The sequence below is a fragment of the Mesocricetus auratus genome, unplaced genomic scaffold (assembly GCF_017639785.1).
Source record: "Mesocricetus auratus isolate SY011 unplaced genomic scaffold, BCM_Maur_2.0 Super-Scaffold_4256, whole genome shotgun sequence".
NCBI lineage: Eukaryota > Metazoa > Chordata > Mammalia > Rodentia > Cricetidae > Mesocricetus > Mesocricetus auratus.
This window is the reverse complement of record NW_024429182.1, coordinates 132,643,313-132,765,208: the sequence shown is the minus strand read 5'-3', so window position 1 is coordinate 132,765,208 and position 121,896 is coordinate 132,643,313. Positions and strand designations below refer to the sequence as shown.

The window sequence follows — 121,896 nt, the reverse complement described above, 5'->3', positions numbered from 1 at the left end:
CTCAGGATACTATATATACTCTATATCTCATGATATAGAGACATCTGTAGCTCATCCATGGAGATGCCAGGGAGGACTTTCTTTCTAGAAGTCTCTCAATCAAGACTCCAATGTGAGAATTTACAAAGTCTCCTAATTTAACAGCATACACACAGGTTATGCTAATATTATATTTTTCGATGTATGTAGTTTGGAGTCACCTATATTGAGGTAGCGTTACATAGCACTGCCATTCAGGTCAAACAGCCATCTTCCCAAGACCATCACAAGTAGTTTTCTCCAGTGTAAGTGTTCCTTCAGAAAAGGAGGGAGTAAGGAAGTCACTGCCCCTTGTCTGAGTACCCAGCCTCTCCTTCCAGCCAGCCGTATATAACTATGCCCTAATCACACAGCCTCACGGTTTTTGGAAGGATATAAACAGGAAAAAAACTAGGGGCAGGGAACTCCACCTATACAACTATGGAAAAACTCCTCATCCATGCCCTTACAAGTAAACTCAATAAACTCATTGGTTCCCCAGGGTGAATTTTGAAAAAAATGAAGGGAGTGACTATCTGCATTGAATCTGGGAGATGTGGGGATCCCATGGGGACCCATGACAGGAGTGGTCTCTTTTACCATGAAGCTGAGGTTACCATTGGGCAGAGAGCAAACATGTAATTGGCCACCATTTTGACTGGTGACCTCATTTACAAGATGGAAGTAACTATGTGACTTGCCTCCATTTTGTCTAATACTATAAAAAAGATGGCCATTTAAAAAGGCTTTTAACCACTGAGTCATCTCTTTAGTTCATGCTTTGCTTCCATTTTGACATAGACGTTGTTTTGTTTTGTTTGTTTTTTCGAGCAGAGTTTCTCTGTGCAACAGCCATGGCTCTCCTGGAACTCCTTTTGTAGACAAGGCTGGCCTTGAACTCACAGAAATCTGCAGCCTCTGCTTCTCAGGTGCTGGCATTAAAGGCATGCGCCACCAGTGCCCAGCTGTTGACACAGAATCTGTATGATATATTTAGTGGCTTCTCTTTCCCAGCCATGTGACTCAAACACTAGCTGACAAAGGGGGCAAACAGTTTGGGATATTGATGAAGCACAGATCCTAAGAGGGACTTAAAAGATAAAGTGCCAGGTGCCAGACAAATGCTGCCAATGAGCATCTGCTGGAGCCAAGGCAGGACCAGCCCGCCTGGACAGGAGGCTGGAGACAGAGGCTCTGCTGGGTCTGAATCCCAGCCCTTCCTGCCTGGTGTCTCCTTTGCTCCACACTGGGCTGCTCTGGTACTTGCTCTCATGGCACTCTAGGTTCCCTAGCTTTGGCTTTTCAATTACAACAGAAAGGTGGAGTGGAGAGCAGCCCAATGCTGCTGCTCTGGAGGAAGCTTCACTCCAGCCCCGGCACCCATAGACCCAAAGAGTCTGCAATGTTCTGGTAGAAGTTCCACCCCAAGCCCCTCCCCATCACTCTCCAAACCCTGCTGCATCTCAGAAAGCCCACCAAATGATGATCCCCTCCTCCAGAGATGCTCAAGACCACTCCCACGGGGTGTTTAAACTGCCCCCCAGAAAACAAACACTTGGTTTTCTGGTCTCTCTTTCCTGTCTCCTCTCTGGGGGGGGGGGAGCTGGAAAAATCATTCAGGGGTGTTTTATCTGTTCAACCTGGGCTTTTTCTAATTCGGTTTGATGTGATGTGATTTGGATCGCTGCGTTGGACAAGAGGCTTACTGGGGTGCAGAAACTTTTCAGCTACCAGCCTCTGATGCTGTTTTGTTGTTTTCTATGTTTGGTGTTCTCTAGACTACAGGGATTTACGTCCAACGTACATGTGATGAATTTCAAATAAATCACCATAAGTATAATCTAGATTAAATATATATACCATACTCATGTTACAATATGAACACACCTGAGATCATGCAGGAACTGCCCTTTCTAGTTCACCTGGAGTAACATGTTCCTTCATCCAGAGTTTCTGTCTGGCCAGGGGCCTGCTACTTTGTCAGTAGCTGAGATGCACTGGGGTCCTACTCCCCTCATACGACAGGAGAGCTAATTGTAGTTTATATCACTGCATACAGCATGCCCACAAGCCATTATTCAAGTTTGGGAAAGAAAAAAGTTCTTTCTCTTCCACACAGGCACCTCCTCCTGGATCTGCCCACAGAACAGAACTAGGCTGAAGAACCCCCAAAGGAGATGTCCCCTACCTGCAGAAAATAGCTAGAAAGAAAATAGCATCCTCACGGTTTATTTGTAAAGGGTCTGAAATAAAGGGGAATGCTGCGGAATGATACTTTTGTACACTGTGTAAATTACACTGTGGTTGGTTTAACAAAGAAGCTGATTGGCCGATAGCTGGACAGGATGAGGTTAGGCAGGAAAACCAAACCAAGGACATTGGGAAGAAGAAGGGCGGAGTCAGAAAAGTTGCCATTGAGATGTGAAGAGGAAACAGGAGGTGCAAGATGAAAGAGTGGCAGAATGGAGAGTAATAGAAATGGGTTAATTTAAGTTGTAAGAGGTAGTTAGTAATACGCCTGAGCTAGTACGTCTCCATGTCAGTTATTTGGGAACCTCCAGGTGGGAAAGAAAAGTCTGCCTACAGGAAAATTCACCCCACCAAAAAATAAACAAACAAACAAACAGGACCCTAAAACAAGACCAAGGTTCCAGGAAACCTACCACCCATAGAACTCCTGGAAAACAGCTGACCCCACCATGTGACCCAGAACTTAGAAACTGCAAAACCATTCAGTTCATCCTGACTCCCACCCCACAGTTTCGAAGAGCAGTTTGTCCAGAAGAACGCTCTGGATCTGGAGAAGACATGCGATCCGTTCTTGCATGCTCACACTCTACCCCAGGCTGTGGGGCAGGGTCCTGGGATCCCACCTTCCAGGCCAATTTGCTCTCTCCATGGAGGCAGACCTGAGTCCTCATTCTTTCATTTCCCCTTGGTGTTTATTTCGTACATTTTCTCAGAAAATCTATTACCAGGAACACCGCTGTTTGCTTGCTGCCTCCTGTCTGTGGAGGTGAGCCCCTTGGAGCAAGGTTTAGCGTGCACACCGTGCAGGTTTAATACAGCTGCTGAACTCCTCTCCTTGGGCAGAAGTTCTTGTTTCCCATGGGTATGTCTGTTTCCTCCTCTGTAGGGCAGGTGGCCGTGGGGAGGAAATGAGTGCACAGACCCGGTACCTGGAGCTGTGACTAGCACACCTAGAGCATCATTTCAGCGGGAGAGCACTTATCACCACCCTCAGGGCTACACCAGCTGGAGTCTGCCTAGTGCCTGCCTCTGATTCCCAGGTTCCTCTTCTGTTGGGGGAGGCATAAGCAGTTACTATGCAACCCCAAAGCACAGTGGGATTGGCTCTGGGGGACAAGGATAAGCAGACTACTAGTGGCTAAAATAATGGAAGGTGTGGAAGGAGGCTGAACAGCCGTGTCACCCATCCTTAGGCCAAGGAATGCTAAGGAGGCTGGGGATGGCAGCCTGTACTCTGTAGTAGGGATTCACAGAAGGTCTCCCTTGTGAGAAACAGGGGAGCAGAACCTGCAGGAATTGGAGAGTACACCCCAACATCCACTTCAGAAAGTGCTCACCAAGTTCCAGGTCCAGAAACTAGTGACTCTTCCTGTAACAGATACTCTGGGTTCTCATTAGAAAAGGACCATTGGGCAAGCTGGACAGACACACTTGCTGCCAAGCTTGCCAATCTGAGGACCCACATGGCAGAGAAAGATCTCCTGAACACTCTTCCCTGCTCCACACAAGCACATAAGGGAATGTAGGGGAGAGGAAGGAAGGAATTGTAAAAAGAGAGAAAGGGTCTATGGACCAGTCTCCAGCTGGCTAAGGCTATCCAAGGCCCCAGACAGGGGAATGTTGCTCTTGTTCCGGCCAGGGCTGAATCCAGAGTGGTCTCCTCTCAGTGAAATGGAGATGACAGTTTATATCTGTCCAACCCAGTGTGCAAGCCTTGCTGGGAACACACACACACACACACACACACACACACACACACACACACACACACACCTCTCAGAGCTATGAGGGACAGGCCTCCTCTGATTCAGAAACAGGCATTCTGGAAGTATCTAGTGGGGGAGGGCTGCATCTATATCCAGGCCCTGCAGTCCCTCACTCTGAAACATGAACAGACTCCAGAGTTTCCAAAATGTCACCTACTAGGATCTCCACTTTGAGGCCCTGGAACGGGCCATCCTCCTGAATCTGTCCTAGGAGAGAAGACAGAGCTGCAGTAGCCTAGGGAGAGCCTGGAATACAGGAAGGGACTCATCCCAAGGCCACCTGCAGACCTGGAGGACAGAAGGACATGTGGTCAGGGAGTGGAGGACCCTGGGGGGAATAGTTACTAGGACTGATGGGGTGAGGCTCAGGCACAGGCTGGCCAAGTCATGAGGGGTGGGGCAGTAAAGGCAGGCGAGAGGGGCAGAGCCTCATTCCTTCTCCCCAGCCATGGAGGGTGGGGTCTCCCATTCCTCTTGTGGGTGGTCTATGGCAATGCCTTCAACTTAAAAGTGCAGAACTCCAGAAATGTCTCCGGGGTAAAGGCTTCTGCTCCAGAGACTTCTGATTTCCATCCTCCCAGACCCACAGTTGTCCTCTGACCATCCCCCACCCCCTACACACATAGTAACTTAAAAAAACAACTGTAAACTTAGAGACACCACCAGCAATTAAGGCTACGCAAAACACATCCTGTTTAAATCTTGAGCAGCTCTTGAGCGGGGGTGATGGTTGCCCAGGTGGGCACGGTGACATTTCCATCTCCACTCCCAAGAGGCTGCAGCATATGCTGTGGGAACCAATGTGTGAGGGAGCAAGAGAGGGCCTGAAACACTCAGGGGATGCTCGGAAGCAGGGTTCAGCATCTCCAGGAAGCAAGGCTCCTGGGAAGCTGCCACTGTGCTGGGGGTAGGGTCCATCCATGAGAAAGCCAGCCTGGAATCCTAGACACTGATGGGCAATGTCCTTCAGCAAGATATCGCCAAAAGACACTATGCAGGCAGTTACGGGGAGCAGAGGGCCTTGAGGGCCCCCCCCCACCACATGAGTCTTTGGGTCTCCAGTCCAGCAGGCGCTGTCAACCCAGACATGAATCACTAGCCTTCTGGGTTTCCACAGAAAACACCAGAGGGCAAACAGTTCAGAATTCCAGGAATTTACAAGAGTCTAGGGAAGCTCTGGAAGGTCTTCCTGGCCTGGTCCCTCTGTCGCCCCCCTCCCCCACTCCTTTGGCTCTGATTGTCTCTTGAAGGACTGAACAGGGAAGTACCCCCACTGTCCCCAAAGACACACAACACACTCCCTCCCTCCGTCCCTCCCTCCCTCTCTCTCTCTCTCTCTCTCTCTCTCTCTCTCTCTCTCTCTCTCTCTCTCACACACACACACACACACACAGAGAGAGAGAGAGAGAGAGAGAGAGAGAGAGAGAGAGAGAGCTCTTCTATGGCCCAAGAGCTATTACTATACAGACTCTCCCCCAATTCTCCCCTGTAGCTCCATTCAGTCCTCCATAGTCCCTAAATCCTATCTTACAGCCCTCTATAACTTCCCCACAGCCCTCACTAGTCCCCACAACCATTACCCAGCTATATCCCCTTAACTTCTCAGACTCCTTCTCCAGGAATGGGCTTTGCCCATGACCCAGGACAGGAGTCCTTGCCTGTATCAGCAGCTCAGTAATTACGAATTGAGTAGGAGCAAGACACCACACAGAGGGGGCCGTGGCACTTCCTGAGGACAGTGATGCCAGGAAAGGATGGAACAGGACCTGAGAGACTGGCATAATCATAGGTGGCCCAGGTTTCAGGAGATAATGCCACTTGAAAACAAAATGACTCTTCCAGCTTCAGGAAAACAGGAAAAGGGAGAAAGTAAAGACAGGCTAATCCTAAGAGAAGACACAGAAAATCAATTCCATAAGCCCAGCATTGGCTAAGGAGTTCCTGAGAGAGAAGATGAAGGGAGGGGAATTAGAAAAAAAAAAAACGCGAAAGAAGGAAACATTTACAAAACTGAAGATAGTCCTCATATGGAAAAGGTTGCCCCTGGAATGCAGGTGAAGGAATGACCTTAGAGAGGACAAAGCAACAGGGAGTGACCGCTTGACAGATTTCAAAGATGGTAAATGTACATTTGTTACATGGACTGAGGACTCCGGGGCATCTGACTTCCTGTCTGTAGCAACGGATGTGCAACAGGCAAGAAGCAACACTGAACTTCATTTTCTATATTGGGCTAAACTGTCAGTTGCGTATGTGACAGAATAAAGAGATTTTCAGATCCTCCTGTTTCTGCCTCCTTCAGCAAATCCTACGACTTTCAGATTTTTAAGGTCTCAAACAAAAATAGTAAACTAAAACAAATCACACCTCCTGTATATCCTTCTTGGGGGTGGTTACTGAAGGATGTATCTCAGCCAAGAGAGAAAGAAAATTAAGCAAGGGAAAGACAGACCTGGGATTTGGACCACTTACTCAGTGACCCACCCCAGCAGGTGGAGCCCCAGCCCAACAAGGAGAAAGGAGGTGTGGTGCAGAATGAGACAGAGAAAGGACACTGTCACGTTATCAACAAGAAAGGGGCAACTCAAAGCTACAGAGACAAAAATGTATGCAGCAAAACCACTCTTCGACTTGAGAGTAAGCCAAATGTCATGGTTTTCAGCTACTGGGTGGAGAGGGAGTCAACTGATCTCCTTTTAAAAACTTAAATATATATATATGTGTGTGCTACTGCCCAAAGAAGTCAGAAAATGATGCTGCATTCCTTAGAGCTAGAGTTACAGGAGGTCGTGAGCTGCTCAGAGTGAGTGCTGAGAACTGAACTCAGGTCCTCTGGAAGAACAGTGAGTGATTTTTTTTCCTTTGGTTTTTCGAGACAGGGTTTCTCTGTGGCTGTTGGAGGCTGTCCTGGAACTCGCTTGGTAGTCCAGGCTGGTCTGGAACTCACAGAGATCCGCCTGCCTCTGCCTCCCGAGTGCTGGGATTAAAGGCGTGCGCCACCAACGCCCGGCCAGTGAGTGATCTTAACAGCCCAGTCATCTATGCAACCCATTGTGCTTGTTTATTCTTTAGAGACAGGTCTCCCTGCATTGCTAAAGTCAGCAGAGAACTCCCGAGGAACTTGAACTAGAGGTACAAGTTGTTACACTTGGCTTCCAATTTGCTTTTGATGCTAGAAATACGTTCCTTACATGGTATGAGGTAGTGACTGCATTAGGCTCACAAAGAAGGAAATGTCCCTGGGACCTTTAGCTGCTCATCCTGTCCGTAATGTGTAACATGGTTGGGCTGAGTCCCATCTGAACCATTGAAATCCAACGTTATGGGAGCTGGGGGAGAGGGGAGAAGTGGGCATGGTGGTTCACCTGTAATGCCAGGGCTGGGTATGTGGTGTGACGGAGACAGGCAGATCCCTGGGGATCTGTGGTCAGATCCAGGTCCCAGTGAAAGACCCCGTCTCAAAACACAAGGCGTGAAGGACACCCAGGTTCAACCTCCTGTCTCAACACACACATGCACATGTGCACACACACACACACACACAGAGATCTGCCTTTAGTATAGACAAGTTTATCAAAGCAAATGGCTGAGGGGCCAGGGAGAAAGGCAGTAAGGGCCGGCAGCAAATGTGGAGCAAACAAGAAAAAGAAGAACACTGTGTAACTTCAGAGTGTCACAGGGCAGAGATACCCTTGCAGGACTGGGAAGCTGGGATGGGAAGGCTAATTACCATATTCATTTTCTAATCAAGAAGGACAATGAGACTGGAGAGATGGTTTAGCAATTAAGAGCACTTGTTCTTGGGGACAGCCCAATGTAGGCTCCCAATGTGGCAGCTCATTGTAACTCCAGTTCCAGGGGGATCCAACACCTCTGGCCTCCGTGGGTACCTGCATTCACCTGCATAGCTCCCCATATATACACATAATTAAATAAAACAAAGCAAGCCTTTATCAAAAGGAGAATGACAAACAAAAGGCTTAGGTGTTGTAAGAGACTTATCTTACTAGTGTATAGGGAGGGGTGGAGTGGGGCAAGAAGGAGATCTTTCACCATGAGGTTTTGGGAGGGGCTCTTACTTTCTAAGGTTTTGCTCCTATGTGTTACTTGCACTAACTTTAAAAACTGGAGGCCAAAATCAAAGTCTCCGAATGCCTTGACTTAGCACTCTAAAAAAAACCCACTTGCTGTTCGGCATTTTAAAGCATTTCCACCAGCATTTTCTCAATCAGTCTTATGCTCTTTTCCTGAGTACATATACGGAGGAAAACAAACCATCTTCAATGGCTACCCAAGGACTGGATGCCAGCAGGGAAAAGCAGTGAGCATCTATCACCTACCTTTAGGTACCCACAGCATAGCATCCTTCTCTAGACTCAGGTCAATGAAACTTGCTTGTGTTTAAGAGGCTTCCCAGCAAGCCGCAGGCCCCTTCTCCCCTCTGGAGCCAGATCATTCTATTTTTACTCCGTGTCTCTGAATGGCTTGAGTCCAAGCTGAGCAGTGATTGGGATGCCAGACTCCTTGGCAGCATGGATCTTTTGGAGCACTGCTCTGCTCTGTGCAGGGAACAGCCTGGTCATGGCCATCTGCATACCCGAGGTCCTCACATCACAGGGATGCCTTCAGATCATCTTGGGCATGCCCAGAATGCACACCAGAATCCCTGTGTGTACCTTGTAAAGCTCAAACGCATTGAGCACAGATAATAGGAGAACATGTCCCTTTCTTTCTTTCTTTCTTTCTTTTTTTTTTTTGGTTTTTTGAGGCAGGGTTTCTCTGTATTGTTTTGGAGAGCCTGTCCTGGAACTTGCTCAGTACACCAGGCTGGTCTTGAACTCACAGAGATCCATCTGCCTGCCTCTGCCTCCCGAGTGCTGGGATTAAAGGCATGGGCCACCAACGCCCAGAGAGCATGTCCCTTTCTAACAACCTTTAAATGTAGTGTGTGGCATTGACGAACCCCTGGACCTTTGGAGATATCTGACTTGATGGTTTATCTTTGTTATGTGCTTTTATATCCATGGTTTAGACTCTAGAGCCAGTTTGGGTTGCTTAGACAAACCATCAGTCGCCAGTAACTTAGGTGTTATAATTGCTCCCAAACCTGGTGGCCCAGATCCAGTGTCTGCAGAGAGAGGGCCTCCCAGACTTGCAGAGTGCTGACTTCCTCCCTGTGTCCTCAGATGGCCAAGAGATCCTCTCTCTTGTCTTCTTAAGTATGTACCAATCCCATCATGAGTATTGTACAATCACCAGTGCTTCCTGGTGACTTAATTCCTTCCCTAGGGTCTTAGCTGTAACATTTGAAGAAGGGCGGGCATCATTCAGCCCACAGCAGGCAAAGCTGTTGGGGAGGCTGGCTGGGTGGTTCCCACTGTTCTGTAGTTTGATTTCCTGGAACAGTCAATTTGAGATGTGACTCGGAGGATGGGGTGTTCGATTCCTTGTCCCTTCTTCATGTTGCTGTGCTGGGGGACAGGGACAAGAGGCCTGGAGCACATCTGTCCTCCTATGGATTCCTGTTAGGGGCATCTAGGATGAGTCCCATCCTGTTCTCCCTAAGGGCAGGCCATTGCAGCTGGTGGATAGCCCTTAGAGGTGGGGAGGGGCACATGTCACCAGCTGGCCTTTGACAAGCTTTTGCCTCAGACAGAAGAGTACTATTGTTGGTTTTCCTGACATAAACTCTACCTGAGCCTTCTTGAAATTTTAGAGACTAAAAGTAAGTAAATAAATGCCACCTGTGTTTCTGGGTACCTAACAATAATGAGCCCCTGAGTTTGTGTCCCATATACCTTTCCTCTATGAAATGTGTAATACAGACATCGAATAACTGTAGATAAAAAGTGTGTTTGTTTGAGGCCAGCCTGCTCTACAGAGTGAGTTCCAGGACAGCCAAGGCTGCTCAAAGAGACCCTGTCTTGAAAAACAAGCAACAAACAAAAGGTGTGTTTGCGTGTATGTACGTGGAAGCCAGACACTGATGATGGATGTCTGCTTCACTGTCCTTGTGATTTGAGGCAGGGTCTCTCGATGAACCCAGAACTCATGGATTTGTCCCACCTGGCTGGGTGTCCATACCCACACCCCCCCTTTTTAAAGGGCCCTGGACTCACACACTCAGTACTCTACCCATCTCAAGAACAATGTTCTTTTTTTTTTTTTCAAGACAGGTTTCTCTGTGGCTTTGGAGGCTGTCCTGGAACTCACTCTGTAGACCAGGCTAGTCTCAAACTCACAGAGATCCACCTGCCTCTGCCTCCCGAGTACTGGGATTAAAGGCGTGCACCACCACCGCCAGGCAAGAACAATGTTCTTATAGAATGTGATCTCCTAAGAAATAAGTTGTATACTGTGTGACTCCATGAGTAACTCCTCACCCTGGACATCAAGGATGTTTTAAACATTTTCTTTCCTTTTTTAATATTTTGTAATTTGATATCTGTTACATTCACAGACCTATATGTGAGGGATGAGTTCTGCCTGACTCTTCCCATGGCACCAGCCTGATGGTGATCACTGCCTGTATACCTCTCCTGGCCCTTCACCCCCACTGCAGAGGCGTCACCTGCCTGGATCTGAGGTTTACGAACTGCTGCATGCTCCTTCCATGGTGGAGCTCACTGGGTAGGAAGCTTACTGGCCCTGGATGGGGGAGATGTTGTTGAGCCTGTGAACAAGGCAATCTTCCCATTTAGACAGTGTCAGACACTACAGTCCAGGAACTGATCTTGGAGGACTTCTGAGGTATGTGTGGCTAAGAGAAAAGATCAGGACACAGACAAGAGGCAGGAGGTATCTCTGTTTACTAGGGTAACCATGTATTGACCCGTTACCTAAGCATCAACAGCAGTCGATCAACAACCTTCCTCCCTGGTGTCTGTGATGGTGACTCCTTTCAGGGGGCTCAAGGGGACAGCTGATCACAAAGGCCACCTAGTACTTCTGGAGAACACACATGTAAGTCATGCCCTGACTAGGAAGGCAGGAACGGAGGACATGAAGATTCACAGAGTTGAAAAGAATGACTCTAGCATCATCAAAACCCAAGCCAGAGGGTGGCGCATGCCTTTAATCCCAGCACTTGGGAGGCACAGGCAGGAGTATCTCCATGAATTCGAAGCCAGCCTGGTCTACAAAAAGAGTTCCAGGACTGATGGGGGAAGACCTGTGTATATGTCAATAAAGCACTGTTGGCCAATAGGGAAGCAAGATAGGTGGGACTAGGAGTCCAGGAGGACTCTGGGTAGGAGAAACACAGGGAGTCATCATGTAGCCCGCCAGAGAAGTAAGATGTCCGTCCAGTAAGAGAAATACTTAGATGGGTTAAATACTTAAGTCAGAGCTAGCCAGTAAGAAACAAGCAAGGCCAACAGCTTCATAATTAATACAGCATCTTGTGTGTTATTTGGGGACTACAACACGGCAGAGCCCAGGCGACTGGCGGGGGAAAAACCAAAGCAGCTGACAAGAAAAAGCTTCTCTCTACACAGGACATGGTGGCACATACCTGTATTCTTGGCCTTCGATAGGCTGAAGCAAGAAGATTGAGAATTTTATGCCCGTCTTGGCTAACCTGACACTGTCTCACGAAACAACAACAACAAAGACAAAGCCAGTGTTGTTAAGGATGCTGTGAAGAGACCCCTTTTCCTGGCTTGTACAGTCAATGGGAATGAATGTAGACAAACACAAACATTATGGAGACAACAAAGAGGAACCTCAAAACACAGAAAATAGAACTGCCTTGTGAGTTGTCAATCTCACTGTGGGGTGTACAGCCAAAGGAAGTGAATCCGCAGTGTCGGAGGGATGAATGCATGCATGCCCGCAATGATTCCAGTGCTGTTCTCAGTGGACGGGAATGAACATGACAGGAGGACCACGAACTGATGAGTGGATACACACCGCACAATGCTATTCGGCCATGAAAACATATTTAATCCTGCTGATGGCAATACCATGAACATAGGGGACTATGTGCTAGATGGAATAAGCCAGGCACAGGAAGACAAGTGTCACATGACCAGATTCACGTGGAGAGTCTGATGAAGAAACTGGGAGCAGAATACAGTCTTCAGAGGCCAGGTCAGGTGTTCAGTGGCATGGCAGGGTGTCTAAGTCCAACTATAATGTAGGCCAGAAGAAAGAGCTTCGAATGTTCTCATCATAAAGAAATGACAAATGTGTACAGTGTGTATGCTGTGGTCATCTTAATCTGGCCAGCACGCAGCACAATGCAGGACCACAACACACTGTGCCGAGTTATTAGACAACTTCTGTAAAAAAGAGGACCTGAAGTTGGTCAACGGGGACAAGTTTGCCATGTCAATGTTCTGTGTCCTTAGCATCCTGATCTGAGTGAATGAACTTCCCTGGGTAGAGAAGTCATTGTTGCTTGACTTCATGGAAGGGCCCTAAAAGGAAGGCCTGAACCCCACTGTGCCTAGGCCTGGGTCCCGAGAGTGTTACTTCATCTTGGAGGACATGTCGGGTATCAGGTGGAGGCCCTCCATTGACTGGTGCTTAGACTCTGGGAAAAAAATAGCCAGAAGAGAGGTAAGTATTGAGCTCTGTGTTGTGAGCTGGGGTACATCCTCATGTTACAAACAGCTGGGCAGGAGCAACCTCAGAGAGGTTGTAATAACTCTACTTAACCCAAAGTTAAAAGCAACAGATCTCTGACCTCTGTCAGCGGTACAACCTTGGGAAGGCAACCTTACCTTTCTGGGCTTATGTTTTATGAATCAGAACTAAACATGCCTCCTGCTGAGGGTGCTCACTGGGCAGCAGCACCTGGTCGACGTGTGCAGATGTATCAGACCACAGTGGGAAGTGGAGAAGCTCAGCTGTCCAGGCAGGTGCCAGAGCGTGAGCCAGACACCCCTCATCCTAGGTTAGCCTTGGACTTCACCCACACTGAGACAACCCTGCAGGGCTGCAAACTGTTTCCCAGAAGCGTCTGGGGAATACAGGCCAGACCCCAAAGGGTCTGAAGACTTGGCATATGGCTCTACTCTGTTGACTTGGCACCTGGCCTCTACTGCCTCACTGTGAACTTCACCCTCCACAGACCACAGCCCAAACCTGTTTCTCAGGAGGGAACAAAACCCAGAACATGATTGGTTGCACAAGTCATGTTCAATGTGTTCAAGATGGGAAGCCAAGACTGGTATCAGCACTGAGACACAAGCCCTGTCCAGAGCTACACAGTCACCACTGTGAGGAAGGCTGGGTGGGCATACTTACAGGGATGGAGGGGCAGGGTGGCACACATTTTCTAGGAACAATCTGGACTCAAAGGTGAAGGAAAAACCATAAAGGACTACACAGGATAAAGGAATACTTAGTTCTGGGGCATGTGGGAATTGGGGCCTTCCCACCCCTTGTGTTCCTTAAGTGCAGCCTGGCCTCTGCTTTGCTGTAGACTCCCAGGGGTGCAGGAAGCACACACAGGCTGAGATAGTGGACAGACGGGCCTGGATTACCAGGTAGGTCAGATGCACTCACAGAGGCAGGAGACGCCAAAGAAGGGAAGACGGTGCCCTGATGCCCTGTGGCTTGGAAGAGACAATGGAGTCACAAGTCAAAGAATGGACATGGACTCTAAAAGCCTTCATAAGGAACAAATCATGCTGGCACCTTGCCTACAACTCAGTTTGGTCTTTTGACCTTCAAAGATTTTAGAAGAAAAAAACATTTAGCCAGGCAGTGGTGGCGCACGCCTTTAATCCCAGCATTCGGGAGGCAGAGGCAGGCGGTCCTCTGTGAGTTTGAGACTAGCCTGGTCTACAAGAGCAAGTTCCAGGACAGCCTCCAAAGCCACAGAGAAACACTATCTCAAAAAAACAAACAAACAAACAAACAAAACAAAACAAAACAAAAAAAAAGAAAAAGAAAAGAAAAGAAACGAAAGAAAGAAAACAACTCAGTGTGTGTTGCCTTAAATTGCTGTCTGGTAAAAAAAAGCCGGGCGTTGGTGGCGCATGCCTTTAATCCCAGCACTCGGGAGGCAGAGGCAGGCGGATCTCTGTGAGTTCGAGACCAGCCTGGACTACCAAGCGAGTTCCAGGACAGCCTCCAAAGCCACAGAGAAACCCTGTCTTGAAAAACAAAAAACAAAAAAACAAACAAACAAAAAGTTGCTGTCTGGTAAGCTTGCTAACGCAGAGATAGGGATAAGTCCAGGATGAGCCCTTCCAGGACGGCCGTCTGGCAAAACCTGCCTTGCCCTGATACCACTGCTCTGGAGTCAAAGTCCGTCACCCTCGTTGGTGCAGGACAGTCTGGCAGACATGATGCAGCTGTCAGAAGTTGAGTCTTTGCCTGATCACACTGCTTTGCATGTAGCAGACCTTGGGAATGTGGCTCACAGCTAAGTGTTCTATCAAGAACAAATCACAAGGCTAATCTGTGATGTGAGGCCCTCTGCAAGTGATCGGAGTGTTTCCAAGGGTCTGCATGGTCGTGCCTGGGGAAATCGCCTAGAAGCAGAGCAACCCATCTCGTGAGAGCTCAGCAACTCTTCTAGAATGCAGCTTTCTCCATGGTGGTCCTGCCACGCAGCGTTTTGCCATCTGCTTGAATGCCTGAGCCAATAGGGTGCTCATGGTCTGTGGGCAGATACCAAGCAAGGGCAGTACCGTGGTTTGGATATGGCTCATTCCCAACAGAAAGTCATGCTCAGCTTTAACCATGGTGAGGGGTAAAGAGGTGGAAACTCAACTCATCTGTCATGTTTAGAGGGAGCTATTTGGGAGGTGGTTAGGAGTAAGTCACTGGGGTGAAGCCCCCATGACTGACCAGTTGATTCATAAGAAACAGAATCCCAAGGTGAAGAATGCACACACGTGCCTCTGGGTATGTGCCAGGAGGAGGGCTATCAGATGTGGGGAGTGAACCTTGTGTCTGAAGGAAGGGCTGAGCCAAAACAAACCTCTTTTTCATAGCTAACTCTCACTGTGCCACCACATTCCCAACAGCAGAGGACAGACTAGAACACATGGTAAGCCCATCCTTAAAAAGGCAGACTCTCAACCCCTCACCAGCAGCAGCACTTGGCCTGCGCAGGACCTTGTTGGCCCTGAAGTTGTGAGAGAGGGGGAGCTGTTCACATTACTCGTCTGCCATGCAGTGGCATGGGTGGAGGGGAGATGCCCCCTTACCCCTTGTCACCTACAATAGACGAGAGAGCTGAACCTCCCCGTTACGAGCTGCAGCATTCAGGAAAGTCGGTCCTACCCCTTGCGCTGGCAGCACAGTAGAGCTGACTCTGTTGGCGGAGGTGCAGGTGAACTACCCACACATCCCTTGTCCACCGTGTGGTGGTGGGAAAGGAAAAGATGCCCTCCCCCTTGCCCTGCCACCTGTGGTTGGAGAGGGGGCAGACCCTCCCCCTTATCAGCAGCAGCACTTGGGAAAGTGAACCCTGCACCTCATCTAGGCAGCACGGCAGAGCTGACAGGAGGTACAGATGGACTTCTGGACAGAGAGAGCTCTGGAAAGAAGAATGGGAGTCGGGAGCGGACGAAGAGGGAGAAGTCACGCAGGAAGTAAAGAGCACGACTCACAAGGCAGCACGTAGATGAATAGAAACGGGTTAAGTTACAAGAGCTGGTGGGACAAGCCTACACTACAGGCCGAGCTTCAGGATAAATAATAAGTCCCCGTGTCATTTTTGTGAGCTGGTAGTCCAGCTGACCCCATTGACAAGTGAACAGGTTCCGAGAACGTGAGGGAGGGAGACCTGGCCCAGCACCTCATCTGCCATATGGTGGTGAGGGGGAGGGAGAAACACCCCCTCCCCCGCTGCCACCTGTGTCTGTGACAGGTGGAAGAACTCGGCCCTACTTCATAAGAGCAGGAGAGCTGTCCCTGCTCCTCACCAGCTACAGCATTCAGGAGTGGCCCCTGTACCTCGCCTGAGCAACACTAAAGCTGGCCTTGATGGTCCTGGTGTGGGAGAGCCAGCCCTGAGGGCATGAAAGCCAGAAAACTGGCCCCGCCCTTGCTCATTGCTCTAAGGGGTGAACTAGTCGGGCACTGCTGGAGAGCTCAAAGAACAGAGAGCTGGTGGCCTGACCAACCCTGCAACTACTCAGGTCCAGAACCAGGGTTCTGAGTTGGCCCACCCATCATTACCCCATCTATGATCTGCTAGAGACCCAAAGCTGCAGAATCTCCACAACACAGGGAAACAATGGATATCCAAGAGGAGTCCCCGAGAGGGCCCAGCACTGACCGCATGGCAGAAACCAGAGGCCTCAAACCAGACCACTGACTCTGTGCAATGAACACCTGCAGGTAAAGATGTATGGACAAAGGGGTATCCTGTGACTCAGTGTGTGACACTATAGCTTCCATGATGAGATTCTTCTTTTTCTTTTGCAGGGCATTCAAGGGGCAGAGGGCAGATACGAAGGGGCAGGGAAATGAACAGGATCGAGATGCAGGATGTGAAAGACACAAAGAATAAATAAAAAGAAACTTGAAAAAAAAAAAAGAGGCAGACTCTGCTTTCTGGGATGGTAGCAGCCTGCTACACATCACCCTTCCCAGACTGGAACACAGGTAGAGATGGCATTCCACCAAACTGCCACAAAACGCAGAGGGGTCTTTCTCCACTTTATCCCAGATTGAAGGAACGGACGTGCTATTTGGATGCCACATGTACTAATGAATTCCACTTTCAAGTATCAGTAAAAACTGATGCTTCTTAGAGGATGTGTTCTGTTTCTTTTACACTAGTGGGGGCTCCTTAAGGTCTCCAGGGATCACTAGTTCCTGAAGGTGGGCCACCAACTCTTCTTCCCTCTTGGAAAGAGCTCTCAGCAGTGATATCATGACTGACGGGCATTTCTTTTTCCTGTGGGTATTTTTAAAGTATCCAGGACCCTTTCCCCACACCACTGTTTATAGAAGCAGACCCACCCTGCAGTTACTGCTATCTGCGGAAGTTTCTACACAATAAGGAAACATTGCAGACGGTTAAATGACATTGTCCTGGGACAAGACTACAACTGAGAACCCGCTACAAAGTATCTTATGCCAACATGTGCTTCAAGATAGGTGCTTGTGTTTGTGGCTGTTGATGTGTTTGGGTGCTTTTAGCACACCCATTGGTCTTCGGTCCAGGTGTTAGAAACCAGTGTCTACCAGGAAGTGACTACAGGGTCAGTGTAGCTTCAACTGAAATGCCTTCTTTGGTTAATACTTAAAATTTCTTAGTGGGTTTCACTTACAGGTGCAGACTGAAATGGCAAACAGCATGCTTACCACTCTGGTTGAGGGCTTAAGAAGTGGGCCTCAACTATATCCTTCCCACAGTCTCCCAAGTCACATGCTACTGTTATGATCTGGGGAAGGGCAGACCCAGTCACTCACCTGACCCTGCTGTTATTCTTCATTGCTGGCATCCAGGAGCAACCATGGACAATAAAGATCACAGGGAACTTGGCCCCTGGTGCTGACAAACATCAAATCTTTTTCTTCCCTATGCAGTGAACTAGGTCTGTGACCAACCACATAACTTCTGTGGCTAGAAACGGGCATTTTCTATAATCTGAGGCAGAGTGGCTGCATCTGGGGAGAGTGTTGATGCCTATGGGGCACTGGAGTTTGAGGTGGAAGCATCCTCCATGGGTCCGTGTGGAGAAGACATGCTCCCGAGGGCGGCAACACTGGTAGACAGAGAACCTGAGTCTTCAGACCATGGTGATGTGTCTATCTAGGGCACAGTGGGAACTAGGCTCCCTCTCTTCTGGCACCTCAGGGAGAGGTGAATGGCTTTGCTCTGCCACTCCCTCTTGCTATATGACACTGCCTCACACAGCCTTACAGCAAAGGAGCCAACTGGTTATGGTGAACTGTAAAACCACGAGCCAAAAGACCCCTTCCTCTTTGGGTCATTTTTCCTATTTGTGACAGTGACAACCAACAAAAAGGATGCTAGAGGAATCCTAACCCTCTGGGGACCGTGTCCTTACTGCTGACTTTGAGGAAGAGGAGTGAGGGAGTTAGTGAACTCGAACGTCCCCAACACCCTGAAGAGAACCCGCTGTCCCCACAGACCTTGTGCAAAGCCCCATGTGAGGTTCTGCCCCTCAAGTCAGTGGCTGGAGTTTCTCCAGATTTCAGATTTTAACTTCTGTCCCCCTCCCAGAGCCTCTGTGGGCCACACCCCTCAAGTGAGTCACCAAGGCCAATAAAATAATGAATCATAAATTTTATTTCAAAATGTAAACGTCACTAAACATGCATACATGTTAAAACAGTAAAATTTACAATTTCATTAATTTTTTTCTTTTGCATAGGACATTACAATATAGAATCTATGCCTTACAAAATACATAACAAAGTTTTATCCGAGCAAGCCAAGGCCAGATTGGAAACTGTACAACTGTAATACTTCACTGTAGTGATCCAGGAAAGACGGAACATGGCCTTTGGAAGCATGTTGGGAACTAGGGTTTTCTTAAAAAAAAAAAAGTTCCTATAGAAAAGAAAATCTGGAACTTGATGGAAATGGCCTTGGACCCTTGGATTTTGCCTGGGGTTTTGGCAAAGGATTCCACTAAGTTCCACCGATGGCTTTGGATGGGAAGCAGTCACCTGGGCCTAGCTAACAAAACCACAACAGGGAGTCTCCTATGACTGCCCATGGGGCCCCCTGCACTAGGCACCCGGGCCTCTCCAGTGTGCAATGGGAAAGAGATCCTTCCACTCAACGCCAGGGTAGTCCTCATAACTCAGGTATGACACCGGAGCAGACCAGGTGATATCTCTGGGTAGCTACTCCTAGGGAAGGGATATTCCCAAGTCTAGGCTCTCAGTTTGGAGAAAGGCAGCCCAGCCCACAGGCAGTTATAGAGCTAAGGAGCAAAGGCAGTCAACACCCAGGTGCTCCAGGGAAACAGCAGGGAGAAACCCCGCCCTCATGCCTGACCTGTTTCCTGCCCACCCCCAGGGATGTGGGGGAGGTGTCTTCTTTGCCATCCTGTTTGTTTCTAAATAAAAGTAGTGATGTTTTAAAGCTGTGTGAGACTGGGGGATCGTGTGGAGGTGGGGGTGGGCTAATCCAAGGCAAGTCCACTAACTCTGTAGGGGGTTAAGAGAAACCAAGCAACCCTCTCCTTTCCCTGTTGGACTGGGGCCTCCAGGCCAGTTCTGCTCCTTTCACTGGAGGTCAGTTGACCAGCAAGAGGAAGGCCTCTCCCTCAGCGGTACTCAGGCCTGTATCAGTAGTCAGCTGGATTGAGCATCTATGTTTGGGTACAAAATTCTCTGTAATGTGTCCAGGACAAACCTTCGAGGATTCAGAATCAGGAAACTTAGTCATAGGACCTGGCTCTCCCTAGTACCATCCTGATTTCAAAACAAGTTGAGTCCACATCTGGATTTTCGCTTCCAAGGATACACGGCTACCAGGACTCACCTATGGAAACTTAGGACAGCAAAAAAAAAAAAAAAAAAAAAAAAATGTGGGTGACCTACAAATCATTTCTTACTGATTGCAACATGGCTATTCATAAACCTTCCAGCACAGTCTCTGACTGATGACCTTTTGTAAGGTGAGGGGGGACAATCAGTAACACCTGCCACAAGTCAAAACTAGGGAGCCTTGTAAACAAAGCCACAACCAGGAGCTGAGAGGTCAAACTGGCGCTCAGACTTGTCTTCCGTGGACAGTGCCCCTGCTTGGTGGAAAGCCTCTAGGAAATGCTGCGGCCCTGTGCACATTGTTCGTAGCACCTGCTTCTGGCAAGAAAGGGCCAGCCTCCTGGACAGTGAGGCCGGGAGGCAGAAGTCTTGAAAGGTAACCCTCTGTTCTACCACACTTCTCTTGGGACCACAGAATGTCGCCTTCCCTCTTCCCGTCATCTAAGCCATTCTTCATGAGGGTCACCAGGGTGCAGGTTTTTGCACCTGGAGGCTGCACCCTGGTAAACCCAGCGCCTGTCCCAATGCTGGCCTCAGAACAAAGCTGGGATGCGAGGGCTAGAGGTGGAGACCTTGCACCCCAGGTCCTGGGGCAGGGGGCACGGCAGGACACAGGTAGGGCACCTCCAGGCCCACACTCCCATCAAGGGCATTATCATCCATCCCAACATAGCACCCATCAAGAGAGAACCAAGGGCCCTCTGTGGAAAGGGCTGTTTTCTGTATGGCTGTAGGATTCAGTAGGCATCTGGGGAACAGACAGTGACCCCCCTAATATGGCTGATGCAAAGAGGGACTTTCTCATTTGGGACATGAGCTAAATTCCAGCCCCCTGATGGCTGAAGTTCAGAATTCCTTTTAGACACTGCTATAGGGAACTCTCCCTTCACTCAGGCACTTTCATTGTGGGATCTAGGCCTCCCGTCCCTAAAAATTAAAAAAAAATTTTAAAAACTGACTTTTCAATATTATTTCTGGGTGCCCTATGGGTTCCTCAGTCAAACTGAAACCAGAAAATATGGCCATAACTGCAAAAACTCAAAGACCCCGCAACAGACCCAGGCTGGGAAGACTGCGTCTTAGAAGGTATCCCTTGTTTATGATGAAATGGGAACCTAATGAGAAACCACTGGAAATGAGTCTAGTCATGTTCCTCCCTTCCTCCCACCCCTTGATGAGATGAACTGAAGCCCCAGAAGACATTGGGGTCCATGAGGGGGTGCCTTGGCCCCATGCTGAAGGACCACACCCTGTCATTAAAGGAGAACCACTTTGGGAATGAAGACACGTTCATTTGCCAAAAATAGCCAACGCCTGCATATTTCTGTTTTAAGGCAACTTTACCCTTCCATCCATCAGACGGAACAGCCCTGGGTCATTCAGAGGAAAAATTAAATTAAGTGCTCTTTGGAAACAGCCTACGCCCACTTTCCCTCCCCCACCCCCACCCCTACCCCACTCTACAACAAACCAGCTCTTTCTTTTATTCCAAGATGACCGGCTTAGAGTCCTTTTTACCCTTGCTAAGTGCAGACAGTGGCGGGCGGGGTTGGAAAGCCTCCTCCCTGTGACTGTGTGGGTAGATCACAAGGAGACACCCGCTCTTCCCAAGGAGAGACCCTGGCTGGCCTTTGGGGCACACTGCTGCCTCTCTGTCTTCACAACCGTGGATGTAGGTGCACCAAAGGACTTTGGAATAAAATTCCTGAATCTGGAATGTGAATTCCTGAGACATGAAATGTGTTCAGAGTGTGGCTTTCTCTGCCTCACACAAATGACTTTGGGAGGGACTATACTTTGGAACTCAGCATGAAGATAGCCACACCCCAAGCACCCAGGGTTCCCTTCAGTCAAGGTCCCGACCGCAGACTGCATATTCCAATCTTTTCCCCAGATGAAATGCAAGCAGAGCGGTCACCAGCTTTGCACTAGACCAGGGTAGGGACCATCCTCACCCACCATGCCTGCTTTCGGCAGCAACAATGTCACAGCCCAACTCAGCACCTACTGTGCTACCAAAAGCCACCATATGCCATCAGCCTCTCAAAACTGACACAGGTAGTTAGAAAGTGGTGCCCCAGATCCACATGGTAGTCACATGACAACAGCCAGAAACTGCAGACATGGCTGGGCATGGTCTCCAGGTTTTTCCTGTGCTGCACCCCTACACTGTGTGAGAGCTGGGGTGGAGACAGAACGGCCACAACCAAGGCACTCTGGGCCCAGGAAGCCCATCTATCGGCCCTCCAAGTTACAAGGGCTGACCCTCCACATCAAAATGAAGAGAGGTCTCTGTAAGATAACCCAAGTCCATCCCAAACCCACCCACCCAATACATACTCGCGAACACGCACACAGGCGCACACATACACACATACACATATATATCCTGTCCCGGGGCCCTTACGTTCCTAGGCCCCATTTCTTGGGAGAAGGGGAGGAAATTCCTGGGCCTCTGCAGGGTAAGAACAGATAGGTACTCCAGGGATCTGCAGAAGAGCAACCAGAACATGGTCTTGCTGATAAGGCCCAGCGCCTGCTGCCAATGCAGTCCAGGTCTGGGCTCCAGGAGAAACAGGATGGACCTGGCTTCTTGTAGACCAGGCTGGCCTCGAACTCACAGAGATCCGACTGCCTCTGCCTCCTGAATGCTGGGATTAAAGGTGTGTACCACCACTGCCCTCGGACCTGGCTTCTACTCCGGCTGTTTTACCAGCAGCTCCCTGCCCCCAGCCCTGCCCTGCAGACTGGGTGTGGCTTGGGTCCTCTCAGGCAGGAAAAGTGGGAAGTACAACAGTGTGGGTTTGCTAAGTCTGCACTCAAGGTTCTGAGAAGGCAATACCCACAACTCTCATGTGGTGTCCCCCAGAGAAGCAGATCCTTGTTTCTCCAGTATCAACTCCTATACTGCCTGCTGTGCTTCTCTGAGGAATTCCAGCTGATAATGCCTTTGCCACCAGCAGCAGTCTCTGTGGGATGTGTGAGGTGACACTCACAGGGCCAGACACACACAGACTGAAGAGGCAGAGAGGCCATGACGGCCTGGATTCATACAGACACGCCTCCACGTGGCCCAGGAGAGCTTGGGGAACTGGATGAAACAACACCAAGTTTGAGGGGAAGCAGGTTCAGTACAACAGTGTGTTCAGGGCACTATTTCCCAGTCTGAGAACACTGTGGGATGACGAAGGGTCCCCAGGTGCCTTCTGTAGAGCAGGCAGGGCCCAGGCCGCCTCTCTGGGCTGCTGGCAGCAACAGTGCGCCAATCCAGGCGGGGTTTGCATCTGGCCTCCATTTTTCTGAGGATTTCTGGAGGCAGAAAGTCAGGTAGGCAGGTAGGCAGGCAGGCAGGCAGGCAGGCACACCCTCAGAAGGCTGATTCCTTCTCCACAGTTCCACAAGCAAGTGTTCCCACAGTCTATCATGGCTTACCACATCCCTGTGAGGTGCCCAGTCCCTCAGACCCACCTGTGCTCTAAGCCAGGCCAAGGGGCAGAGGATGGCAACCCAGCCAGCAAGCAGGAAGAGGGCACAGGACTTTGGGGGGGGTCTGCTGCAAAAAGCAGTCAGTGGCCACATCTGTCCCCAGCTGGCCTGTTCTGCCCCAGTGTGATCCCCAACCTCACAGCAAACTCCAGAGTGCAAATCTATGTACAGAGTAAGGCGGCAGAAAGGCGTGCCCTTGCTGACCTCGTGGACCGCATCCATCCCTGAGAAAGGGGGGGGGGGGTTCAACACCACTGAATCTCATCTTCGTGGATAGCTCTATTGTGCAATTTATGGGTCGTGTATATTTTTTTTGAAAAAACAATTTTTTTGTTAAAAATTGACACCTGAGGTGAAGAAAAAATGTTTTGCTGTGGACTTCTCAAGTTCGCTCAGCTTTCCTATTTAACCAAGGGGGCAAGGCGCGGTCCGGGGGCGCGGGTGGGTGCTCAGGGCGAGCTGGCCGGGCTGATGGTGGGGCTGCTGGCATCCGAGCGGCTGTAGTCGCTGAGCGAGCCGGTCCTCGAGCCCCCGCCGCGCCGCTGCAGCATGCCGGGGTGGAAGTTGGCGTGGCGACGTGCGTGCTTCGTCAGGTGGTCGCTCCGCATGAAGCGCTTCTCGCAGATGGGGCAGCTGAACTTCTTCTCGCCCGTGTGCGTGCGGTAGTGCCGCGCCAGCTCGTCCGAGCGCGCAAACTTCTTGTTGCACTCCTGCCAGCTGCAGGCGAAGGGCCTCTCACCTGCGGGAGACAGGGGCAGAGGTTAAGTCTCGGCCATGCTCACCATCTATCCAGGCCACTGCCACCCACAAGGCCCATTTTCCCATCCTGTGACAAGCTCTCAGCCCACACCTGAGATGCAAGCAGGTGACAGGGCTGAGGAAGAAGCGGCAACATGGCCAACTCCGGCAGTGGAGCTCAGAAAAGGGAAAAGCATGCCATCAACACTCCCAGGCCCGGCCAGTGCGGTTTAGCTCCGGGAGGTGAGTAGGAAGGGAGTGCAGGCTCCGAGGGAGCCTTCTCCATCTAGTCTAGCAGCCTGCGGCCCCTGATGTAGCAGGAGGACTTCAAATGGCTCCTGCAGACTCAGGCAGGGTGACTGACTACAAAGGTGATGGCTCAGAAGAGCCCAGAAGGGGCCTAGGCAGGTGTGGAGAAGGCGGGCCACAGTGCGACTCCGGGGTAGTGTGGATTCATTCATTATGGACCCCAATCTACTCCGTGATTAGGACAAGCTAGCATTCACCCAAACTCTAAGCCACGCATGCACGTAAGAAGGAAAAAAGAAAGACCAGCTGCTCAGGGAAAAGCAGTTGGTGCCACCCCAGAATGAAGCCTTCCTAGTACTGGGAGAGCCACACTGCTGCCTCTTCTCTGTTTTCTTGCCCTACAGAGGGTCTAAGGAAGATTTCCAGCCCTTGAGGTTGGCCCACCCATCCACCTTAGATGGAAACATACACTTGAGGCCTGACAGCCAATGAGAGGAAATCACTAGCATGACAAGAAAGAGCAACAAGGCCACCAACTCCAGAGGTAAAACAGAGAAGCCAGGAAACAAAAGAATATTAAGCTAAAATTTCTGATGGGAGCCAGGTGGTGGTGGCGTACACCTTTAATCCCAGCACTTGGGAGGCAGAGGCAGGCGGATCTCTGTGAGTTCAAGGCCAGCCTGGTCTACAGAATGAATTCCAGGACAGCCTCCAAAGTCACAGAGAAACCCTGTCTTGGAAAAAAAAATTTTCTGATCGGTATTCTCAACAGAATCCAAGATATAATGGGATGCACAGAGCAAACCAAGTACCATAAAAAGCAAGTTCAGAGAACACCACCACCAACAAAAAAGCATGGAGAAATTAAACATATTCCTGATTAAATAATAATTCCAAAAAGCTAGAAATACACTCAAAGAACTATCCTGAAAAACAAAACCAAACAAAAAACAATCCTAGAAAACATGTGCGAGCTGAATGAAGCATTCCATCTCTTAGTACTGTTAAGACAAGGCCTTATGTGGCCTGTCTGTTTCCCTGATTACTTCTCACGTTACGGGGAAAGAAGCAAGCAACCTGGGGCATGGCCACAAGTGGCCGCCTGCACTTTTCAGTTCTATTTTACAGCACTGTTTTACGAGACTATTCCTACCTTTTCCTGGAACTTTTGCTTTTAACAGACTGTGGAGAACTAAAAGTTGAAAGCTACAGGAGCTTTTATCTAAGAAGAGGTATAGACTGGCAAAAAAGAAAGAAAGAAACAAAGAAAGAAACAAAGAAAGAAACAAAGAAAGAAACAAAGAAAGAAACAAAGAAACAAAGAAAAGAATACAGGAAGCTGCTAAGGGGAAACTAAGACAATCTGCTGTCAGCGTGTGTGGTGGAGGCACCAGGTAGACTAAGAGGGGAGCACGCTGGGAAAAATCAGGCAGAAGTGTGAGCACAAGCGCACAAAAACATCCCTGGCTAGGAGAGTCTCTGCATAATTACACGAGTGAGTGAAAAAATGAAATCTCAACACGAAAGTGGTATTCGAGAAACAAACATCAGGCTATTCACACCAGAACAAGACACTACGTGCCCATGTCGTACTGGACATGCTGCAGGGCAGGGATGGGGAAGCTTACTTCTCACATACTACATCCAGAGAAGACAGACAGAGAGGAAACCAAGAAACCAGGGGTCAAGGGCAAGGCAGAGGTCCACAGGGGATAACCCTAGGAAGAAGGAACTCTAGGCAGAGAGCATGACAGAGATACTAGATAAACTTGAGGACACAGGGAAGGAACATTACCTTTTTAAGTCGATTACTAACTCTAGGAAATACAGGAGCAATTTGGACACAAGACAACAATGATGAAATTAAAAGTACACTAAATACCAGATGGTGCAACCCGTGAAGTGCTCAGGGGCCCTAGCTGCTTTTCATATTAAAATTGCTTCTCTTTCCCAGCAACCCCATGAAAAAGGTAGAAGTAAATATAATCCCAGCATAGGCCTTGCAGGTCAATAAAACTTTATCGCACCAGTCACAAAAAGCCAGTGCTAGATTTCAACACTGTGCAGTCAGTGTCACAGACAAATCCTACCACCCCATCAGACATGGTGGAATTAAAATAACATAATAGTTGAAATTATACATTTATTAACTCAGGAGGAGGTGGGTAGGAGTGAGATAGAGTCTTAAATTTAATCTCATGAAAACAACAGATTAATTTGAAAAATTATGAAACAAAAATATATACTATATATACAGTATAACACACACACACACATATACACACTTCTTTTGTTTTTTTCAGGACCTATCAGGACAACTAAAATCTGATCGGGGCACAGTGCTGAATTGAACAGTTTTATTATAAGCTTTTCTGTGTTGTGGACTTGCAAGACTCAGCAGGTAAAGGTGTTTGTTTGATCAAGTCTGATGATCTAAGTTCCATCCTCAGGACCCACACAGCGGAGAGAGAGAGAACCAATTCCCAAAACTCTTCTTCTGGTCTTTACACACGTGTCATGCCATCTGCATGTGCCATCACACCGCAATTAAAAAAAATGTTTACATGCAATTTAAAAAGCATCTAACACAACCATCATCAAAGAAATGGTAATGTTGAACTGGTTGGGGGAGGTGAGTTAAACATGCCACATGCTAATTCTATTCCTGGACATTCACAGGACCTTTTGGCACCTTGGGAAGGCCTGGCGTCACATATGTCAGGTCTGACCTGGTCTCCATTATTCAGTAGATATAACGCTAGACAAGCTCCGGACTGCTTACAGTGGGGTGAGCAATGCAGAACTACAGTCCCCAGACTCCCAGAATCTGAGGTAACCTGATTTGGAAAGAGCTCAGAGAGAGATTAAAAAAATGCCTTTGTAGATATAATTAGGGTAAACGTCTTGAGATGAAGCCCAAGTTACAAGAGGGAAATAAGAGACGGCATGAGGAGACTGGGATGAGCTGCCAGCTCCAGCACTGGGAGTGAGAAGAGAAGCAAGAACCATGCTCCCTTGGAGCCTCCAGAGAGAACCACCCCTGCCAGCATCTTGCTCTTAGATTCCTGGTTTTGTTCGGGACGTCTGAAAAGCAAATTTCAGCTGCTTTTTTAGCTATCCATTTTGTGTGTTACAGCAGCTATGGGAAAGGAATCTGCCATCTTGTTCTCACAGTGGGACCCGCATGGTGATGCTACAGGCTGCATACCACAAGGCTTGGCACGTTCCAAAATGTCTACTCTCATTGCTATTCCCATCCACTCCGTGGTCTTAGACGGGGGGGGGGAGATTCAGGGTGGAGACAGGGCCTGTGTATTCAGATTCACTTCGTTTCCTAACATCCTCAGGATCTTTCTGCTTGTGTCCCTGGGAGCATATGAGATGGGTACTACTACAGATAGGCCAGGTAAAGCCAGGGCTTCTCACTGGGAGGAAAGTGGGTACATGCTCAAGGCAGGACATGGTCCTCACCCCAAGAGATGCCTGCCCCCCACCTGTTCTCTACTCCTCCATCAGCCTATTAAAAAAATAGTCTCTGGACAGAAGTTACAGGAGCTCAAGTGGCATTCCCACCACCGCCAATGGTCATATCCAAGGCTGCCAAGGAGACAGGTGGGTATCTGTATGTACAATGGAGAAAGATGGACGGGCGCGCGCGCACACACACACACACACCCCACTCCATTCTCTCTCTCTCTCTCTCTCTCTCTCTCTCTCTCTCTCTCTCTCTCTCTCTCTCTCTCTGTGTGTGTGTGTGTGTGTGTGTGTGTAGAAGGCCCCTGTATTGGGAAAAAAAAAACAACAACACAAAACCCAAGCACACACTTCAGTGCCTGTCCAGGAGTGAGGCCATCAATCATCACCTAGCCTCTGGAATTTTCCACTATACTTTAGGAAGAGCAAAGGTATATAGCCAACAGTTTTATCTCGTGGTCCCATGAACGGGTCTCAGGTGCCTTGTAGGTACCCTCCAACACTCTCTGAAAGCGCCGTTCTGGAGACTGGCCTCAGGGTGGAGTGGCTGGACTGAAATTATCACAGGACACACACACAGGCAAGCTCAGCACCACAGCAAAGAGTGGGACGGACACATAACAACCCTAACCTCCCCACTGCAGCTGGAACCCTGCAGCTGCCCTCCGGGGCACAGAGCAGCAGGGTAAGAAAAGGAAGGCACTGGCCCTCTCAAGAAGGTGGCTGCATCAGAGAAAGCAGGGCCCGAATTCTCAGAAGCTAACAGAGCGGGGTGTCGGGTGGCCAATACAGGTGCATGGGGAGAGGACGGGGATCGGGAGCTGTGTAGGGACACTGGGTGGCAGGAAGGAGGCTGGCTGCTGAATCTGAGGCACTGTGACGGGTGGGCGGGGAAGCAGGGGAAGGGAACGTGAAGGAGGAACAACAGTAGGGGGCTGGGCCAGGGCTAGGCTGCATAGGTGTCACAGGGTTGGGTGGGGAAGTGCCTGGGCCGGTGAAAGTCCCGGAGGGAGCTATGGGAATAGGGACCCTGTATACAGAGTGTGGGGCCTTAAACCTTGAGGGGAGGGGGCTTCAGATGAAGCTGGGGGCGTGGGGACACAGTGCGTCCTGGGGATTTATCGGGACGTGGGACTGGCCAGGGGCACTTGGCTCACCAGGACCACGGTTACATAAATGTTCCTTGGCGCCACCACGAGGCCGCTAGTAGCAGCAGGCAGCGCAAGGCGCAGGCTGAGAGCCTGATTGCCTCATCTTATCAGGGAACACAACGTCCTACACGCTCTTGCCCAAGCCGCAGGCCTGGGCGGGAACAGTGTGTTCTGTGAGGCCGCCAGAGGAGGGGAAGCAGGAGAGGCGACCGCAGAGGCTTTCCTCCCGCCAAAGTGGGCGCGAACTGTCCCGCTGCGGAGGCGCACAAATGCTGCTGGCTTCTCAAAGCGCTCCAGCTCAGAGTCTGGATCCTCCAGCCCAAAGGGCATGCTCCCACTACCCAGCACCACCGCAGACAGCTGAACCTCACTGCCCCTCACTCCGCCCCACCAGCTGAGTGAGTGGGCGTCTCCAGGTTCCAGCAGCACCTGTACAAACCACAATGCCTTTCTGCTCTGTGTGGACCTCTCAGGAGGGGCATGTGTTTTTAAGAGATTTTTTCTGATACCCCAACCCCCACCCTATGTGCTGGGGAGGGGACAGAGCAACCTCCTGCTTGATCTTGGCTTAGCTTTGCTGCCCAAGCCCCAGCATCCAACTGGAAGCCTACCTTGCTCTCTTGGTGTTGAGGGAGAAGGGAGGGCCTAGTGGTGATGCCCCTCTGACCAGGAGACCCTGCTAAAGCAGATCATCGACCTTATGCTAATCTCAGATTACATGAGCAGTCCTCTGTAGGCACAAGGAATCTATGTGGGGGTTAGGGAGGCAGGACAGAACAATCAGAAGCCTTTAAAAAGATCCCACATCTCACAGATTCTCAGTCTTGGCTAGTCCCATACTAGAGTGGGCTGTCATTCATCAGTAAGTAGCTTTGATCTGTGGTCACTGGCTAGGGGCCACTTCTAGTCTTAACCGCAAGAATGCCTTGAGGTAGTCTTCACTCCAGGAAGACTGTTTGTCCTCCTAGCAAAGCTCAGCAGGCAGCTAAATATTTGGGATGATCAACTGGACACCTCCAAGAAAATTCAGGTACACGTCCTCACTGAAGGAGTGGGTGAACTTTCCCAATCCCTTAAGGGTACCATGTGGTTGCTAATGGCCAAGACAGCTAATCTGCAGACAGCCTGTCTCTCTCACCCACAGAACAGGTGGGAAATGCACCCCAAGGAGAAGAGCTGCTAGTGGCAGGGCCAGAGTCACAGTCTACATCAGGAGAGATGCTGTGCAGCAAGGAAACTGTCTTCCCTGCCCCCACACCGCCGCGGATGACCTGAGTTGTCATCCTACCTTTCTCAGTCACTGTGAGCGGTATGTGAGAGATCTGGAGGACACCTGCCTGCCGCACAGTACTGCTGGTAAGAGATATGCCTTCCTCACCTGCCGACCGAGGGGCCCCAGGAAGCTGGATGCCTAAGCAAATGGGTAGCACACAGCAGAGGGAGGAACTGCTGGCTACGGATACTGCTCTTGCCCGGGCCCTATCCTCATGGCACTCTGGCCTGCTGTTGCTGTTGGAAGAACCAATGCCACTGATTGAATCATATTCCTACCCTTGATCTTAGCCAAGAGGCTGAAAAGCAGTGAACACACACACATGCGCGTCATCCAGATGCAGCAGGGAAACTGCTACTCAACCTCAGACTCCATCTTGGACCGATATTGGATGCAAGGATATTTCTTAAAGTTGGCATTTTAGTTGTCAAAATATGGTATGGGATAATGTGCTACAAAAATTCATATGGAAAATAAAGTCAGAAAAGCTCTGGGAGGAAAGCACCATGTCTGAAGATATAGCTGTGGTGGCTGATAACCAGCTGCAGGAGTGGGGCAGGAGGCCAGAGCTAGACTCAGAGTGGCAGCTCCATCAGAAGCACCAAAAGGTACTAAAATAGTTAGTGTCTGTAAGGGTTAGCACCATACTTCATACATTATGGAGAATCAGTTCTATGTGGCGCCAATACATCACATGGCCTTCCATAAACATACACAACTTTTATATATACTGACTGGCTCACGTTTCAAAAATTAAAAGAAAGCCTAAGGGGTCAAAGAGGTGAATGTGAAACCATGAAGGGTCTATGAGCAAAACTGTTTTATAACAGTTCTTTATATAAATCAAAGCCCAGAAGCCACGAAATACAGACTGATAACTGAACCACACAGAACTTCATGGAGAGAGTCACTCTAAACAAAGGCAAAAGGTAAATGACAAACAGGAAAAAGTATACATGAAGCTCATCATCTTTAATATTGAGTTCATGGAAGCTGGAAGGAAAAAAACGGGAAAACCAGGCAGAGGCAGTTCATAAGGAGGGTACACCAGGATTTCAAGGCAAAGGATTCCACTGAAATATATTTTTATTCACCAGATGGTCAGGCTACAGGGCCACAGCCACTCTGTCCCTCTGCTGACAGAAGGGCAACTGTGAAAAGCTCCTCTCAGGGTGACTGGCAACACTGGCAAGATTATAAATGTGGTGGCTGAGACTACAGCTTGGTATCAGCCATCATGCACAAGGTTGATGGGCCAGCCCTCCCCCCATTGCATTTTAAAACACTGCTTATCCTCTAAACCGTTCAATGCCTAGCCTACAAACATACCTGCACACTTAGAAAACAGGATTCATACCTGACTGATCAGCAGAGCTGAAGTCAGAAATGAGTAGGGCTCTTCAACAGATGTTTAAGTAAACTATGGAATGTGAGTACCAGAGAGTAGCATGAATAAGTTGGTGTTCTCTGTGGACTGCTAGACACAGACTACCAAATCTCACAACCTGGTGAGGTAGACGGGGCATGAAGCATTTGGATAAGCAGTATGGACTTGTGCAAGCACCTTCCTGTCTGTGCAGAAGTGAGAACAGGTTCTCTTGTGCAGACAGAGGACCGGGAAAGCTGAAAAACTACTTAATCCACGCCCCCCCCACCAAAAAATTTCCATATGGCCAAGTAGAAAATGATGCTAGTCATAGGGCCATCATGATGGTGCAGTGGGTAAGAGCACTTGCCTACAACGTGAATTAGATTCTTGAAACACACAGTGGAAAGAGAACAGACTTGTATAAGTATGAAAGACAATGCCCCCCAAAGGGAGTGGCAGTATTAGAAATAGTCTTGTTGGGGTGGGTGTGGTCTTGTTGGAGGAAGTATGTCACTGTGGAGGTGGGCTTTGGGGTCTCATATGCTCAAGATAGTGTCCAGTATTTTAGTCCACTTCCTCTTGCCTTCTGATCAAGATATAACCATCACCATGTCTGCCTGCAGGACACCATGTTCCTTTCCATGATGATAATGAACTTAACTTCTGAAATTGTAAGCTATCACCTCAATTAAATGTTTTCCTTTATATGAGCTGCTGTGGTCATGGTGCCTCTTTACAGCAACAGAAAGCCTGATACAAGGCTCCAGAAGCTGTCCTTGATCATCCATGTGTGAGCAGCGGCATGCACACACCAGCATGCATGCATATACAACACACAATAATAAATAAAAATTCAAAAACAGAAACTAGACATTAGGGCTAGGGGCATAGCTCAGTGGTGGAACACTTGTCTAGCACACTTGGGGCCCCAAGTTGCATTTCCAGCACAACAAAAATTTAAGAATAAAAATTAGACTTTAAGCCCAGCGGTGGTGGCGCACGCCTTTAATCCCAGCACTCGGGAGGCAGAGGCAGGCGGATCTTTGTGCGTTCGGGGCCAGGCTGGACCGATAGCCTCCGAAACAATACAGAGAAACCCTGTCTCGTAAAAACCAAAAAAAAAAAAAAAAAAAAAAAAATTAGACTTTAAGTATCTTTCAGTTGGACATGGTACCTCATGTCTGTAATTCCAGCACTTTGGAGATGGAGGCTGAGACTGACCTGAGTTGGAGGCCACCCTAGGCTATCTAGTGGATTCTAGCCCAGCTTGTGCTAATGTAAAATACTATATTCCTAGTAATAGTAATATATTTGCACATTCCTGGCCAATTCCCGACTCAGCTTCAGCTGTATTCTATTCTGTACAGCACTCGGCCCTCATCAGCTCTCTCTCTATTTAATTATGTACATGCTTATGTCTGTGTCTGTGTGCATGCAGGTGCCACTCGGGGTCAGAAGAGCATATGCTGGCTGTGCACTGCCTAACATGGGTTCTGGAAACTCAACTTAGGTCCCTGCAAGAGCAGTACATACTTTTAATCACTGAGCCATCTCTCCTGCCCAACCAGCTCTCAACAGAATTGTCGTTCAGGAGACTGTCATAAGACCATGGGGGAAGGGGTGTTTAGATTATAGGAAACCTCAAAGGGCAATAAAGTACAATTCTTACTTATTGGAGATGCTCCAGTGCAAAGCTTCAGGCTTTAGAGACCCTGGATTGCCCAGCAGATTGTTCTGTTCAAGGGCTTTCCCAGATAAAAGGCTTGCCGGGCAATCCAGAATGGGGGGGGGCTTAAAAGGGAAAGGTGACAAATACTCAACTGTCTGGCCCCTTCAAGACTATCCCCTGAACATCTATCTACCTGCGAGTAAAGGCAGGTGCTGGCATCCTGGAGGCCAAGTTCTACCTGCAGCTGTAACACACACCCCCAACATCAAGGCAGGAGAGTTGGTCTCTCCGTAGGGGCTGGAGTGGTGGGCACCAGGGACACGGCAGACATCTGGGAAAGAGTTTACTCTTGGACCACAACGAAAAAGGGCCAAGTAGGAGGGCAGCAAGCCTGAGGAAGTCTGAGTACTTCCTGTGGTACAGTGGGTCAGGTTGGGATGGTCTATGGCAGCACTGGCTAGCAGCAGCCAGAGAATCAATCCCTTAACACAGATAAGCCCCCTGCCCACCTGGGGGTGGGGATGGGAGACACATTTCCTCTGAGAAAGAAACTCTTTAGTGGCACCAAGGCCTCAGAGGACAGGTGTGGTACCTGCCAGCTGCACTGGTGGCAGCTCTACCCTGCACCCCTAGGACTCTGTCAGCAGCTGAGCGAGAAAGCGATGTCTCTGCCCTCTCGATAATCAATGTGCCCCTGCGCTTTCCTCTTCTTGTGCACCCCCACCCCATCCTGGCTGCCTCCTGGATGTACCCAGCCAGCAGGGACACGCACTTTGCTCTTCTCAAGTATGACATGTAAGTGGTAGGAGCCATCCAGAGTGGGCCAGCTTCACCTTCACACGATGCCGGCTTACCTGCCTCTACCAGCCCTGACACCTCTAAGTGTGGAAGCCATCTCAGAAGAGGAGTCAATGCCCCAGAGAGCTGGGCCTCAAAGCCTAGGTTTTCTGCCTAGAAACGAATTTGCATATCCTTCCTCACCACAACAGTGCTGTCAGGAACTACTATGGCCTGCTGCCTGTACACTCATACTGCAGGTGAAAGGAATGTAGCATGGGAAACCAGTGCCTCATCTGACCCACAAATAGGTTGAGCACGGGCCATGCTGTGAGGCACCTGGCCCCCAGCCTCACCTGATCCCACCCTCAGAACCCTGGCACTGCAGGCTCAGCAGAGGAAGGCTGGCAGCCACCTCAGAATCAGGCTGTAGCAGTTGGCCAATTCCTGATCACAGTTAGCCTGCAAGTTGGGGACAGCACCCCTGCCAGTACAAGCCCAGCAGAGGGCTGGCAATCACCAATGCTCTTGCTGCATGCAGAGACAACACCTAGCCTGTAGAAGGGGTCAGTTTCTCTGACGCCAAGGCCCTATCTGTTCGCGGAGAGCTGTCAATTAGGTGCCCACTCCAAGCAGCAGACTGTCTGGGGGAGCCTGAGAGTGACTACCTTAAGAGTCCTGCACCTCCTACCTGAACTGCCCCTAGTGACACAGTGACACAGAGGTTCTAATTAACTAGGGGGGGGGAGGGGAGGGGATTCCAAGAAATTGCCAGCAGGGCATAACAAAACAATTCACCCAGAGCTGACTTTTGTTTTTTGTTTTTTGAGACAGGGTTTCTCTGTATTGTTTAGGAGCCTGTCCTGGAACTTGCTCAGTAGACCAGGCTGGCCAGGCTGGCCTCGAACTCACAGAGATCCGCTGCCTCTGCCTCCCGAGTGCTGTGATTAAAGGTGTGTCCCACCAACGCCCAGCCAGAGCTGACTTGAAGCAAACACATCAGAATTTTCACTTTCACTGTGGGTCTGAGCTATTTTGTTTTGTATTTTAAAAGGGAAAGGGGGAAACAGTGACCTGTCTTTTCTAAGAACAGCTGCAGAGTGGTGGGGATTCCAGCTTCACACCCTCCAGGCCCACCAGGAAAATCTCACCGGCCCACTGACCCAACAGATGCCACCAGTTACTGGCAATTTATACCCAGCAATTTCTGGGAAATCCATTGTGTTCGAAGGTCTAGTGTGAGAATGGGCTTTCCTGCAAAGTTCCCTTAGCTGTGGGTATAGTCCTTCAGTTTGTCTGCAGTTGCCCAGAACGTTGGGAACTCTACTGGGGAAGACATCCAGAAGACAAAGCCAGCTCCAGCTGGTCCCAGCCCTGCCCACGGCATCCACGCAGCCCCTTCTCCCCTGAATCCTGTTTAGCCCTCCACCTATGCCCTTTGGTATCCTTGCCTGGAGCTGGACCCCAAGGGAGCTGATCCAAGAGACCCCACCCAGGGAGGAAGGCCAGAGCTACACTTTTCAACACCCAGGATTAGAAAGACCTTTCCCACTGCAGCTTTGCAAGGGTTTCCATCACTCAGGTCTACCTGGGTCTGCTGGGTGCCAAGAGGGGTTTGATGATAACAGGGCAACTCCCAGAGCAGGAACCCTGTCCTGAGTCCTGCCCCTCTCCAGCAAGACTCCAGCTGTGGGTGGAACTCAGTGGCACCAACGTTCATCTGGAGGAGGGTTAGATGAGGGTGTGGGGGTAGAAGCACATGGAGCTGTAATGCTCTCACAGATGAGGCTCACACACAACAGACTACGTGTTCGCATACAGGCAAACTGCATACTCTGCAGAGCCATCAGCACAGGAAACAAGAAACATGGAGTATCCGGGGAAGAGAAGGTGTGTGACTGCCGTTTCGGAAAATTCTTGTCTTTTCTACTAAACTGGTTCAGGCAATCATAAAGAATACAACACTCTACACAAAGCTGTATGCAAATACCCACCCACACCCACCCACACCTACACCCACCCACACCCACACCACCACCATCACCACCACAATCTCCAGCTTACAATCAGGGCGGCTTCCACCAAACCAGCACCCTCCCACCCTGACAAGGAAGCAGCACTAATTTGCACACGTTGGTATACTTGCCTGGAGAGGTCAAAAGAACCACATGCCAGACATTTCATAATGGTGTTTTCTCTCCCTTTTACTAAGGGTTACAAAACACATTTGAAAATTTCCGTTTCCAGGGTCTCCTACAAAAACAGCAACCACCACAGACAGGCCCTCCCCTGCACAGGAGCCCTTCCCTTGTTACTGTTTGAGGTACATGCAAGGAGGGAAATATCCACTCTAGAAGCTTTCAAACGTGGAAATGCTACATCAAAGGTCTTCAGGTGCTAGAGGCCATGAGGGAGTGGGCTGAACCCAAAGAACCAGCCTTTCTATTTCTTTCCTCTCTTAGATCTCGCCGCTGCTTTCCAACGGGACAACAGTGAGTCTTCCTGGTTCATCTTCCCCAAGTTGCAGAGAGGCATGTGGGCCTGCTTCCTCCAACATCCTGAACTAAAGGACCACATCCCATTTCAGAAGCAGGATCAACAGTCCAGTCTCTCTCTGGGGACCCCATGGGGACTGCTGCACACTGCCACTGCACTCAGACAGTGGCTGACAATCCACGAACGACGTGCTTCCCACCTGTCTCAGAGTTTCCGAGACACCCACGAAAGGCAGGACCTAATTTAATTATCTGATGACTATTCTTCATTTGAAGATGATCTAAAGAAAAAGCAACTTCGCTGGGCATGACAGTACTCAGCAGGCAGAGGCAGGAGAACCTCTGTGAGTCCAAGGCCAGGCTAGTCTACAATCGGGTTTCAGGACAGCCAAGATTGTTACACAGGGAAACCCTGTGGGGGGGGGGGGGAGCAACTTGTAACCATCCACCACATATAAAGAACTCTGAAGTCTCAACAATAAGTACCCAATTTCAACAATGAAGGGAGAATCTGAGTGTGACACACTGACATTCCTGGGGTGCTCACGTCTTCTCACCTTATAGACCACAAGGAGAACAAGGAGAGGACAGCATGTGGTGAGTGACAAGCAGCCACTGAGGATGGTCACTCACAGATTCTTTCAGATTTACACAGCCTTATATGTAACACCCTAACCCCACTCATAGGCCTTCACCAAGTTGTGAACTAAAAGTAGGCTCCATGCCGGGCGCTGGTGGCGCACGCCTTTAATCCCAGCACTTGGGAGGCAGAGGCAGGCAGATCTCTGTGAGTTCGAGGCCAGCCTGGTCTACAGAGCGAGTTCCAGGACAGCCTCCAAAACAATACAGAGAAACCCTGTCTGGAAAAACCAAAAAAAAAAAAAAAAAAGTAAGCGCCACACTAAGACCTGTACACAGACCTTTAGACAGCTAATCGCAACCATCACAAATGGAAACAGGCACTTTCTACAGATGGAGGAACACATTTTATGTCCACACAAAGGAATATTATTCAATGGTTAACAAAGAAGCTACTGACTCACAATAAACTGGATAAATTATGAATGCATTTCACTAAGTTGAAGAAGCCAGACATAAAAGGCTGCACTTCACATGGCTCTATCTATATTTCACTCTGCAAGACATAAATCTATAGGCAGAAAACCCATCAGGGATAGGGGATCAGGGACTAGTTAACTACCATAAAGGAACACACAAAACGATTTCCACAGGCCAGGAGACAGAGACTGCATTTGTCAGTTCTCACAGAACTAGGTAGTGGGGGAGGACACCTGAGTAGTCTGGATTTCAATCCAGCACCATAACAAAACAAACAAACAAACAAAACAAAACACAGCCAGCACTTGGAACTGTACTCGCAAACAAGGCACTTCAGTCTACACAAATAAACACCAACCAGGAAGTTGGGGAATCCCAGGCTGGAGCTCACACTGAGTCACATGCCTTTGTGGAGAGTGGGACAGCAGCTGACCTTAGTCACTGGGAACACAGTGTTGTGACTGGAAACGCTAAGCTCAGGCAAAAGGACCTGCACTGCAGTCAGCAAATCATCTCAACTAAGCACTGTCTAACAATCGACATCTGCTCCCAGGTGCACTGGGGACGGGGTACACAGATGAGGGCATTGCTGGGGGGTGCAAGGGGGCAGCATGGGGCAATCCAGAGGGAGTTCAGCCCAATGAGCTGGCCCCAAGAAAGACCTGTATGTAGATTCCGGCTTAGGTCAGTGTGCAAATGGAGAGACAGAGAAATGGTGTTTTTCACTAATGTGCTAAACAATGTATAAAGGGCGAGCACACATGTGCGCATGCACCACACACACACACACACACACACACACACACACACACACACACACACACACACACACACGTTCTCTCTCTCACCCACTCCCTCCCAGATCTACCAACTGAGTGGCATAGCAGCAACCACGCCCCAGTCACAAGGAGCACACCCAGATCCTGGACTCTGATACCATTCTGCAGTTGAGAGGAAACAGGGTCCTTTGGATTTGATTTGAGGGCTGGGACAGGAAAAGTACATGAGCCCAAGCATCATGTAATGCCAAAAAGGCAGGAAACAGACAAAAACTCAAAATGAAGGGTTATGTCAAAAGGACACAGGAACAGGCCTGAAAGAGTCCTTGGCCAGGGCTAGGACATTAGAGTAACAACATAAATAGCACTAAATTCACATGAACTGCACTGCACCCCCCCCCCCATGGGCCTGATGTGAAGAGGACTCTTCCTTTCTGTTGTATTTTGCTCCAAAAGCCACACACCCAATCCAACCACAAGAGAAAGATCAAACAGCCATAGGTTGAGGAAGTCTACGGGACACTTAGCCCGTGAAGGGTCACTCTCTGTGTCGAGCAAAGCAACGTAAGGAAGCACTGATTTGGGGCTCACACTTTGAGGGTAGAACACCCATCACAACCAGAGCATGGGACAGCTGGTCATACTGCATTCTCAGGCAGCAGAGTGAGATGAACACAGGAGCTTTTTATACAGTCTGGGACCCCAGATCATCGGATCCTCGTATCATCCATACTCCAAGTGGGGTTCTCTTCCTCACACCCAGAGCTGTGTCTGTCTCCTGGGTGATTCCAAATCTAGTCGGGTTGACAATGAAAACGCCACAGCCAGTATCCCTGGAAACTTTTCCCCGGTGGAAATCTTTCTTTTAGACCTGACGGCTGCTGCTCTGATGAGCTCACAGCAGCTAAGGTAACCTGCCCATGATCACCCAGTCAGCATTCCAGCATGGGCTGGGGAGGGGCTCATGAAGTCCTACCCTTAGCCGACAAGCTACTGGCTCTGATGGCTTCTCATGGGGAGGAGGAAGTAATTTTTCTTAGGGTTGTGGCCACTGGTAAGTTGTCCGTGCTCTGGTGGGTGAATGGCTGCATAGGCATGAGGGCAGCACTATTTGGACTGGTTGAGTTTTGTTTTTGTTCTTTTTTAAGAACTAAGAGAGGGAGAGAGAACAAACTGAAGAGGATATGGGGAAATGAGAGAAATGAGTTGGGGCCGATAATCAATCAAGATACACAGCATACATGTTTGAAACTGTTGAAGAGTAAAAAGAATTATTTTCTTAAAAATGCCAAAGCTGGACATGATGGTAGTGCACACCTTTAATCCTAGCATCCGGGAGAAAGAGGCAGGTGGATCTATGTGAGTTCAAGGCCAGCCCAGGCTACATAGGAAATTCCACACAGCTGGGGCTATACAGAGAGTCCATGTCTCACAACAAACAACATGGCCATGTGGATTTACTAGTGTGAGACAAGATAATACTTCTGAGATGGTGCAAATGGCTAAGTCAGATTCAACCTACAGAAAAGATAAAGACATGGAGAAACTAAGTTCTCAGGTTCCTCAACTACGTTGGGAGTGCTCCACAATGGTCACTTTTGTCACAGACACTTCCCTCAGGATTTCCCACCTGGAAGGTGAGTGCTCAGGAGCCACCCAGCAATGTGTTGGTCACAGATATCTACTGGCCCAGCAACTGTCCTTCGAAGGCCTGACCAGTTTGAGAGGCAACACCCAAGGAAGCCCGTTCCTTTCACACTCCCTTACACACCCAGGCCTGGCTTTGTGAACTACTTCTGACCAAGCAACTCTGGTGGATTTCTTTGAAAAAAAAAAATAAATGAAGGACAAACTCCCATCACTCTCCCTTTCTTCATGCCTGGGTTATGTCCCAATGCTACTAATATCATAGGTGCAGGTGTCATTGTGTACCATGGCCCAATCTGAGAGCTAAAAATTACTTCAGTGGAAAAGAGTGAGCCAGGCCCTCCTGTGACTGCTACATGGGCCTGGATTGTCAAAGGATCTGGAACCAGAGGAAAGGAAATCTCAGGACAGATAGAAGAGAACCAATCCACGCAAGTCCCTGACTACCAAAGGCATGATGCCCCTCTCCCCACTAGATAAATAGCTTGTTCATCTCTTTTCTAGTTCTCAGCTCTCCCTAGGCTTCCCATGCTAGACCTGAGGCCAAACAGGAACTCAGGGTAAAGCTGAAAGCTTAGCTGCAGACACCGGCCACCTTCTGATTTCCACTGCACCAAATCAATGAACAGACAGAACAAAAGATAAAGGGCAAGAGGAGCACCTAGAACCTGGACCACAGAGGCAGTCACAGGGGGTTCTCCTTCCCACGGGGGGAGGGGGTACAAACACAGGGCCCCTTTCCTCATGGATGGCTGCCTGACCTTCCCATACCCGCCACGGCAGAGACTGACTGACAGCAGGCTCTTGACAGGGACCCTTCTGGCTCAGGGTGGGGCAGCTTCCTCAACAGCAAAAGCAGCTTACAGGCTGGATGTGGTCCACTATGTGGCCACTCTAGTGGACCCATCCTAACTGGTTCTGAACCCCCACGCAGGGCACAAGACTCCTCCCTGAGGCGAAGCCCTGAAGGAAACGGCCTAACAGACCACCACCATCAGAGTAGCAGCACCGGACACCAGAGATGGGCAGACACGCAGCCAAAGGACGGCCGAGAGCAAGACAAGGCACCTCGGAGAACGGAGTGAGTGAGAAGCACACTCCCAAGATAACACTACAGCCCTGAGACAAGATGGCCCGCGGGAGCAGGGCCCTAGAGACCCAAGGATGAAACTAGAGAAACAGCAAAGGGACACACGGATAAGAAGGTGAAAGAGGAAAACATGGAGGCCAGCCCAACAGTTCCCTGACAACGGAACTCCCTCCTCCACCCCCAGACTGATCAGATGTCATATAGGGGTGCAAATGCGGGAAGGCCTACAGCGGGCATGGTCACAAAATCTATACCTCTAGGATAAATGTAGCCTGTGAAAGTTCCATAGAGAGCTGGAGAGATGGCCCAGTGGTTAAAAGCATACACTGCTCTTATGAGGACCTGAGTTCAATTCCCAGCACCCACTCTGAGAAGCTCACAATTACCTGTAAGACCAGCTCGAGGGTATCTGACACCTCTGGCCTCTGCAGACATCTGCACCCACATGTACAAACCCACAGACACATATGCATAAATAAAGAGAGGGAGCAGAAGGATGATGTAAATACAGTACTTACTCATATGTGAAATTCTCAAAAATGAAATTAAAATAATAAAAATAAATCTTCTTTTGAAAAGGCATTTGGGCTGGAGAGATGGCTCAGTGTCAAGGGCATTTTCAGACAGTCAACCTGGATTCAGTTCCCAGCACCTACATAGGGCTCAGTTCCAGGGCATCGAACACCATCTTCACTATAGTCTTCACAGGCACCAGGCACATACGTGATGTATACATGTATACATGCAGGCAAATGTCCATAGATACAAAATAAACAAATCTTAAGAAAGACGGAGGGAGGGAGGGAGGGATGAAGGGAGGGAGAGAAGCTTCAGAGTAGAGCAGAGCATGACAGACACAAATGGCCAGCAACAGAAGGGCTCCAGCCTTAGCAATGTGGGTTCCACAGTCTCTTGAGCAAACTCTTCACAGCCAGATCTGAATGACCAAGACAAAGATGGAGACATTTCCCATCCTCTAAGCCAATTCCATACCCTCTTCCAGAAGCAGTGGGGGGTCTGCATCACCAAGATGCAGAGCAAGCAAGCAGCCACACCCCAGGAGCCACACTCTACAGCCACACATGCCCAGCAGGAGCACAGGCCCAGGGCGGCATCTGGAAAACCAAGGGCGTAGAGAAAATCATGCCAGAGACTGATTCTAAGGGAGGAAAAAAGGGCATGTGGTGGTGCATGGGTCCCCTGCTGCTCGCAGTCAGTCACCTACCAGGGGATCCTATTGCTGTCCAAGAGGAACAAAGGCGCCATGGGTGGGTGGTAGGGCAGTCACATACTCATCTGCCATCATAGTAAGGCAAGAAATAAAGCCTGTGAGGCAAACCCCTGGAAAGCAAACTCTGAAGGAAATGGGTCATGAAACTGGCAGTGCTGCCTTGTGGAAGGGAACAGTGGGAGGGGCAATGAAAGACCCATGCAGTGTAATAAAAGGTGCACAATAACCCGCCACTTGAGCTGTATCACACACACCAGATCTTTTAGTGATACTTTTTCTTAAAATCCCACTGCAAACTTGGATGGGTTTAACATTCTCAGCATCCCAGCTGGTCCTTGGAGAATGACTTTCTTCAGAAAGCCCTGGGAGACAGCTGGCCCCTTTGGTCTCCTACAGTATGTGCAGGCAAAGCTCTTCCCCTGCCTGGGAGAGGGACCATCCTGAAGCACTGGGCCTCTTCCTGCTGCCCACGATTGCTTCACAACAGTCTTGGCTTGGGAAACATTGGAGCAGTGCAGGCCAGCACCAGGCTGCTGCCCTTTCTTACTCATAGCTAGTTAGAAACTGAGGCTGAGAATCAGTGCAGAGTGTGTGAGTGTGTGTGTGAGTGTGTGTGACTTCTTTTCCAATGCTGGGGCCACATGTGTGCAAACAGCACACACTCCACCAGAGGGCTGTACCCCAACTCTACAGTTTTCCAGGGGGCTCCAACTTTGAGGTGAGGGGGAGCAGGTTTTGGGTGTCTTCAGGCGTCACATAGTGCTATCTGCATCAATATAATAGACACCAGATTTTCATGTAAAAAATGGCTGACATTTAAATACTTAGGGTAAAGTAATGGGGGTGTCCCAGATTTCTTTCAAAACAACTGGGAGGGTGGTGCCTGTAGGATGTTCTTCAACATAGAAGTTTAGCAATCCCCAGCAGTAAGCCCAACATATTCATACTTCCTTCCTGCCTGGATGTTTCTCTCCCGCAAGGCCTGCTCCAGGGCTTCGGGTTGGGTCAGTTGTTCCTCTGCCTGCCCCCTGCCCCTGGGTGCCATTCTGTAGCCTGAAACCTTGGGCCATCACTGTCTCTCTCCTGGGGTCTTGTGTGCTTTCCGTGGCTGGGAAGGCAGTGCTGTACAAGGTCTAACGTTGTGCTTGGCAAACACAGGACATGCTTGGGTCCTCCAGTCTGAGGCATCTTTTGGGACTGGCTGCATCCAAATACTACATCTGACCCCCGACTATAACTTGGGGTACAGGGCCTAGGGCTTAGTGCAGGGCCTAAGGCTAGGGCCCTGGGCTTGTGCCAGACAACCCTTCCTCCAAAGCCAGGCACAGGAGCTGCCTCACACAGGCTGATAGCTCACTGTGGGAACGCTGGCCACAACCCCTGCAGCCCCCCTTCCCAGAAGCTATTCTTGGTCTGTGTCTCCCTTTGGGGGGAGGATAAGGGTGGAAATGATCAGAAGCTAAAGTTAGCAAACTGCAAACAATTGAGGCCAGGAATCCAAGGTCAGCTGAGGACAACAGTTTGTTCTCTGTGGCCCTGAGGTGGTTTAGCAATAAAGGGAATTGAAAACGAAAACAGATCTGGAAACAGCCCAAACCGAGCTGGGACCAGGCAGGCTGAGGTCGGCCCCAGGTGGGCCAGGCCAGATGGTAGAGCAAAGGCCTCTCCCATGGCACCCCACTTTGCAAGATCTTCTATATCCTGGCGGGCACACTCAAGAGCACCTAAAATGCTGGCTACAGAGAGTTTAGGACTCTTCCCAACCCCTGCCCACCCTAAACTAGTTGAGACTATTTTTACTGGGTGGTCAGCACCATAGCTGTAAAACCCACAGTAACTGCACCTTACAACCAGGGTGGCAAGTTCTCTGTTCTGGATTTGCTGGCCATTTTCCTTTTAACGTGACCCATTGAAACTGCCTTGGTAAAAGACAAAGGAACCAAGCCAAAAGGAAGACTGAGGGGTGCCAGGAGACTCACTGCCAGCAAATGGTGGGACAGCTTTGAGCCCAGTTCTCTGGCAAGGCACTGCCTCCCTGTCACCACCCTCTTGATGGCCCACCCAGTGTCTGAGTAGGCCACAGGCTCAAAGGCAGTGCCTGTGGAGTCCATAGCCCAGTCGGGCTGTGTTGTGGTTACAGACAGGGAGGGACGACAGTCCAGCTTTGTCCTGTCCCACACTGAGAAACTTCCCTTCCCAACAACAACTCCGAGTGACTCCCCCAGGAGGACCCACTCCTCGAAGCTTTGGGTTTCTATCTGGTGGTTCTGCCACCAGGGACTGAGACAAGATGTCCTCCCTGTTCTTTAGGAAATTTAGCCTGGCCATGTGATACAAGAGATTTATTAAGTTTCTTTCTGCCCATTTACAAATGTTGAAAGAAAGGAATCAGCCAGAAAGCATATCAGAGCTGTGGCCCACCCCCAGAAGCCTAGGAGATCCTGGCCCTGATCTCAGCCCAGCTTGGGAGGGAAGATGCCAGAGGCCGTCCCTGGGTAAAGAGGGAAGTCCATAGGTGCACTATTATCCTGGAAGCAGTTTCCTTTCTAACAAACTCAAGATGGCTTCTTCCCTCCAAGAAATAGGAGCATCATCGGGGTGCATAATAGGAGGACAGGGTGATTCTGCCTGCAGTGCCCTGGCCCAGATCAGACCAACAAAGGCCCGGTGACACTGCCTACATTAATCTCAGTAGTTACTAAGGCCGCTGTCCAGCCCACACTTGGGGTGGCCAGGGCTGGCTCAGTCCATATACTAAGTCTGCCTGCCAAGCAGAGCCGGAATGCTAACAGCCTGCAGAGCACCACAGCAGAACCCATGCCAGGGCACTTTACCAGTCCCTGGAGCAAGTGGAGGCTCCTCCCGCAGACAGCTGAGAAGAGGGATGGAAAGCCATGGTGTGGCACACTGGAGGCAGTGGGCTACCCCCAGGTCAGGCCCCTGCTGGGATCTGAGGATCCCGCCTTTCAAGGCTGGATCACAAAGCTTCCAGTGAGGCAGGGCCCCAGCGTGCGTGCACCGTTTTCCTGGAAGCAGTCTCATTTCCCTTTAAAAAGAGAGACTACAGTTCCTGGGTGAAGGGTGAGTCTGGGCCCCTCTTGTCAGGAACCTACTTGAACAGTGACTCCTGATCACCAGGACACCCTCTCAGTATCTAACAAAAACATACCCCCCTCTTGGCTGGGGTGGGGCACAGGGGCCCTCAGGCCTTCCTGAAAGGCTGCTGACCCCTGCAAGGCACATTCCTTGGCTGGCTCCTAGGAATTCACAGTGGAATTGTGAGGATGGCTGCTGCGGGGAACACATTCACTACAGATGCCATGCTTATCTGACCCAGGGCTTGAGTAAGAAGGCAGATGGAGAGACTGACAGCCGCACAGGAGCAACCACCGAAGGCCGGGCTAAGGTTGAAACACAAGGTTCTGAGCGTCATCTCTACCAGAGCACACACACATACAAGTCAGGCTAAAAAAAAAAATCACTTAGTGCCGTGTGGATGCTACTTCGATTAAACAAGTGGCAGAATACTTGCCTGCTAGGCTAAGGCTCGGAGTTCGATTCCTAGTACCAACAACAGTGATGACTGTGGGTAAAGCATTAAGACTTGATCTCCTTCCCGAGTCTTTCCTTGACAGCTTCCCGTTTCCTAAATAATTTTTAATGAAACTCTTCGATTTTCACCATCAGAAACATAAGTGGATACAAGGCATTCAGGTTTCAGGTCAGTGTTTCAACACTGAATCTCAACTGTCAACTCAGGAGTTTCAGGCCTTGATATAACTTAGAATCTGCCACCAGGTCCCAGGATGGTGGACTGGGGTGTCCTTGCAAAGTGAGTTGTTCTGGAAAGAGAAGACTTCCCCACTTGGCCATCCAGGGCCTACCTCCTAGGGTCTTTCACTGTCAACATCGTGTTCTCACAAGAGGGTCATGAAAAATACTGCGTCCCACAAGGCCCCGGGCCAGTGGTTACCAGGACTACGCTGTGGCTAAGCTGTGAGGGAATCCTCAGGGCTCAGTGAGCTTCTCATGATCTGCTGACCGGAGCCAGAGGATGCCCTTTTAGAGTGCTGACTCTAGACCTGAGCTGTCTGTAGGGCTACAGGCCAGACAGAGCCAGAACCTGTACAGGTCTCAAGCTCTACCAAGACAAAGTCCAGAAAGCCAAACCCTAGACCACATTATTCACCACACAGCTTTGTCTGAACACTTGGTGAGGTGATCCCTGGTTCATGTCCTTTACTGTGGTTCATGGGGAAAAAAAGTTGGGAAAACACATAATTTCTCCTGAAAGCATCTGAGGGAGATGAACTTCAGACAAGCATCCTCACAGAGAGCCCTCTTCCTCTACGGTCCACACTGAGATAGATGTAGTCACACAAGCCCACCTGCCTGGCAACGGACACAGAATATGAACCTACTATGTCTTGAGTGGGTACCTAGGGGCCCTGTGAATCAAGAGACTTGTTCTGTTACTCTCCTACTTTCTCTAGCCTCAAAGGCCTCAGGTATCTGTCCAGGATCCCTGGGTCACAGGTGCTTGATGTCCACACACTCTGTCCCTTTCCCAGACTTTTACGTTTATGTCAATAGCTTGAGAGCAAAGGCTGCACGTCTAGGACGGCTGACTGTCACAGCACCTGTCCCTAGGGCTTCCAAGGGTGGACGAGTGCATCACCCAACAGACAGCCACAGCTCCATGAAGCCTGTTGGCCCGATCCAGCAGCTTCAAGAATGCGATGAGTACTTGGGATTCATTCAGTGATACATGGGCATCACATTCTACCATCTAACTTTATGTACAAGTCCAGGGAAAAGCGCTTTTTAGGAATTCATACTTAAGTTCACACTGGCAGGGGAGGCACTGGTAGCTGAGACCCCTCTCCCCAAAAGACCATGTCTGTCCAGGAGAAGCAGGCTTCAAGCAGCCCTAAGGACCTGGGCCACAGGCACAATGGTACAGGCCTGGCCACACCACTTGTAGAGCCTCACAGGCCCTTCCTCCCATAGCTATCAGCATGCTTCCTCTCTAGTGCTGTGGGGTCCACAAGAGACACAGCCCACACATAAGTAGCAGACACTCTAGGACTATGAGGGGTGGGGTACTAAGGAGGCCAGAGCCTGGCTGAGGCCCAGGGTCAGCAGAGCACGAGACTCCATTTTCTCCGTGCCTCACTGCCCTACAGGACACAGGCTTCCACATGGGTGGAGGTGGTTGTGGGTCTACCTGGAGTTCCAGGAAAACCATCACTGACCAGGCATGCAATATATTACAAATCCAGTTTCAGCTTCCTCTTCCTAAATGGGTGGCGGTAGCATTTCCCAAGGGGTCTGGTATTCCCCAAGATGAAGTCACAGAGTGGTCTGTGGTCCTGTAGAGGCAGGGTGCAGAAGAAAGTCCCATGAAGAGGAGCAACAGACCTGCAGAAGACACAGGCTCTAACTCCACCCCCATCATCTACACTACCTAACTCTACAAACTGCACATGCTGTGTGGTCTCAACGTCTCCCTCCGAAATTCACGTTCGAATCTTCACATGGAATGGTGAGGCCTCTGACAGATGGTGAGGCCATGGTTGGGTTAGGGACCCCAGAGAGAAGAGTGTGCATCAGGAAACACTCAGACACTCAAAGCTGGCCTGACTTGGCCTTCCAGTGCCTAGAACTATGACAAATTCCTTCTGTGTTCAAGACTTCTGGCCCATGGATTATGGCAGCAGCCAAAAGTAATGAAGACATCAGTCCTCCAGAAATAGTACATGCTAAAACTAACTCTGACACAACTCAGGCTCCTGGATGTAAGGCACGGGGTGGAGGTGAGTGATGCAGGCTGTCGTGGGTTGAATAAGGATGGTCTCCACAGCTCACACATTTGTATGCTTAGTCATCAGGGAGCAGCACAACCTGCAAAGGACTAGGAGGTGTGGCCTTTTTGGAGGAAGTGCGTCACCCGGGGTGGGCTTTGAGGTTTCAGAAACCCAAGTCTCCCTGTTTATGGATGGGGGTGTAGAGCTCTCAGCCACTTCTCCGGGACTATGTCTAACTTGCATGAGGTCCTGCTCACCACCGCGAGATCATGAACTAACCTCTGAAACTGTAAGCAAGGCTTCAGTTGAATGCTTCCTTTTATAGGAGTTGCCTTGGCCATGGTGTCTCTTCACAGCAACAGAACAGCGACCAAAACACAGACTGAGACCCAGACTCCTAAAGCAACAGCTCTCTGTGGCCAGACCAGGCAGCTGGCACTCTGGCTGGCAGCCAAGGCTCCCTGGGCCACTTATCTCTAGGTCTTCAGCAAGAACAGAGCCAAGCAGCTCTCCTCTCTGGGGTGCATCTTCGGGTGCATCTTAGTTCCTTCTCTGAGCATTTCTGTTATCGGCAAAATGGTCTGTGGCAATGCATCACTTTCTGTTAAAAAAAAAATGTGTGTCCTCAGGTGTACCCACGTGTGTGCTCGCATGCAAGTTGGGGCTCCTGTCCAGAACACACAATTGGGCTGCCAGCACTGTCCTCTGAGTTCTGCTGTCAAGCGGTGTACAATCAGGTACAGGGGGTGACACAAGGCACCTGCTGCTCCCATGTGCTTCTGCAGTCAACTTTCTTTTGGACGTTATCCCTGCCGAGCTATTCTGGCAAGAGAGGTTAAGTGTCTGTTCCAGCTCCAGGCTTGACTTAAAGGAAGAAACAGGGATCGCCCTCTCCCTGAGTCTTCTTCCACCAGCAAGAAAACAGTGGGCTGAATCTTGTCCCAGCCTTCAGACAAGCAGCAGCCAAGGGTGAGGGAGACCCACAGAGTGGGGGCAAGAAGTGGGTATGCCCAGGTAGTTCCCAGGGTACACACAGAAGCCATTTTCTCACAAGGCCAGTTCTGCTGACAGAGCTCTCTGAGGACACCTGCTGATCCCTACAGAGAGTCCAAATCCCACATGACCTTCTGGTTTCTCAAGCCCTTACATCCTCCCACCTGCTGAGCTTGCTGTACACCAGGGAACAGGGACCAAGATCCCACCCAGGGCTGCCTAATGGCACAGCCTGTTCCCGCTGCAGGCTCCCCACACTCTGAACCGCAGGGTGCCCTTTTCCCTGGGGCCTACATGGCCCTACATGTCCCTCCCCAGACCCTTTCTGAGCTGCTGGCACACAGGGGTGGGATGAAAGTGGCCACCAGGATGCCTGGCTAGGATGTACTGGCTATACCACACAAACCCTGTATGTAGACTCTGAACAATGTCACGGTCAGGTAGCGTATTTATCTCTCCATCCTGAAGAAGGTAATATCCTTGAAAGGGAAAAGATACAGAAATGAACTGTGGCCCTGTGCCAGAGCAAGCTGGCACCAAGGGTGCCCTGAACCTAGCAGAGAGATCATGGGTGGGCAGCAGGAGGCTTTGAAAGGTGGGAACCGCTGAGATGGAGGGGAGGTCATGGAAGGGTGTGGCCTTGGGCTTCCCACTGCACAGGAAGCCAGGGTCTAGGCAGAATCCTAAGGGATGGGGAAGGAGCCAAGCAAAGAAAAGCAAGTCCAGGCCAGGCAAGCGTAAGGTGCCCACTGTAGAGGGTAACCTTCTGGACTCTGAGGAGACAAGAGTGGGCAGGAAAAGCCTGTTAATTTCAGGGTGCATTTCTCAAACCAGCATGGAGGTACAACCTGGTATCTATGCAGAACCACTCTGGGGTCTGGTTAACACTGAACACACAGGCCCACAGAAGCTGCTCTACTGAACCCTCCACTCTCCTTCTTTAGAGTAAGAACAGATCATACATAGCCAACCAACAGGTACTCACCATACCCACAGGGCACCTGGTGGTGCACCGGGGTGTGACTTGACTCCTCTCCTCTGGGTTATCTGGGTTATCGTTTGCCTTTGTGGACCACATGTGACACATGAAATATGATTTCATGTGACTGCGAGTGTATGGAGTGCTCATCCAAGGCACACAAAGCAGAAGGCTGCGAGGCAGTGTGGCTAGTCCTAGGGCAGAGTGAGCGCAGCAGGCACAGCTGCCCTGGATTACTGCCTCCCAACAGTATCGGCTCTGCGGCCCAAAGCTCAGGCCCACCAGATAAAGCCAGGGTAAGGAAAGGGTCACAGTGTGAAGCCAGGAGGCCCCAGAGCAGCTTCACACCCTCATTTTTCTCAACCATGTCCACACCACATACTCATGGAAGAACTTTCAGTCTCAGGATATGATCTGGTGACACACTTCCCTTGCCCCCCCACCACCCTGCTGCTTTGCCTCCAAACACACCAGAATCACTTGAGCCTATACCTGCCCCACCCACACTCTAACAGTCACGTCCCTCCAGGGGGAGGGAGGCCACTAAGAGGCTAGTCAAGAAGGCTGGGGCAGGACACGAGCTTCCCAGAAGTGCTCTCAGGCAGCCCAGTCCTCAAGGGATGGGGGAACCAGACAAGCCAAGGCCCTCATAACACTTGGGGAACAAGAAGAACCCCATGTCACCTACCCAGCGCTTCCCAGTCGCACCCCACAATGCACTCACAGTCAGGTTCAACATGTGCCACTATCAGAATTTCCCAACCCCTTTCTCTGCCCTTCATCCTCTACCCTCCCATCATCTTGCTCCCAAGCCCAGGGCTTCTCCCAGGCTGCAGGCCAAATCCAGAAGGAACAGAAGGAGTTGGCAAGCCTCATACCTCTATAGCTCACACCCAGTCTAGCCTGGCCCAAAGATCATACTGAACTTCCCAAAAGCATCATAGGTAGAACACCTAGGGATGCTGAGCAGCTCCAGACAGGGCCCCAGCCTCTACTTGTCACCACTCCACCTAGCTAGCTGCCTTCCCCCCATATCAGGGACAGACCATGAAGTTGAGTGGGCATGGAGGCAGGGAGGATGTGGGAGGAATTGGGGAGGGGAAAGATTATCAAAATATATAATAATAAATTAATTAACAAATAAATAATAAAAAACAGCTAGGCAGAGAGTTGAGCCTCAGCCCCTAAGTGAACAAGGCCTCCTGTCCTTGTTCACTTAGGCAATGCCACTGTTTGGGAGACTGAAGAACTAAGGCTCACAGGTACCAAGTGCTTATGAGGAGCTAGAAGGTGTTATTATTAGGTGTGTGTCTCAAGGCTGAAGGCAGATTCCCCATGCCAACGGCATCCTTGAAATGCAGGCCTTTTGTATACGAGTACCATTGACCAGGTACCAGTCACAGCAAGCAGCACATGGACCACCTCACATAGAGGTGACGGGGACCAGCCACACACAACCAACCCAACACACTGAGTATGCTGGATAAGAGACCACTCCCAAGCTGGGTACTGTTCAGAGTGCCAGCCTCAAGATGCAGAAGTTTCAGCATCTCCTAAGCCTATTAACGAGGTTGGGTTGGCTAACTCTATGTACCGGAGCCCAGAGTGCCTGCAAGCCACCCACTCAGGCCTCTCTAGGGACACTTTCTAGAGGCACCTCCATTAGGGAGTACAGGGTCATCCTGCTGTGCTATGTGGAATGAGCCTAACTCTTTTCCCAGCCTTTTCATGCTGTTGTAACTGTCTCCTACCAGAGAAACTTAGGTTGAGATTCTATAGACCAGGGTGCAGCCTCATGGGTAGACACCTGGTCCTTGCTGGGATGTATCAGTACCAAATGCCAGTGGTGTTCACAGAAGCCCCTACTGGTCTTCATGTCTGGAGGCATAGCCCACATAGCACATGGCCTAGGTCAACACAGTACATGGGTGGATGTAGGAGGTTTCCTGGAAGATGGAGTCCATCCTATATACCTCTGTCCCAACAGCCCCCACACTTTGCTTTCCTACCTACTCCATGGTCTTCGGGACAGCCAAATGTGGTCAACAAATGGCCTTGCTGTTGCTTCTCCCAGGGTGGTGCTGAGCAGACAGCTAAGGCAGCAGACCCTCCCTGTGCAGGGTACAGGATAGCACCTGAAGAGGCTCAGAGCTAAAGAGGGAAGAGACCGCCCCAAAGACCACAGGGACGGGACACAGAGACGCAAGGCAGCATCATTTGCTGTTCGAGCAAAGGGTCCTGGACAGCGTAGAGAAGGTCAAGGCCACCTTGCCACTTCATGTCCCAGGAAAAGCCCCCTTCCTCCACCCAGCAAACAGGCTCCACACAGTGGCACATTCTTAGGCGTCCTCTGGAGAGATCAGATGGAGGGAGAAAGGCAAGCCATGTTCTTATTTATAGTCATTCAACATTCACCTCAGACCACACAGGAAGCGTTTCATGCCAAACACACTAACACTAGGAGACAGGAACAAGGTAAGAAAGGGTGGTTCACAGCCCAAGAGCCAACCTCAAAAACACTTCCAGGCTTCCCTTTAGGAAACAATTTGCAGAGTTGCTGCCCCAAAAGAAATCTCTCTCTCTCTCTCTCTCTCTCTCTCTCTCTCTCTCTCTCTCTCTCTCTCTCTCTCTCTCGTCTCTCTCTCTCTCTCTCTCTGTCTCTCTCTCTCTCTCTCTCTCTCTCTCTCACACACACACACACACACACACACACACACACACACACACACACCCCAGGGTGGGGGTGTGCCTAAAGCTCCCCCAAGCAATCACTCCAGGGAAACAAGAGTGCCTGCTGGGAGGCACAGCAGCCCAGGAGGCCACAGGTACAGCTCCCTATGCAGCTCTCGTGTCCACACACAGAGGCAAGCCTGTTTGAGGGTTCTGCACAAATACTGGCTTATGTTTCTACAAACGGAATTTCTGGGCTCTCCAGACTATGACGGACTCTCAGGTACAAAACCTGCCATGGCACCTGGAGGGTACTAGTCTTCCTGAAGAACAGGCTAATACCCTTGTCCAAAACTCTGGAAAGTCTAGCCCACAGTACACCTGACTTGGAACTGTTTCTCTTTGGGTGGAGTCACTTAGCAAGGCTGGCATTGCTGCCTACTGCTGTGAAACTGTCCAAAACTACAGAGATGGGGGAGGCATCCTGGCCCTCAACCCACCTTGCCTTACCCAAGCCTTTCACCTTGAGGTTTTAGCTCGTCTGCTTCTGATAAATTCAGTCTAATTAAATACAATCTGCTGGTACCTGAAAGGTCTCGTTTACCTAGTAACAAACAAGACTCCCCTGAGAGGGGCTGCCACTCTCTCATCTGAACACAGCTCAGCACCCAGCAAGGAGGTCTCCACAGCAATACAATGGCGCTCATGGAAGCTTGCAGTTCTCACTGCTGTAGTTATGTCCTTCAGAGTAGGCCATGAGTATCCAGGGACACGGCAAGAAAGAAAAACATCTGTCTAGGTACCCAAGATCAAAACTACAGAATATGGGGCTGGCTCAGTGGTTAAGAGCACTTGCTATTCTTGCCGGACATTGGTGGCTCAAGCCTTTAATCCCAGCACTTGGGAGGCAGAGGCAGGCAGATCTCTGTGAGTTCGAGACCAGCCTGGTCTACAAGAACTAGTTCCAGGACAGCCTCCAAAGCCACAAAGAAACCCTTTCTCCAGAAAAAAAAAAAAAAAAAGCACTTGCTATTCTTACAGATGGCCCAGATTCAGTTCCCAACACTCATTCAGTGTCTCACAACTGTCTGTGACTCCATTTCTAGGGGATCTGAAGCCCTCTTTTGGCCTTTGCAGGTACTGCATTCATGGGATGAGCTTAGAGGAAAAAGCATTAAAAAATGGAAATTCTGTGTTTTCAGGACACAGACACGGATGGACACACACGGACACACACGGACACACACACACACACACACACACACACACACACACACACACACACACACACACACACACACCCGGGCACAAACCCCTCTTGGATGCCTGGGCCATTTTCTCTGCTGTTCTTCAGAGGTCAACATGACCAGACAGATGGGGATTAAGGATGGAAACTCAGGGTGGTGTTCAGCCACTCACACCTCAAGGCCAAGCCTCCTTATTAATAAGGCACATTATCTTTGTTTACATAGCAGAGCATAGCTAAACGCATTCCTCAAAGCAAAGAGGCACAACAAAGCAAAGGGCAACTGTTACCAAGCCTGATGGCCTGAGTCTGATTCTGGAACCCACGTGGCGAAGAGAGAGTAGTGACCCCCCCCCCCAGGCTCTGACCTTCAGGTGTGTGCTGTGGAATGTGCATGCACACACTACGACACAGTATGTAAATGCAAAGGCAGTTTTTAAACGACGAAACACTGAGAGGCTTTTAAAAGAGGGTGCTAAAACACACCATCTAGGAAGCCAGACCTCACATAGCTGGACAAGGATGGAGACAGCAAAACCACTGGGCCTTACACATGAGCACATGGGGGTCTCACTTAGGGGTCTCATAACACCCCTCCTTGACACAATGCTAGTAACTCTGGGTGTTTTTCTAACAGTGTGAAGTAAAAAATGTAAGAACAAAGAACAAGTCTGTAAACATGCTTGAAAAGAGTCATAATTGGTTGGAGGGCCATGTCTGACTTACAAAGAGTTGAGGGGAAGGCATTCACAATGGAAGGGACACCTACCCAGGGACTGGGCCGGGTGCCTTATTGAGAGCCAGCTGCTGTTCCTTAGTGAAGCAGGCAGACCTGGGCCATTTGGATTGTGGAGACAGGGCACTGATTGTGAGATCGGCAGTGAATCTGGACAGTCCTTTGGTGCTGCTGGGTTGGGGGCTCCGCCGCACATGGCAACTCCAAGAGACTGCCGAGGCGCTTTCCCGGCGGGTCCGCACTTAGGGTGGGCCCTGAGGACAAGGGATAAAGGGGTCATAAAATAGCCCAGCCTCCTTGGGACAGGTTCCCCGAGGCCTGGCCTGACCATGATGACGGAAGCCTCACTGGATAAACCATCCATCAGGTGACCTAGACCAGCCATTACTAATCAGAAAAAGAAAGGATCCACTTTCCAACATACCCAGTCGGCTCCTTGTTGGGGCAGGGAACTCTATATAAGGGGACCAACAGTTAAGGTAGAACAGAGACCCTGGCAAAACTGGAGTTCTGGGAATCCCACAGGGGCATTCCCACCAACAGCCAGGCATGTGGGCAGGAGAGCCTGGCCAGGTGCAGCTGGCCCAGGCTGCCTCCAGAGCAGTTAAGAGTTTAACAGTGAACATAATCCTTACTGGCATGGCTGAGGTATAAAACCAGTTCACACCCTAGTCTCCTTCTCTGGGAGGACTGGCCCTGGGCAGGAAGGTAGGTGGCCCCTGGGCTCTGGAAGCTCCACTTATGGGCATCTGAACACTCCAGGAGACGACGAGAAGCAGCTCCCCAAATTTTTCCATGGAACTTAATCAGCCTCAAAGCCAATAAATCCTGGTGTGGTGTTTACGTAAGTGCTCCCAGCCTCTGGCTCTCAGCCAGTACTCCCAAGCCTACGCTGTGCCAGCTGTCGGCAGTGGGGTGCCCTCTGTGCTGCCCCCACCTACCTCACCAACCTAAAAGAAAAAGTCAATGAATCACAGAAATGTTCCTCCTATAAAAAGAATATAAATGTTTATTAAGAAATTACAGGAACCAGGTCAGGCATTTTGCAATCTTAGTCATACTAGCTAATTAAAAAAAAATTCAAAATAGAAACCCATCTTAGAAACTTGAGACAATGAAAGCTGCTCTAGCCAGGAGCACTTGGAGCCCAGACTCAGCTTGGTTGCCAAGGCAACTCAGTATTTACCTCCAGTTCTGTTGTGTAGGAGGACCCTAACTGGGACCAGGAATGCCAAGCAAGTCACCTCCTCCCTAACACCACACAGGATAGGTGCCAGGGTGTCCCCAGAGGGCGGAAGGAGGAAGCCACACTTCCCCCATGGATATGAAGATCTCCTCAGCAGAGCCAACTTATAGCACAAAGGAGAGGCGCCTACATTCATTCTCCTTCCCTTGTGCCCTGTGACCCTGTTCCTCAGGGACTGGAAACCACTGACGGCAGGTTAGAACCAGCTCGGGTCCAAAGTACAAGGAAGCAAATTAAGGGTGGATGTGCCCAGACTGCACCCTCAGCTGGACAGCCCATGCCCACGCTCAGATCCCATCCAGGCCCCTAGTCTGTGAGGAAGCCCAGAGGAATGGAGAGCAAATTCCCTCCTGTTCCACTACAGGCCCCTCTCCATACATGGAGGCCAGCCTATCTGCACAGTCACCACCAGGCACACGACTCCCACCTGCCCTGCTTTTGCAGGGCATCAGGCCAGGGCTGATCAGGCTTGCTGAAGGGTTTGTGGGGCCACAACAACGAACATTCCTGCTACAGCCTGCACAACCGCCAGACATCTTATGGCTGGTTGGCTTTCATCCAAGGGAGCAATTGTCCTGTGTGCTGGCCGAAGGCCTCACACATGTGCACATGTACACGCAAAGGCGCATATGCACACATGTACATACGGGCACACATCCGTACACACCTACATAAACTCTTCCAAGTTGAGCTCTACTGGTAACTAGACAAATGAGTTCAAAACATTGGATCGTAACTCAGGCCAAAGCCAACGTGGGAGTGAAGACCTGTAATTTTAGCTCCTGAGAGGCTGAGGCTGGAGAACTCTAAGTTCAAGCCTAGGCAACTTAATATGCCTAGCATATACAAAACCTGGGGTACAATTTCCAGAGTGGAAGATTGGGGCAAGGAAAGTAAAAGTTGATGTTTTTCAAAAGCTGAACTGTGAACTTAAAGAGTAATACAATTATCCACAGCAAAACGCCTATCCTGGGACAGGCCACATCAGAACCTGGTCTACAGGCCTCAGGAAAACCAGCTCTCTGATTGCTAACATGGCAGAACTAGGCCAGGCCAGGTTCTCTTTGAGAGAGCCTCCCTCCCCCGCACAAAGCCTGCCAGGCATAGCCTTGACATACGGGCAATCTGCAAAGCCCGCGACTCACACAGAAGACTCAGCATGTCTCAAGCCAAGTAGCAAAGGGAACACTCTGGCAAAGATGAGGGCCCAAAGTCCCTGGGCGTCCCCGTGCTGCCACGGGCACTTCTGCCCACTGCAACCCCACTTGGGCGGCAGTCGAAAGCAGAGGCCCAGAGAAAACTTCCTGAGAATGACACCTCTATGATTTGAGGGACCCAAAGGCCACCTACCTCTTGCAAATGGGAGAGGACCATGGGAGAAACATGTAGGTACCATCACCAGTAAGCAAGCCAAGGCTGGGGGGTTGGGGGCTGAGTCCAAGGAGAGGAATGCAGACTTGGAGAGGCACTGACCAAGACAATGGAGAGCCTGCTAAGGGCCAGACTGCAGGCCACATTACAGATCTTTTGAGTGACCAGCCACTGCGTAATTAACTCACACTCACCATTCTCGTTCAAATAACATGTGATGGAAAGAAGCCCAAGGTTCCCCCGGTAATCACCTTCAGGTCCTAGGCCTAACCTTTGCCACAACTCCAGGCCAAGCTTCTGAGCATACACCTCTGGGCCTTGCAGACAGCACCCAGGAGTTTGGTCTATGAGAACAAGTCTCCTCTGTCCCCTTCCTCCAGGCACTTCTTTGCACAACCCTGTTGCCTACTTCCCAAGCCAAGCTCTTTGTTCTTTCCCTTCTCCATCCCTCGTGTGTGAGCATGTGCAGGTGTGTGCGCGTGTGGGGTGCAAGCAGACACGGCACCTGTGGTGACCCACTGCTGACTTTGATCTTCCCACTTGTATCAGAGCTCACTGATTTAGCTAGGCTGGCCAGCAGATGAGGATGGGGGGCATCTTCTAGAATCCACTCCCCATCCAAGGCCGAAAGTGCTAGGGATACAGGACCGTGGTGCCTCCACAGCTTTTCACACGGGTTCTGTGGATCTGACCTCAGGATCTTTTGCTTATGTGGAAGGCGCTTTATCAAGCGAGCCATTTTCCCAGTCCTATTCTCTTTAGAGTTAAGAACACATAGGGTTCAGAGAAGGAATTTACAGTAGCAGGACATTCCTGCTTTTATTTAGCAGCACATATTCAAGTGTGGCTCCCCTAAAACTACAGGTACATCTGGGGAACCTCCCAGGAGACCTATTCCTTGCAAAGGCCGGACCCTCCTTCAGCAGGGAACCCAGTTCCCAGGAAGAAAGGCTCATCTGTCCTGGGATCCCACATATGGGACCCCAGAGTTTCATAAACCTGCAGTCTGCTGCTGTGTTCAAGGTCTCTCCTCACTGTAGGGAGACAGGCAAGTCAGGGAAGGACCACATTCTGACAAAGTTTAACTGCTGCCTCTCCAAAGAGCAAAAAGGAGGCCCTGGCTCAGGCCCCACTTGATGTCGGTGCTAGCAACTTGGCTGGGGGCAAGGTGAGCCTGTGTTCAGTCTGACCGTTTCCAACTTCCATCCACAGGAGACCAACCAGTGCACCAAGGCTTACCTTAAAAGTCCTCTCAAAACAGGAGCCCAATGAAGGCACTGGCCACTGACTCTTTGGCAAGTGGCTTTTATACTTGGGGATCAAACAAAGCCTCCTCACTCAAGCCATGCATATATTCTATACTGAGCCACACCCCCAAGCCCTGATGAACATCTAATTTGTGCCCCCATGTCTTGCAAAGCTCTTCTATGATGCACCCTGGGTCTGGCTCCAAGGAGATAAGCCTTCCCTGTCCCCCACACCCCTGTGGCAGCAGTACAAGGACATTTAATCTAGGGCTTCAAGCTTCAGGGCTTTTCTAAACAGGTCACCTTGGGACAGACTGGCCAATGGCCACGGAGCGTGGCCAAGTTCCTGGTTAGCAAGTGTTTTTGTGTGATGAAGTTCAAAAAATGAGAATAAACAGATGCCCACCCCCACCCTCAAGGGAAAAAATTCTTTGGAAGTATGCTCTTGGTTTGGTTTGTTTAAAACAATGCTGGGAAGGAGGGGCTTGTCAAAGATGCATTTCTGGCCCATGGTACCATGCCGTGTTCCACCAAAAGTGCATTTGCGTGCGTGTGTGCCCATGCGCACACACACACACACACACACACACACACACAGGGGCAAGCCTGGGCCAGATAGCAAGACACTATCTCAAATTTAAAAAAGGGGAGGAGGATTGGGAACTGATTGGGCAGACAGACACTTCTTTACCACAGCCCTACTTCAAGTGAGGGAACCCTGTACCTCCCTCAGAAGCAAGACTCATAAAAAGCTCATCTACAGCTTGGGGGTGTGGACCCTAAATCATAATGCAGAAGTAGAAAGCAGTGTCCATATAGCCACCATACTCCAGCTCAGACACAATGTGGACACTACATTCATGTGTCTTAGGAGATTTCTATTGCTGTAGTAAAAGACAAAACCAAGGCAACTTTTAAAAGAATGAATATAGCCTAAGCTTACAGTTCCAGAGGACTAGGTTCCAAAAGGGTGAGGACAGAAGGTGGCAGACATGGTCCCTGAGGCAGCAGGTTGAGAGTGGAGGGCTCACACCTCAAACCTCAAGAAGGAAGCCAAGAGAGCAAACTCAAAATGGTGCCTGTCTTTAAACTCTCAAGGCCTGCCCCCAGTGACATTCTTCCCTAGCAAGGCCACACCTCCTAAGCCTCCCCTAATACTAGGGACCAAGCAGTCAAATGCCAGAGAATATGTGAGACATTTATAATTCAAACCTTCACAGAGTGTGTACATGCATGCATGTGTACATGCATGTATACTTACATGTGCACACACAAACATTTGAGGGATAAAGGCAGAGCTTTTGCTTGAGAGACCATTATTCCAGCTTCCAACAAGTACCTATACCCAATCCATTCCTGTCACAGAAGAGTCAACAGTAGGGGTTCGGATCCCCGTTATACTGGCCTATGACAATGGCTAGAGTACACTCCGTGCCTAGGAACTGGGTGGCAGCTGCTTTACTGCCCCAATCCTGCTAACAGGGCACAGCTGCTTCTGAACTGCCCAGGTAGAGAGATATTTATTTCCACTTTGATGGGAAGCTGATTTCCTGAGGTGGGGGAACCATTTAGGTGCTGGTGATAGCAACCACCCAGACACAAGAGCAAGCCAAGTGAGGGTGCAGGAAGTCTGGCTAACTACCCTTTGAGCTGGCTATAAATGTACCCAGAAGCACTTTCATCACCAGTAATGTTCTGCTGTATTTGTTTGGAAAGGGCAGTGCCTAAAGTCCCCTCAGGATACCCTTTGGCTTCATTTTTATTTATTTATTTGGTTCTTTTGGCTTTTTTTTTTTTTTTTTTTGAGACAGGGTTTCTCTGTGTAGTCCTGGACATCTTGGAACTCGCTCTGTAGACCAGCCTGGCCTCGAACTCAGAAATCCAGTGCCTCTGCCTCCTGAGAACTGGGATTAAAGGCCACCACTGCCTGACTACCCTTTGATTTTAAAAGCCATCAAAAGCAGCAACCCCCAACTACCACCACTTATCCAGTCAAGGACCTTAGAATATTAGATAAAGAAATCAACCAAGGGTATACAAGCATACAGCAGGTAGCCAGTCTCAGGGTATCAGTCCACAAGCTGATCAGTATTAAAAGACCACGTCCCTGTACACTGGGGTTCCAACAAGCTGCATCTTAATCATGGGACCCAGCCAGGGACTAGTTGACACACTTTTCCCTGCCAGTTTTGGTGGAAGAGATGCCCAACATCACTAGTCACATGTTGATCAAACTTTTTTTTTTGGGGGGGACTCTGTGTCCTGGAACTCACTCTGTAGTCCAGGCTGGCCTCGAACTCACAGAGATCTATCTAACTGCTTCCCAAGTGCTGGGATTAAAGGCATACACCACAACCGCCAGGCTTGGCCAAACTTTTTAAAACTACGGGATGGTTCTCCAGGACAAATGGGCTCCATTCTTAAATGTCAGTGTCTCCGTTAGAGAGATGGCTCAGTGGTTAAGAGTACTTGTTGCTCTTGTAGAAGACCTGGGTTCAGTTCCCAGAACATACATGATGGTTCACAACCTGTAACTCCAGGTCCAGAGGATATCTGATGCTCTCTTCTGACCTCCTTGGGCACCAGGACCGCACATGGTACAAAACACACATGCATGCAAAATGTCCATATCCAAAATAAATAAATCTTTAAAAAATCTCTTAAATGTCAAGTTTCTCAAATAGCCAGAAGACATGCTGTTCTAGACTTAAGGCAGCCAGGACAAAGTGTGTTGCCTAGATAGTTCTGTGTGGAAATTTTGAGAACCCTTACAGAAACAGAATACAGACAATACACTCAACAGTTAAAGACCCTGCCTGGGAAAGACAGAGAGGGAGTAAGGGAACAGAGCATGGCACAGTATAAACTGCTCAGGCTGGGGAGACCACACAGCACTTGAGCAGTCATACAAATGAGGGCAGGGGTGCCACCACAGCTCTGCAATAACAGGGTGCTTTGCTTACCTGTGTCACTCAGAATGCTAGTCCTAGAATGGCAAAGAGGCACACGGTTGGTATGTCCAAGCTCAGAAGCGTACAACCCAGTGAGAACCCTCGATGCACCCTCACCTGCAGTGTGGGCATGCTTTAACCCATCTGAACCCTAGTTTCCTCATTTGGAATGAGTTCTTTTACTAGTTCTACATATGGCTGTACACTCCTGAAATCCTAGCCAAACCCAGGTTGATCAAAAGCTGGACATCACCCTTGGCTACATGAGAAGACCCTGCCTTGAGAGAGCTCAGTGATGGGATACTTGCCTAGCATGCCTAGGTTTGATTTCCAAAAACAAACAAGCAAATGCAGTTATCATAGGGTCCTTCTGAAGAAGTACAAAGATCCCTAACATCTAGCATGAAGTTTGCAAGTGTTAGAGATGTGTCTGAGGACTGACCATGTCATGCTAGATACATGGTTCTCAACCTGTGGGTCATGATATTTACATTACAACTTATAACAGTAGCAAAACTACAGCTATGAAGTAGCAATGGAAATAATTTTAAGGCAGCCGGGCATTGGTGGCGCACACCTTTAATCCCAGCACTTGGGAGGCAGAGGCAGGCAGATCTCTGTGAGTTCAAGACTAGCCTGGTCTACAAGAGCAGTCTCCTAAGCCATAGAGAAACCCTGTCTTGAAAAACCAAAAAAAAAAAAAAAAAAAAAAAAAGGCAATTTTATGGTTTTAAGGTTGAGAACCACTAGTTCTAGATGTTTTCAAGAACCATTTAAACTGCCTTTTTAAAGTACAAACTTTAACACACTGTTATCTGAGCATCTCTGTGAGAACGGTGGTTTGTACAGGGTCTCTAACATAGGCCCCAGGACTGCTGGGAGCAGGGATGATGTGCCCCTTCAGACAGCACCACAGACACAACAGCACTGTGCTCCCCTGGTTCCTTCAGGTGTGTACTTAAATGCACACACATCCACAAGTGTGTATGTGAGTGGCTTCCTGCTTGTTTTCTCCCACACCTTTGGGACATAATTCACCTTGTCCCTTTGCTCTGTTACATCTAAGGAGCAAGTAACCACAGGATATAGGTAGCAGGAGCCAACAGGACCTGAGGGTAGAAAGACTGTCACAAGTTCATTCTGATGACTGCACAGCAAAGCCCCTCTCTGGAGGACTGCTAGGACTTTGTACCCCAGACCCAAGGCCTCTTCTGGAGTGACTTACTCTTGCCTGTCAGTACACCCTGTCAGGGAAGCCACCTCCGTGCAAGGAGGCACACTTAGCTGCCACAGGGACTACACACTGAGTGAGCACTTCCAAGAGCCCAGGAAAAGTCAGAGCTAAGGAAGCCAGGAGAGCAGGCACAGAGCACGTGCCAGTGAGCCTGCTCTGAAGCGTCCAGTGTGGGTCTGGACTCTAAAGCTCTACCTGAGAAAAGAAGACCTAGAAATAAAGACTGTTTTGAGAGACGGTGGTGATACAGCAAGTCTCTCCTGCCCAGGGGAGACCAAGAAGTGCAGCTGGTTCCTTGTCTTTCAGGCCAGCAGGCCCCACATGTGCTATTATCAGTTTGTAGTCACTCTGAGTAATGTCACCAGGTCTCTACATAATCACCTGCTTCTCGGCATCAAAACTGTCACCTACCAGCTAGAGACAGCCGAACTAAATCTTGTGCTTTCAATAGGTGACAGGAGGTCACATAAGTCATGACCTGGCCATGTAACTGGCCATACCGAGCTTACCTTCCTCCGGTGCCCTAGGGGCTGCTAAATAGCCCAGCCCAGGGAGAATACAGAGATATTTTGGTTCTAGATGCTACAAAGATGAAATAATTTTGAAAAAAATCCTTTATGGGAACAAAGAGGTAGTAAGAATCTATTCATGGTATCTCTGAAGACTGAGGGACCCAGCATTCCAGTACAGTCCTGCCAGCCTTGCAGGACTCTCCAATGCAGGAGAGCTTACTGCTTGATGGAGTAGGCCTTCTGGAGGTCCTCTATTACCACCTCAAATACCCCAGCCTCCAAAACCACCTGCTCCTGGCCTTGCTACTCCTCCAAAGTAAGGTTGGCAAATTTCCCAAGTATGGACCCAGAGGTTCCAATTAAATAAACAAACTCCTTTAATCCCAGCAGTACTCGGGAGGAGGGGCAGGTGGATCTCTGTGAGTTCGAGGCCAGCCTGGTCTACAAGAGCTAGTTCCAGGACAGCCTCCAAAGCCACAGAGAAACCCTGTCTCGAAAAACCAAAAGAAAAAAGTAAAATAAAATAAAAATAAAGAAACTCCTTCGATTGTGGCATTTCTTTGTTTTGTGCATTTGCTTTAACACCAACCAGAGGACTCCTAGGGAGGGGTCATTACCTTGTAGTTATGCAGGAGAACAGCTCTCTCTGCAAACAGTTGTTCAGGCGTCCATATTAGAGGAAAGTCCAGGCTAGAGAACCTTGCCCTTCCCAAAGTCACTGAATACCTCCCCCCAAGCTTCCCAGGTGGTCATGGCACAAGTTACCAAACCACAGGGAGGCCTGCGAACAGCTACACATCACACAGCTGCCGACTACCTGTCGGCTAAGGTGGTTATAATAACCATTCCTGCCAAAAACTAATATTCTCCAGGAGGGTACTGGGGAGGAATAGATGTGGCATGGCCTCCGTCACTGCACGCTGTGACCCACAAACCAAACCACAAGCACCCCAAAGCCAGAGTCTACTCGGAAGCCCCCGGGACCACCTTGCTTGATTCTCCCTTCTGTGGCCAACACACCCAGGTCCCTCACGAACGTGAGTTATTTTTAAGCGCAGCAAGGCATGGCAATGGCTTCCCAGGGCTTCCCGAATCAGAGGCTGAGACTCCACCCAGAGGCAGGCATTGGAGATGTGCAATTCTCGTCATGAGACTCACCTGGGTACCATACAAATACGCAGGCTAGACTTCTACAGACTTCCAAACCCCCACTCTCAAGAGAGCCTGGAACCCTACAGCCACCCGAAGGTGGCGCCTCCATTTATCTCAACACACAAGGAGGGCGGCCCCGGTTGCCTACCCTTGATCGTATAGCACACTCTGGGCACAGCCTCTTCTACCTGCTCTGAGTTTCCTGACGCTCCGGAGAGAATGGCTCCCTCCCCACTACGGAAGATGCGGTCCTCAGCGCCCCCAAACGTTTTCTAAACGCCAACGGAGAGTGAAAGGAGGAACGAGGCAACCAGGAAAACATCTTGGACCCAACCCGCCCACGACGGTCAGCCCCTCCCTTCAGACAAGCCCTCGGCTACCCTGTACCGCAAGTGGGAAGCCACGATGAAATATTCTGCCCCAAGATTTCTCAATCCTTTAGCCGGCCTCCTAACACCCCCAAACCCCACCCAACTCTCTTGGTCCATCAGGTTCTGAACCCAGCTCTGCTCCTCCCCCATGGCCACACCCACCCCAGAGGCCGCTTTTCCTAGCAGAACTGGGAGCCCTACACAAACCCCACCCACCTCCTGGGCTCACACACCATGAATTTTGACTATGAATGCCTGGAAACGGCCCGGTCTTCACTCAACCCCATCACCTGACACGCGGTTTGGGCAGCCACAGCAAAGGGCTGGGACCCCCACGGGAAAAGTTCGCCAGAGAACCCATAGCCTATAAGTTGGCTGCCCCATTACAAAGGTAACGGCAGAAAGGCCTTGAGCTCTAATCTCCCAGACTTCGGTGTCTTCCGGTGCTTTTTGGTCAGCCACTTAACTGTTTTAGCAACTACCAACAACAACAAAAAAAAGTACAGCCCCTGGTAACAAAGCAACCTGTTTTTGCAGTGAACTTGCCTCAAAGCTGTAAAAGGAGTTAAGTGTCACAGAAGAGTTTCCGTGAGCTCAAAGGAAATACAACTAAATGTTTGCACCGCTGTGTTAACACCAAAAACAAGGGGGAGGGCTTCCATACACGAATCAACTACCAAGTATCTGGTCCGGAGCGCGGCGAAGCGGTGCCCGGAAACCACAAAAGCGAATGACCCTACGCCACCCCAGGTGGCAGACTCAGACCGGCCGCCCTGGTACAGGTGCCACCTGCCCGCACCCAGGCCAGGAGCAGGTGAAAGTTGGGCCAGAAAGGGCAGTGAACAGAGCACTAGAGAAAGCGCAGCCCCCTGCGGCCGGGCGCGCCCCCGCCGGCCGGATGGGCTGGGGCTCCCACAAAGAGCCGCGGGTGGGGAGTGAGGACTGGGACCGCCCCCCGCGCCGGCCAGCGCCGCCGCTGGGTCGGGTTGCGACAAATTAAACCTTAGAGCGCTGGAAAAATTACAGGAAGAAGAGAGCGAAGAATGTGCCGAGTGGCTGAAGGGATCCCTGTCCCCGGGTGAACTTCGCCCGCCCGGGCCGGCCCCTCCCTAGCCACAGCGCGCCGGGAGCCCTGGGGAGGGGATGGCGAGGCTCCGGCCTCCGCAGCACCCACGCCCCGATTGGGGCGCGCCGGCTGTCCCCCAGCCACCTCGAGCGCACCTGCCCGCGCCTCCCGCAACCCGGATGACGACATCCACCCCGCGGCCCCGCCCCAAGAACCCGGGAGGGGGCGTGCCCGATGGGGGCGCGGTCGCCGAGAGGGCGCCGGCTCCAAGCGCCCGGGCCGGCCAGCGTCACGCGAGGCCAGAGCGCCAGGGCAGGGGCGCGGCCGCGATCGCACTCAGCTCCCGGCTCCCCGCCCCCGGCCCCTCCAGCGCTGGGCCGAGAGCTCCGGGGGCGTGGCCGTCCCCGAGCAGTCAGTCCCTAGTCCGCTTGGTCGCGGCGTTCGGGCCGCCCCACTGACCTGTGTGAGTTCTCAGGTGCGCCTTGAGGTGCGAAGATTTCCCGTAAACTTTCTCGCAGCCCGCATAGTGGCACTTGTGCTTCCTCTGCGGGGACTCAAGGTCCGCGCGACTCCGGCCCCGCCGACCCCTTTGTCTGAGGCCAGGCTCGCCGCTCTCCGCGGGGCCCGGCTCCGGCTCCAGTGCCGCCTCGGGCTCGCTCCACGCGGGGCTGGGGGGCGCGGCCGGCGCGCCTGCTCGTCCCGGGGAGGCGGGCTCTAGGGCGGGCGGCGGCGCAGGGGGCGCGGGCGGCAGGCGGCAGGGGGTCCTCGCCTTGCGCGCAGCGGCCCCTTCTCTGCGTTCCGCGGGGGCGGGCGCCGGCGCCTGCTGGTTGAGGTCCGCTAGGATCCGCGCCACCACGAAAAGCGAGGCGCTGTCCTTGCCGTCGCGGCGCTCGTCGACGCGGGGCAGTGTGGGGGCGGCGGCGGCCGCGCCCTCGGGCCGGGACTCAGGCCCTTCCCGCGGCTCGTGCACGACTGCGCGACTGGACATAGACACGAGGCACTCAGCGGCAAAGTGATCCACATAGGCGGCGGCTGCCATGCTGCGGGCTCGGGCGCGCGGTGCTCTCGCAGGAGTCGTCAGCGGCGCATCCGCACCCACGGCCTCCGGAGAGCGGCGGGGGGCGGGGGCGCGGCGCGCCCTCTTCTCCGGCTGGGCTGGGCTAGGCTGGGCGCGCAGCCGCTTCTGCCGTCACCCGCGCGGCTCCGCGTCCGCCTGGCCGGGTACTGGAGGGTGAGCGCATGGGGGGCTCCAACGAGGAAGGTCCGCGTGCGGCGTCAGGGCCGGCTTCTTACGGATGTCGAGCGGCGATGTTAGGCACGACCCCGGCAAGTTGCGGTCGCAGTTCCACCGTGCATTGTGGCAGGCGGGACAGCCTCCGAGCGCGCCGCGGCTCGGTGTGGGCGGACCGGCCCCGGGGGTGGGCGGGGCCGGGGCCACATCTGGACCCGACGTCAGCCCCCAGCCACATCCTGGCGGCGCAGGTTACAGGCGGCAGCGGCCGCAGGGAGCTGCGCGCTTGAAGGGGGCGGGGAGCCTGGAGCGCGCACCAGAGGGACCGTGCGGTCGCGCGCCCGCGCCTTGGGAGGGCGTGGCCAGTGGCATACGCGAACACCATTGGCTCTTGAGTACACTAGCCCGCCAATCCGGGCCTTCAGAAGGCCCTACTGGCCGCGGGACCTGCGCGCGCCAGTGGGCGTGCCCCTGGATCTGCAGAAGGAGGGGCGGAAATCGGAGCCCAGCGCGGGGCACGGTGACGCATGACGTTCGAGGGTGGCGGGCCGCGGGGTAGCGGTGTAGGGCCGAGGCGCGTGCCTCCCGCCGCGGGAACCCCGCCGGGCCTTTCCATGCCAGAGCTTTTATGCACAGGCAGCCGTGGGTGGCGCGAGGATGGCAACGCTGAGGAGGGCACCCTGTGGTCGCTCCCTCCGCTGGGAGCGCGGGCGAGGTGGCGTATCCGTCTCGGCGGGTCCTAAGCGGCCGGCCTCTCCTATGGGCGGGACACTGCCGTTCCTCACCCCACCGCAGCGGAGTTTTCGGGTGGCCGGTCTTGTATGGCAGCCTCCAGCCACCTCCACACTCTGCCCCCATTGAGCTCCAGTTCTCGGGGCAACCCTGGCGAGAGCCAAGTCACCACCCGGGCCGCCCCGCCCCCGCGCGGCCGCGCTGCCCTTGAGCCTATGTCAACCTGGCTGGTGCAGAGCCCACCACTGCCAGTGCTGAGAGAGTGAGCTACGTGCTGGAGCTGCGGTCGCGGCTGTTCAGGGAACACAGGGCCCCTTCCTCCCCCTTCCTGCCCCAGGCCTGCTGCCAACTTCTCCAGGCCGCCCCTCTCCCACCGCGGTCGTGGAGGCTTCAAACACCACCAGCTGCGAGGACCCCGCCCAGGGCGCCCCACCCATCTACTGTCTGGGCCTCTAAAGGAAATGCTCCGCTGCGCCCCGCCGGGGCCTTCCAACCAGGCCACCTTGCTCTAGAGTCTAGACACACACACACATACAGTCTCTCTGTCTCTCTCTCTCTCTCATATTCTTTTTCTCCAAACACACTAGGCCATCATCAGAGAGACTCGCTTCCTACTGCCTTTGAACCAATCTGGACGCACTTTTCAGGACTCTGGCCGCGGCTGGCTTCTGACCTGTGAGAACAGGGTCAGCAGCCTCTGCTTTCCATTGGGGTGATGCCTTGAAACAAGTCAGCCATCAGCATATCGGGGAGGTGACCCGATGGTGGACTAAAGCAGGGACAAATCACCTCACTGGCAAAATTAACCATGGTTCTGACTTCAAGTTCACCGCCAACAAATTTATTGGGAGCCTAGAATAGAAAAGACTTACTTCTCTTAATCGCGGGAAACTGAGCTATTTGGAATTTTCAGTTGTGAACCTATGTTAATGTCTGAGCACCTCAAAGTGGTAACACACACCCTCAATTTCCTCACTGTCTGGACTCTGTCTCGTGGAGAAGCTGGATCAAGGCTCTGTAGGAGGGTCTCGACTTGGCAGAAAGTAGTCATCTTTGTTCCAGGCAGATTGTGTTGATGACATTTAAAAGACTGTGTCCTGACCAAGTGGTGACTCAGAATGTTCCTCCGTTCCCACCACATGCCACAGACAGTCATTTCATTGGGAAAGAGCGGGCCCCTACACTGCCTTTCTAGTCCTGTGTTCCTTCCTTCCTGACCCTCTGAAGTCAGGGGGATTCTTGTGCTGTCCTCGTTAGCTCTGCCTGCACTGGTGAGCCTCCCTAGCACATGCTCTCTTCTAGGTGTTGTACCGCTCCCCCGTCATAGGCTTCTACGGTAGCCTGAGTCAATGGACCATTACCCTGATGTGTCCATCCAAGCCTCCTTTTGATTGTGACCTCCCAAAGGGTTTCCCTGTGCCGATGGGACATTTTAGATACCACAGTCAGCATCTGGAATGATTTCTAAGCAGTTCAGTCGCCGAGAACTTAGTTGGCATTCTTGTCCTAAGCACAGATGGAAATATCCTAGGAGTATAGTTCTGCTCTCCAGTGAACATCTCATAGCTGTGGTTCCATGTTTCCTTGCTAGCAGGATTTTGACAACAATGGCATAGGTAGGTGAGAGTAAGGATAATTCCTTTTAGCTGGAAGAGGGAAAAAACAGCAAAAACAGATCAGGGTGGACCAAGTGAGAGCAAGTGAGCCTTGAAGAGACTAAAGATGGGTGAAGTTTTGGGGTGAAGGTAGTAGTCGTGTCAATTTTAACTGCCCTTTGGGGCCTCTGAAACAACCTCAACTATAAGACAAAAATGCGCAAGGACAGGAGCAGGAGAGGAAGCAGCAGCAGCCAGTAAAGCTAAAAAGTCCCCACGAAGCCGGGCATTGGTGGCGCACGCCTTTAATCCAAGCACTTGGGAGGCAGAGCCAGGCGGATCTCTGTGAGTTCGAGGCCAGCCTGGTCTACAAAGTGAGTTCCAGGACAGCCTCCAAAGCCACAGAGAAACCCTGTCTCGAAAAAACAAAACAAAACAAAAAAAACAACAACAACAAAAAATGTCCCCACGAACCCAAAAACAAAGGCCTGAAATAGGAGGGCAATCTTTCTCCACAAGGTTCACAAGCGGTAACAATGAGCACCTCTGGACATGTAAGAGTCTGTTCCTGGTGATGCTCAGCCTTGTGCTACCTTACAGCTGCCCCCTTCCTCTTCCTGAGGAGGGGCTGTGTGTATCTAAAGGAGTTAAAGACCAGTCCCCAAAAAGAGGTGCAGAGTCAGTGGCATAACACTGGGATCAGGGTCAAGTGCACAATTACCTACTAACATCTACAAGCCCATCTCAGGGATTTCATGGCGCAGGGATGCAGGAGCCTAGGAGAGGCTTTTGGGTTGAGCAGCAGGAACCATCAGCACAGTTTCACACCCATAGTTGTGCAGATGTCCAATTAGCATACTACAGAGATGGTCACAGTGAAAGGTGCTACCTGGCACAGAACTTCTGATGCCTCTCAGTCCGCCCCAGGCAGACAGGAGTGGGCAGCTGAGCTGACTGGACATGTCAAGAAGCCTGCACCACAAAATACAAAGCTTCAATAGGTTTTTGTTTTGTTCTGTTGTTTGTTTGTTTGTTTTAAGTTGTAGGAAACAAGCCATGTAGAGGGAGAGGTAAACATCAATAAAACTGCCAATAATATCAATAGGGAAATGTAAAAGGATACCACAATCTGCAAAAAGGAAACGTGTGTGAAGAAATAGTAGGGAATAATAAGAAAGCATTCTTGGAGCTTGAAAGAAAGTAGCAAGCATATAAAAGGCAAAGTCTTCAAGCAAGGGAAAGATGGGGAAGAAGCAATAACCAGAAAGAATCCACAGCCAGCATGAAATGGAAAGAAGGGAAGGGGGGGTGTTAATTAGAGAATCAACAGGGAAGTGCTTTGGTCAGTTAATAGGAGTCCTGACATGGTAGTTAGAGAAAATCATTGATGAATTAGTCCAAAGAAAGTTTTAACAATGTGTTGGAAAGTTCATGGAGAGTAGGGCATGAGAGAAGATCCCCACACTGTGTCTTATCACTCTTGAGTTTCTGAATGTCAGGTAAAGTAGTCTGATGTTGGCTGTAGTTCATATACAAACTCCAGTTAGAACAGTGGGCTTCTCACAGCTGGGGTTCTTGCTAGGAACAGACTTGGGAATGATAAAGGAAAACTACCATAGCCTTCACTCAGCACACAGTGAACCAAGCATAGACATTCACCAACAGGGATGCATTCTGGGAAGTGTTTCCTTAAGCAATTATATTGCTGTGAGCATTGCTAAGTGTGCTCATGCAAGCCTGAATGTTGTGTATTAGTAACCCCAAGCTGTGAAGTACATTTTTATAATGAACAGACACAGAAAACATACATAATATTATTTACCACAATTTGGATAGCTATACCCCAAAAGCTATGTGTTAAAGGCTTGGTTCAGTCTGTAGTACCTTGGGATATGGCAAAGCCAGAGACAGAGCCTAGTGGAACATGTGTTTGGGCGTATGCCCTTGGGGATATAGGGATCCTGAACCACCTTCTGCCATCATCCTTGCTTCATTCCTACTATTGTTCTGGGACTGAAATCTCTAAAACTGTGAACCAAAATAACTATTTCCTGGGCTTCGAGGTAGTGGTATGTGTTTTTGATCCCTGCACTCAGGAGACAGAGGTGGGCAGAACTCTGTGAGTTCAAGGCCAACCTGGTCTACAGAGTGAGTTCTAGGGCAGCCAGGGCTACACAGAGAAATCCTGTCTTCAAAATAATTTCCTGTTTTAAAATTCACCCCAGGTATTATGTTATAGCAACAAAGCTAACACACATTTTTACAGCAGTCTTTTTTTTTTTTTTTTTTTTTTTTCGAGACAGGGTTTTTCTGTGGCTTTGGAGGCTGTCCTGGAAATCGCTTGGTAGTCCAGGCTGGTCTCGAACTCACAGAGATCCGCCTGGCTCTGCCTCCCGAGTGCTGGAATTAAAGGCGTGCGCCACCAACGCCCGGCTACAGCAATCTTTAAGTAGGAATATAACTGAATGATAAGAGTATCAGGTATCAGGAGTGCCTGTGCTATGCTTTTAGATGGCTGACAGCATACTAGGTTTGTTTGTACCAACACCCCAGGTAACTCACTCATTGCTCTGTGATCATTGCCATGGTTGGCACATTGGAAGTGATGGGACTGACTCTATTAGAGATTTCTTTAGGCATCTTGGTGGTATATGTTGTCTGTAACTAACAGAAACTTGGTCACACAGCCTGACTGCACTTTTAGATGCAAGTGTTTTCAAAAAGTTTCCTTCCCCTTATGGGGAAATGCAGCCTTTCTTGTGATCAGAGCTACCTGAGGTTGTGAGTCACCAAAACAAAGAGGACAAGAAAAGGGCATATGATTCAGGCAGCAGGGCACTAGACACAGGATAGAGAGGGGGAAGTTCCAGCCCAGAGCTTGCTCAAGAGCTTGGAATGGCAGCATCCTCCGTCAGTCAGAAGGGGCTGGCTGTGCTGCAGATCTTTGTTTCTGGCATGCTGCACATTCATCATGAGGTGCCTGCCATCAGCAGGTGGATGGAACAGCCTCGGTCTGCAGTGTGCTGGTTGCCATGGCAGAGGGAAAGGAAGAATGTTAACCTTGCTGTTACTTACCTCCTCTCCCTACACAAGATACTTCTCCTCTCTGGGTGGCCTGACCCAATCTGCAGTGCCTTTTTAATCTGGAATGGAAGGAATTCACTGAGACACATTGTGTGGCATCCAACTGAAGGCCCAGAACCTCTGTAGGATGATCCGATTTCTTCACATAGCCCATGTGGTTCCTCATGGTCTAGAGGCTTATAACTTAAAAGTAAAATGTCAGTACCCCATCCTTCGCTGTGTCTTAGGTGATTTAAGAGATGGCGGAACCTTTAGCAGGTGGGGCCCAAGTGTGGGTAGGTCAGTCATTGAGAGCACCAACATCAGAAGGGGTGAATGTTGTTTTCTGGGAACGTATCAGTACCCACGAAATGAGTTGTTAGGAATGGTACAGAGGTGGCTTAGTGGTTAAGAGCATTATGGCTCTTACAGAAGACTCAGTTTCCCTTCCTAGCACCCACATGGTAGCTCAGAAGTACCTGTAATTCCAGTTCCATGGGATCTGACCCCTTCTGACTTCCAGGGGCACTAGGCATGCACTTGAAGCACATACATACATACAGGGAAAACACATCAAAATAAATCTCTTTAAAAAAAAAAGTTTCTACAAGAAGAGTGAACCTAAATTTCAGATAGCTCTAAATTCTTGTCTTGTCCACTACATTGAGACAGCCATGTGGCCTTACCAGTGGCCAATCTCATCTGGATTTCCAAAACAGTAAACAAACCTTTTTTTTTTTCATGAAGTAGCAGCCTCTGGTATTTTGCTATAGCAACAACAACAAAAGAACTCACACACTTCCCCCATATATAAGTCACTGTACAGCAGTGCATAGGGACAGAATCACACCAGCTTGCTGGGCAGACATGGCTCCGGCCATGAAGGGGAAAAAATCTTCCTTCAGTAGTTCTCAGGTCCCTTACCCTACTCCCAGGGTCTGTCCTTTGCTGGTGTCTTCTTCAGCTTCTTGTGAAGTGGACACTGGGGATTATGACCTGGGGGTGGGGGCAGGATGAGCAGTTCCCTCAAGCCTTATGTGTGTAAGATGAAAGCAAAGGTTATTTTGAGTCACAACTGTGCACCAACTCATAGGTGCCTTGGCACTAATGTTTTCTCAAAATGCAAGGAAGCTCTTACCTGTGTCAGAAATCTGTTTTGGATCAGAAGACCCACACACACACACACACACACACACACACACCCCACTGCAATCAAAGTGTCTCAACAAGGCAAAACTGTACTATAGATCCAGAGGGCGTGCTCAGAGGAGCAAGCACACTGAGACAGGGGCACTTGTGTTTTATTTTAACTCAGGGGTGACTGTGTCTTTCCCCCATTGGCTGGAGTTTGACCTTAGCCTTTCCAGACTGTTTAGTTTTAAAGGGATTGGTGCCAGCCCAGCTGAGGTGGCACATGCTTTTAATCCCAGCACTTGGGAGGCAGAGGAAGGCAGATTTCAGTGAGTCTGCGAGTTCAAGGCCAGCCTGATCTATAGGATGAGTTCCAAGACAACCAGGTTATACAGAGAAACCCTGTCAGAGACAGAGGGAAAGAGAGAGAGAGGCTCTGAAGCTGAACATGGTGGCGCTCACCTGTAATCCCAGCCTTTGGAAGGCTAAGGCAGCAGCATAGTGAGTGTATAGCCAACCCGGGCTGCAGAGCAAAGCCATGTCTCAACCGACAACAAAGAGACTCCAGAGGGCCCCCCCCCCACACACACACAACACACTATGTGAGGTTATATGAGAAATCAGCCGACTGTGCCCAGTAGTCAGATCCCATCCTGACATGGAACCTTCCAGTACAGTGATCTTGGACTTCCCATGCTACAAAGCTGTGAGAAATGGACCTCTACTGTCTGTACCCTCCACTGGCTGAGTGTGTGTTTAAAAAATTTGTTTATTTTATATGTACCCTGTGCCTGGTGCCTGAGGAGACTAGAGAAGAGCATCAGAAGCCCTGGAATTGGAATTACACATGATTGTGAGCCACCATGTTGGTGTTGGGAACCAAACCTTGGTCCTCTGCAAGAGCATTCAGGACTCTTAACCTCTAGGCCATCTCTCCAGCCTGGGCTATGGGGTTTTATAACCCCAAACTGGGATAGCATCCTCTTGTGGGAAAAGGCCATGGTGGCTCTGAAGGCAGGAGTGGACCTGAGCAGCAAAGCACCCATGGTTTCCAGGGCCACAGGTCTACCTTGAGGAGACTGCAAACACTGCAGAAAATGTGTGGCTTAAATTATTAGAAAATTAAATGGGCAGAAAATTTGACGTTGGTGGAAATGTCTTCACTGCGGTGATAATGAGCAAGGGATCATAATCTAAATCAATTTTTCAAAGGACACTGAGGTGTGTGCCTGGAACAGGCAGAAGGACAAAGAGCCACACCCACATCTGCCTAAGGAGAAATCCACAGATAACACCCCAAATGAACCCCCCAAGAAGCCTTGCTGTGGCAGGCAGGATTCAAGGACCCAACACCCTACAGTCCCTAATCCAGTGTTTTCAAGGGCTTTTGAGATGTGGTTGATGTCCCTAAACAGTTGGTGTTAGGTTAAGGAGATAATAGGAGAGGATGTGAGCCAGTCAGTCAACCTGAGCCTTTTCAATCCTTGTCCCAAGCTCAAAGGTCAGAGACAAGGGAGGGGGGGGGAGTGTTTGCCAGAGAGTCCACCAAGGTTAGAAATGGAGGTCTGAGAGATTGAAGGTCACCGGGCGTTGGTGACGCACGCCTTTAATCCCAGCACTCGGGAGGCAGAGGCAGGAGGATCTCTGTGAGTTCGAGGCCAGCCTGGTCTAAAGAGCAAGTCCGGGACAGCTTCTAAAACAATACAGAGAAACCCTGTCTTGAAAAACTAAAAAAAAAAAAAAAGAGAGAGAGAGAGAGACTGAAGGCCACAGCGGAAGAAACTGAAAGCCAGAATGGAGTTCAGACACAATTTAAAGACTTGAGGTCAGAGAGATCACAGACTAGGAGATGGAAAGATTCGAACCCTGATGGGGATGCGAGTGAGGAATCTTACACTGAGAAACTGAGGGGCTCCCCACAGGGAAAAGGGAAGCCTCTGGTTTCTGGAAGTGGCCCCTGGCTGGCAGCTGACTAGAAAAGGGTCCTCAGTCCCGTGACCATAGACCAGGACCCCCTTCCAGAAGAACGCCACCCCGACAGTTTGGTTTTCGTCTTTGTTGACCCTGAGCACACAACACAAAACACAAAGCAGTGGCCACTGGGGGGGAGAGGACAAATGGTTGTCCTAAGACCCTGAGCCGTCCCGTATGCCGCAGAGAGAATACACACCGCGTGCTGTGTGAGCTGTGAGGACTCTGCCAGAAGAAGCAGACGATCTGCCCTTGGTGTTGGCCCTGCTGCACCTGCCTTGCCAGCTGCTAACTGAAAACAACTTTCTAAAATGACATTAGTGCTGAGCATGTCTAGACTTTCTTGTCATTATCCCCTAAACAACACGCCATACCAACTCATTCCCTTAAAAAGTTAAAAGTCAGCCGGGCGGTGGTGGCGCACACCTTTAATTCCAGCACTCGGGAGGCAGAGGCAGGCGGATCTCTGTGAGTTCGAGACCAGCCTGGACTACCAATCGAGTTCCAGGACAGCCTCCAAAGCCACAGAGAAACCCTGTCTCGAAAAAACCAAAAAAAAAAAAAAAAATCAGAAACCCCTTTGCCATGATCATATATCTCTGGTAATTAGGTGTGGCCTGAGCCACTGAGCTCCCGAAATTTGCATGTGAGGAGAGCTGCCTACCTCCACACTGGGGCTTTGAGGGGCTGCCTCTTTGTGTTCCCTGACTCTGCACATAGCCCTGAGGGATAGGCTTTCTTTTGGATCACAAAGTTGGTCTCTTGGCTGAGGGTTTGGGCTGTGGCAAGCAGCACTTTGGGGTAGGAGCAGGTGGTGAGGCAAACTCTGAAATTCATGGTTTGGGTGGGCAAATCTCCTCAGTGACTCCTCCATCCACGCCCCCCCCCCTTTAAGGTCTTCCCTTTCCCTTTCCCACCACACTAGGGATGGAACCTTACACAAATACCCAGTGACTTCTGAGTGTATGTTTATGCAAACCACAGCAGCCTCTCTGCTTCGTCTACTCCCTTCCCACCAATAGGAAGCTTATTGCAGCAAAGCTCTAGGGTTTGAAGAGGCACCAAATAGGAGGAAGCTGGGCCTAGCGCTCTTTCCACTAGCATTCTTCTGGACTGTCACTGTGTTCGAGCCATAGCTTGGGAATCTATCTTTAGTTAGCCCACCTTGACAAACATAAGGTAGCAGATGAGAGAGAGGAAGGGAAACAGAAGTGGGTGAAAGGAAGGTCTGGTGCCAGGGGTAAAGGTTGTACTTCATGTTACAGTTTTCTTTGGTCGGGATGAAGATGCCAGCACTCGGCACCATCCTCCCTCCTTTGCAGGGTACCCACGGATTATCCTAGTGGTCACAATGTGTAACTGTTAGGTCTCAGAAACCCCCGGACTAATGGCTGAGGTGCCTATTAACATATCTATCAAGGCTGACGCTGGCCCCCTCCCCCAGTGTCGCTCAGTACCTGTGGCTCCGCCCAGCACTTCTCACCCCGTCCCCTATCCTAAACCACTCCCTCCCAGGGGCTGGGTTTTCGCTTCCCTTCCCCAGCCTGAGCCCTATATAACTCGGCCATTTTGGCCCCTTGGCTGGGGGCTACTTCTCTTGTTTGACAGTCTGTCTCCTGTTCTCCCGCCCACTCTCTCCTCTCACGGTCTGCTGGCCATGTTCAGCCTGTACTCTTCTCTCTGCCTGCTTTCTCCTGTATATCGACAATAAAATAAAATAAAATCTTCTCCATCCCTTAGGTACAGTCATGTCCTTTTATTCTCACTTTTTTTTCCTTTCTTGGTTTTGTGTGTGTGTGTGTGTGTGTGTGTGTGTGTGTGTGTGTGTGTGTGTGTGTATGTGTGTGTGTGGTTTTTCGAGACAGGGTTTCTCCGTCTCGGTCTCAGACTCCCAGAGATCCACCTGCCTCTGCCTCCTGAGTGCTGGGGTTAAAGACCCCCCCCAGATATTTTGTTTCATTCAGTAACCCCGGGCAGAGGTGACTGGGTCAGTCAGGACATTTCATAATGCCTGTGGCTGGCACCTCAGCTAACATCCTGTGCCTGGGGCTCACTCATTAGCTTTGGAGTTTCCCACAGGCTCGTCCCCTCCTCTGCCTCTCTTTAGAGTTACTCCCAATGACTCTAAAGGGTTGCCCACGGAGGGCCCCAAAGGTGTCGCCACCCCCAAATCTCACCATTTCAGAACTAGATTGTTGGCAGAAGAACATGTTGTCTACCTAGTGGCTAACAGGTTGACATGTAAAGAGGGACCAGACTGAGCTGTTTCTCCCTGGGGAGCCTCTGGAAATCTATTCTCATGTCCTGTCTCCCTGCCTTGCAGAGTGCAAAACAACACATCGAGTTGTTGTGATGAAAACTGACTTCACATCTGGTGTGCATTTACAGGAGGGATGAGTAAAACCAGAAGTGCTCCTGAGATGGAGCTGTCAGAGGGCTGGGTGACACTGACAGTGTCTGCTGTAGTGTGCCAGGAGCATTGGGGACAGCTTAGCCCCGTTGCCGGTGAACAGATGACCCCCACTCCCAATCCTGGAACTAACATTGACCCTCCCCCCCCACACCCTTTAGTCACTGTCCCAGGGAGCTTAGTCTCAGTGACAATGCTTTCTTCTTGTGTGTGTGTGTGTGTGTCCCCTCCCACTCCTTGGTCATCTGACACTCAAGACATGTAAGTCTCTCCCTTGGGTGGGTGCCAGGGTCAAATGCTGCATTTCGGGCTTTTGACTCGAATTCTTGCCAAGCCCAAGGTCAGCCATAGCAAGCCCAGCCCATGTGCTGCTCTAAGACACAAGGAAAGAGCATTTCCCTCCCAGTTCACCGGTGAGAAAACTGGCCAGGGAAGAGACTTCTGGGAAAAACTACACACAGCAAGAGGCATAGCCTGGACTCGGTCTAGAGTCCCTTGGCCTTATCATGGAGCCCTCACGTCGTCTCAGAGAACTGGGTTAACTGATGTGAATGTGTGTCAGATGGCCATGGTGTATATCCAATTACAGGGTATAATCAAATAGAGGACCCTGTCTAATGAGGAACCTTGTTCTTGAAGAACCTTTGGGTTACTGTAGGCTCTTGTCCCTTGGTACCTTCTGTGGCTCCTAGGACTGTACACCTGGCTCTAGCAGCCAGACAGACACAGAGGGAACAGTTTCCTTGTTAGAGCAGGGGTGACACCTTATCTGGTGGAGACTCAGCACATGCAATGGTTGGGGACTACTGAACCCTTGCAGCCTGGGCAAGGCATCCTACCTGTCAGCATGGCGACTGGGCAATGCCTCCAGAACACTGTGGAGAGTTAGTAGCTATTAGGCCTGATTTTATCCACAAAATCGCTGTTTTAAACTATTTTCAAACTGCAGTACTTGTTGAGGTTGACTCTCTGTCTGGCAGTTGGTGGAAGACTTTCTGTTTGGTCTGAGGTACAAAGCACCTTTCATATGTAAAGCAGGGAGTCACACAATCAAGACCATTAACAGGCTAAGAAGGCGGGTACAAGCTTCCCCCAAGGAAAGGGAAGCCCCCCCCCCCCAGACAATCAGGAAGCAGAGTTAATTGAGTTTCAGGTAAATGGAGAGCAATGAGAAATGGGCCCTGGTCTCCCCCTCCCCAGGTCCAGGGAATAAGAAGGCTCTTGGCTAATGGAACTGAGGGCCACACAGAGCAGGTACTGTGCCTATTGCAGACCTGACCCCTCTGACACTCTCAAATCACATCCTTCCCATAGCATCATTTAATTTGAAATACATTTAAAAACTCAAAAAGCTAAGAAGTGCCAGCTATTTTGGAAAGGAACTGTCTTCTCACCGTCTTCTCTGCCCGCTGCTCTCTCCTCCACCCCATGCTGCCTTATAGTGACCACTGCTAATTGCATGCTGGTACCAATGCATAACAAAAGTCCCAGGAGCCTGTGGCTTGAAGTCACAGCAATCACCAGGACCTTGCTTGCCATGGATTTGGAAGTGGCTAAACTGGAAGATGAGAGGAAACTGGGGCCTCTCTGGAGCCTGTAGTTGTGACACTGGCTGGTGTAATGATTCAGGCGTTATGCTGGCCTGCCCCTCTCACCTGGCAGAATGCACTCAGGCAGTACCTTGGTCAGCCCAGGTGTAAAGGACCCCTCTAAAAGAAGGACCCCGGCCCGTTTTCACTCTCTTTCCAACTCTTTTCCTTACCACTTTGTGCTCTTCTCTCTATGCTCTCTCTTTACCTGCTCCTCACTTGCTTTCCTGTTCCTCTCTTTCCCACTCCTCTCTCTTGACAGGACTTTTCCTGTCTCCCTCTTCTCTTCTGCTCTGTCTCTGTGTCTCCCCCCACCCCCTTCTAATAAAACTTCTCACTTAAGCTCTGTCTGCCTGGAATGTTTGTCCTCCACCTCGATCACCCTTGCCTGCCATGGAATCCGCCAAGGTCCCCCAGGCAAGGTTCCCCATGCGATGGAACCATGATGGCCTTAAGGATTGTTTGGGCTGGGGAACCACTTTCCACAGTGACTGGCCCAGCAATAAGCAGAGGAGTCCTTCCAGATACCAAAGGAGGAGAGTCATATTGCATCTTGTGACAGCCCAACAGAAGACAACACTGGCTCAGGATGCTGACATGGGATTGTCAAGGTCATCCGACTGGGACCAGCTGCACCTTGCACTAAGGCTTGGGTGCCCTTGGGCAGCCCCTAGGGAGGCCAAGGATGTTCCTTGATCCTGCTAATGGCTATCCACCAATGGTTTTCCTCAACAGATAGGATTTGAGAGCCTCTCTGCACAGCCTGCCTGGCTCATCTGCTTACTATGGTCTTAGGGTGGCTTCCTGTAGAACCACCAGCAGCGCCAATGTCCACCAGGGATCTGTCCCTGAAGACTGAAAGGCCAGCAGAAAGAGCTAAAATTGAACCACATGAGTCCATTGTAAGGGTAGAACTTAACTAGGGCCTGTAGATCTGGAAGAGATGGAGCCAGGAGCAGGGCTAGCCCTAAGAATCAGCCCCAAGGTACTGTTACGTGATATTTTGATTGCATTTTGAAGTTTATTTTGAATCAGAGGGTGGAGCTAGCCACTAGTTGACCAAAATTAACCACAGAGGTTTTGGAGGACTGAGGAAGTAGTAAGGCTGAAGTAGTACGTGGGCCTTAGAGAGGATCTTGGCCCTTTTGTGTCGCACCTGCTGTGCGGCCTGCATCCGAGAATGTAGCGAGGTGGTCGGGATAGATGACACAGAGACCGGTCGGTTGCTTTAAGAAAACTTTATGCTTCCCAAGTCAGCTTAGGAGGAGACCCCAGTCCGCTTAGGAGAGCTCTCAGGAGAAGTCTCTCTAAGAAAAAGGAGCTTCCCTTTTTAAGGACTTCTGCCATTCATCTACATACCATTCTTTCCTCCTGGCTGGTGGTCTAATCTCCGGCCCCAGAATTGGGGAGACACCACAGGGAAACAGAGGCATCTAGCCGTAGGGGGTGTGAAAGGCATGGTATTTCAGTGAGCAAGTCCTATCTGAGCCCTAAAGCACTGAATTGTTTTCAGTAAACATTACATAGATGCCTGCTCCCAGGCCGAAGGGGAAGTGGGTTTCTGCTCAAGGTCTGGTGTCCCCACACTTTTGGATGGAGGAACTGAAGAGAGAAGAGGTGACTGGTAGCTTCTTGGCTTCTCTGATTATTTTCAGGGTCCTACTCCCAATAACCGGCTCCCCTTTTTCTTTTTCTTTTTTCTTTTTTTTGATAAAGAATAATTAGGCCAGGCAGTGATAGCACACGCCTTTAATCCCAGCACTTGGGAGGCAGAGGCAAGCAGATCTCTGTGAGTTTGAGGCCAGTGTGGTCTACAGAGCAAGTTCCAGGACAGGTTCCTAAACAATACAGAGAAACCCTGTCTCAAAAAACAAAACAAAGCACAAAAAGAATCATTAGATAAACACATCAAGGTGCCTGAGTCTCTTCTTCCCCCGACTTCATGCTAGGACCATCCCATCCTTTCAAGGCAGGAATGACCATCCTGAGCTAGGGCACCTGAGTTATAGGGCACACACCGGAGGACCCTGATGGTCCCCAGTGTCTGCCTGATAACGACTCTAAGCACTTGGCTTTGGGGCCCATCTGGTTCTTACAATGATCCCATTGATGGACTAGAGCTCTTCCCAAGAGCTACAGACTGGACTGAGTCTCCCCCAAACTTAAATGTATGGCTGTATTAGGAGAGGGGTCCTTTGACTGAGAAGGGTGATCATGTCTTGAAGGTGGAGTCAAGAGAGAAAAAGAAAGGACCAGGAATATGAGTGTGTCTCTTCCACATAAAAATAAGACTGCTGAGGAGCAGTCTGCAGAACTGACTGGTCTGCTGGCACCTTGGCCTTGTATTTCTCAGTCTTCTGAGGCTTCGGAACCATGAGACATAAACATCTGTTGCTTGAACCACACGGTCTATAGTGTTTTGTTACAGCACCCTGCCACTTAAACCTCTATGCTGCAGGAATATAGTGCCACCCGGGAAGGAAGGCACCCGGTTTGATGACACAATGGGGCCACATGGGGCCATGCTAGGGCCTCTGCTGGAGCGCCACTCTGATTGCAAGTTGCTTTTAGCTTTGCCTCCTGCTTCTGTGATAAAACACCCTAACAAAGGCAACTTAGAGGGAAAGAATTTATTGGGCTCAGTTCTGCAGTGCAGTCCATCAATGCAGGGACATCACGGTGGGAGGAAGTTAAAGAAGTTAGCCACATCCGCTGTGTAAAACAGAGAACAGTAGTTTTTTTTTATTTGTTTTTATTTATTTTCATGGATGCCGGCTCAGTGTGCTCAGCTGCTCTCTCAGTCATTCAGTGAATGGCTCAGTCCATGAAATGGTGCTGCCCATGTTCAGGGTGAGTCCTCCTACCTCAGGTAACAGGCCAACCTAATCTAGACAGTTCCTCGTTGAGATTCTGTTCTTCCTAGGCGGTTCTAAATTGTGCCAAATGAATGATCAAAACTAACTGTCACAAAGTTTATCAGTTACAAACACTGTGAGGACTTTAACTTAGTGCTTGCCTAGTATGTTCATGGCTCTGGGTTCTCTCTCTCTCTGACACACACACACACACACACACACACACACACACACACACACGCTGTTTTGGGTTGCAAGTAACAGGATACATTTTACTGTCTCTCACTCTCACTTCCTTTTTTTTTTTTTTTTTCAAGACAGGGTTTCTCTGTGTAACTTTTCTGGCACTCGCTCTGTAGCCCAGGCTGGCCTCGAACTCACAGAGATCTGCCTGCCTCTGCCTCCTGAGTGCTGGGGTTAAAGGCGTGCGCCACAAACACCCGGCTCAGTCTAGTGTCTCTTAAGACCCAGGGTCTCCCACTGGACTTCAGGTAACGACATGGGCAGCCACCTAGTAAAGAACCAGGCTCTCTCCCGTTATCCGATTTCTGGAGGTGGCTCTCCTTGGGCTAGAAGCTTCTCATTGCTACTCCACCATCCCGAGTTTGGCTTTCTGCTCCGGTGGTGCTTGCCATGGCTCAAGGCCTACAGTGAGAGTCAGAAACGTGGCATGTGGACAAAGCAGATGGCCTGCCCCGACCCCAAGCAGCAGATTTCCCAGGGACCTCAGCTTCCTGTTGGCTGTGGTGAGCACCTGCTACACCAGAATGTCAGGACCAGAGAGCGGAACGTGAGCCTGGGAGAATGCCTATGGCACCTAGCACGTCAGCCACCATGGGGTATCCTCTTACACGCCCCACTTTCCTATGCTGGCTGTGGGACAATGGCACTATTTAGAGAATACCCTTAGGTAGCAGGTAGTCTTGAAGGTTTGACTGACTAGTTTCCTTGCTGTCAGGCTGCTCTGGTGAGGAGGCTCAGAGGGTTACGGGCTCCTGGACCAGCCTCTGAGGTGACAAGTCTCTTCTGAGAGGGTTGCGAGTGAACCTGAATGAGGGGGCTAGACTGCATAGGCCCCCTCACAGGTGTCCTCTGGCCCTAAAGGACCTGGCTCTGGCCTTCCCTTTTCCAACAGCAGGATTCTGTCTTTTCCTGAGTTTCATCCAGGCCGGCAAGCCTGTTTGGCTGTGGCACTGAGGCCCATGGTGGCCTGGCCTTCCCTTCCCTGTACTGTTCCAGCTCATCCACCTCCAGTCTCTCCTTGGGTTCCTCCACATTACCTTTCTTGCATCTGGTCCCCTCCGAGAGAGGCTGGCCTGCCTGTCACCTGGCAGAATGCACTCAGGCAGTACCCTGGTCAGCTCAGGGTTCCCTGGCTAAGCAGTCTGCACGGAGGTACAAAGGACCCCTGAAAAAGAAAGACCCCCACCCACTTAAGCTCTCTTCTCCTGCTATTCCCCTGGGCAGAGAGGACATTTCCTGTCTCCCTCTTCTCTTCTGTCCACTGTCTGTTTCTCTTTACCTCTTTTCTTACCTCTCCCTCTATAAAACTTTCAATATAAATCACGTCTACAGGTCTCTGTTTCCCCATCTGCCTGCCGTACATCACCTGCTCCGGGACCGTGATCCTTCTGGTCCCAGAGCAGACAGGACCGGCCACCTGCCTTCCTAACCCATTATCCTTAATTCCTAACACTAAGGCTGATTCTCTGGATGCCTGGGCTCAGTCTGGTCCCCTCGCTGTATGGTGATGCATTCCAATGTTATGTTCTGCTTGGTGTCACCCTGGCTTGGTGCAAACTATCACCAAGGGGCTCTGCCTCGGTTCGTCCAGGATCTCTCTGCTCCACTGTGTCCCCTCCCCTTGCCCCCCCCCCCGGATTGCTATAATAGACTTCCACAGGCGCCACAATTGGAGGTTCCACCGAGATGTGAAAGCAAGACGCCACACTCAATTTGCTCAGCTAGGTTTGGAGGTAAAGGGGTCCCAGGAGGAACCTATGGAGACACGAAGAGCGGCCTCCCGTGGGGATTCCAAGGCTGGCTGTGCCCTGTAAGAGCAGGCCTCTGCTCTGAGGAGAAACCACTCTCCCCAGCTGTTTCCAGGTTTAAGGTACAGCTCCCTGTCCCTCACCTTTACTGTCCCCTGGCAAGGGTTCCTCTGCACAGTTCATGCCTTTGTTAAGTCCTATACCCCTCCAGGTGGTCTGCAGCCCCAGAAGTGGTCAAATATGTCTCCCACAAGTCAGAGTGGCTGGCTGCAAGGCTTCTCTTGTGGAGTATAGTCAAAAGCAATTTAGACCCATGGGTGTTGGCTGATTGTAGGCACTAAAGCATGACTTCCAGGCTGTGCCAGTGCCAAAACGCACAGTGCCAGGACAGGGGAGTGTGCACAGCGAGGTGGCACTCAGCAAGGACTTCTGAGGAAGGGTGAGGTGTGAGCAGGGGCCTCACAGAGCTCCTGTATTTGCAGAGGACAAGGGAATTCGGGTGTGTTGGAAGTGGTGGCCAGGGCAGCCTAGAACCAATAGGGTCTGCCCAGGGGTGGGAAGCTCAACCCGAGGGCAGCTCGAAGAGGAAGGTGATGCCTGTCAAAGGGCCTTGGCAAGGGCAGAGGGGTCATGTGCTTGCCCGCTGAGGGAGACAGCTGGGAAGAAGGGGGAGAGCAGGTTGAAATGTTCTGGTAAAGAAAAGGGGCAATTGGCCTTGGCAGCATGCCCAGGGTGTGAGCCCCTGGAACTCTGGTTTGCTGGCTGATGCCTGTTAGGGAGCTACTCTGAGTCCATTTTCCCAAGTGAAAAGCCTGGAAGCATTCACTAGGAGAATTCCTTGCCCTGGCACAGCTTAGCATACCTGTTACGTGCAGTTTTCTTCCTCTCTTAAGCCAAGGATCACTCTTCATCACTGGTGACCTTAGCATTACTTAGCCAGAGCCAACTCTCAGGCCCTTGGGGGACAAAAGCAAGATTCCTCTGTCATCACTGTCTTCTGGGTGACACCATGATGGTGGAGTTTGAGCCTTAGCGAGGGTGGTGGGTACGGGGCGGGAGCCCTGGACAGCACTGGGCTAGGAGCAGGTGCTGGCAGCTGCTACAGGCCTTACAATGTGGCTTTGTCACTAGGGTGGCTTTGGAGCCAGGGAACGACCTGTGCTGGGGAACAATTCTCATGGCTGTGCTGGTGCAAGCTGCCAGATCAGAACAAAGCCCCAAGAGCCGTTGGGCAATCACTTTTGTCATGCAAATGAAGGCGGAGCATTGCAGCCCCCTCTGCCTGCGTGCTAACCTTTTTGTGATTCAGATGAAGCCAGTCGGCTTTCCTGGGTCCCAGAGCTGGGTTAGCCTCTCCTATTGTCCTTCCCGGGGCCTGCTGCCATGCTGTTCAGCTCTGACTTTCTGTGAACCCAAGGCCTTCCTAGAAGATAACAGGACTCAAGAAAGAAAGTCAAGACCAAAAGATGGCACCCTAAATAGTGCAGGTGGCTTAGGCCAAGGACAGCATCTTGTAGCTCATGGGTAAGGAGATTGTGTTGTGTGACTATGTGGGGAGGCCAGTGCCAGGATGCATGGAGCCTGGGCTTTTGAGGAGGGCTAGTTTAGGGCTTCTGGCCAGGCAAAGCTTGAAGAGGATTTCAGTAATTAGTGGAGGGGACTGGGGTCCTTCAGATAGTGTTACTGGTCCAGGCAGGCCCATGCATCCACAGGGGAGCTGCAGGTTCTCTCGCTCCATGACGCTGGCCTAGGCAGTGAATTGCAAGTTCCCAAATTCCTTTGGGCCTGCTTTTACGGTCTGTGAACAAGGATAGGAATGGCCCCTGTTTTAGGGCCACAGTGAACTGAAGTAAAAGAATTCAGACAAACATTGGGTCTGTTGCTTGGCTCATACTTGCCACATGGCACACACACTCATTTCCCAGTAATGTTACTTCTAGGAATTTATTCTACAAATATTCTCACATGTGCAAAGTGACATATGTTTGAGGTTATTCTCTGCAGATTTGTTTGTAACAGCCAGAGACTGGAAAGGACCCAACTGCACATCGGCGGGGCTGGGTGAAATGGATGCTGGTTGTGTACCGTGTAACCGATTATTCTGCAGTCGAACAGGAGCCAGGCAGGCACTCTGTCCTGGGACAAGGCGCAGGCCTCCCGTGGAGCTGGGAGGTGAGCACAGGCCAGCTATCTGTGAAAAGCCAGAAGCCAACGCTTAAGGGTCTTGGTAGCCTGTTTTTGTTTGTTTGTTTTTGCAGCAGAAGGGCCAGTGGCTTAGGAAGAGGTGGGCTATGGTATGAGCCCTTCCCTCAACACAGAAGTTCTCTTTCTTGCAGAAAAAGCTGTCTTGGGTACCATGGGCACACAGGACTGTAGGATGGAATCGAAGGACCAGTCACCGTGACAACAGCAGGCAGCTGTAATTTTTAGCCAGTGGAGTGCCCAGAGTATAGGAAGAGGTTGCAGACCACCCCCAGCAGTGCTGACTTTGTTGGCACCTTTGTATCTGAGACACAGGGACAGCCTGGCCTCAGTCTCTTTTCTGGAGAATGAGAACATGGCAAGTCTGCACAGTGCAACTTGGGGAGACAAACAGAGAAAGGCCAGGAACAGCTCTGAAGTGACCACAAGCATCTACAAACACAAGGCTGCCAGCCTCTTGTGATGGGTCCAAGTGGTTGCTTCGGTGTTTTGTTTTGTTTTGTTGGTACAATTCCCCTCATTGCAGCTGCCTACCAAAACCCCAAATGTCTCTTATCAAAGCACCTAGTAGGTAATAAGTAAATAATGACAGGAGAGAGGTGGATTTCATTTGGGCCGGAAGACCGCTAATGTGGGCTGCTTGGTTAAGTTATCCACAGGTGTGCTGCCCACCGCTTTCCAGTCCCCTGCCACTCCTTGTTCCTTCCCCACCCCACCTTCCAGACCTGGAAACCGCTTGCTTCTGAATTCACAGTAGCCTTCCGATCTGTGCAAGGGAGAAAGGGTCTCCAGGCAGCAAACAGGGAACAGCAACCTTCACCCATGGCACTGAGCCGGTATGCCTTTGGACATCAAACGGTTGTGGTGGGTAGACGCAGTTATGGTGCGCAGCACCAATAAGGGCTGGACCCATGGAGGAAGGTTCGGCATTCATTTGTGCATGCCTATGGCATCAGATCTTTACTGGACTGACTGCATCTCCTGTGCAGGAGCTGGGCCCAGGGGAGCTCCAAGGCTTCTGAGGAATCTGAGACCATCTCCCCACACAGCTGCAGCCAGCCCCCCTTCCTGTCACCTGCTGTGACTTGGGGTTCTGGGCTGCGGGCATCTTTCTCCCTCTGTGGTGTGAGAAGGCAAGGGCTGCCCAAGTCTTGCTTGGGGATAGTCTACTTTTTACTATACAACAATTAACAACACCCCAACCCCTGCTGCCACTCAAGAGCAAACCAAAACCCCTCCCAAACCAAATGACAAAAGTACACGATGATAGCGGCACACAAGCTATTTAGAATCAAATGCTATTCAGTGAAACCTGCTTGAAGATGATGTTTCTGGGACTGGCGAGAAGCTCAGCAATTAAGAGCACTTGCTGCTTTTGCAGAAGACCCTGGTTCAATTCCCAGCGCTCATGTGGCTGCTCACAACCATCTATAGCTCCAGTTTCAGGGATCTGATGCTTTCTCCTGCCCCCCTCAGGCACCAGGTATGCTCGTGATACACAGACATACGTACAGGCTAATGCTCATATACATCAACAATAAATTATAAATAATAAACAGATCTTTTTTTTCCGTTCAGACAAGAACAAATCTTTATTACTCATATATATCCAAGTCTAATCACTAAACAAAACAAAACAAAAAAAACCATAAATTGTTCCAAAATCCACAAATAAGCTCCTAGTATAAAAAACCTGCAGACAACTTTCAAAACTCTTAAAAAATGCTGGGCAATGGTGGTGTACACCTTTAATCCCAGCACTTGGGAGGCAGAGGCAGGCGCATCTCTATTGTTTAGAGTTCCAGGAGTGTCAGAGCTACATAGAGAAACCATGACTGGAAAAACAAAAAAACAAGAAAACAAAAGAAAATGGTAAATAAATAAAACCAAACATACAATCCAGCAAAATCTTTAAACAAACACTAAATGACAACAGTTATGTTGTCTTTGGTACCCATAAAAGACTGACAGAAATCCACCCAGACTGCCTTCCCTCCCACTATCCCACAGGAAAAGAACGACCATGGGTGGCAAGAGGCAGCCACAGGCGAGCCTGTTTCACCCTCCAGAAGGAACACTACCTCTCATCCTCATGGTCTTGGTGTTCCACAGTCAGAAAAATTCCTTTAGTAATGAATTATAGAAATGATCCCTGAAACTATAATCTTAAGATTATGTTTCTTTTAGCTTCAACACTTTGGGCATGGATGGATTTTGCCAGCCTCAGTGCCCCTGTCCAAGGTTGGTGGAACTGGCTTGATCTGCTTATGTAGATACTCACAGCCTTGCACAACCAGCCTGGTAAACAGGCAGTTCACTTCTCCTTGACTTCTGTACCCTCTTGAGTACACTTGCCATTGCCCCATGGGCTGGATTCTGTCTCTGGATAGAGAGTAGCAGAAGGAGCAGGTTGCTGGAGGGTCCCCCATTCACTGCTGCCACAAAGCCTTGATGGCATAATAGCAACAAAGTCCAGAAATAGACACATTCCTTCTTGCTTCTGGGCCTCTCTGAGCAGGGATGCCCAGAGAGGAAATGCAAGATCACAGTGGCCTAGCCATACAGTGGGTGGTGTAGAGCCTATCCTGTCGCTTGTCCCTCTGTCTCCTGGGTGCCAGGCATCAACTGAGGAAACAGGCTCAAAGATGTCTGACCTACGCGCCCTATGCTGCCTCTCTCAGCCTTCACATGCTCCCCCGGCTACACCAGCGAAGGCCATACTGTGAGATGAATACCAGGGACTCTGATCTGTAGGTTTAGCCAATGTGCCTGGGTGAGTTGAACCCACAGCTGTGCAGAGAGCTAGTGACCCAGTAGCCGGGCAGCATACATTTGTGTGAGTGGATACTGGCTCAGACCCACACACTGAGGTATCCATTTTCTGTTCTGGGAGACTCTCATTCCATCCCTCCTCCCAGCAACCCCTGACTACTATTGTCTGCTCTGTTCCCTTCTGGGAGCCTCCTGCTAGACCAAGAACCTCTGGGGGCCCTAGCGCCGGAATCCTCATACCCAGTACATGTGTACCAAGGTTCCTCCACCCTCGCAAACCTGCCAGGCAGGCAAAAGGGTGCATGCTCTGTCCGGGGCTTCCCCAGGAGGGATGACAGCCCCGGTTTTTCAGAAGCAGAGAGTCACTCAGGCTGGGCCTGTCTCTACGGGTCTGGACATATCCTATCCACAGAATCAAAGTGGTTAAAAACCTGGAGGTCCAAGTAAAAAGGGTCTTTGGCATTAAAACAAAAACAAAACCCAAAAAACTTCCATACAATCCAAGGCAAAAGCAAGTACAAATATATGAGGACATTTCTAAATTGAGTGTGACCTGCTGCTGTGTCCTCAAATAGAAGAAGCTAAACAGTCCCTCCTCTAGATGCTTTTCTTTAACACATCCACGAAGGAAAGGCAACTTTCTGTGAGACCCCTGAAGGCCTTGGCGCTCTGGTGAGATCTCCCGGGGGGATGCTGGCCCTTAAAACCCTGTGGTGTGAAGTTGATCGTGATAGATCTTTCCACTAGGCAACCAGGCAGATGGGCTATCCTGCATACACATAACAGTTACACCTAGGAGGCAGAGAGCAGTGGGGTTGGGGGAGATGGGGAGACAGGGAGATGGGGACATCACAGTCCCATTGGTCAGGGGAGGGCTGCTGTTTTCAGATCTATGTGGAGTTACCAGACTTAGTCAGGCAAGCATTCTGTTCCTTTATACCCAGTGACCCCTCCGAAGACAACACCCGGACAACGGAAGCCCTGGAGAATGCAGGGTGCCTCCATCTGCTGAGGAAAACTTGAGCAGGTGCTCCTGGCCCTGGGTGGCCTGGATGCTGACCTCCCAGCAACTGCTCTCATGGTACACTCAGGCTGCCCAGTCAGTACTGTGGATTATTATTGGGGCATCGTCATGAATTTTTTTTTCTCTTTTGAGACAGGGACTCACTATGTGACTCTGGCTGACCTTAGAGTGGGCTGGCCTCGAATGCAGAGACCCTCCTGCCTCTGCCTCTCTAGTGCCTGAGATTAAAGGCATGTGCCTCTGTGGTGAGCTAGCCTTGAACTAAAAATTTTAAGTGGATAAAAACAGAATCAACAATCTATCCCCTTCCCATTAAGGGCCTGTCACAAGTACTCCATCTAGCCATTATCTCTTCATTTACAAAGGGTATTTTAATACAAAAACAAAAACAAACAAACAAAACTAATTAAAAATTGAAACATTCATCACGATGAAATATTATCAAAACTGTCTTTTTTATTTCTCATCCCTTCCCCTGGACTGGGGAGCTCTGGAGAAACCCGCAAGATGGTTCTTTTGCTGGGCTAAGTAGCCAGTGTGGTGGTCCCAGGGTGCTGTGCAACCCCTGTTAGCTGATGGGCTGATGCAAAACTCTTTCCTATATATAGGCCCTAGGGGCCCTGGGTGTTCCCTGAAGGATACTGGATGCCACTCATGGGCTTCCTGGAGAGCGCCTGATCCAGGCCCTGGAGGAGTTGGCGAGGTGCACTTTTCCTCTCCAGCCTGGCATCTCTGGCTTCCAGGACTGGCACTGCTGGCCAGCCAGGGCTATCCCAGACACTGATGTGTGTTTGAAGCCAGCTGCCATACAAAGCCACATTGTGGACCTCTGGCTGTCAGGCAAAGCACGTGACCACAGAGGGTGGGCGGCAGCCAGATGGGTGTGCCTCACTGCCTTCCTCTGGGCTAGAATCTGCATCCTTCCTTCTGGGCCACACAGTAGGAATTAGGCCAGTTCAGGGGCTATGGAGAATGAGAAAGCACAACTCCCATACCCCAAGAATGTTCCTCTGTTCCTAACAGCCAGGCATGACTTTATCCAGGATCTTATCCCTTTGTCTCTGTCACAGGCATCGACTGACTCATTTTTCCTGTGAGAAGGAGCCTGGACCAGAGGCACTGAGCAGTACTTTGAGGACCTGAAGACAGACACAGACCCAACAGTGGGGCCCAGCCAGGTCTTGGGCTTGCTGGAGCCCCAGCTCCCTCACTTTCTCTCTCTCTCTTCCTTTTGATGAATGTTTCTGACTTCCTGCCTTAGTTTGGGCCATCTTGGTTGGAGGAGAAGCCCCTAAAGTCAGGCCTTCAACTCAGCCAGAGGAGCAGTTTTCACACATCAGTAAAATAGCAAGATGTTCCTGTCCAAGTCACTGACTCCTTCCTTGAAATCCACATGTGAGTGAGTCTCATGAAGAGGCACACCCCCATGAGGACACCCATCACTGCCACCACCACCAAGCAGAGAAATGGAAGCTTCTTCCTGAGCACAGTCTATGTGTATCTCCCAGACATGTTTCTTTCCTTTCCAGATGCCAGACAGACGCACCACATGAGGGAGGGATCCAAGGCAGATGCAGTAGTTCTGATCTTGTGTACGCCCCAAAGGTGTGGTTCCCAGCTAGATGCTTACGCTTGGTTGCTTGGTTGTGGAACCTTTAAGAAATGGGACCTAGTAGGAGGAAGTTGGTTCACTGGGGTGGGGGGGCTGGGTGGGGGTTGGGGGCTGGGGGTGGTGTATCCCTGAGGCCCCAGGCCCCTTCCTGTCCCTGCTTTGCCAGCCACCAGGAAGTCAGCAGCTCCCTTCTCTCCATACTCCCCAGTAACAAGGCCAAGTAGCCACGGGACTGAAACCTCAGAAAATGTGAGCTCAGATCAATTTTCCTCCTTTGGAGTGGGCTATCTCAAATGTTCTGTTACAGTAACGGGAAGCTGGCTTACAGTTTTATGGTTGGTCCTCTTGCCTTTCTTGTCACATAATGCCTCAACACTAAAGAAGGTACAAAGTAATACATCTTTTCTGTGTTCTAGTGAGGGGATGAGTGGCCATGTTTCCCAGGCAGCCTTAGGATGAGACTGATTGCCAGTGTGGACCACACACTGGAGGGTCTGGAGTTCTTAGTCCCACCCTTGACGTGTGTGTGTGTGTGGGGGGGGGATAGGCGAAAAGGCAGAGTTGCTCACCCAAATGGCCAGCAATGTATTCAACCATGCTTACGCAAGGAGGTCTCTGAAATAGGCCACAGGGACAGGGTTTGGGGGCTCCTGGAGGGCAGATAGAGTGGGAAGACATGGAGGATCCCTGTCCCTTCCATGCACTGTGCCGGCTGCATCTCTCCTATCCAATCCTTCATCTGTGTGCTTCATCGTATCCCTCAGGGCTGAGGGTATAACTCAGTCTCAGAGCACTTTCCCAGCTTGTTTAAGGCTCTGGGTTCAATAAAACAAAACAAAACAAAACAAAATAACATAAGATTCAAATACAAGTAAACAAATGAAGCCATATGCTGTGAAACATTCCTGTACACTATGTAAATTATGCTCTGATTGGTTTAATAAAGAAGCGATTGACTAATAGCCAGGCAAGATGAAGTTCAGTGGAAAAACCAAACTAAGAAAGGGAAGAAGGAGCCGGGCGTTGGTGGCGCACGCCTTTAATCCCAGCACTCGGGAGGCAGAGGCAGGTGGATCTCTGTGAGTTCGAGGCCAGCCTGGTCTACAGAGTGAGTTCTAGGACAGCCTCAAAAACAATACAGAGAAACCCTGGCTCGAAAAACCAAAAAAAAAAAAAAAAAAAAAAAAAAAAAAAAAAGAAGGGCAGAGTCAGGAGAGATGCCAGCCAGCTGCTGGGGGACAAGACATGCCAGAAGACAGGCAAAGCCACGATTAATAAAAATGGGTTAAATGTAAGAGCTAGTTAGTAATAAGCCTGAGCTATCGACTGAGCATTTACAATTAATATAAACCTCTGAGTGATTACCTGAAGGTGATGGCAGGACAGGAAAACTCTGCCTATACTAGTAAATGCAAATAAAGTTATTTTTTTTTCTTTTTGAATTCTGTGAACTTTTCAACAAATGTCTGAACCCAATGAAGTAGTCTTAGGAACTCAGTGATTTGTAGTCCATGTGTCTGAAGCACAGGTAACAAACAGATGTCTTATATTGGGTGTATGAGATGGGCTGCCTGTGGGATTGGATGTTCTCTGACTGTGGGACACTTGCTCACTATCATCAGGGTGGACTTGAGTAGGAGTAGTTTACACGTGTGGAGATGGAGGCTAATACTGTGTGTGTAGAACAGGGACACAGGCTGAGCAGCTGGGTCTCCCTTATCCTCTGCCTGGGAGCTGTCCTGGGTCTGCTCTCTGTGGTGCTGCCTGAGCTTGAGCAAGCTGCTTATCCCTCCTCACATTGCTGTTTACCAGAGCCGCTGTTTTTCAAGGCTCTCCTTGCTGAAGAGACAGCTCCAGTGTGAGCCTGGGTAGCCAGCTTCCCACTCTTCAGGCCCAGTCCAGGCCTTTGTCCTACAAACCACAGGCATGGGATCTTCTCGAGGTAGTCATCCCCATGACTTGGCGACTCATCCTAAGGATCTCAGGATTGGACTCCCTCATTTCTGTCCCATCCTCTCTGTTCCTTCCTCTCCCAGTGTTTGCTGGCTCATTAGCCATTCTGTCCTAGTTAGTTCTTATTGTCGACTTGACACAGCCAAGAGTCACCTGGGAAGAGAAAGTCTTGATTGAGGGTGTGCCCACATTAAATTGGTCTACTGTCATCCATATCTGTGAGAAATTATCTTTAATATATAGGAGGGCCCAGCCCACAGTGGGCAGAGCCATTCTTTGGGCAGGTGGTCCTGGTTGTGGAAGAAAGCTAGCTAAGAAGCAGCCAGAAAGCCAGCCAGTAAGCAGCACTCCTCCATGGCTTCTGTTTGAGCTCCTGCCCTGACTGCCCTCAGTGCTGGACTGTTACCGAAAAGTATAAGATGAAATAAACCCTTGTCTTCTCAAGTTGATTTTATTTTAGTCACAGTGTTTACTGCAGCAACAGAAAACTAACCAGGGCACATTCCTACCTTTTTATTTTTTTACAGTGTGGGGCCCAGTTCAGTTTCTCCTGCCTGTGACTGGGGATTGGTTCTTCCACCCCACACCTCTGTTGCTGGGAACCTGGGAACCCCAATCCCATCGATGAGCATAGTTTCCAGATGACATTACCTTTCTCTTTTTTTGGTTTTTCGAGCCAGGGTTTCTCTGCATTGTTTTGGAGGCTGTCCTGGAACTCGCTCTGTAGACCAGGCTGGCCTCGAACTCACAGAGATCCGCCTGCCTCTGCCTCCCGAGTGCTGGGATTAAAGGCGTGTGCCGCCAACGCCCGGCTTGATGTTACTTTTCTGATAAAGCAGATCTGCAGGGAGCAATGGTCTAGAATGTTCCTTTTGATTTTTGCATGCCAGAATGTCATATCTTTTACCAGCCTATGGTGAGACTGACTCCATAAGACATATCCAGAGCCGGGCGGTGGTGGCGCACGCCTTTAATCCCAGCACTTGGGAGGCAAAGGCAGGCGGATCTCTGTGAGTTTGAGACCAGCCTGGTCTACAAAGTGAGTTCCAGGACAGCCTCCAAAGCCACAGAGAAACCCTGTCTCAAAAAAAAAAAAAAAAAAAAAAAAAAAAAGACATATCCAGGACCAGAAAGCTGCAGCAAATTCTGGGACACACATGCTGCCCTTCCTATGATGAGGTTGTAGATGTGTGCCTTCTGTGCCCAGCTTAAGCCTGGATCTCTGTGTTTGTCCAATATATCCTACATACCCCACCCCTTGCAAAGCCTACTCTGACCCTCTGTGCTCTGGCCCTTAGTCCGGGTCCTGAAGGGTAGAGGTCATCCCTCTTAAATGGCTGTGCCCTGCCCTCTCTTGTCTGACCCTGTGTCTGGTGGACAGGCCAGATGCCCATCCAGTAACATTCAGTAGAATTGGTTGGAACAATACCTGTTTTGTGAAACCTCTGTTGGTGAGCCTGCTTACATTGTTTATGCAATAGCTTCAAGTCCTCATGGTGTTAGATATCTGAACTAGGAAAACATTTCTCCCTCCCAAGAGATTAATTAACAGCTTCTATTACAGGCCTGTAACGTCTACATACAATTCTAAAATCTAGGTGTTTCAGAAAACCAAGGCATTCTGCCTAAGTCAGTGGCAAACTCATTTGGTGGCAAAGCCTGGTTTGGTCAGACATTGTGTAAAGACACCTGAACCGATATTTATATATTTCACCATGGAGAGGAGACTATTCTTAGTGACAGGATGTTGTCTTTAGTCCTGCTGAAGACTTACTCAATCCACAGCACACACACATGCTCAGTGCCTAGACCCTAACTGTGCTGAATTCAGAAATGCAGCTACATGCCCCACTCTCCCCTGCACCCCCACCCCTTAGGAGTAGGGGCTTCCACTAGGGGGACAGCAAGAGCTCTACCACACATCTCTCTTTCTTTGTTTTGCCCTGACTGCTAAGGAGGAAGAATTTCAAGAATTAAGTTTCTTCACAACAAGTAGCTTTTGTCTAAAATTTCTTACTGCAGTTGGTTATCCTGACTTTTTGTAAGTTGTCTGTAAGAATTGTTTGCTGCAGTTTTCTTTACCCAGTCTCTTGCATTTAAACCTGCTTTGTGGCATTGTTTTTCAAATGAAAGGAGTGTCACACTTACTGCAAATGAGTGAATCCAGAAGGGTTCCAGGGACAACTGGGACAGATGGTCCCCATGGTCCCTTCTGCCAACCTGCCTCATAGGAGTGGGGGAGGAAAGGGCCGGTGTAACCAAGGATTGATTCTCTGTATGTCCCCTTGTGCCCAGGGGAAATGACAGTCAGTCACCAGAGGCCAGAGCACTCAGTGGCTTCTCAGTCAGCTCATCATCAGCCACCATCCAGATGCAGCCACAGCCCATTCCTGCTCAGCCCCAATGGCCATCCAAATGCAGCCACAGCCCACTCCTGCTCAGCCCCAATCACCATCCAGATGCAGCCACAGCCCACTTTCGGTCAGTCCTAGAAATAACTTACTTATCCATTTGCTGTGTTAACAAGCTTCTTTGAAAGCTAGGCAGTGGTGGCGCACGCCTTTAATCCCAGCACTAGGGAGGCAGAGGCAGGCGGATCTCTGTGAGTTCGAGGCCAGCCACAGAGAAACCCTGTCTCTAAAAACACAAAACAAAACAAAGCAAACAAACAAAAAAAAACAAGCTTTTTTGAGTCTCTCAACAGATTCTGCTAGGGAGACCCCAAAATAACATTTGGCACACCGTGAGTTAATTTTCTCAAACTTATAGAGATATATGAACAATCAAGTGCATGCATGGTTGCTATAACAAAAAAAGTACAAAGTGTTGAAAAATGCAGACTATGGCTGAGTCTTTTTTTACTTAAGAAAAAATTTAGTTTTATTATTATCTTAATTTATCATTATTATTTGGTTTTTCGAGACAGGGTTTCTCTGTATTGCTTTGGAGGCTGTCCTGGAACTCACTCTGTAGACCAGACTGGCCTCGAACTCACAGAGATCCGCCTGCCTCTGCCTCCCGAGTGCTGGCACTAAAGGCGTGTGTCACCACCGCCCAGCATCAGGTAATATTTTAGAGTAGCAACTTGGAGTTTTGCTATACAACAACAAACTGGCAAATAATTCCATTTCCAATTAAAATAAGCTGAATTTCACTTCTGATCACAACAGATCACCAGGCAAAAGCCCTATTGCTGCAGTTTCAAAATGGGAAAAGCTGATATAACAGTCTTCAGGCTCTGGGCCACAGGTAGTACAGAAGTCTCACCCTTGAACCTTTCATATCTCCTGTAGGCAGTGTCTGGGCCCAAGTAGAGATGTATCCAGTGAGAGAATGCTTTTACAGGACACAGCTAGAGTCCAGTGAGAGAATGCTTTTACAGGACACAGCTAGAGTCCAGGAAGCAAAGGAAGGCTCAAGGCAGAAAAAGAGTTTATGAATCAGCATAGGATCCTCCTGAGTCTTTGAATGAGCCCTGGGTCCCTGTATCTGGTGCATCTCCTCAGGGCTGGGCAAAGGACAGTCAAGCCCAAGAGTACAGAGCTGGAGGGCAGCAGCCAGTGCCACTATCCGTCTCGCAAAGTGTTTGTGAAAATTGGCCAGGATCCTCATTTGCTGTGGGTTCTACCTGTAATGTCCCCCAAAGCCCATGTGTTGAAGGCTGGAGTCCCAAAGCAGCAGTGCTCAGAGGAGGGATCCTGGGGAAGTAATTGGCTCCTGAAGGTTCTGCTCTCTATGGCGGCTTCATCATTTGATGGGTGAGGAGGTTTCCTAGCTGGAAGAAGTAGGTACTTTGGAAAATATGCTGGGGGACTGTAGCATCTAGGGATGGTCCTCTCCTTCTCTGCTTCCTGGTGAGCTTTGGTCTAGCACATACTCTAGGGTGCCTGGCCCTGGCCTTGTCTCAGGCTCAAAGAGATGGGGTCAGTGACCATGCACTGAAACCCTGGAAGCTGTAAGCCTAAAGGAAATCTTCCCTTAAAACATTATCTTATTGGCCTGAAGATGTGGTTCGGTGGTTAAGAGCACTTAACCACAGTGGTTAAGGATCTGGGTTCAATTCCTAGCAGTCACAGGGTGGCTCGAAACTGTTTGTAACTTTAGATGCAGGTTATTGGATGCCTTTTCCTAGCCTCTGCTGGCCTTAGGCACATATGTCACATACACATACACGCATGCATTCTGGCAAAACACTTACACATATTATTTTATTATTGGTGTGTGGTGGGGATGGGCCTCAGTGGTTGGACTTGTGTGATCAGGCGTCTTGCTGATCCATCCTCCTTCTGATGTCATCACTGAACACCAAAATGGCTCAGCAGAGACTGTAGAAGTAGATAATCTTTAGGACTTAATGAAGTTAGAAGGCAGACCTCAAAAAGTTTGTGTGATGTACAGAAATACTGCTGGAAAACACAACTGTCCGAGGGGAAGATTCCAGACCCTCAACAATGTGAGACTCTTAAGTCAGCATTTGGTAAGAATTATTGGATATTCAAAAGGTGTGGAAATGTGCCCAAACCTGAAAGCACATGAATTAATAGTGTCAGATTATGAAATAACAGATTAAAAAAATTACTATTGCTGGGTGGTGATGGCACACACCTTTAATCCCAGCACTAGGGAGGAAGAAGCAGGTGGATCTCTATGAATTCAAGGCTAGCATGGTCTACAGAGCAAGTTCCAGGATAATCAGAGCTATACAGAGAAACCCTATCTCAAAAAACAAAAGCAAAAATAGAAATCAACCAATCAATCAAACAAACAAAAAAACAATAAACAAAACAATCCAAAACTAAAAACTCAAAAAATCCCTACTATAATATTCAAGAATTTAAACGAATACAAGCCTAACAGAGGAAAGACATTAAAACCATAAAAAGAGAAACAAATGGAAACTCCAAAGCTGGGAAAACACAACATCTGAAGTGAAAATCTTCTGGACTGGAGGCTCTGACCTAGACTAGGTACCAGGTGCCCGCCCCATCCTTTCTCTCCAGTAAAGGTCACATGGCTCTTGACAGAGGCAGGAGAGCTATCCAAAGAGTCTTAAAAAGGCAGGTGGATGGGGGATGAGGCCAGAGTGAGGTGGCCCTGTGCTGTAGCTTGGGTGTGTGGTTTGTCCCCAACACTGGGCCTCAGAGAGTGATGGAAGTTTGGGGGTTTGTGATAATGTGTGGTAAGAAATAGATGACTCGCTGGGCGTTGGTGGCATGCGCCTTTAATCCCAGCACTTGGGAAGCAGAGGCAGGCAGATCTTTGTGAATTCAAGACCAGCCTGGTCTACAAAGAGCTAGTTCCAGAACAGGCTGCAAAGCCACAGAGAAACCCTGTCTTGAAAAAAAAGTAGATGGCTCTAGGGGATCTAGCAGAAGTCATTAGGTCATTGGGAAACACTCCTTAGAATTCTAGTTAGTTTCCTAGGAAGTGGTCATAAGAGTGGAAGACCACCTCTTACATGCTCCCTGGCTTCCTGTCTCAAATGCGATCTCTCTTCCCTGTGTGCTTCTCCATCTGCTATGTTGGCATTAAGAGAGCTAGCCATCCTCAGAGGCTGAACCGAACAAACTACCTGATCTTGGGATTTCAGTCTCTGAAACTGTGGACTCCAGGGCAGTGATATCTCAGTGGGTAAAGTTACCTGCGGGCCAGCTTGACAACCTGAGTTCAATCCCTGGGACTCCTAGTGGAAGGAGAAAGTTGACTCCAGCAAATTGTCCCCTGACCTCCAAGTACACACCATGGCATACTCATGTCCACACATACATACATATGCATAGGCACACACGAACAAAGTAAATAAATACATAATGAAATTATATTGAGAAACATAATAAATAAGACCATGGCCTAAGTAAGCTTCCTTTCTCTGCACACTTCACAGCCCCGGGTATTCCATTGTAGCAACAGCGGATGAATACAAGCAGGGAACCATTTCACTGGGGCGCCTTTCCTATTTGATTTTCCTTTGGGATTTGTATTAGTTACTTTTATAATAAAACACCAAGACCAAGGTAACTTACAGAAGGAAGGACTGACTCGAGTTTACAGTTCCCAAGGGGGTAAGAATCCAAATGGCCCTGAGGTGTGGTGGAGAGCTCCCATCTCAGTCACAAGCACAAATCAGAGAGAGAGCAAACTGGAAGCAGCATGAGTTTGCCCAAGAGACTGCTTCCTCCAACAAGACTATACCGCCTACACCTCTCCATACAGCACCATCAACTGGAGACCAAGTGTTCAAAGATCTGAGCCTATGGGGGACATTCTTATTCAAACCCCTTCACTGCTACACAGCCTGGACACAGGCCCCCTCCAAACCCGAGACAGGCACAATGAATGCAGGCAGAAAGAATCCAAGAGAAAACATAGTCTTTTCCCTACGGAGCAGAAATGGCTGTTAGGAAAATGCACATCATGGCACCAATGTTATTTAAAGTGAGAGGGAAACCTTGGTGGATTCCAAGGCAGGTGAGGGTGACTGAGGTGGGGGACAAACATGCCAGGCAGGCAGAGCTTAGCAAGAAGTTTTATTAGAAAATGAAGGCGGGGGATGAGGGAAGAGAAAAGAGGTAGAGACACAGAGACAGAGAGGACAGAAGAGAAGAGGGAGACAGGAAAAGTCCTGTCTGCCCTAGGGGAACAGCAGGAAAGAGAGCGGGGAAAGGGCGTAAGTGGGTGGGGATCTGGGATCCTTTGCACCTATGCAGACTACGCAACCATGGAAACCTGGGCTGATCAGGGTACTGCCTGAGTGCATTCTGCCAGGTGACAGGGGCAGGCCAGTATAATGCCTGCATCCTTACAATGGCCTCCTGAGAGTCACAGGTGAGGAGTGGATTGGTTTCCTGACATCCTCTGCCTAGCCATGGTGGCAGTGGGCAAAACAATGACAGTGGGTGAAAATAATGAACAGGAGTCTTGCTTCTGACTGGAAGAGCCATGGTACCAAGACTGTGGGGATGGACTGCCACTGCTGAATCTTTTCCTGCATCTGCCCAGAAATGGCCCTAGTGATGGGAGCAGGATAGCAGTCACAGTGATGGGAAGTATAACAGAGTGGGACAGTGAAGCCCTGGCTTTATTCAGGGCATTTAGGACAGGGAAGAGAGGCACAGTTCCCAATTGCAGTAAGACTGTGGAAATATGTTTACTATTACTATTATTTGTTTTTGGTATAGTGTCCCACGTATCCCAGTTTGGCCTTGAATTCACCATGTAACTGAGGATGACCTTGAGCTTTGGATACTCTCACCTGCACCTCCCAAGCATCATCCTCCACCTCACAGCATCATCCACCACATCATCCACCACATCATCCACCAGCATCAGCATCATCCACCACATCATCCACCAGCATCAGCATCATCCACATCATCCACCAGCATCAGCATCGTCCACCAGCATCAGCATCGTCCACCAGCATCAGCATCGTCCGCCAGCATCAGCATCGTCCACCAGCATCATCCACCACATCATCCACCAGCATCAGCATTGTCCGCCAGCATCAGCATCGTCCACCAGCATCAGCATCGTCCACCACATCGTCCACCAGCATCAGCATCGTCCACCACATCGTCCACCAGCATCAGCATCGTCCACCAGCATCGGCCTCGTCCGCCAGCATCGACATCGTCCACCAGCATCAGCATCGTCCGCCAGCATCGACATCGTCCACCAGCATCAGCATCGTCCACCAGCATCAGCATCATCCACCAGCATCAGCATCGTCCACCAGCATCAGCATCATCCACCAGCATCAGCATCATCCACCAGCATCAGCATCATCCACCAGCATCAGCATCATCCACCAGCATCAGCATCGTCCACCAGCATCATCCACCAGCATCAGCATCGTCCACCAGCATCAGCATCATCCACATCATCCACCAGCATCAGCATCGTCCACCAGCATCAGCATCATCCACCAGCATCAGCATTGTCCACCAGCATCAGCATCGTCCGCCAGCATCAGCATCGTCCACCAGCATCATCCACCACATCATCCACCAGCATCAGCATCGTCCACAAGCATCAGCATCGTCCACCAGCATCAGCATCGTCCACCAGCATCAGCATCGTCCACCAGCATCGGCCTCGTCCACCAGCATCGGCCTCGTCCGCCAGCATCGACATCGTCCACCAGCATCGGCCTCGTCCACCAGCATCGGCCTCGTCCGCCAGCATCGACATCGTCCACCAGCATCAGCATCGTCCACCAGCATCAGCATCATCCACCAGCATCAGCATCGTCCACCAGCATCAGCATCATCCACCAGCATCAGCATCATCCACCAGCATCAGCATCATCCACCAGCATCAGCATCATCCACCAGCATCAGCATCATCCACCAGCATCAGCATCGTCCACCAGCATCATCCACCAGCATCAGCATCGTCCACCAGCATCAGCATCATCCACATCATCCACCAGCATCAGCATCGTCCACCAGCATCAGCATCATCCACCAGCATCAGCATTGTCCACCAGCATCAGCATCGTCCGCCAGCATCAGCATCGTCCACCAGCATCATCCACCACATCATCCACCAGCATCAGCATCGTCCACAAGCATCAGCATCGTCCACCAGCATCAGCATCGTCCACCAGCATCAGCATCGTCCACCAGCATCAGCATCGTCCACCAGCATCGGCCTCGTCCACCAGCATCGGCCTCGTCCGCCAGCATCGACATCGTCCACCAGCATCGGCCTCGTCCACCAGCATCGGCCTCGTCCGCCAGCATCGACATCGTCCACCAGCATCAGCATCGTCCACCAGCATCAGCATCATCCACCAGCATCAGCATCATCCACCAGCATCAGCATCATCCACCAGCATCAGCATCGTCCACCAGCATCAGCATCATCCACCAGCATCAGCATCGTCCACCAGCATCAGCATCGTCCACCAGCATCAGCATCGTCCACCAGCATCGGCCTCGTCCACCAGCATCAGCATCGTCCACCAGCATCAGCATCATCCACCAGCATCAGCATCGTCCACATCGTCCACCAGCATCAGCATCATCCACCAGCATCAGCATCGTCCACCAGCATCAGCATCATCCACCAGCATCAGCATCATCCACCAGCATCAGCATCGTCCACCAGCATCAGCATCGTCCACCAGCATCATCCACCAGCATCAGCATCGTCCACCAGCATCAGCATCGTCCACCAGCATCAGCATCGTCCACCAGCATCAGCATCGTCCACCAGCATCATCCACCAGCATCAGCATCATCCACCAGCATCAGCATCGTCCACCACATCGTCCACCAGCATCAGCATTGTCCACCAGCATCAGCATCGTCCACCAGCATCGTCCACCAGCATCGTCCACCAGCATCATCCACCAGCATCAGCATCATCCACCAGCATCATCCACCACATCATCCACCAGCATCAGCATCATGCACCAGCATCGGCATCATCCACCACATCATCCACCAGCATCAGCATCATGCACCAGCATCGGCACGTCCACCAGCATCAGCATCGTCCACCAGCATCAGCATCGTCCACCAGCATCAGCATCGTCCACCAGCATTGTCCACCAGCATCATCCCCCACACCTGGTTTGTTGTGTGTGCAAATCCCTGAGATGCCTATGCACAGATGTGTCTCCAAACAGACTCAATACTCTTTGTGAACTCAACCGAAAGTCAGGAACCCAGACAGGCCCAGGGAGGAAGCTAAGCCACTGTGAACAGCACTGTAAAGTCTTTGAAACTAAATTCATGTTGGAACCGCAGTCCACAGATGGGCAGGTTTAGACTTCTAGCCTAAGCCTAATGGGCCTAAATAGAAATACTGAGTCTGGCAAGGGGGCTCATTGGGTGAGGCATCTGCAGCCAGCCTGATGACCTGGGTTGGATTCCTACATAAGTGGAAGGAGAAAAGCAAAATTGTCCTCTGATTTACACACACACACACACACACACACACACACACACACACACACACACACACTGAATAAATTTAAAATCATTATTTTCAGATGTGAATGAGACACATGCTTTCAGTATTCAAAGTGCCTACACTAGAATCTCAAGAACCTGTGTATGACTAACCAGGAGAACTCAACCTGAAACAACCCTGGGAGGACACAGATGTGTCACTCTTAATGACTTTGAAAACTCAGATGATATGAAGACATTGTAATAAGGACAATAGAAGAGTCATTGTAGATAAACCTGGTCTTAAAATTTTTATCTAATGGCCTATTTTATTTTATTTTTGTGGGGGCAGATTTTTCGAGACAGGGTTTCTCTGTGGTTTTGGAGGCTGTCCTGGAACTCCCTCTGTAGACCAGGCTGATCTCAAACTCACAGAGATCCCCTGCCTCTGCCTCCCGAGTGCTGGGATTAAAGGCGTGTGCTATACTGCCCAGTTTAATGGCATATTTTAGAAGGGAAATTCTACCAGAGGCAAGTCGTAAACATTCAGAATGAGAAAAGTAAATTTTTGGGTAGGTGTAACAGATGTTTGCTTTTGTTTGTTTGTTTGTTTGTTTGAGATAGATACGGTCTTGCTACATGGCACAGGATGACCTCTAACATTGAACAATCCGACTGCCTCATCTTCCTGTGTGCTGGGATTAAAGGCGTGCGCCACCAACACCCGGCCAGGATCTTTTTTTAAACACAATTCTTTATTGATTCTTTCGAGATTTCACATCATGTGCCCCAATCTCACCTCCCAGTACCTCCATATTCTGCCCTCACTCCTGCAACATACCCCCCAAAGGAACTCCCTCCAAATGAGCTAAAAACAAAATACACACACAAAACCCACCTTGTTCATCGTCTTTCTTTCCAATGCCTCTTCTTTCATCCTAGTGGTATTGGGTGCTGCGGCATGTCACTCAGTACACCCTTTTGTTCAATCAGCCCCACCTACAAAATGTCCATTGCAATGAGTCCTTGGTCTGGTTCAAGGACTTTGGCACACCATCATCAGTGGACTCTCACCAGAACTCCTCTCAGATATCCTGCTGTTGTCCCAAGTCACAGAGATCTGTGACTGTTGTTCAGCATGACCGGTCCCTTCACACACTCCAGCAGAACATGGGGGGGAGGAGTAGATATTAGGGTGGGCCAACCAAAGGCCTAGGATATGGGTTTGGGTGGTAGCTAAGCTATCTATGTCAAACAAACAAACAAAAGCAAACATCTGTTACACCTACCCAAACACTTACTTTTCTCATTCTGAATGTTTATGACTTGCCTTTGGTAGAATTTCCCTTCATCTAAAATATGCCATTAAACTGGGCAATGTAGCCTTTAATCCTAGCACTTGGGAGGCAGAGGCAGGGGATCTCTGTGAGTTTGAGATCAGCCTGGTCTACAGAGGGAGTTCCAGGACAGCCTCCAAAGCCACAGAGAAACCCTGTCTCAAAAACAAAACAAAACAAAACAAACAAGAAAGAAAGAAGGAAGGAAGGAAGGAAAGAAGGAAAGGAAGGAAGGTCAGGGCACATGGCAATGATGAGATAGACAGCTCACCAAGACCCAAGAGCTTAACACTAATCTACCTGAAAACAACTTCAAGGGAAACAAAACTTAGAACACTGGAAAAAGAAGTGGATAGATGCACAATCATAATTTGTGGTGGCAACACAGAGGATTCCTGTCTTTAAAAAAAAAAAAAGGAAGTATCTCAAGAAATCCATGGCCAATAGCACACTTACTGGTCAAAAATTTAATGGACCTTGAGACCAGGGATGAGGCAAGGAAGCTCCCTTTCACCACACCCATGCCTGCAGATCCTACAACAAAAACTTAAGACATCCTTGTGCAAAGAAAGTGGAAATGATACAAAAATATCTTATAATTAAAAACAAACAAACAAACAAACAAACGAGCTTTCTAGGAGAGGTTCCATGGCTTCAACGGCCATCTCCACTGTGAAGAAGCTCACTGAGATGCATGAAGTTTAAGACTGGGCCGTGTTTGAGTGGCTTCCCTAACCCAACTGTGTGATGTTTTTATTTGTGAGTTAGTTAGGATAGAGCAATTTTACAATAAATAATAAACAAGTGCTTCATGGGAGTATAAGAACAAAGTCACACATGTGAAAAAAACCCAGCATGTCTACATGCTATCAGCATACATTTAGAAAGCAAAATTTTAGAGATTGTCAATACAAGAGTTCCCATAATTAAACATTTTCTATAAATGTGACAAAACATGTTCAGGATGTTCAGGATGTATGTGTTGAAGATGATAAGACACAGATGAAAGAGGTCAGGTCTAAAGAAACCAAAAAACATACCACGATCATAGATTGACAGGCACAGTTTAGTTAGTGCGTCAGTTTTCCTCGAGCTGCTCTCTAGAGTCAACTGATTGCTATCACAGTCCCAGGAAGTCTCTGCCACCCTATTGCTCTTGTAAAGATAGACAAGAAAAACCCCAAACTCCGTATGCAATAAAAAAGAACGTAGAGTCACTAAAAGAATTTTGCTAGAGAAAAAATAAAATCCCTGAGTTCACATTATCCATTTTATTAGATAAGATATGCCCGGCTAAACACTAACCATTGACATACACTAAAGCTTAAACATCAAAGTTACAGCCGGGCGGTGGTTGCACACGCCTTTAATCCCAGCACTTGGGAGGCAGAGGCAGGCGGATCTCTGTGAGTTCGAGGCAGGGCTGGACCGATAGCCTCCAAAACAATACAGAGAAACCCTGTCTCGTAAAAACAAAACAAAACAAACAACAACAACAACAACAAAAAAAACATCAAAGTTACAGTGGTAGCCAGGCGTAGTAGTAGAAGCCTATTATAACAGCACTCCAGATGTGAAGGTTAGCCTGGGCTATATATTAGTTCTGGGCCAGCCTGAGCATAATGAGACCATGTATTAAAATTCCACAAGAACAAAACAAAACTCCTGCCGGGCAGTGGTGGCGCACGCCTTTAATCCCAGTACTCGGGAGGCAGAGGCAGGCAGATCTCTGAGTTCGAGGCCAGGCTGGACCGACAGCCTCCAAAACAATACAGAGAAACCCTGTCTCATAAAACAAAAAAACAAAAAAACCTCCTATACCCATTAGCAGTGGCCCAGCAATTTTCTCCCCTCTAGTCTCTGAACACTTTAATTTGCTTTCTGTTGTCATAGACTTGTCTGTTCTGGACATGTCACTCAAAGGTGACACACGCTCACTTTTGTATCTGCTTTCTTCCACCATCTTCCTTTCCTGAAGTCTTATCCTCCCTTTCACTCATTTCAGCACTTCGTTCCTCATACTTACTTATCCTGTCATCTGACGTGCAGTATTTCGGCTTTGGCTATTTGATTGATGTATCGCCCGGTGGGGGGTGAGCGGCATCTGAGTGGAGTGTTTGAAGGTACACTTCTTTTCATTTGGGCTGTGAGTAGAGTTGGCCATTGACTCCACGTTTCCGTTGCTTGTGCTGTTCCATACTGGTCCTCAAAGGTACCCAAGACCTCTGCTCTCCACATTCCTGACACCGCTTGTCCTCATCCACAGTGTTTGTGAGGCAGGGACTCATTGCTGTGATGCACCTCCCTAGGGCCAGCAATGTTGAGACAGCTTCGTGTTTCTTAACCATTTGCATGTCTTTGGGGGAAAGCCTTTGTCTGCAATTTATTTTTCAACTGTGTACCCTAAAAGATTCTTTGCTGTTGGTTTTGTTTTTCAAGACAGGATTTCCCTGTGTAGCCCTGGCTGTCCTGGAACTCACTTTGTAGACCAGGCTGGCCTCACACTCAGCCATCTGCCTGCCTCTGCTTCCCCAGTGTGCCTGTCCCTAGTAAGTGTATATTTTTAAGTGTATATTTTTAAGTGTATATTTTCTGGGTACTTGACACTATTGATTACTGTACATGATTTTAAAAGTACATTCACCCTATCATTTGAAGTGCCATTTGAATTTAATAACAGAATCCTACTTGTTCTTTTGTTTCTTGTACTTCAAGGATCATTTCTGAGGAGTCATTGCCAATCTAAGGCACTGCAGATTTATGTATATATTTTCTTCCAGACTTTGAATGGTTTTAGCTCTTATATTTCCATGCTATGTCCATCCTTGTAATGAATGTGAGTCCACTTTTGTCCTTACACATGTGAGCTCCTGTTCTCTCAGCATCACCCATAAGAAAGACGGTGTTGCCCCCATTGGGTTATCTTGGCATCCTTGTTCAAAGTCAATTTTGTCCCTAACTTCTAGTTTCCTATGTGGACTCTAATTACACCACTGTGCAATCTGTCTTACATAGTTGTAGGCAAGCTCTTCTTTGGCCCTCCAGCTCTCTCTCTCTCTCTCTCTCTCTCTCTCTCTCTCTCTCTCTCTCTCTCTCTCACACACACACACACACACACAATGACACAGAGACTTATATTAATTATGAAAGCTCAGCCTTAGCTTAGGCTTTTTTTCTAACTAGATCTTATAAGTAAAATGAACCCATCTCTATTAATCTGCTTTCTGCCTCTTGGCTTTATTACCTTATCTCTGTACTGTCCATCCTGCTTGCTCTACATCTCCCAGAGTCTCTGCCTTCTTCTCACCAGAGTCCTCTCTGCCGGGAAATCCTGCCTAGCTATTGGCCATTTGGTTTTTTATTAAACCAACCAGAAGGACACATTTTCACAGTGTACATAAAAATCATTCCGCAACACACAGTGTTGATTACAGTAGCTTACTTTTTTTATCATATTTTCTTTATTTGTGTGTGTGTGTGCGCATGCACGTGGGCTCGCACGCGTGCATGTGCCACTGCAGGGGTATGGTGGTCAGAGGACAGCTGATGGGTGTCAGTTCTCTTCTTCCACCACAAGGATCTTGGAGACCGAACTCAGGCCCTCAGATTTGGATCCTTTGCCAGCTGAACCATCAGTCCTGCTCCCAAAGGTAGAATTTATTTATTTATTTTTCTTTTTTTTAAATTTAAATTAGAAAGAAGCTTGTTTTACATGCCAATCCTAGTTCCTTCTCCCTCCCCTCCTCCTCTGGCCCCCACCAACCCCCTATCCCATCTTCTTTTTGTTCCCCAGGGAGGGTGAGGCCTTCCATGGGAGGATCTTCAAAGTCTGTCATATCATTTGGAGAAGGGCCTAGACCCTCCCAATAAAAAGGATGTTGGATTTTATTTAGTACTTTGCTCCTCTTGCAGAAGACTTAGACTCCCGTTCCCAGCACCCTGGTCAAATGGCTGTCTGTAACTGCAGCTTTGGGAAGTCTGATGGCCTCTTCTGGTCTCCACAGGTACTTGTGTACACACACACACACACACACACACCCTATACATACACACATACACATAGTGTGTTATACTAGATTGCATTTCATATGTTGAATTAATAAAATTATATTTGGGGCATAAATCATACTTTTTCAGAATGAAAATTTGTATATATTTCCATGTTTCATTTGTTGGTATTTTGTCAAGGTTTTCTACATCTATATTCATAAAGAATTGTATCGTTAGTCTTCCTGCCCGCTTCCTGGTTCCTGTTGCTGCTTTCAGCCCCCAAATAATACACAAGACACTATCTTAATTATGAAGCTGTTGGCCATTTGCTTGGTTTCTTATCAGCTAGCCCTGACTTGATTATTAACCCATAATTACTAATATATATTTTATAAGAACTTATCTTTTTGAGGACGCACTCCTGAGCGCCCGTTGCTCCCAAGAGATCATATGGTGAGAGCTCTCCTCACTACAATTCCCAGAATCCTCCTAGACTCCTAGTCCCACCTATCTTGTTTCCATATTGGCCAATAGTGCTTTATTCAAACCAATCAGACACATATTTACAGAATGATGTCTCCCAACATCTCCTCTTTTCTGTCTAAAATAAAAGAAAGGTTTTGACTTTAACATAGTCAAATTATATATAACAGAGCAGTTATCAAGTAAGAACTATAGTTACAATATTTTGTCCATAACATTTAGTAAGATTTAAAGAAAATATTTTATTATCTATCCTGTCTGTGTGAGTCTAAAGTCGTATATGTAGCTTATCTTTTATCATAACTAAGAAAAACTATAATTACAACTATCTGTCTTCAACTCCATCAACGACCACAGAAGGATAATATATAAGCACTAGAACTGACAGAGACATCTCACTACCTGGACAGTCACCCGAAGTTCCTCTGTAATGTTGGGGCATCCATCTTCAGCCCATAGGCCACAATGTGTCTGGAAGACTTCTCAGCAAAGCAAGAAATTTCAAACTGTCCATCTGCATTAGCAGTATGTCAGTCATTTTTCTGTGTCCTGCAGACTCTTCCATGAAGCAGAAATCCTTTAAGACAGTCCAAATTCAGTAGTCATTTTCTGTGGGTCCTGCATGTCCAGATTATACAGCAACAGTCAAACAGTCTAGGCAAGAGCAGTTTCTTGCCTAAATGGCTAATCTTGCCATGTTGAAAGCAAACTCCATAACGAGTTTCTTCGATGCCCATCTTCCTCTCAGATGTAATTGGTGTGCCAGGAGCAGACATTTCTCATTGTCAGGAAAAACCCTAAACCATTTTAAATGCCATTTTCTGAAGGTCTTTGAAAGATTTGAAGACTATCTATTTTTTTTTTCCAGACAGGGTTTCTCTGTATTGTTTTGGAGGCTGTCCTGGAACTCACTCTGTAGAGCAGGCTGGCCTCGAGCTCACAGAGATCTGCCTGCCTCTGCCTCCCGAGTGCTGGGATTAACGGCATGTGCCACCAATGCCTGGCTACATTCTTGATTTTTTTGGGTTGCTTTTCTGCTATTTCTTCTCTACTTTCTATTATTTTCTTCCTCAACTTAATTAGTATTCAGTTTTCTCTGCTTTTTGTATTTCTTAGAGTAGAAATTTTATCTTTGGTGTGAGGTTAACTTTGTGTGTGTGTGTGTGTGTGTGTGCTGAGCATATGTGCGTGCATATTTCTGTTTGCCTGCGTGTGGGTATACATGTGTGCATGTGTGTACACTTGTGTGTGAATTTGTGTGGCATGTTCATGTGGTAGCCAGAGGTTGACACTAAGCATCTTCCTCAATTGCATTCCACCTTATATGTTGAGGGGGAGTCTCACTTGATCCCAGAGCTGCCCATGTGGCTAGTCTAGCTAGGCCTACTTGCTCTGGGGATCCCTCTGCCTACTGAAGCTAGAATTTCTGTAAGCAGCTATGCCCACCTACCCACCGGACATTTCATGGGTGCTAAGGATCCAAACTCTGGTGCCCACCCTTACATATCAAGTGATTTAGTCATGCCCCCCAATCCTTTTCCTGTTTAAAAATGTTTACTAATTCTTTAGATTTTTTCATATAATATTCAATTCATATTCACTCCCAGCTCCTCCAAGCTTCACTCCCAGTCTTCTTTGTAAATGCGTTTGCAGCTGTAGACTTTCCTCTAAACAGTGACTCCACATGGCAATGTTGACAGTGAGAGAAGCAGTGTGTGTGTGTCTCAGAAGGGGTACCGTGGAAGCCTTTGTGCCTTCCCCCAATTTTGGTTTGAACCGTTTAAGTCTATATAAGTCTTTTTTTTTAAGGTACATTGTATACAGGGAACAAAATAGCCATGCCACTCCTCAGAAACAGTGTAGGCAGAAAACAATCAAATGTGTATCTAAAGTGCTGAGGGCAAAACCAAGTTTTTCTTGGTGAATTTATTTTTCAGCTGGTTGTGGTGGCATGTGCCTTTAGCCCCGACAATCAGGAAGCAGGGGCAGGTGGATCTTCGTGTGTTTGCTGGCGTTTGGGGGAGGGTGTGCTGTGGTGCAGGTGTGCAAGTCAGAAGACAAATTTCGAGAGTTGGTTCAGTTCCAGCTGGTTGAGCCTTGCTTCTGAGCACACCACCAAGCCCATTCTAGCACTTTTTAACACTAACTGCCGCTTGCTGCCAACTAATCATATTTATAAATAAGTTTTGAAGAGAAACCCCAGGAGATGAACTGTCAAAATACACAGAAATATGTATCATGGGAGCACTGACCTTGACAGTCTGAACTGCTTCATTAATATTGGATAAAGTAGACTTCAGAAAGAGAAATGTTATGGGACAGAAGGAGAAGAATTGCATGAAATAAAGTGTCCTTTTTTTGTTTGTTTTTGTTTTTGTTTGAGGCAGAGACTCTCTACATAGCCCTGACTGTCCTAGAATTAAAAGTGAACACTCCCACATCTGGCTAAAAGATCTGGCTAAAAGAACATATATATATCCATCCAGAGCAGGGAATGGTGTTCACTTGTATTTCTAGCATGCTGAGGTAATGGCAGGAAAAAACCAAATAGTTCCAGGTCACATATGCTCCCTAGTGAGACCCAGCCTAAAACAAACAACAACAAGAAAACCCAGAACTATCTGGCAGTAACTAAAGAGTGTTCCAGAAAATCCCTGTTGTAGCTCTGTCCACCAGTGTGACTGCGTTTACATCCAGGGGCTTAAACAAGTCGCTGAGGTTGAATGAGTCTGTAGGAGTAGAGTCTGAGATGAAAGGATTTGTGCCCTTACAAACTGCAAAAGCATGAGTAGTCATGTGTCCCATCACACCCCGCCCTGCATGTGTGTGCATCACGCTGAGGAAAGGCTGTGAGCACAGGAGAAGGCAGCCGCCCACAGCAGGAAGCAGAGCTTCACCATTACCCGGCTATGCCAGCACACTTCCCAGACTCTAGATGCCTGAGAAAGTGTCTGCTCTTTAAGCACCCAGCCTAAGGCGCTTTGCTATGGTGGCCCCAGCAGAGGAAGATGCTGTTTTAATGTGCATGCTCACAGTAGGGCAACCCCACCTCTCACTACCCCTGGAGACCTGAACACTGGCTGTCTGCCTGACCAGGAGACACTGGTGTGCTGCTGCATCCCTCAGATGCAGAAGGTACCTGATTTTCATGTTCACTAAGACAGACATACATGAGATCACCAAAGCAGTCTCGAGACATGGAAGGGAGCTGGAAATCCAATGGAAAATGTCTGACCACAAAGGAATCAAAGAGGAATCAGTCATGCGGAGATATGTGTAGAGCTCCCAAATCTGTGGAAATTAAAGGAATCCCTTTCAAAACTGCACAAGGAAGTGAAGGAGGAGGGGCAAACAGGAAACTTCATGAATGGAGTGACCATGAAGACATAGCCTGCCCAGACCACAGGGCAAGCTGAAGGGCTTCCAGGGAAGTGCATGGTTTGAAATATCTATTTTATTTCAAGAGAGAGGTGAGTGACAGGATGGCCACACCCCAATGACACTTTGTGAGATGCTGAAGGCGTGCAGGCCAAGCCAAGGATCAGGCAGAAGTTCAGAGCAAACGACAGAACAAGAGAGATAAATGTTGCTGCTGCTGCTGCTGTGTGTGTGTGCATGCTCATGTGTGTGTGCATGTGCACGCTTCTTGTGTATATCGGTGCATGAGCGTGTGTGTATGTGTTTTGTGTGTCTTGTGTATAATGGAGGCACATAGTCACTGGGCTCCTTGAGCCCTAGGGGGTTTTTCAGGCTGCTGTTCTTGACAGTCAGTGGATTTATGTTTTGGGCGTGCTCCGTGCAACCCAGATGCCTGGCAAGGCAGTACAAACCCTTTGGTTGGTACCAGTAGAGGAGGCTAACACAATGGTTGCTGAGCAGCTGGGATCTGAGGGCACAGAGCTGAGGCCCAGCCCTGGAGCTTAGCTGAGTCTCCTCAGCCTCCCTTGGACCTGATTCCCTCTGAGTAGGAGCAGGTCGGAGCTATGTTCTGACCTCACAGTGAAATCTGAATAATTGATGCCCTGGTCTAATGTTTCACCCAATTGTCATAAAGCAGAAATACAAGCCCAGTGTATGGAGGCTGCAGACAAAGGGCTGTTTTGATCGCTTGCTTTCCCCCAGCCTCAGGTCTGTGTGGCTCTCTCTCTCCAGCACATGATCTGTGACAATTATCCTGTGTTCTCTCACCCTTCCCCAGGGAACCAGAGGAGGAATTATTAGGGAGGTGGCTCCCCAAGGGCACAGGGGGAGGTCTAAAGCCTCCTGCAGTGTGGCATGTGGACTGTGTGCCCAGCTGTTGCTTGACACCCACTTGGCACAGCCTTCCCTCTGTCAGGGCCGCCTGCAGGGCCTCTGAACACAGGGCTCTCACCCAAACAAGCAGCCAGATGGGTCCCCAGCGGCTTGTGAGCTCCCTGTGTAGGAGGTAGGACATGAGGGTGGGAGGGGCCATCTAGGAACTCCCTGAGCTGAAGGCAGATGGAAAGCCCAGCCCTGTTTCCATTGCTTACACTGGCATTGGGGGCAGGGCTCATTTCTAACACGCAGAGCAAAGCAAAACACAGGAAACAAACCTCAAACACTGCTCAGGGAGCCGGGACAGGTGACAATCAAACCTCATTTGGTTCAGCAGGATATCTAAACCACGGCATGGCAGGTGTCAACCTGGCCACTGTGGAGCTACAGAGACCAGGCTGGGGGCAACGTGTGCTTGCTCTCAGGTTCCCACAGACTGGATTTGGGAAGTCACAGGAATTTTTGAGTTCAAGTTGAACATTCTCAAGTTACCAGCAGCACTGCGATCCCTTTTGTAGGCTTGGCTGGTTTGGCAACAGCTCACGGAGGCCAGGTAGTGGAAAGCAGGTGAGGGACCTGAGGTTGACCATGCTGCTGCTCTTTTGTTAGTTCCTCCCCTGCCACCCAAAGGGGGACACGAGAAAAGAAATGTCAGGCACAAGAAGGGTACAGGTGACTTGGCTCACAATATAGGAACATTGCCATTTGTTTGGTCTGAGGCTGGATGTAGCTATGTAGTTCAGGCTGGCTTCAAACTCTAAACCCTCCTGTCTCAGATTTCTTAGTGATGAGTTTATAGGTGAATGTTATTATGTCCAGTTTTTTGGAGATACTATGGAAAAATCACACATTATTTGGCTCAAGAGGACCTGTGGGACAGGTACAGGTGTCATTAGGTGGCCAGGTTTTGACTTGTATGTGTGTGGTTCCATGAATCCAAACTTTGTGAACTGAGCCTGAGCCCTGCCTGGTAAAGGTTCCTAAACACTGGGATGGGAGGGATGGGTGGCCCACAGCCTTTGTTAGAGATAGGAGGACATGAGTTCAGAAGGCACTCACAGACTCTCCAGTGTACTATCAACTTCATTTATAAAACTTGAATTCAAGGGTTGAAGCATGAAGAGTTCCAGGATACTTGACCCTAAGCCCTGGCCTGAGTCTAATAGAGTGTACCTCTATCTGGCCTTCCTCTGAATTGACCCTGTCTGCATTCCCCTGGCTTTAAGAGAATCTGCTCCCAGCTCTCAGGTGGTATGGTGACTGGTGGGGGCCAAGGGGACTGCTACAGAATGGAGTCTGAGATGCCTTACCATGAGAAAGCATTAGCCCCGAAAGCCAAAGGCAAGTAGACAGAGCTGGAGATGGGAGTGTAGAGAGGGCTCCCCTGTCCTCAGATGCCCACTCCTACCTCCAGGAATAGTCTGTCAATGGTTACCCTTCCTCATTCCCCGCCAATGGTATTCTACCCTCAGGGCAAGCCCTTGTGCAAGACTCACCTCACCTCATCTGTGCCCGATGCCCTACCAATATCCATGGTATAGATCTCAGTCCTGGAGATTCGTCTTCCCCAGGGATGCAGTGGCCTTCTGGTCCTCTCTCCCTGTACAGTCTTTTTTTAATGATGATAGTCAATGCAATAGGGAATACAATATATTTATTTACCAGAGAGAGAATCACACAAGCTGGGAATCAGAAGTGTGGCCGGCTTCCAAAAGAGGAGGTCCTTTTTCCTTTTGCTCCCTTTTATCTCTACCTGTGCTAATTTACTTGTCCCCGCCCTCATGGGCGGATAACTTTGTTGGGTTCACTCCTACAATTTTTTTTTTTTTTGTCTTTTCGAGACAGGGTTTCTCTGTATTGTTTTGGAGCCTGTCTTGGAACTCGCTGGGTAGACCAGGCTCTGGGTAGACCTACCTCTGCTTCCTGCGTGCTGGGATTAAAGGCATGCACCACCGACACCCAGCCCCTGTGCAGTCTTATCTCTTCTTTCTTCACAGGCATTCTCTCCCAGACACTCAACTTGGCATGGCACTGCTTGGCAGAAGCCAGCACCCAGGGCCAACTCCAGGTTGCACTCTGGCAAAGCAGTTGCAATTAGGGGGATTTTGGGGGAAGGGGGCCTACTGGCCAATGCAGCATCATGGCCTGTGAGAAGCCCCAGGGGCCTGGAATACTTCTCTCATGAAGAAGAGAGAAAACCAATTAAATCAAAATATGAATAAGAAGGTATCCCCACAACATCCAGAGATACCATAATTCTTTTTTTTTCCTTCTTTTTTTAATATGGGAAGGAAGTTTTATTGGGGAAGAGAAGGGAGTGGGGGAAGAGAGGAGAGAGAGAGAGAAGGAGAGAGAGGAAAAGTCCTGCCTGCCCCTTTAGAACAGTGGGAAGAGAAAGGGATACCCTAATTCTTGACATCTGGGGTAGGTGGGTAGGAAGAGTGAGAAAGGCCAGTTTGGAGGACTAAGCTCATAAAAAGCTTATAGTAATTGTGGAGGCCTCAGCTCCTTCCTGCTGTCTCTGAGGATGGGGAAGGGCAGGGACCTGACACCTATGATTGGAAGATGTGAGAGCTGCGCATCTGACTTGATGGCCACATACATAATGGTCTCAAGAGGGACAGGAGTCTAACAGGATAATGTTGATATCATAGAACCTTCCTCTGTGGTCTCTCAGTATGGTCATACTGATAAGAGGGAGGAACAGACCCCAGTGCAGCTACCTGGAGATATACAGTTTGGATACAAAGTGTCTCTGGATGGATCATGTGTTGAAGACTTGGTCCTCAAGCTGTGGAACAAATCACTGAGGTGACTATCTGGCTCTTGAGGGCTCTGACCAAATGGATTAGTCACTGATGAGTTCCTAGTTGGCGGCATTACTGGCAGGTGTTGGAAACTTCCAGAGGTGAGGCCTTAGTGAAATAAGTGAGCCATTGGGAGTATGGTCTCAGAAGCTGAACTTTGACTCAGGTCTGTCTTGTTCTTTGTCACATACTCCTGCAGCTGTGAAATTCTGCCTCACTACAGGGCCACGGTGATGGAGCCAGCCGGCCATGGACTGACTGAACCCTTTAAACCATGAGTGCAAATTAGTCTCTCTCCTCCTTGAAAGTGTTTACCTAGAGTATTTGTATAGCAGCAGTAAAAAGTCTAGGACAAGAGGGAAGTTGCTTTGTTTATGTTGGTGTGTGTTTAATGGTTAATTGCTAGAAAACATATATAAATCAGCCGGTGGTGGCACACACCTTTAATCCCAGCACTAGGGAGGCAGAGGCAGGCAGATGTCTGAGTTCAAGGTCAGCCTGGTTTACAGAGTGAGTTCCAGTACAGCCAGGGCTACACAGAGAAACCCTGTCTTGAAAAAGCAAGAGAATAAAACTATATAAATAAAACTTATTATCTTAACCATTTAAAGTATATAGGCCAGGGGTGTTAAGAAAACTTACAGTGCTGTATGTCCATCTCATCTAGTCCTAGTTAGGGTTGCTATTGCTGTGACAAAACACCAGGACCAACACAAATAATGGAGGAAAGGGTTTATTTGACTTACATGTGCACATCACAGTTCATCATCAAAGGAAATCAGAACAGGAGCTCAAACAAGGCTGGAACTTGGAGGCAGGAGCTGAGGCAGAGGCTATGGAGGGGTGCTGCTTACTGGCTTGCTCCTCATGGCTTGCTCAGCCTGCTTTTATAGCACCCAGGGCCACCAACACAGGGGTGGTACCACCCACAATGGGCTGGGTCCTTGCCCATTAATCACTAATTAAGAAAACGCCCCACAGGCTTTGCCTGCAGCCTGATCTTATGGAGTCATCTTCTCAATTGAGGTTCCCTCCTCTCAGATGACTATCGCTTGTGTCAAGGTGACATAAAAATATCTAGCACAACATCCAACCACAGACATCTTTTCATCTTGCAAAACTGAAAGTCTGTCTGGTTAAGCATCAGCTCCCCAGCTTTCCTCCCCAGCCCTTGACAACAGCCTTCTCCCACCTCCCCATGAAACTGACGGCACTAGACACCTTGGATGAGCAGGGCTGTCTGGACAGGTCCTCTGTCACATGGTTGACTTCTCTCAGTGTGCCGTCCGCAGGTTCATCCAGGTTGCAGCAGGTGTCCCAGGAGAAGGAGTCTGTGCTGCAGACCTTGCAGGTCCACACAGGATGGAGAAGAACAATAGCAGGCACCTGGATCTAGGAAGAGTGGAAGGGTGGATGGGGAGGAGTCACAGAGGCAGCCCCTCCCTGATACGGACCTTCGTGTCCAGGCAGGGACCTCAGGAGACATTGCTGCAGTGTTCTAGGATGACTCTCAGAATAGCTGGGAAGGGAGAACCCAAACTGAATACAGAGAAACGCCAGTACCACAAGGAAGAAACCAAGGCTGCGTGAGGTCCAGGCTGATGGCTGCTGTGTTTACTAATGTGACAAAGACAAAGTGCTGTTAAGATCAGTGTGACTGCTTTTTGAGTGCCAGCAGTGACAGTAAGGCTGCTATGGGGACTTGCATAGCAACGGGGAAGATGACAGGGTCACCGTAGACTAGTTGACAGGTGGTGACACTTTACTGTCAGAGGCAAGGTGGCTGCAATTATCTCAGTGAGTGGCCAGCTGGATAACAGCTGGGGCCACCATCCAGAGAGGCGGGCTGGTGGGGAGTCAGCTTAGGCAGTGCCCAACTGCAATAATTAATACTCTGAATGGACAACAAGGAGGCTGGGAAGGATCCACTTTCCAAGCCCTGAGCCGTGACTCCTTGGCTAATGTCTGGTCCCACGGCATTTCTCAGGCCAAGCATCCAGGCTGAAGGAGAGGTGGGTTCTGAGGGCAGATGAACCACCTCATGCTGAGTGGATGAGCAGTGAAACCAGACCCCCCACAAAGGGACCATTTCCGTTTCCTTGGGTGTCCATGCACGGAGGCATCGGGAGGGAACATCTAGAGACCTATAGGACTGGTCTGAACTGACTCTGAGACTGGTCTGAACTGACTCTGAGACTGCAGGGTCCCAACTGTCTCTATTAGAGGAGAGTGTATGGAACCAGGCTTGGTATCCCTGCCACAGCGGTGGGCAGTGCATCGCCTGCACCCCACCCCAGCTGCTTTCGAGTACCCACTTACCATTTCTGAAGGACAAGACCTCTGGATTTCGAAGATGAGATTAAACTTCCCACCTTCCCTTTCGGTTTTGTGAGGTGAGGCAAACAACGAAGGCAAGCCTGTGCTTGAATTACAGCTGCTCGGGCCCCATGACAGCAGGGGCCAAGCCAGGTTGGAGTGGCTGGTCCCAGAGAGGCCTCCATGGAGCTGCAAGAGGCTTGAGTTCGAAAGCCATGCGTTGGGGTGTTCTGCCTGTTCTTCAGGGCAGATGGTTTTCCCCAGGCTGCGGGCAGAAGCTCTTTGTAGCATCCGCAAAGCCAGGTTTCAACCAAAAATAGCCCCCTTTCCTCATCCTGACAGGGTGGCCAGCTCCTCCTCCTCTGCAGGTTCCTGGCCAAAGCACAGCTCCACTCAGCTAACGCGCGGGTGACACCAGGCTCGCCCATCTGCTGGGGCAAGCCATGGTTGGATGCCACGGGGCTTCTGTGGAAACAAACCATCCTTGTGAGGTGGGAGTCAGGGCCAGGGAGGGAGGAGTCTTGGAGAACAGGATGTGAGGATTAACCTGCCCAAGCCTGAAGCCCAGTCACATCCAACTGACTCCTAGAGCTGAAAGCAAGGCCACTGTTCACGGAGCACTATAGTGTGTGTGTGTGTGTGTGTGTGTGTGTGTGTGTGTGTGTGTGTGTGTGTGTGAGATTTATTCTTTAATTGCCAATGGCAGGTCAGTCATCTGCAGAAGCCTCCCGAACACTTCCCTTTCCATCCACGTCAAAATTTAGCCTGATATCCAGGCCTCTTACCATCTGGGCCAGCCAGACCTCTGCCAAATGGATCAGAGGCACAGAGTGGAGGAGAACCCACTGCCCTGCCTTCCCCATGATGCTGGCTGCTTCCTGCACTATGGAGGCCACCTGTTCCTAACCCCATGCTCAGTGGGTTCGGGAGAGGTGTGGCTGATGCGGCCTTTGAGGCTACACCTACTGCTTACTCCCTGAGTCCCTGCCAGGGCCGTATGCCACTCCACACTTCAGCCTGGCCATTTGGGGTGGTGGTAGTATTAGTTTCACTTTGCGCTTGAGGTCTCTGAAACCAAAGCCAAGAAGGCCAGAGCTGGGGTTGAAAGCTCAGGCCACCATGAGCCTCCCTGGTAGGCCAGGCCACCCAGGGAGTGCCCTCCTGTTTCTTTGTTTCCAGCCAACCCAGGGTTACATTTGGGCTTCCAATCAAGATTTTGCAACCCAGGGGGTCAGTGTGCTGGTATTTGTGGCTTTGTGCCAGACACTAGGCTGGGGAAGCAGAGCTGTGGGCTACATGCAGGTCTTCACTTCTCACAGGCCGCAAAGACAAAGAGGGGTCAGGAGGAGGTCTGGCAGGGTGTCCAGAGACTTAGTTTAGTTTGTTTTTTATCTCTTGGTCACTATAAATGCTAGATCTAGGTACACAGAATAGATCATCACAGGGTGGGGAGGGTGCATGTCCAGTCCTGTGGTTATGAAAATTTTAGCCCTTCCTCTAGAACCGTCTTGCTTACTTTTCTCCCATAGTCTTGTGGCTGGAGAGTAAACACTGGCTTGGCTCAGGGTCTGCCTTAGTCAGATGTTCACTATATGATTTTTAAGGCCCTCTTCCACCTCCACAATAAATTGTCAACGTGACTGTCCATCTCGATCAAGCCACGGGTCCATTTTCTAAAGGACTGTCTGATGCAGGACGTATAATAAAGAGGACTATTTAGGTTCACAGTCTCAAAGGCTGGAAAATTCAAGGTCACGTGGCCACAGCTAGAGATGGCCTCCTGATGCTTCCTAAGGTGGTAGAAGCTGAAAGACAGAGAAGGTATGCACGTGCAAGACAGAGGCCTAACCTCTGCTGTAGCTAACACATTCCCACGGGAGATCGGCCTCAGTTTCCCAAGCACCTCCCAACACTGCTGCGTAGGGGAACTAAGGTTCCTACGTCTGATTACTTAGAGGTCACACTCAAGCCGTAGAATAACCAAGAATTAAGAACTGGCTTTTAGCCGGGCGTTGGTGGCACATGCCTTTAATCCCAGCACTTGGGAGGCAGAGGCAGGCGGATCTCTGTGAGTTCCAGGCCAGCCTGGTCTACAGAGCGAGTTCCAGAACAACCTCCATAGTCACAGAGAAACCTTGTCTCGAAAAACAAAAACAAACAAACAAACAAAAAACCAAACCAAACCAAACCAAACAAAAAAAGAACTGGCTTTTGCAGGCTGGGGAGATGACTCAACAGTTGAGAGTGTTCTCAGAGGATCTGAGTTCACTTTCCAGCACCCATGCAGGGTGACTCAGCTACCCATAACTCAACTCCAGGGAAAACAGCTCCCTCTTCTGCCCTCCACAGGGACCCAAACTCATGTGTACACGCTTGCACATATACACATACTTTAAAAAAAAATCAGTAAACCTAAAAATAAAAAGAAAAACAAAATTAAAAACCACAACTGGCGTTTTCAGCCTGGCTGTGTGACTGCTATGGCTCTGTGTCTCTCCCCTCCAGTCGTGGGAATCCCTTTCTCATTCCATCAACTCTGTGACCGTCTGGGCTCTATGGGGGAACAGAACTGAGAGAATGAACATGTATTACAAAGGATGTGTATTAGATTGTCTTACAGGAAATGGGCTGGGTGGGCCAACAATAGCACGCCGAATAGGCTGACAATTGGCAGCTGCCCAACCCATGAGGCCGGGACCCCTAGTGGTCCCAATCTGGCACTAAAGGCATGGAGGATTCCTGAAGAGCTGATCTTTAGTCCTTGTTGGAAGGCAAAGAAGCTGGGCCCCAAAAACAGTGGAGGGTTGTGGCGGCAGCAGAGGCAATGTAAGGACGCACTTGCCAGCAAGGCGCAGAGGCGGGCACGTGAAAAGTACCTCTCAGCGCTCTGTGTCTGGGCAGCTGATGGTAAATTCTACCACTCTGGGGAAAGGATCTTTCCACTTCAGCTGATGGGTCCAGGAAATACCCTTGAAGACCTACCCAGGTGTGTCTCCTAGTTGTTCCCAGATCCAATAAAACTGACCAAGATTAGCTGTTACACTCCCTTTATTTCCCATCCCAACCTTCTTTACAGCTTATTTCTGATGAAAAT

General features: G+C 49.7%; 1 protein-coding gene, 1 long non-coding RNA gene and 1 pseudogene across 2 annotated transcripts; 1 reads left to right on the top strand and 2 right to left on the bottom strand.

The window, feature by feature from the left end:
- The first annotated feature begins 15,981 nt into the window (after positions 1 to 15,981).
- On the top strand, positions 15,982 to 16,755 carry LOC121135476. The gene is made up of 2 exons (XR_005872580.1): positions 15,982 to 16,340; positions 16,428 to 16,755. It is a non-coding gene; the product is annotated as an uncharacterized LOC121135476 (long non-coding RNA).
- A 1,491-nt stretch (positions 16,756 to 18,246) lies between these two features.
- Positions 18,247 to 67,076, bottom strand: Klf13 (Kruppel like factor 13). Its single transcript, XM_040730928.1, has 2 exons — positions 66,003 to 67,076; positions 18,247 to 23,700 (listed from the first exon to the last, which is right to left on the bottom strand). Exons 1-2 carry the CDS (start codon positions 66,580 to 66,582, stop codon positions 23,411 to 23,413), a joined length of 870 nt encoding a protein of 289 aa, XP_040586862.1. The 5' UTR covers positions 66,583 to 67,076; the 3' UTR covers positions 18,247 to 23,410.
- Positions 67,077 to 88,287: 21,211 nt separating this feature from the next.
- LOC121135688 lies at positions 88,288 to 88,481 on the bottom strand (annotated as a pseudogene).
- Positions 88,482 to 121,896: the final 33,415 nt, after the last annotated feature.

Coding starts and splice junctions, on each gene's coding strand:
- Klf13 (XM_040730928.1), bottom strand. CDS start 66,582: ATGGCAGCCGCCGCCTATGTGGATCACTTTGCCGCTGAGTGCCTCGTG. Junction 23,701..66,002: donor GCACCTGAGAACTCACACAG/GTCAGTGGGGCG, acceptor TGTCTCCCGCAG/GTGAGAGGCCCTTCGCCTGC.